The sequence below is a fragment of the Oncorhynchus masou genome, chromosome 17 (assembly GCF_036934945.1).
Source record: "Oncorhynchus masou masou isolate Uvic2021 chromosome 17, UVic_Omas_1.1, whole genome shotgun sequence".
In the NCBI taxonomy this organism is placed as follows: Eukaryota; Metazoa; Chordata; class Actinopteri; order Salmoniformes; family Salmonidae; genus Oncorhynchus; species Oncorhynchus masou.
This window is the reverse complement of record NC_088228.1, coordinates 42,661,794-42,805,972: the sequence shown is the minus strand read 5'-3', so window position 1 is coordinate 42,805,972 and position 144,179 is coordinate 42,661,794. Positions and strand designations below refer to the sequence as shown.

The 144,179-nt window shown below is 42.4% G+C and overlaps 2 protein-coding genes across 5 annotated transcripts; one reads left to right on the top strand and one right to left on the bottom strand.

Moving 5' to 3' along the window:
- Positions 1-6,136: 6,136 nt before the first annotated feature.
- On the bottom strand, positions 6,137-46,034 carry LOC135559074 (serine/threonine-protein kinase OSR1-like). Its single transcript, XM_064993438.1, has 17 exons — positions 45,828-46,034; positions 34,233-34,345; positions 34,000-34,108; positions 33,221-33,362; positions 32,088-32,143; positions 31,790-31,899; positions 31,373-31,474; positions 26,768-26,901; positions 26,219-26,267; positions 25,288-25,353; positions 24,133-24,255; positions 23,656-23,685; positions 22,633-22,784; positions 14,737-14,789; positions 12,331-12,399; positions 10,413-10,477; positions 6,137-10,287 (listed from the first exon to the last, which is right to left on the bottom strand). The coding sequence occupies exons 1-17, from the start codon at positions 45,895-45,897 to the stop codon at positions 10,213-10,215; spliced, it is 1,518 nt and encodes a 505-aa protein (XP_064849510.1). The 5' UTR covers positions 45,898-46,034; the 3' UTR covers positions 6,137-10,212.
- A 15,202-nt stretch (positions 46,035-61,236) lies between these two features.
- Positions 61,237-129,670, top strand: LOC135559073 (far upstream element-binding protein 3-like). 4 transcript variants are annotated; one of them, XM_064993435.1, is made up of 18 exons: positions 61,238-61,401; positions 65,402-65,486; positions 71,769-71,799; positions 72,920-72,969; positions 74,289-74,360; positions 74,634-74,691; positions 75,103-75,265; positions 85,688-85,786; positions 85,912-86,016; positions 86,136-86,238; positions 86,780-86,880; positions 88,005-88,146; positions 105,945-106,105; positions 109,150-109,220; positions 109,313-109,398; positions 115,689-115,757; positions 116,158-116,279; positions 128,012-129,670. In XM_064993435.1, the coding sequence occupies exons 1-18, from the start codon at positions 61,300-61,302 to the stop codon at positions 128,018-128,020; spliced, it is 1,629 nt and encodes a 542-aa protein (XP_064849507.1). In that variant the 5' UTR covers positions 61,238-61,299; the 3' UTR covers positions 128,021-129,670. The 4 variants fall into 4 exon arrangements, with proteins under 4 accessions (XP_064849508.1, XP_064849507.1, XP_064849509.1 ...); XM_064993434.1 differs by having other exon boundaries at positions 61,241-61,401; positions 71,766-71,799; XM_064993436.1 differs by lacking the exon at positions 115,689-115,757 and having other exon boundaries at positions 61,237-61,401; positions 71,766-71,799.
- Positions 129,671-144,179: the final 14,509 nt, after the last annotated feature.

Sequence of the window (144,179 nt, the reverse complement as noted above, 5' to 3'; positions counted from 1 at the left end):
CCAATGGAGCGGTCGTCTAGTGCTCTAGTGTCCATGGGAACAGTGCTGTGGGTAACTCTACCAATGGAGCGGTCGTCCAGTGCTCTAGCGTCCATGGGAACAGTGCCGTGGGTAACTCTACCAATGGAGCGGTCGTCTAGTGCTCTAGCGTCCATGGGAACAGTGCCGTGGGTAACTCTACCAATGGAGCGGTCGTCTAGTGCTCTAGCGTCCATGGGAACAGTGCCGTGGGTAACTCTACCAATGGAGCGGTCGTCTAGTGCTCTAGCGTCCATGGGAACAGTGCCGTGGGTAACTCTACCAATGGAGCGGTCGTCTAGTGCTCTAGCGTCCATGGGAACAGTGCCGTGGGTAACTCTACCAATGGAGCGGTCGTCTAGTGCTCTAGCGTCCATGGGAACAGTGCCGTAACTCTACCAATGGAGCGGTCGTCTAGTGCTCTAGCGTCCATGGGAACAGTGCCTAACCAATGGAGCGGTCGTCTAGTGCTCTAGCGTCCATGGGAACAGTGCCGTGGGTAACTCTACCAATGGAGCGGTCGTCTAGTGCTCTAGCGTCCATGGGAACAGTGCCGTGGGTAACTCTACCAATGGAGCGGTCGTCTAGTGCTCTAGCGTCCATGGGAACAGAGAGGAGTTGAGCGGGGATACCTAATTCAGAAACTAGGGTAGGGTCCATATGTCACAATCATTTTCTCTCTCAATGGTTGAATTCAACTACTACTCAAAGTCTATTTCCCGAAGGTTGTAAGGCTTCAGGTAATAAAAAAGTAGACAAAGCCTCAGATTCTGCAATAGATGAATACTTTATTCAGAGAGCGCTCTCTCTTCAAAATGAGAACACAATCTTTTTATAGCACACACACACATTAACTCACATCAGTAGAAATGCCAGCTCTCTTTAGGTGGGCTGTATTTTTCCAAAGATCACATATTGTTTTTCACCCTTCTGCAACATGGTTCATCATCTTCTGCAAGCCGAGCCATTTCTAACAGTTTGGGTGGGGATGCCTCTTTCCAGTTATTAGTTTCACCGTTATCACAAATCAACAGTTCATTTGTCCTTGAATGTCTCAACTACACCCAGCTCATATTGCGAAATAGTAACACAATGGCCTAGTCACACACATTATTGGATTATGACAAACACATTTCATACAATTATATGGTTTCTGGGTGGAATACTTTAGTCATTATCTTAAACATACAAATTATTCTATCACCATAAAACTCTCATCTGCCCCAGAGTCAATGAGCACCCGGAGAGATTTAGACTGGTCTCCCCACAGCAGTATCACAAAAAAAGGAGTGCGGGTGATGGGATTTAGAGGATTCCCAGTCTGGCTCAACAGAGTACTTGTACCTACTACAGAAATAGGTCTCTTAACTGGGCAGGTGGCTATATACGAGCCTCCTAGGTTTTGTATTGACGTCAATGTAGCCAGAGGAGGATGGAGGCTAGCCGTCCTCCGGCTACACCATGAAGCTACCCCAGAAAGTGCTGTTGAAGTTATAGACCTTCGATGCATTTAAAATAAAATAAAAATCAATTATTTGGTGACATATGAATATATTTAATATAGTTCTATCTAAAAATTAGAACTTTGTTTCACAATAAAAAAAAAAGACATTTTGCGGAGGAGTATGGTCCTCCCCTTCCTCCTCTGAGGAGCCTCCACTGGTGTGAGTGTTGGAGTGTGCCCCTGGCTATCCATACATTTTTAAAACAAGAAAATGGTGCCTTCTGCTTTGCTTAACATAAGGAATTTGAAATGATTTATACGTTTACTCCAACTTCTGATACTTAAGTATATTTTACATTACATTACATTTGACACATAAGTATATTTAAAACCAAATACTTTTAGACTTTTACTCAAGCAGTATTTTACTGGGTGACTTTCACTTTTACTTGAGTAACTTTCTATGAAGGTATCTTACCTTTTACTCATGTATGACAATTGGGTACTTTTTCCACCCCTGTGAGTAGGTTAAGAAATGACCATGTCTCAACAGCAGAGCCGGACAGCTTTGTATCCTGTAGCCTCCCTCCCGTCTATTCAAGGCTCGGAGCACTGGTCATGTTTCTCCTCCCTGGAGTTTTGCACCTGTTTCGAAACCCCGCCTTCTAATGCAGGTAACCAGCCAATGTAGAAATGCCAAGTGGTCTGCAGACAGTATTTCCTTATTCTCAATGGCTAAGTCTCTATAAGGCAAAGTTGAATTACTGTTTAACGGCTGCCCCGCCTTACTTTTCTCCACACCAATAATAATAACAATCAAATGCATTATTTTGTTGGTAATCCACTGTCCGTTCCCGTTTGAGGCTTTCCCAAATTGATGTCCAAGAGACCAAACAGCCCGAGATCACACACTCAGATCATGTTCGAGCCTCAGATTGGACAGTGAAACGCATACGCTTTCAACTGCAGGCGACAGGCAGATGTTTTATTCTGCTCTCATGCAGTCATGGCTGAATACAGTGCGAATTCCTACTGTTTATATGTCCAGGTTAAACGTGGGGTGTCCATCATTATAAACAAACAATCGGTTAAATTCAAGGTTAATGCATTATTTTCAGATCTATTAGAAGCGAATAGACGAAACAACAATGTAATTTAACCAATTGACTGGCCAGAGATCAGGGCATTCATCAGCAAATACGCAGTGCCAGCTGATAGTATTTTGGACAACCAAATTGAAGTCAAAATGATTGATAAAATAGACGTATGTCGCTATATGGTGATTTGCGATTCATAACTTACATTTTACCGGTACTACCGGTAGTAGTAGGCTAACAGATAACACCATGACAGAATGCGTTTGAAGTGATGATGCGCAGCCGAGAACAGCTAGCCTCTCGAGGCTAGATAGGACGCTACCGTCCCACCTGACCAACATCCAGTGAAAGTGCAGTGCGCCAAATTCAAACTACAGAATTGTAAATATTTAACATGCAGAAAAATACACATGCAATGTCAAAATAAAGCGTATCTTCTTGTTAATTCAGCCACAGTGTCAGATTTCAAAAAGGTTTTACGGCAAAAGCAAACCATGCGATTATCTGAGGACAGCACCCCATCAAGTAAAAACACAGACAATCATTATTTCATCCAGCCAGGCATGACACAAAACTCAGAAATAACGATATAATTCATGCCTTACCTTTGAAGAGCTTCTTCTGATTGGCACTCCAATATGTCCCATAAACATCACAAATGGTCTTTTTGTTCGATTAATTTTGTCGTTATATCTCCAAAATGTCAATTTATTTGGCGCGTTTGATCCAGAAAAACATTGGTTCCAACTCGTGCAACATGACTACAAAATATCTAATAAATTACCTGTAATCTCTGTCCAAACATTTCAAACAACTTTCCTAATACAACTTTAGGTATTTTTTAACGTAAATAATCACATTTATGACAGAATAAACAGCATTCAATAGCGGATAAAAACAAAGTGAAGCGAGCTTTCAGGTCCCCTAACAAACAGTACACTAGACTCGACCCTCGTTCTGAACAGCCCTGCTTCTTCATTACACAAAAGAAAAACATCAACCAATTTCTAAAGACTGTTGACATCCAGTGGAAGCGATAGGAACTGCAAGCAAGTGCCTTAGAAATCTAGATCCACATAGAAAACCCTGACACCTCAAAACAAAATTTTCCTGGATGGTTTGTCCTCGGGGTTCCGCCTGCCAAATAAGTTCTGTTATACTCACAGACATCATTCAAACAGTTTTAGAAACTTAACTTGTTATGGCTGCAATCCCCCTATCGGAATAAGTGTCATCGACAACTGCTGAGTAGCATAGCGCTACATTCAATAAATATTACTACAAATATTTATAAACATGAAATCACAAGTGCAATTTGGCTTAGTCTTTTGTTAATCCACCTGTTGTCAGATTTTGAAATTATGCTTTACAGCGAAAGCAATACAAGCGTTTGTGTAAATTCATCGATCGCACGACAAAACATTAAGTACACTTAGCATCAGGAAGCTTGTTCACAAAAATCAGAAAAGCAATCAAATTAATCGTTTACCTTTGATGATCTTCGGATGTTTTCACTCACGAGACTCCCAGTCAACACACAACAAATGTTCCTTTTGTTCCACAAAGATTATTTTTATATCCAAAATACCTCCGTTTGTTTGTCACATTATGTTCAGAAATCCACAGGAAAGAGCCGTCACAACAACGCAGACAAAAATTCAAAATAGTTACCATAATGTCCACAGAAACATGTCAAATGATTTTTATAATCAATTCTCAGGTTGTTTTAAAAATATATCATCAATAATATATCAACCGCAAATGTCTTTCACAGTAGGAGAGGAAAAAGCAATGGCTGCCCAAACTCTGCTGCACGAGCAAACCTCATGTGACCACTTGACGCAATGTTATCGTTCTGGCTCATTTTTAAAAATAAAAGCCTGAAACTGTGTCTGAAGACTGTTGACACCTTGAGGAAGCAATAGGAAAATGAATCTGGTTCATATCCCTTTAAATCCAGCAAAGGGAGGCTATGGAACATGGAGTTTTCAAAATAGAAGCCACTTCCTGTTGATTTTCCTCAGGGTTTCGCCTGCAATATCAGATCCGTTATACTCACAGACAATATTTTGACAGTTTTGGAAGCTTTAGAGTTTTCTATCCAATACTAATAATAATATGCATATATTAGCAACTGAGACTGAGCTGCAGGCCGTTTACAATGGGCACCTTTCCATCCAAGCTACTCAATACTGCCCCCTGCAGCCATACGAAGTTAAGTGTTTTCTATCCAAATCTACTAATAATATGCATATCCTAGCTTCTGGGCCTGAGTAGCAGGCAGTTTACTTTGGGCACGCTTTTCATCTGGACATGAAAATACCGCCCCCTAGCCTAGAGAGGCTAGCATGTCCAGAAAAGTACATTGCCAGTGGCATGCACACACTTCGTGCAGATTAGCAGGTTCACAATGATTTGATCGACTGTCTCCCAGGTGGGGGCTTTTCGTGGAAGCCAGTATTATGGGGTGAGCAAAGTTACTGGGCTCGAATTTAGTTTAGCTTGCTCTATATTTATATCGATGCTTCTAAATGTACATGTTATAAACAACATGTTTTATTTTGATGGGCTATACACTATGGCTGGATTTATGAGAAGCCTAATCATTTTTGTATGAATATTTTGTTAACGCCTATAGGCTATAGGAGATGCATTCTGGTAATGAACTCAAATAATTGTAATCAAATTAAAATTGATGTATTATCAATAATTCTTGAATTAGAAAAACATGTTAAATAGTCTACTCCATTACCCTATATGTCACATAAAATGAATGGATTGGATTACTCTTATTTTTACCATGAATAAAGAAACCTTCGCAAGTTATACTTCCCATTGTGTTTCATTTCTCATGGTTATAACATCTGAATTCTTTTTTAGAAAAATAGTGTAGGTTTTCACATGGAATAATGTAACTCTTGAAGCTCAAAGTAGGCCTAGAGACGGCACAAGTGCCTAGGACAATGTGGTAAAGTACTGTTATTCTGTTATACCCACTTGTTGTTTTTGCTCGCTCGCCTCCCTTTCTGGGGGGGAAATCCGTTAAAACAGTGAATACATTTTGTCTAATAGTGTCGCCCATTACCTCTCATCAGCACCTGCATCTTTTGTAGTAGGACCATTACATAAAACAAGGCCAAATATACATTGGAGTTGCTTACCAAGATGACATTGAATGCTCCTGAGTGGCCTAGTTAGATTTAAAAATCAGGTTTTAAATCTATGGCAATACTTGAAAATGGCTGTCTAGCATTGATCAAGAAACATCTTGACAAAGCTTGAAGACTTTAAAAGATTAATGGGTAAATATTGTACAAGCCAGGTGTGCAAAGCTCTTAAGAGACTTACACAGAGAGACTCGCAGCTGTCATCGCTGCTAACACGTATTGACTCAGGCAGTTGAATACTTATCTAATCAAGACGTTTTATTTTTCATTAAAAAATATAATTTTCTTCCACTTTGACAAGGTATTTGAAATTCATTGAAAAATATTATTTGAATCCCACTTTCTAAAAAAAAGAAGGGGTGTGAATACTTTCTGAAGGCACTATATATCAAGAAAACAAACTCTTGGGACTTGGTTCAAACCATGTGAATTTATTTACCTTTTAACCTATCTTAGAAATAGTTGACCAGAATTATTTTCATGTTTTTGTGTGATGGCAATTTTAACCACACATTAACAACATTGATTCTGCAAAGTGATTATAATTCCTGACATCAATTTGTCATTTAATGCTAAAGTTTCACAAATAGCATTTTTCAATTTTGATCACTTGCACGTTTTATGATACACATAATGTTGAAAATATATATGCGTTCCAACAAACATTAAAAAAAACTTCCAACAAATAAAAATAACAAAATCAAAAAAGTTAAAGCAATCAGAAGTGTCATAATAAATACTAATCATTCAAAGAGTTCGCCTTGTGACCAATATCTACCTGACAACATTGGCTTTATAATTGAGGGAAAATAGATGAAAACCCAGGACATTTTGCTATCAGCGCACACATTCTTCTAGCCTGGGTGTCCAAGATATGCTTATGCTCTTGCCAATGCCAATTGTATTGTTTGGCAAGACAATGAGTAACAGGGAGTTGGCACAAACAGACTGACACACGGTGTAACATTCTTCAACATCGGTCTGAAAGCAACATCACACCAGTGGGAATTGTGTCAGTTCTGTGTCATTTTGTTGTTAGTTAGCTAGGCCTACTTTTACATTTCTTGGAGGGACATCATTCCAGTTTGTATTTCTACAGGAAACTCAAAATTCTACAGGTTTCAGTGATTAAAAAAGTCCCAATGGAAAAAACAAAACACAAATTGCATATTACTATCTCCATGACAACAAAAGCATAGAATGTGAACTAGAAGACGAGCCTTTCTGAACTCAAACATGTACGTTAATATCAATAATAAGGTACCAATTCAGCAAATCACGTGGCATGATTAGCAACAAAACTTGGAATTAGTGGAAAAATCTATAAAACAACCAATTATTTAAACCTGTAGAGATACTGAATGAGCTACTGATCAAGTATATCAGCTGTTTTTCTGCCACAATCATATGTACAACTAAAGAGCATTCTTTCCTCCTTAGAAATGTACTCCAGAAACAGTTGATACTCTGCTTTGCTTCCTAATCACATACACACCTTTGGGAGCGTGTGTAAAAGACTTGCCATTATAATGTAACGTACCTTTTTGGAAATACAATATCTGCTAAATAGACCGATTTACAACAGTACCTGAACTAGCTAACCCACACACACAGCCCCTGGAACACTACAGAAACACACATACCAACCAACCAACCAACCAACCATAGAACGTAAAGTAGGAGTGACAACTGTTGGTGACTTTGAGGTGAGTGTGGATGGATTGGAGCACAAGGCTACGATACAAATGAATTTGTCCATCTAGGAAAAAGAAACAGCCATCATGATGACAGCTCGGTAGCTAGGTAGCTAGCGGGAGTACAGAGGTCCTGTAACTACTGAATCGCTGGTCATGAACATAACAGAGACATAGTCCCAAGACCATAATCACGATCGAAGGAACTTATCGTTTTACTGTCTGAGTATTAACTCTGGATAATCGACTGAAATGTAATCAATAGAACAGACCCAATTCCCAAATCTATACGACATGCAATCCTATCTGTTCTACACAATACATATCTATCCAAACTTTTCATTATGTCCTGTAATATTGCTGCCTTCTGAACAGACCCCTTCCTCGTTAAAGCAATGATATAGGTCTGTCTGGGGTAAGTTGAACCACTAACACAACAGCTTATATCAACATAATGATACACCAATGAGAGGTTGAAACAGGGAAGATAACTTATGACAGTTAATGTCAACTTTTAAAACACCTATGAGAGCTTATGTCAACAGATAGACCAAGGAAAGCATTTGACACCTAAGAAAGCGCATGTCAGCGTATGTAATGATAAACACTATGATGCAAGTTATTTCTGATTCATGACTGGAGGCACCTATAGTTCAATATCAATAATGTTATCAAGGGAAGTCACTTTTCATCAGCCATTCACTCATGCTTTTACAAATCCATACTTAATACATCCATAATAGAGCCTCACTAAATAACTAACTCCTTCACACTTATATACTAAGTCTGCATTCGAAATGGCACCCCTCCCCTACATAGTGCACTACTTTTGAACAGGGCCCTGCTCAAAAATGTGCGCAATATAGGGAATAAGGTGGCCATTGGGGAGGCAGATTATATAATTCAGATAACAGTACAAGGATGCCTAATAGTGTTGGCTGTTACAAACAACACTCAGTTGTGCACTGGTTCAGTGGCAGTTTATAAACAGGCATTTACGGTGCCTTCGAACAGTATTCAGACCCCTTGACTTTTTCCACATTTTCTTAGGTTACAGCCTCATTCTAAAAAGTATTAAATTACTTTGGTTCCTCATCAATCTGCACACAGTACCCCAGAAATGACAAAGCAAAAACAGGATTTTAGAAAATGTTACTAATTTATATACATTAAAAAAAACACATAAACAGTACATTTCCATAAGTACTCAGACCCTTTACACAGTACTTTATATTCAGACCCTTTACTCAGTACTTTGTTAAATCATCTTTGGCAGCAATTACAGCAGTCTTCTTGGGTATGAAGCTACAACCTTAGCACACCTGTATTTGGGGAGTTTGTCCCATTCTTCTCTACATATCCTCTCAAGCACAGGCAGGTTGGATGGGGAGCGTTGCTGCATAGCCCTTTTCAGGTCTCTCCAGAGATGTTCGATCTGGTTCAAGTCCGAGCTCTGGCTGGCCCACTCAACAACATTGAGACTTATCTCGAAGCCACTCGGGGCAAAGTACAGAGAGATCCTTGATGAGAACCTGCTCCAGAGTGTTCCGGATCTCAGCTACTACAGCTGTGTGCTTAGTGGGGTTGTCCTGTTGGAAGGTGAACCTTCGCCTCAGTCTGAGGTCCTGAGTGCTCTGGAGCAGGTTTTCATCAAGGATCTCTCTGTACTTTGCTCCGTTCATATTTCCCTCAATCCTGACAACTCTCCCAGTTCCTACTGCTGAAAAACATCACAGCATGATGCTGCTACCTCCATGCTTCACTGTAGGGATGGTGCTAGGTTTCCTCCAGAAATTACACTTGGCATTCAGGCCAAAGAGTTCAATCTTGATTTCATTAAACTTGTTTCTCATGGTCTGAGAGTCTTTAGGTGCCTTTTAGCAAACTTCAAGTGGGCTGTCATGTGCCTTTTATTGAGGAGTTGCTTCCATCTGGCCACTCTACCATAAAGGCCTGATTGGTGGAATTCTGCAGAGATGGTTGTCCTTCTGGAAGGTTCTCCCATCTCCACAGAGGAACTCTGGAGCTCTGTCAGAGTGACCATCGGATTCTTGGTCACCTCCCTGACCAAGGCCCTTCTCCCCCGACTGCTCAGTTTGGCCAGGCAGTCAGCTCTAGGAAGAGTCTGGGTGGTTCCACACGTCTCTCATTTATGAATGGAGGCCACTGTGTTCTTAGGGACCTTCAATGCTGCAGACATTTTTTTTTACCCTTCACTAGATCTGTGCCTCGACACAATCCTGTCTGAGGTATTTGTTTTTTTATTTTTAATATACGTGCAACAATGTCTAAACCCCTGTTTTCACATTGTCATTATGAGGTATTGTGTGTAGATTTGAGGATGTTTTATTTAATCCATTCTATAATAAAGCTGTAACAACATGTGGAAAAGGGTCAAGGGGTCTGAATACACTGTAAGTTATCACTTCCAGAACTCAAGAGAGTCATATTAAAATATGTTTTGGATTGTAGAGCTAAATGTAGAAAACGAAATAAGAAACGTTCATTTCATGTTTAAGTGGATGTTTATGTCGATTGCGATGCCCGCCGTCCAGATACACTGCTGTAATCGCTTTCAAGTGTGCTTTCCTGTTCCTGTTCACTGTTGTCTTTTTGTTACACTGGTCCCATTCTCAGAGCCCATTTTAACTAACACTGCAGGTTTCAGTAAATAACCCTACAGGTTGACAAATGCACTGTGGCTCTCTTCTTTGGCAGTAGTGGTGTCTTGGAATTTAGAACTATGCCGCTGTGCAATACTGTTTGTTCTCCTTTGTGGACGGAATATTGAGTTAACTGATGCTGAGCTGAGCGAAACCCATCAGCTTGACATCGTCAGGGATCTCCGACTCGTCTATGCCAGATGCCTGAGAAAGAAAGAGAAAGAAATGTTCAGTGCACTAGTCTTTGTAGAATGTCGAGCAGGGCATAATGCTGTTTCAACAGGACAAAAATGGAAGCTGTAATTGAAACAAAAAAATACTGAACTTACCAATTTGAAAGTTACATTTTTATTGTTGAAAGGATCATCAACAATCTTCTGCAGGTTGGCAGCAACTGGAAAGAAAACAGATGTGGAATAAGGAATCTGAACCTCTAAAAAAACAGCATCATTTTTGCCATTTCTGGAGTAAATGACCGTGTCTGAAATTTGTCTTGCCTACTACTTACTAAAACTACATACTGTGTATGAATCGTTCTACATACTATTTAGAACGTACTGTTTTGTAAAACGTATGCACTAAGCAACAAATATCAACATACTTGTGTCATGGCGTGGCCCTCTTTAGATATAGCAAGCACCACCACTCTCTTCCCCCTACACCCAGGCTCTGTTATCTCAGGTCGTAAATTCCTGGAGGAGACTCTCTCCCTCATGCAGTATAGAGAGGGAGGGTTCACAGTAGAACAAAGTACTACCTCATAGTACTTGAGAACTGAACAATATCCATGTTTTGGAGAACGTGTAAACGGTCGGTGGAGAATCCAGCTACGACCGGTCCATTTTGTCTAATATTTGTGACCTCATGAGATACAATACAGCCACATTACCATAACTCTGTATATACAAGAGTCTCCGTTATGAGATTTGCATCTAATTATTGTATAAAATGAATGACTAAAGATGAAACTATTTGTGAAACTATGTAATGTGATGTAATGTGATTTTAAACTGTTGAAAGAGAATCCAATTCCCTTTAAAGTTTAACTAAGTCATTGGCCCACCCCATGAGCACAGACATTGATCTGGCGTCATGGGACAGCCTTTTTCTGCTGTCCCGAATATAAACCCCGGCTGGAGAAGCCCACTTCAGACCAAGCGTACCTCGATTACCGAGAGGGCTAGGTTTGAGTAGAGACCATGCATTCCATGGTTGTTGAATAACTAACCAAACCACGTGGGTCATTGGCTACATTGGTGGAACCGGTTAAACTCAGATACCGACAGAATAAGAGCAAATCTCGGATGAACGTTCCAACAGAAAAGGACGATTCCAAGAGATCACAACGACACACTGAGCGTAAATATATATATTGATTGCAATTATTCCCGAATGAGTGCGCGTTCATGTGCAAAGGATTAGCATTTCAATTATTATAATTATCCCCTGTGTAGTGACTCGTCTTTCCCGGCCTTCTCAGTCCCACTTCCCTTATCATTTCCTTGTAACCATATATATTGTTGTTTGTTTATGCATTTCTGTGATTATTTAGTTAGTAAATAAATAAATTATTAAATAAATTATTATTGTATGGATGATTCATAGTGAAGGCTGGGTTCGTGCAGATAACCAATGACATTTGGGATGAGACTAATGTGAGGTAAAGAATGATTCATTAATTAGATGACAAATTGGTCAGATATTAAAATATCTGAAAAGTTACATTATGAAAATTATAACTTTGTAATCTGAAGATTTTCCTTGGTGCCTGACTTCCTGGTTAATTACATGTACATGATTAATTTAATCACGTAATAATACAGAGAACTGATTTGTCTTCACTTTAATGATGCCAAAGACACGACACTAGGCTCACCCATACTGAGAATGTGTCAGCTATTGCACAATTGCGTTGTTTCCAGCCATTTGTTCATTTTTCTACAGTCCCTTTGATTATCAGCTGTTGTCAAACATAGGTCTGAAAATGCAATTCTCTTCTTCTCTTCTCTTATTTATCTTTGTGCAGATATTTCTGAAAAGCCAAAATGAATATGACATCCTGGCATTTAAAGCATACTAAATTTTCTAAATGGCACACTATAAAATATATTTCCACATAACCAAAATGCGTTGTCTCAATCAGTCATTTCAGCCTGACCTGTGACCTCTAAAGCTTTGGTCAAGTTACCATAGTCAGGGACACGTTATCCTACAGTCGACCTCTCTAAGCTTTGGTTTCATACTCACCAACCACCACGTCTTTCCCATCAACTAGACCTGCGGATACCAACTCCTGAGACACTCCATCTGATGAATCTGAGGAAGGTAAGTGAGTGAGAGAGAGAGAACAGAACCGAGATATATGGAGATAGATGGGGAGATAACTAACCGCTCTGTTTATGCGAGAAGAAAAAGTGTGATGGGTCCATATATGTGATTGTAACATAGCCACATCCCTGATATGCAGATGACCCTGATTAGAAACAACTGCTTCTCACCTGTTGATCTGTATAAATGCGGTTTCTGATAGGAAAAGATTTTAACCTACATGAAGAAGACTTAATTTGAAACATCTGCTCTGAAGCAGTAAAAGTTAGCTTTACGCAAAATATTTTGAGTGCGAATCCCATCACACATGTTTTGCTAATCTGGATTCACTGGTTTCACCTTTTGGGTGAATGCGATGGTCCACTTTTGTTCAGTGGTTAGATAGTGCTCTTTCCACATTTTGTAAGGTTACAGCCTGAATTTAAACATATTACATTCATATTTTGTTTCACTGATCTACACACAATACCCCATAATGTCAAAGTGGAATTATGTTGTTAGAAATGTCTACAAATTATAAAAAATGTATGGGTGAAATCATTTAAGTAGTCAAACTTTTTGTTATGGCAAGCCTAAATAAGTGCAGGATTGTTGAGGGAAACTTGTTCCAAGGATCATTATCCAGATTATTAAAGCAATTGAAGGAAAGTTCACTCAGGACATGCAGAAGAACAAAAAAAACTGCAGAATCACAATCATTTACAGTGGGGCAAAAAAGTATTTAGTCAGCCACCAATTATGCAAGTTCTCCCACGTCAACAGATGAGAGGCCTGTAATTTTCATCATAGGTACACTTCAACTATGACAAACAAAATGAGAAAAAAAATTACAGAAAATCACATTGTAGGATTTTGAATGAATTTATTTGCAAATTATGGTGGAAAATAAGTATTTGGTCAATAACAAAAGTTTATCTCAATACTTTGTTATATACCCTTTGTTGGCAATGACAGAAGTCAAACATTTTCTGTAAGTCTTCACAAGGTTTTCACACACTGTTGCTGGTATTTTGGCCCATTCCTCCATGCAGATCTCCTCTCGAGCAGTGATGTTTTGGGGCTGTTGCTGGGCAACACAGACTTTCAACTCCCTCCAAAGATTTTCTATGGGGTTGAGATCTGGAGACTGGCAAAGCCACTCCAGGACCTTGAAATGCTTCTTACAAAGCCCCTCCTTCATTGCCCGGGCGGTGTGTTTGGGATCATTGTCATGCTGAAAGACCCAGCCACGTTTCATCTTCAATGCCCTTGCTGATGGAAGGAGGTTTTCACTCAAAATCTCACGATACATGGCCCCATTCATTCTTTCCTTTACACGGATCAGTCGTCCTGGTCCCTTTGAAGAAAAACAGCCCCAAAGCATGATGTTTCCACCCCCATGATTCACAGTAGGTATGGTGTTCTTTGGATGCAACTCAGCAATCTTTGTCCTACAAACACGACGAGTTGAGTTTTTACCAAAAAGTTATGGTCAGATGAAACCAAAATATATGACATTCTCCCAATCTTCTTCTGGATCATCCAAATGCTCTCTAGCAAACTTCAGACGGGCCTGGACATGTACTGGCTTAAGCAGGGGGCCTCGTCTGGCACTGCAGGATTTGAGTCCCTGGCGGTGTAGTGTGTTACTGATGGTAGGCTTTGTTACTTTGGTCCCAGCTCTCTGCAGGTCATTCACTAGGTCCCCCCGTGTGGTTCTGGGATTTTTGCTCACCGTTCTTGTGATCATTTTGACCCCACGGGGTGAGATCTTGCGTGGAGCCCCAGATCGATGGAGATTATCAGTGGTCTTGTATGTCTTCCATTTCCTAATAATTGCTCCCACAGTTGATTTCTTCAAACCAAGCTGCTTACCTATTGCAGATTCAGTCTTCCCAGCCTGGTGCAGGTCTACAATTTTGTTTCTGGTGTCCTTTGACAGCTCTTTGGTCTTGGCCATAGTGGAGTTTGGAGTGTGACTGTTTGAGGTTGTGGACAGGTGCCATTCATACAGGTAACGAGTGGAGGACAGAGGAGCCTCTTAAAGAAGAAGTTACAGGTCTGTGAGAGCCAGAAATCTTGCTTGTTTGTAGGTGACCAAATACTTATTTATCACCATAATTTGCAAATAAATTCATTAAAAACCCTACAATGTGATTTTCTGGAGAAAAAAAAAATCTAATTTTGTCTGTCATAGTTGAAGTGTACCTGTGATGAAAAATACAGGCCTCTCTCATATTTTTAAGTGGGAGAACTTGCACAATTGGTGGCTGACTAAATACTTTTATGCCCCACTGTAACAGGAAATAGCTAAAAACACACAAACAGAGACAGACAGACACTTACCTCTACCAGGCATGAACTCAAATCGGATGTCGTTCAGTTCTTTCTTCAAGTTCCTGGGAAGAAAAGAGTTAGAACTGGTTAGGAGGAGGTCTGTACATTCAGGTTAGGCGGTGTCAACCATTGTCCAATCTACTCATAAAACATTGTGATATTCCCCTATTCACCAACACTTTTTGTTATATAAACAAAGCAACCCAGCTAAAACACAGTTGGGCTGGCACGAAATCGAATGCTACAACTGGACGAAACAAGACAAAACGTAATGTTGAAAGCCTGGACAGATACTAAGGCTAATCTTTTCTAATATTCCTTTCTGGTGGAGGAGCTTGAGCATGGAACAGGTCTGTGTCTATGTGGCACTCACACGACTGAGCAAAGTGGTTATGAATCATGGGCTGGATAGAAGCAAAGTGACAGTCGACTGATGACGAATGGGCGGTCTTGCCGTAGTGAGTTAGGTTATGAATCATGGGCTGGATAGAAGCAAAGTATGCCGTCTTCAGAACTGGATAATAATTTGCCTCATCCTCGTTTGTTCAACTTCTCATAAAGCTGTGACTGAGAATATGATTGAGAATGTTATGGGGCTTCCACTGGTCCAACGGCATCGTTTACCGAGTACCAAAAACCTGGTTGCCTCTGTTAGGAGGCTGAAACTTAGCTGCAAGTGGATCTTCCAGCAAGACAACAACCCCAAGCACACATCAAAATCTACAAAGACATTACTAAGTGACCACAAAATCAACATTTTGCAATGGCCATCTCAGTCTCCAGACTTGAATGAACCCCATTGAAAACCTGTGGTTTGAAGAGGGCAGTCCATGCAGGGAGACTAAGGATATCGAGGATCTGGAAAAATGGTCTAAGGGTTCAATGCGTTTTACAATCTCATAAGACATCTTAGAAATGGGCTCAGTGTACAAGGACAGAGTTCAACAGTATCGAAAACAAAGATGTCAATCATTTTGACCCCTAGTTGTTTTATTACTTGTTAAACAAAATCTCTGAGCAATTGTATTAGTATAAAATATGATTTTCAAAAGGTTTTATACGTTCTTTTTAGCTTATCTTTGTCAATAATTTTAGACACCATTGTATATAAAACAATGAATAAGTTATAAGGCCCATGCATCTGACAGACAGAGACTGACTATTTTCTGACATTTTGGACTGCTTTAGCATTCGGTATACAACATATTTATTGAAATAGGCTATAGCAAAAAGGAATAAGAAAATGACTCGTTATGTCACTAGTGTGCTGCCCTGCTGTATGCTGCTGGTGCGCTTCACTCGGTCAGTATTTCTGAATCCTTTTTAAGTTTAAAACTACAGAACATTTACTACAGAACATTAGAGTAAATGGATTTGGGACAATATATTTCAAATTGAAGCGCAATTACCATTCAAGTGCAAAGGCAAATAGGCAGGCTTCAGCACATCACACAACTTTGCAATGAGCTGGAGGCCGTATACATTTTGAAAATATGTAGTTAGTTAATTATTTTAAACCGAAACATTTTACTAATTATTATGAGGCACTTCTTAACATGCTCCAAAGTATCCTGGTCAAAATCCAACCAAACATGCAGACAATTATTTGATAAAGACTTTCACATGCCATTGAAACCAGCAAACTTGTTCTCTCATGTTCCATTGGTTTTCAAATGAACATTCTTTCATTTTCCAGTAGCCAAAGGCTGATGATAATCCTAGTCATATTAGTAACCCTGCTAGTTGATGATAATCCTCGTGATATTAGTAAACCTGCTAGTTGATGATAATCCAAGTCATATTAGTAACCCTGCTAGTTGATGATAATCCAAGTGCTATCTAACCTCCAAACGAGCTTCAATGCCATACAACACTCCTTCCGTGGCCTCCAACTGCTCTTCAACGCTAGTAAAACCAAATGCATGCTTTTCAACCGTTCGCTGCCTGCACCAGCACGCCTGACTAGCATCACCACCCTGGATGGTTCCGACCTAGAATATGTGGACATCTATAAGTACATAGGTGTCTGGCTAGACTGTAAACTCTGCTTCCAGACTCATATCAAACATCTCCAATCGAAAATCAAATCTAGATTCGGCTTTCTATTCCCCAACAAAGCCTCCTTCACTCACGCCGCCAAACTTACCCTAGTAAAACTGACTATTCTACCGATCCTCGACTTCGGCGATGTCATCTACAAAATTGCTTCCAACACTCTACTCAGCAAACTGGATGCAGTTTATCACAGTGCCATCCGTTTTGTCACTAAAGCACCTTATACCACCCACCACTGCGACCTGTATGCTCTCGTCGGCTGGCCCTCGCTACATATTCATCGCCAGACCCACTGGCTCCAGGTCATCTACAAGTCCATGCTAGGTAAAGCTCTGCCTTATCTCAGTTCACTGGTCACGATGGCAACAAATCAAATCAAATTTTACTTGTCACATACACATGGTTAGCAGATGTTAATGTGAGTGTAGCAAAATGCTTGTGCTTCCAGTTCCGACAATGCAGTAATAACCAACAAGTAATCTAAACTAACAATTCCAAAACTAATTTCTTATACACAGTGTAAGGGGATAAAGAATATGCACATAAAGATATGAATGAGTGATGGTGCAGAGCAGCATAGGCAAGATACAGTAGATGGTATCGAGTACAGTATATACATATGAGATGAGTATGTAAACAAAGTGGCATAGTTAAAGTGGCTAGTGATACATGTATTACATAAAGATGCAGTAGATGATAGAGTACAGTATATACGTATACATATGAGATGAATAATGTAGGGTATGTAAACATTATATTAGGTGGCATTGTTTAAAGTGGCTAGTGATATATTTTACATCCTTTCCCATCAATTCCCATTATTGAAGTGGCTGGAGTTGAGTCAGTGTGTTGGCAGCAGCCACTCAATGTTAGTGGTTGCTGTTTAACAGTCTGATGGCTTTGAGATAGAAGCTGTTTTTCAGTCTCTCGGTCCCTGCTTTGATGCACCTGTACTGACCTCGCCTTCTGGATGATAGTGGTGTGAACAGGCAGTGGCTCGGGTGGGTGTTGTCCTTGATGATCTTTATGGCTTTCCTGTAACATCGGGTGGTGTAGGTGTCCTGGAGGGCAGGTAGTTTGCCCCCGGTGATACGTTGTGCAGACCTCACTACCCTCTGGAGAGCCTTACGGTTGTGGGCGGAGCAGTTGCCGTACCAGGTGGTGATACAGCCCGCCAGGATGCTCTCGATTGTGCATCTGTAGAAGTTTGTGAGTGCTTTTGGTGACAAGCCGAATTTCTTCAGCCTCCTGAGGTTGAAGAGGCGCTGCTGCGCCTTCTTCACGATCCTGTCTGTGTGAGTGGACCAATTCAGTTTGTCTGTGATGTGTATGCCGAGGAACTTAAAACTTACTACCCTCTCCACTACTGTTCCATCGATGTGGATAGGGGGGTGTTCCCTCTGCTGTTTCCTGAAGTCCACAATCATCTCCTTAGTTTTGTTGACGTTGAGTGTGAGGTTATTGTCCTGACACCACACTCCGCGGGCCCTCACCTCCTCCCTGTAGGCCATCTCGTCGTTGTTGGTAATCAAGCCTACCACTGTTGTGTTGTCCGCAAACTTGATGATTGAGTTGGAGGCGTGCGTTGCCGCGCAGTCGTGGGTTAACAGGGAGTACAGGAGAGGGCTCAGAACGCACCCTTGTGGGGCCCCAGTGTTGAGGAGCTGTTGTTGCCTACCCTCACCACCTGGGGGCGGCCCGTCGGGAAGTCCAGTACCCAGTTGCACAGGGCGGGGTCGAGACCCAGGGTCTCGAGCTTGATGACGAGCTTGGAGGGTACTATGGTGTTAAATGCCGAGCTGTAGTCGATGAACAGCATTCTCACATAGGTATTCCTCTTGTCCAGATGGGTTAGGGCAGTGTGCAGTGTGGTTGAGATTGCGTCGTCTGTGGACCTATTTGGGCGGTAAGCAAATTGGAGTGGGTCTAGGGTGTCAGGTAGGGTGGAGGTGATATGGTCCTTGACTATTCTCTCAAAGCACTTCATGATGACGGAAGTGAGTGCTACGGGGCGGTAGTCGTTTAGCTCAGTTACCTTAGCTTTCTTGGGAACAGGAACAATGGTGGCCCTCTTGAAGCATGTGGGAACAGCAGACTGGTATAGGGATTGATTGAAAATGTCCGTAAACACACCAGCCAGCTGGTCTGCGCATGCTCCGAGGGCGCGGCTGGGGATGCCGTCTGGGCCTGCAGCCTTGCGAGGGTTAACACGTTTAAATGTTTTACTCACCTCGGCTGCAGTGAAGGAGAGACCGCATGTTTCCATTGTAGGCCGTGTCAGTGGCACTGTATTGTCCTCAAAGCGGGCAAAGAAGTTATTTAGTCTGCCTGGGAGCAAGACATCCTGGTCTGTGACTGAGCTGGATTTATTCTTATAGTCCGTGATTGACTGTAGACCCTGCCACATACCTCGTGTCTGAGCCGTTGAATTGAGATTCTACTTTGTCTCTATACTGACGCTTGGCTTGTTTGATAGCCTTACGGAGGGAATAGCTGCACTGTTTGTATTCGGTCATATTACCAGTCACCTTGCCCTGATTAAAAGCAGTGGTTCGCGCTTTCAGTTTCATGCGAATGCTGCCATCAATCCACGGTTTCTGGTTAGGGAATGTTTTAATCGTTGCTATGGGAACGACATCTTAAACGCACGTTCTAATGAACTCGCACACCGAATCAGCGTATTCGTCAATGTTGTTGCCTGACGCAATACGAAACATGTCCCAGTCCACGTGATGGAAGCAGTCTTGGAGTGTGGAATCAGCTTGGTCGGACCAGCGTTGGACAGACCTCAGCGTGGGAGCTTCTTGTTTTAGTTTCTGTCTGTAGGCAGGGATCAGCAAAATGGAGTCGTGGTCAGCTTTTCCGAAAGGGGGGCGGGGCAAGGCCTTATATGCGTCGCGGAAGTTAGAATAGCAATGATCCAAGGTTTTGCCAGCCCTGGTGGCGCAATCGGTATATGCTGATACATTTTAGGTCTTGTGTCTTGTTTTCAGATTAGCTTTGTTAAAATCCCCAGCTACAATGAATGCAGCCTCAGGATGTATGGATTCCAGTTTCCAAAGAGTCAAATAAAGTACGTTCAGAGCCATCGATGTGTCTGCTTGGGGGGGAATATATACGGCTGTGATTATATTCGAAGAGAATTCCCTTGGTAGATAATGCGGTCGACATTTGATTGTGAGGAATTCTAAATCAGGTGAACAGAAGGATTTGAGTTCCTGTATGTTTCTGTGATCACACCACGTCTCGTTAGCCATAAGGCATACGTCCCCGCCCCTCTTCTTACCAGAAAGATGTTTGTTTCTGTCGGCGCGATGCGTGGAGAAACCCGCTGGCTGCACCTCCTCCGAAAGCGTCTCCAGAAGACCGCCTCATTTCCCTCTTTTACGAAGTCGTTTTTTTGGGTCGCCGGCTGGGATCCATTCCGTTGTCCTGGTTGAAAGGCAGAACACAGGATCCGCTTCGCGAAAGTCATATTCTTGGTCGTACTGATGGTGAGTTGACGCTGATCTTATATTCAGTAGTTCTTCTCGACTGTATGTAATGAAACCTAAGATGACCTGGGGTACTAACGTAAGAAATAGCACGTAAAAAAAAAAAAAACTGCATAGTTTCCTAGGAACGCGAAGTGAGGCGGCCATCTCTGTCGGCGCCGGAAGTACACCCACCCGTAGCACGCGATCCAGCAGGTGTATCTCACTGATCATCCCTAAAGCCAACACCTCATTTGGCCGCCTTTCGTTCCAGTTCTCTGCTGCCTGTGACTGGAACGAATTGCACAAAAAAAAAAATAATAATAGCTGAAGTTGGAGACCTTTATCTCCCTCACCAACTTAAAACATCTGCTATCTGAGCAGCTAACCGATCGCTGCAGCTGTACATAGTCTATCGGTAAAAAGCCCACCCAATTTTACCTACCTCATCCCCATACTGTTTTTATTTATTTACTTTTCTGCTCTTTTGCACACCAGTATCTCTACCTGTACATGACCATCTGATCTTTTATCACTCCAGTGTTAATCTGCAAAACTGTAATTATTCGCCTACCTCCTCATGCCTTTTGCACACAATGTATATAGACTCCCCTTTTTTCTACTGTGTTATTGACTTGTTAATTGTTTACTCCATGTGTAACTCTGTTGTGTTGTCTGTTTACACTGCTATGCTTTATCTTGGCCAGGTCGCAGTTGCAAATGAGAAATTGTTCTCAACTAGCATACCTGGTTAAATAAAGGTGAATATATATATATATAAAAAATAGTAACCCTGCTAGTTGATGATAATCCCAGTCATATTAGTAACCCTGCTAGTTGATGATAATCCCAGTCATATTAGTAACCCTGCTAGTTGATGATAATCCTAGTCATATTAGAAACCCTGCTAGTTGATGATAATCCTAGTCATGTTATAAACCCATGTTAGTTGATGATAATCCTAGTCATATTAGTAACCCTGTTAGTTGATGCATCTTTAGATCTCCCCTCTCAACATTTCTAAAGGATGTTTCCATCATCACATGAAACCGCTCACAATGGTGTTCTCTCATTATGGAACGAACATTTGCACGTAGCCTACTGCCCTGTGCGCATTGCTGTGGTTGTGGGAAAATAAATGATCAACATTTTATGCTTAACGTTCTTATCTGTTGCATGAGCCTCATTGCTTTTTTCTGTTTTGGGGAAGTAGCCGAGGCCTTGTAGCTGTGTGTATTACGTTATATCACATAGGAGAAGAAATGTTACACTTTCTTTGGGCAGGAAAATGTTTGTTTTGTAAAAACTTGTTTTACTTTATTTAACTAGGCAAGTCAGTTAAGAATAAATTATCTTCAATGATGGTCTACCCCGGCTAAACCTGGACGACACTGAGCCAATTGTGCCTCGTCCTATGGGACTCCCAATCACGGCCGGATGTGATGCAGCCTGGAATCGAACCAGGAACTGTAGTGATGCCTTTTGCACTGAGATGCAGTGCCTTAGACCACTGCCACTCATGATTGCAATTCTATTACACTTTATATGACAGGAGACATTAACAGAATATTTTTTAATACGACAAATTACTGGGTAGCCTACTCTGCTGACAAACAAAAAACAAAAACAATAAAAACCACATTGTCTGATCAATTAGGCCTATGAAAGGGGGAGACCTATCTAACCTGGAGGAGGAAAATATTGTCCAAAAACAAACAAAAGTAGCAATGGCCCAATGATAAAGACAGTGAATATAAACACTCACCAAGGATGGCTGATGTTCTCCGCCGCTCTCCAATAAGACAGGCCACTCTCCAATAAGACAGGCCACTCTCCAATAAGACAGGCCACTCTCCAATAAGACAGGCCACTCTCCAATAAGACAGGCCACTCTCCAATAAGACAGGCCACTCTCCAATAAGACAGGCCACTCTCCAATAAGACAGGCCACTCTTCAATAAGACAGGCCACTCTCCAATAAGACAGGCCACTCTCCAATAAGACAGGCCACTCTCCAATAAGACAGGCCACTCTTCCCTCAAATAAGCTGAGAATTTTGATAACTAAAAGACAGATTGGATTCTTCTCATTGTCTCTTTACAGCAAAAAAAATTGCAATATTCTTGGCTGGGTCTCTCTGCTTTTCATTGACGGTCGCAACTCAACAGTCTTCTATTTGGTCCAAATTGAGGGCCCTTCCGGCTGTATGATTTAAAGTAATCCACAGCATTGGGTGAGTGGACGCCCTAATCAGGTAATGCAATCAATCTGGTCTGGTGAATTTCTTAAATGTCCGGTCAATTCAAATGCTGCCAGTATAATGTCTGGTGCCACATTTTCCTAACGGAAACAATGCCACCCACCACTAGATTCGTACCTCAACCTCAACACCAGGCTGATGGGGACTTTGGTGGTGGCAGGGTCCTGGGCCACAGCGTCCCCCTGGGTAAGGATGTCCTCAGCTGGCTTGTCGTGCCCTGCCCCTACTGGACGGAGCAGACTGGGAGAACCATCCTCTGGAGGGAAGATCTGAGGTGGACCAGAGATAAAGAGATAAACTCATGCTGTATCAGAAAGAGATTAATCCACCTTTTCATGTGAATGTGGTTTTGGTTGTCAACTTTGTGGTAATATTACCAAAGCTACCTTTCAAGGGATACTTGGGATTTTGGCAATCAAGCCCTTTATCAACTACCTCAGAATCAGATTATCTCATGGATACCATTTGACTCTGCATCCAGTATGAAGGGAGTTAAAGGGAGTTAAAGGTAGTTATGCGAGCCAACGGTAACAAGCATTAGCGCAATGACTGGAAGTCTATGGTATCTACTAGCATGCTAGCAGTTACTCATAGACTTCCAGTCACTGCGCTAACGCTAGTAAGCCACTGCGTTAACGCGAGGCACGCAAAGGCATAACAATTGGTATCCACTGGTTCATCTAACTATGGGGAAGTAGATAAAGGGCTTAATTGTCAAAATACCAAATTATCCCTTTAAGATGAAGGCACTAACTATAATTCACACTGGATAAGAGTGTCTGCTGAATGACTAAAATGTAAAGCTTTTTTACACTGTATTCTCACAGGCCATGAGGCTGTCAGCCCTGGGCTAAGAGCAGTGTGAACGTGGCTATAGATACTAATGCCAAGTCTTACAATGCATTATGACTGCACCATAATGCATTGTATACCTGTATGCCTTAAGTGTAGTGTTATCACATTATCTGCATGTCCATACACTCCTTTTGGGAGAGAGCAGATTAAAGAGTTAGATCAGGTCTTTGGCAATGATTCTTCTAATACAACGTCATACAAAACTCAAGCCGACCGGCATCCTATTGTTTCTGCAATGAACAGATGTTTTTAGGTGTTCTGATTTATAGCAACACCAGTGCTTACCTCGATGGATCCATCTTTCACTCTGGGAGACTAGAATGGGACACGACACAAAGATTAACAGACGTCAACAGAACATGCAATGAAGGTTTTCCCTCCACACAGAATAACAGGTTGATTGATTGAGGAGTCCGAGGTGGCATTGAACCACGACAGGGTTCAGATAGAATTTAAAATAATCAATATCTGTGCTTGATTGAACTTGCTTGGTACAATGAAAACAATAGAATAGTTGCAAGAGTGTAAACCCACTCCAGGCAGACTAGAGCAAACCATAAGGGATGGTTTCCCAGACATAGATTGAATCCTGAACTAAACAGCTCTTCCGATGAACATCTCCATTGAGAATGCTTTTTAGTCCAGGACAAGGCTTAATCTGTGTCTGAGACACCGTCCCGAAAGCTAAGTATTGTAAAGATTTTCAATAGTATTTGAACGTAGGTCTGATGTCTAGGTTAAGTGTAACTAGGTTAGTCTCACCCTTAGAGCTGCCACGGCTGCCTGGCCCTCCTCACTCTCCATATCCAGCTCATCATCACTCCACTCCCACTCCCCGTCTTCTGTCTTGTGGAGACGACCACTGGAACCAGGCACACGGCGCACCTAAACACACTATTCTATCTTTAGCATGGTGGAGTAAAACACACTATTCTATCTTTAGCATGGTGGAGTAAAACACACTATTCTATCTTTAGCATGGTGGAGTAAAACACACTATTCTATCTTTAGCATGGTGGAGTACAACACACTATTCTATCTTTAGCATGGTGTGGTGTGGAGTACAACACACACCTAAACACACTATTCTCTTTAGCATGGTGGAGTAAAACACACTATTCTATCTTTAGCATGGTGTGGAGTGGAGTGTAAAACACACTATTCTATCTTTAGCATGGTGTGGAGTGGAGTGTAAAACACACTATTCTATCTTTAGCATGGTGTGGAGTGGAGTAAAACACACTATTCTATCTTTAGCATGGTGTGGAGTGGAGTAAAACACACTATTCTATCTTTAGCATGGTGTGGAGTAAAACACACTATTCTATCTTTAGCGTGGTGTGGTGTTGAGTACAACACACACCTAAACACACACCTAAACACACTATTCTATCTTTAGCATGGTGTGGAGTGGAGTAAAACACACACCTAAACACACTATTCTATCTTTAGCATGGTGTGGAGTGGAGTAAAACACACACCTAAACACACTATTCTATCTTTAGCATGGTGTGGTGTGGAGTAAAACACACCGAAACACACTATTTTATCTTTAGCATGGTGTGGTGTGGTTTGGAGTAAAAAAACATACCTTGGACCAGTCCCTCGAAATCATGTACACAAACTTTAAATATCGTAAAACCATAGACACAAAATGCATCATTTCCCTGCCATACTGTAGGCCTACTGCTATACATAGCAGGAAAGAAGTCATTATGTCAAAGCATGATGTGTAGACTTCTGTGTTTGATGTCACTATGTACACTAACCTGGAATAAGCACTGGGGCCTGTTCAGGAGACTGTATCGCTGAATAACATTTTTATAGAACTGCATTGTGTAGAACAGCTATGACTGTGTGTCATGTAGAATTCCACTGTGTGACTATGCCAATGGTTATAATTTTGTTGTCTCGTACCCTTTTGGATCTGTCTCCTATCGATGGACCTTTCTGAAGGAGCTTCTCTTCCAAGTATTCATTATTCTGCATGACCGAGACAGACAGACAAGATTAAGTCCCATGACAACATTGTTCTATTTTTCTTTGCAACAGTCCAAGGCACTGCATCTCAGTGCTATAGGCGTCACTACAGACACCCTGGTTCGAATCTAGGCTGTATCACAACCGGCCGTGATTGGGAGTCCCATAGGGCGGCGCACAACTGACCCAGCGTCATCCGGGTTTGGCCGGTGTAGGCCGTCATTGTCAATAAAAAAATCTGTTCTTACCAAGTTAATTGCCAAGTTAAATAAAAAATAATATTTGTCAAAGGTACTACATATTACGGATGCACATACACAGTGTACAAAACATTAGGAACAGCCACTCTTTCCATGACAGACTGACCAGTTGAATACAGGTGAAAGCTATGATCCCTTACTGATGTCACTTGTTGAATTGTCTTCAATCAGTGTAAATAGAAGGGAGGGGACATGTTAAAGAATGATTGTTAAGCCTTGAGACAACTGAGAAGTGGATTGTGTACATATGCCATTCAGAGGGTGAATGGGCAAGAGAAAATATTGAAGTGCCTTTGAACAGGGTTTGTTAGAAGGTGCCAAGCACACCGGTTTGAGTGATTCCAGAACTGCAACGCTGCTGTTTTTTTCACGCTGAACAGTTTCCCGTATGTATCAAGAACGGTCCACCACCCAAAGGACATCCAGCCAACTTGACACAACTGTGGGAAGCATTGGAGATGGGCCAGCATCCCTGTGGAACGCTTTAGACACCTTAGTGTGGAGTGAACGAATTGAGGCTGTTCTAATGGCAAAATCGGGTGTAACTCAATATTTGGTATGTGTTCCTAAAGTTTTGTACACTCAATGTATAATACAGTATGTCTTACCTTTGCTTTAGTGAAGAATTTATGCTTTAGCAGCTCAGCAGCAGTCGGTCTGAAAGACAGAGTGAGACAATTCTTTACTACTCTGCAGGACCGTAAACGCACCATGGAGGGAGGAGAATCCACTCAAAATAAAATGGGATTAAGAAAAGTTGAGACCCAGAATACGATGACTAGGTGAATAATAATAATAGTAGCTGCTTTCTGGTGTGCCATACAAAGGACAATGCTAACTTGGAGAAATTGTGTCACAGTGGAATTAGGACGCCAACCTGGTTGTAAAACATCTGATTACTAGAAGCACATTTGTTAGATTAGGGCTGAAGCAAAAGCCTTAAGGGGGAAGCTCTCCAGAAATTCTCCTGCGCTATACCCATCTCAGATCAGTTACATAGTCAGTGGTCCGATGTGACTCGGTTAGACCGGGGTAGTAGGTTCAATTCCCACTGGGGCCATATACTAAAATGTATGCAATCACTACTGTAAGGCACTTTGGATAAAAGCGTCTGCTAAATGGGATACATTGTATTGTTGAGTGTTTGGGATAGTCACCTTTTCTCAGGCTCCTTCTGTAGACAGAGTGAGATCATCTTCCTGAAGGACTTGCCATACTTCTTCACCATCTCCTTGTCCTGGATGCCCGTCTCCAAGCAGGGAGGGTCATTCTGCAGGGTCAGCATGAGCACCTACACCCACACAACACCAGGTCATGACCGGGTTATTACACACACACAACACCAGGTCACGACCGGGTTATTACCCCCACACACACACAACACCAGGTCACGACCGGGTTATAACCCACACACAACACCATCTCCTTGTCCTGGATGCCCGTCTCCAAGCAGGGAGGGTCATTCTGCAGGGTCAGCATGAGCACCTACACCCACACACACACCAGGTCATGACCGGGTTATTACACACACACAACACCATCTCCTTGTCCTGGATGCCCGTCTCCAAGCAGGGAGGGTCATTCTGCAGGGTCAGCATGAGCACCTACACCCACACAACACCAGGTCATGACCGGGTTATTACACACACACAACACCATCTCCTTGTCCTGGATGCCCGTCTCCAAGCAGGGAGGGTCATTCTGCAGGGTCAGCATGAGCACCTACACCCACACAACACCAGGTCATGACCGGGTTATTACCCACACACACACAACACCAGGTCATGAGGTTATTCACCCCCACCACACAACACCCACACACACAACACCAGGTCATGACCGGGTTATTACCACACACACACACACACACAACACCAGGTCATGACCAGGTTATTACACACACACACACACACACACAACACCAGGTCACGACCGGGTTATTACCCACACACACCCACACAACACCAGGTCACGACCACCAGGTTGACCGGGTCATCACCCCCACACACACAACAACCCACACACACCCCAGGTCACAACACCAGGTCATGACCGGGTATTACCCCCACACAACACCAGGTCATTACCCACACACACCACCAGGTCATTACCCACACACAACACCAGGTCATGACCGGGTTATTACCCCCACACAACACCAGGTCATGACCGGGTTATTCACCCCCCACACACAACACCAGGTCATTACCCACACACAACACCAGGTCATTACCCACACACAACACCAGGTCACCCCACACACACAACACCATTACCCACACACAACACCAGGTCATGACCGGGTTAGGTTACCGGGTTATCACACACAACCAGGTCATAACCAGGTTATCACCCCCACACACAACACCAGGTCATGACCGGGTTACACCCACACACAACACCAGGTCATTACCCACACACAACACCAGATGGGTTGTCATTACCAGGTCACCCCCACACACAACACCAGGTCATGACCGGGTCAGGTGACCGGGTTATACCCACACACAACACCAGGTCATGACCGGGTCATTACCCACACACAACACCAGGTCATGACCAGGTTATTACCCCCACACACAACACACGGGTTATCACCCCCCACACACAACACCAGGTCATGACCGGGTCATTACCCCCACACAACACCAGGTCATGACCGGGTCATTACCCCCCACACAACACCAGGTCATGACCGGGTTATTACCCCCACACAACACCAGGTCATGACCGGGTTATTACCCCCACACAACACCAGGTCATGACCGGGTTATTACCCCCACACAACACCAGGTCATGACCGGGTCATTACCCCCACACAACACCAGGTCATGACCGGGTTATTACCCCCACACAACACCAGGTCATGACCGGGTTATTACCCCCACACAACACCAGGTCATGACCGGGTTATTACCCCCACACAACACCAGGTCATGACCGGGTTATTACCCCCACACAACACCAGGTCATGACCGGGTTATTACCCCCACACAACACCAGGTCATGACCGGGTCATTACCCCCACACAACACCAGGTCATGACCGGGTTATTACCCCCACACAACACCAGGTCATGACCGGGTTATTACCCACACACACACACACACACACACAACACCAGGTCATGACCAGGTCATTACCCCCACACAACACCAGGTCATGACCAGGTTATTACCCCCACACAACACCAGGTCATGACCGGGTTATTACCCCCACACAACACCAGGTCATGACCGGGTTATTACCCCCACACAACACCAGGTCATGACCGGGTTATTACCCCCACACAACACCAGGTCATGACCGGGTTATTACCCACACACACACACACACAACACCAGGTCATGACCGGGTTATTACCCCCACACAACACCAGGTCATGACCAGGTTATTACCCCCACACAACACCAGGTCATGACCAGGTTATTACCCCCACACAACACCAGGTCATGACCAGGTTATTACCCCCACACAACACCAGGTCATGACCAGGTTATTACCCCCACACAACACCAGGTCATGACCAGGTTATTACCCCCACACAACACCAGGTCATGACCAGGTTATAACACACACAACACCAGGTCATGGTCGCCTCCCTCGCCTCCCTGCGGACCTGGCATCCTTTCACTCCCTCCTCTCTACATTTTCCTCCTCTGTCTCTGCTGCTAAAGCCACTTTCTACCACTCTAAATTCCAAGCATCTGCCTCTAACCCTAGGAAGCTCTTTGCCACCTTCTCCTCCCTCCTGAATCCTCCTCCCCCTCCCCCCTCCTCCCTCTCTGCAGATGACTTCGTCAACCATTTTGAAAAGAAGGTCGACGACATCCGATCCTCGTTTGCTAAGTCAAACGACACCGCTGGTTCTGCTCACACTGCCCTACCCTGTGCTCTGACCTCTTTCTCCCCTCTCTCTCCAGATGAAATCTCGCTTCTTGTGACGGCCGGCCGCCCAACAACCTGCCCGCTTGACCCTATCCCCTCCTCTCTTCTCCAGACCATTTCCGGAGACCTTCTCCCTTACCTCACCCCGCTCATCAACTCATCCCTGACCGCTGGCTACGTCCCTTCCGTCTTCAAGAGAGCGAGAGTTGCACCCCTTCTGAAAAAACCTACACTCGATCCCTCCGATGTCAACAACTACAGACCAGTATCCCTTCTTTCTTTTCTCTCCAAAACTCTTGAACGTGCCGTCCTTGGCCAGCTCTCCCGCTATCTCTCTCAGAATGACCTTCTTGATCCAAATCAGTCAGGCTTCAAGACTAGTCATTCAACTGAGACTGCTCTTCTCTGTATCACGGAGGCGCTCCGCACTGCTAAAGCTAACTCTCTCTCCTCTGCTCTCATCCTTCTAGACCTATCGGCTGCCTTCGATACTGTGAACCATCAGATCCTCCTCTCCACCCTCTCCGAGTTGGGCATCTCCGGCGCGGCCCACGCTTGGATTGCGTCCTACCTGACAGGTCGCTCCTACCAGGTGGCGTGGCGAGAATCTGTCTGCTCGCCACGCGCTCTCACCACTGGTGTCCCCCAGGGCTCTGTTCTAGGCCCTCTCCTATTCTCGCTATACACCAAGTCACTTGGCTCTGTCATAACCTCACATGGTCTCTCCTATCATTGCTATGCAGACGACACACAATTAATCTTCTCCTTTCCCCCTTCTGATGACCAGGTGGCGAATCGCATCTCTGCATGTCTGGCAGACATATCAGTGTGGATGACGGATCACCACCACAAGCTGAACCTCGGCAAGACGGAGCTGCTCTTCCTCCCGGGGAAGGACTGCCCGTTCCATGATCTCGCCATCACGGTTGACAACTCCATTGTGTCCTCCTCCCAGAGCGCTAAGAACCTTGGCGTGATCTTGGACAACACCCTGTCGTTCTCAACTAACATCAAGGCGGTGGCCAGTTCCTGTAGGTTCATGCTCTACAACATCCGCAGAGTACGACCCTGCCTCACACAGGAAGCGGCGCAGGTCCTAATCCAGGCACTTGTCATCTCCCGTCTGGATTACTGCAACTCGCTGTTGGCTGGGCTCCCTGTCTGTGCCATTAAACCCCTACAACTCATCCAGAACGCCGCAGCCCGTCTGGTGTTCAACCTTCCCAAGTTCTCTCACGTCACCCCGCTCCTCCGCTCTCTCCACTGGCTTCCAGTTGAAGCTCGCATCCGCTACAAGACCATGGTGCTTGCCTACGGAGCTGTGAGGGGAACGGCACCGCAGTACCTCCAGGCTCTGATCAGGCCCTACACCCAAACAAGGGCACTGCGTTCATCCACCTCTGTCCTGCTCGCCTCCCTACCACTGAGGAAGTACAGTTCCCGCTCAGCCCAGTCAAAACTGTTCGCTGCTCTGGCCCCCAATGGTGGAACAAACTCCCTCACGACGCCAGGACAGCGGAGTCAATCACCACCTTCCGGAGACACCTGAAACCCCACCTCTTCAAGGAATACCTAGGATAGGATAAAGTAATCCTTCTCACCCCCCTTAAATGATTTAGATGCACTATTGTAAAGTGGCTGTTCCACTGATGTCAGAAGGTGAATTCACCAATTTGTAAGTCGCTCTGGATAAGAGCGTCTGCTAAATGACTTAAATGTAAATGACCAGGTTATTACACACACAACATGTAAGACAACATCAGTTGGCAATTGAATTCATATATATTTAGCCAGGATAGTCACAGAAACTGATTTTCAGGGGGATAAAGATGACACTGCTTCCACATCTTTCCAAGTAAATGTGTATAAATCACCTTCATGGGCGGATATTTATGATATGGGGCAGCGCCTGTAGCTAGCTCGATGGCTGTGATCCCGAAACTCCAGATATCTGCTTTGTAGTCATAACCTCTGACCTGAGGAGAGAGGAAGAATAATTGTAAGATATCTTTTCAAATATCTTCTAAAAGAGCATCTGTTCTAACAGTTAGACAGATAAAATGGTAGCTGACAAACAATCACGACATAATAAAGTACTTGTAATTTCTCAAAAGATCTGAAGCAAGAGGAAATTGTGTATGTCTCCACTACGCTCTTTGGAGGTGAATTAGTTTTCATCTAGAAGTTAGATCGAAATAGATGATAAGGAGAGTGATAGCGAAAGCAAGAGATAGAGAGAGACAGCAACAGAGAGAGAAAGAAAGAAAAACAGAATGAGGATTGGCACCCACCTGCTCCATGACCTCTGGGGCCATCCAACATGGCGTTCCAACAAATGTCTTTCTGACCTTAGTTCTGGTCATATCTCCTCCCGCTGCTAAGAAGGCACTCACACCAAAGTCTGGGATAGACAGAAGGGAGGAGAGAGGTGAGAGTTGGTAGATAGAAAGTTCAGAGAGATAGGCAACCAACCAATAGACTTGTTCCAGGGGAGTAAATGCTAGGAAGGTTGTATAATTTGTATTAGTAAAAAACAGAAGTAAATAAGCTTAAGGGAGTTGGAGTCTTAGGACCCATGACCATCCATACCTGCGATTTGCACAGAGCCATCATCCCCGAGAAGAATATTACCAGCCTTCAGATCCCTGTGAACAGAAAAAAACAGACTAACCAGATGAATCAGTATCAGAAATCGCTGAACGGGGGGGGGAGTAACTGTAGGGGAACCCATAGGCTTAAGAAGTGTTTAACCAGGCAGGCTAGTTGAGAACAAGTTCTCATTTGCAACTGCGACCTGGCCAAGATAAAGCATAGCAGTGTGAACAGACAACACAGAGTTACACATGGAGTAAACAATTAACAAGTCAATAACACAGTAGGAAAAAAAAGAAAAAAGAAAAAAAGAGTCTATATACATTGTGTGCAAAAGGCATGAGGAGGTAGGCGAATAATTACAATTTTGCAGATTAACACTGGAGTGATAAATGATCAGATGGTCATGTACAGGTAGAGATATTGGTGTGCAAAAGAGCAGAAAAGTAAATAAATAAAAACAGTATGGGGATGAGGTAGGTGAAAATGGGTGGGCTATTTACCAATAGACTATGTACAGCTGCAGCGATCGGTTAGCTGCTCAGATAGCACATGTTTGAAGTTGGTGAGGGAAATAAAAGTCTCCAACTTCAGCGATTTTTGCAATTCGTTCCAGTCACAGGCAGCAGAGAACTGGAATGAAAGGCGGCCAAATGAGGTGTTGGCTTTAGGGATGATCAGTGAGATACACATGCTGGAGTGCGTGCTACGGATGGGTGTTGCCATCGTGACCAGTGAACTGAGATAAGGCGGAGCTTTACCTAGCATGGACTTGTAGATGACCTGGAGCCAGTGGGTCTGGCAACGAATATGTAGCGAGGGCCAGCCGACTAGAGCATACAGGTCGCAGTGGTGGGTGGTATAAGGTGCTTTAGTAACAAAACGGGTGGCACTGTGATAAACTGCATCCAGTTTGCTGAGTAGAGTGTTGGAAGCTATTTTGTAGATGACATCGCCGAAGTCGAGGATCGGTAGGATAGTCAGTTTTACTAGGGTAAATTTTGCGGCGTGAGTGAAGGAGGCTTTGTTGCGGAATAGAAAGCCGACTCTAGATTTGATTTTAGATTGGAGATGTTTGATACGAGTCTGGAAGGAAATTAAGTTTAGGTTAAAAAAACATGTGACTGCACCTGTGAATCTGCCCATTCTTATGCAGGTACTCCAGTCCTCCCAGGACCTCTTTAAGGATGGTGGCTATGGACGACTCATCCAGCACCCCAGACTTATGCTCCCCACGAGATATGATGTGTTTAATGATGTCCAGTACTGAGCCTGACAAAGAAAGATTGAGAGAGAGAGAGAGAGAGAGAGAGAGAGAGAGACGGAAGAAATGAGAGGTCACTATTAGTTAGCTGTAGGATTCAACATGTGTCAGAGGAGGGTGAACAGTAAAATCATGAATTTCTTGGTCAAGTCCTTTTAGGTCAATAGTACTTTACTTCAAAAGTCTAGTTATTTAGATTTTGTGATCAGAAATAGCTATCACACACATGCACGTTTCATTACAAGCAAAGGTAGAGCACAGAATATATAGAGATAGAAGGTGTCCATAACAGGCAGCCGGGACAGTCTGGGCTGAGTTGCTCTATCCCTCCTCTCTTGGCTGCATGCAAGGAGGATGGACTGGGCTGAGAGTCAAGGCCACAGCTGGAGAAAAGCTGCTGCTCTGTGGCCAATAGAGCCTGGTAAGCAGGCACCTGGGATGGAGATGGGGTCTGGTAGTTCAAGAACAAACTTCTATTTCAAATACAATTTCATTACTATTATCAACACGATATCAACAGCCGAGCTGGCAACAACCTGATATCAATCTCAATTCCATGTGATCCCAATCGTGCCATCCCAGGCAGTTTGAAAGGTCAGTGCTGGGGCAGCCATTAGTAAATGTATTCTAACAGTTAGTACTTACCACCACTGAGTAGCCTCATCACCAGCCACAGCTCGTCCTTCACTACGAAGGATGTGTAGTAGGACACGATGTTGGGGTGGTGGCACTGGGACATAGCCTGGATCTCTTTCTGCAAAAAAAGGAAGAGAATCTGAGAGGACTGTATCAGTCTCAGCAATGCAGTCATAACGTCTTTCCCTCTGTTTGCGTGCATGTGTGTCTGTAGTGAATGAGTGTGTGTGTGTGTGTGTTACCAGGAGCTCGTCCATACTGGTCTGACACTTCTCCAGGTTGATGCGTTTAATGGCCACCCTCTCCTTCCTGGGCTCACAGTAGGCCGCCTGCACCACAGCCGTGGCACCACTCCCTGAAGAGGAAAAGTAGGGGGAAGAATTACAATGTAACACACATGCAAAGGGAAGCCAGTGGCACCATTACCTGGGACACACCACTGTTGGGAACACATAAGGGTTTAACTAATCGTAATGTTTTGTTACCAGACAACTTCAATACTAATCGGGAGAAGAAAAAAAAGAAGAGGGAAGATTTCAAATTAGATGGCAACACACTCATTAGACAGGGAAACCATCAGGTTTTAATTTATTGTTTAATAACCAGACAATTTCAACAAAACCAGAGGGGGAAGAACGTAACACACATAGGTAAACCATGAGGGTTTAAATTACAGTAGCTAATAATTTAACTCCCGTGTTTGACAACGAAGAGATAAATAAATCCAATTGTAAAATAGTCTTTTCTTTTTAGTCCAAGACATGGCTTGGACTAAAAAGACAACTACAACAAAAGCCAATAAGAAGTCAGTTGGGGAAGAATGTAAGTTTCACATTTATAGGAAAACGAACTAGCTACAGTAATGTTTCAATACTCAACAACAAGTCACTATAACACCCCTGTATTACCAACAAATAAATGTTTTTTTATTTTATACTTTGCAGGATAAAATTGGTTTCCAAATAAATAAAAATATATTTTTTTAACAATTAATAACAATAAGGCAAACATCTAATAATAATAACAACAATTAAATAATAAGACAAATATATACAGTACCAGTCAAAAGTTTGGACACACCTACTCAATCCAGGGTTTCTTTATTTTTACTATTTTACTATTTTCTACTTTGTAGAATAATAGGGAAGACAAAACTATGAAATAACACATGGAATCATGTAGTAAGCAAAAAAAGTGTTAAACAAATGAAAATATATTTTATATTTGAGATTCTTCAAAGTAGCCACCCTTTGCCTTGATGACAGATTTGCACACTCTTGGCATTCTCTCAACCAGCTTCATGAGGAAGTCACCTGGAATGCATTTCAAATAACAGGTGTGCCTTGTTAAAAGTTATTTTGTGGAATGTATTTCCTTCTTAATGCATTTGAGCTAATCAGCTGTGTTGTGACAAGGTAGGGGTGGTATACAGAAGATGGCCTTTTACCAAATAGGGATAAGTCCATATTATGTCAAGAACAGCTCAATTTAGCAAAAAGAAATGACAGTCCATCATTACTTTAAGACATGAAGGTCAGTCAACATGGAAACTTTCAAGAACTTTGAAGGTTTCTTCAAGTGCAGTCTCAAGAACCATCAAGTGCTATGATGAAACTGGCTCTCATGAGGACCGCCACAGGAATGGAAGACCCAGAGTTACCTCTGCAGCAGAGGATGAGTTCATTATAGTGACCAGTCACGGAAATTGCAGCCCAAACAAAAGCTTCAAAGATTTCAAGTAACAGACACATCTCAACATCAACTGTTCAGAGGAGACTGCGTGAATCAGGCCTTCATGGTTGAATTGCTGGAAAGAAACCACTACTAAAAGACACCAATAAGAAGAAGAGACTTGCTTGGACCAAGAAACACAGCAATGGACATTAGACCCGTGGAAATCTGTCCTTTGGTCTGATGAGTCCAAATTTAAGATTTTTGGTTCCAACCACCATCCATGTCTTTGAGAGATGCAGAGTAGGTGAACAGATTATCGCCGCCTGTGTGGTTCCCACCGTAAAGCATGGAGGTGGTGGTGTGATGGTGTTGGGGTGCTTTGCTGGTGACACGGTCTGTGATTTATTTAGAATTCAAGGCACACTTAATAACCAGCATGACTACCACAGCATTCTGCAGCGATATGCCATCCCATCTGGTTTACTCTTCGTGGGACTATAATTTTTTTTCAAGAGGACAATAACCCAACACACCTCCAGGCTGTGTAAGGGACATTTGACCAAGAAGGAGAGTGATGGAGTACTGCATTAGATGACCTAGCCTCCACAATCACCCGACCTCAACCCAATTGAGATGGTTCGGGATGAGTTGGACTGCAGAGTAGAGTTTCCTCTGCGTAAGTGTGGGCATGCGCCACGGCAGAATCATTCCCGCCACACAAAAAGAAACATCCTATGTCTACCAAACATAGTTTCAATAAAGTTCCGTAAAGCACATTTGATTTTCTTGGTCAATAAAAAATCTGTCTGGGTTCAACACAGTTCTGAAGGTTATTTAGCTCTGTGAGCTGTGGCAGGTAGCCTGCAACTCAAGAAACAGTGTGCGAGTGTTCGATAGAAGCTCTGCGGCGCGAAACACAATTCACTTGAATCACCTCAGAGTGCACCTTTGTGAGAAACTGCAAGAAAGATACGTTAGCTTGCTTGTTTGACTAACATTAGCTAGCCAACTACACAAGCTAGCTATCACATAAAAGCTCTAACATAATTTAGATCTATAATATTGCTGCCACAATTGTAACGGCAATAAGCTATCCAATATCCACAAGTATGTTGAGGATAGAAACATGGTTAACATTACTAGTCGAGCAAGTTAGCTTGCTACTTCGTTTGGAACTGTATCAAGTACAAGCAAGATAGATACATGTATCTGACCTTGATTAGATTTTTTTTTCTCAGATGAGTTTATTGAAGTATTTCCAGCCACAGCAGCGAAAGAGAAAGAGGGAGCAGGGACAAGAGTGTCAGGTCACCTTAGCTTGCTATCGCCAAATCAGCCGGAATTAAATTAAACTTTCTTTAGTTTGCTAACTCTTTAAAAGCTTAAGCTATGATTTTATAACAAGTGTATGGCTTACTATACGCAGAAGAAACACTTCTATGTGGTCCAACTCATCCCGAAACATCTCAATTCAGTTGAGGTCAGGTGATTGTGTAGGCCAGAGAAGAGGCAGAATCCCAGGAGTAAGGTAGGAATGCATGAGGGACAGAATGGAGCTGAGAGGAGAGAGCCAGGAGGGGAGATGGAAGGAGAAAAGGAGAGAGGAGATCAGAAGAAAAGTGTTGTAATACTTGTTAATACTTGCCACCAGTAATTGCACTAAACTACACTCTCCATCCCGTCGAGGAATGTTCTGCCGCCTATGCCGTCAACAAGGATGCTAAGAGAGGTGTGTCAAAGCACCCTTTTATTGAAATAGGGGTCCAGATTCATCAGTTGGACTTGGCAGTAGTCCCCAGATCCTCAAAAAGTTCTACAGCTGCACCATCAAGAGCAACATGACTGGTTGCATCACCGCCTGCTATGGCAACTGCTCAGCATCTGACCGTAAGGCGCTACAGAGAGTAGAGCGTACGGTCCAGTACATTACTGGGGCCAAGCTTTCTGCCATCCAGGACCTATATACTAGGCGTTGTCAGAGGAAAGCCCCAAAAATGGTCAAAAAGACTGCTAATGCTCTCATGCAGGTTTCAGTGTTACTTGCCTTGAAGTGAGCATAGAAGCAATTTAGCTCGTCTGGTAGGCTTGTGTCACTGGGCAGGTCGCAGCTTGCCTTTGTAGTCTGTAATAGTTTGCATGCCGTTCCACATCTGACAAGCGTCGGAGCCAGTGTAGTACGATTCAATCTTAGTCCTGTATTGGCGCTATGTCTGTTTGATGGTTTGTCTGAGGGCAGAGCGGGATTACTTACAAACTTCCGGGTTAGAGTCTCACTCTTTGAGTGGCAGCTCTATACCCTTTAGATTAGTGAGGATGTTGCCTGTAATCCAAGGCTTCTGGTATGTACATACAGTCACTGTGGGAACAATGTCATCAATGCACTTATTGATGAAGCCAGTAGTATGAATGAGTAGGTGTGTCCAAACTTTCGACTGGTACTGTATATACATTAACAGCATAATAATGTTGTACAACTACTAATAAGCCTAGAACTAATAAAAACTATGGCTACAACTCCTGCATGCTTTGTTGACTACGAACTTTCTTTACACAACAGTGGGACAGACTATTTGTTCCCACGCTCGGGACTCTGACTATTAGTACTTTTGGCCTCCTATCCCATCCTAACCACCTCTCGCCGGCTTTCTATTCAAGTTCCCTGATGAAATTGCGGTACAAAATGATCTTGTTGCTATCTGATGCACATTCAGATGTCATAAGTCAACACTGCAGAGCTCTCCCTGTCCTCTGCCGTGCCTTGATTGTATTACTGTTGATGATATCTGGAAATGTGCATGTACACCCTGGCCCACCTACTGCTGCTAGACCTAATTCTGACTTGTGCTCTGATATCTGCTTCATTGATTTCTGCTCCCGTAAAAGCCTAGGTTTTCTGCACGTTAACATTAGAAGTTATATTTTTGAAAGTGTGGGTTCACAGCTCCAATCCAGATGTGTTGGTTATTACTGAGATGTGGTTTTAGGAAGAGTGTTTTGAATACTGATGTTAACATTTCTGCTTATAACCTTTTTCGGCAAGACAGATCTTCCAAAAGTGGGGGAGTGGCAATCTTTGCCAAGGATCACCTTCAGTGCTCGGTTGTCTCCACCAAGTCGGTCCCCAAACAATTTGATTTACTGGATTTTAGTATTAAACTTTCAAATAGCTCTTTGTTGACTGTTGCTGGGTGTTATCGCCTTCAATCAGCACAGGCCTGTACCCTACCTGTCCTAAGCACTCTCCTGGTTCCTTACACCAAGTCTGAATTTGTCCTGAGAGGTGACCTAAACTGGGACATGCTTAAACCACTTAGCCAAGTCCTAAAGCAATGGGACTCCCTAAATCTCACCCAGATTATTACCAATCCCACAAGGTATGACACCAAACACCCAGAAAAGGATACTCTTCTTGATGTTTTCCTCACAAATAATCCTGATAGATATCAGTCTGGTGTTTTCTGTAATGACTTCAGAAATCACTGCTTTACAGCCTGTGTTCTTAATGGCTGCTCAGTGAAATTACCTGTCCTGATTTGTCATAGACGCTTGCTAAAAAAAAAACTGCAATGAGCAAGCCTTCCTTCATTACCTGGCCTCTAAATTGGTATAGAATCAGCTTGATCCTCTCTGTCAAAGACGCTTGGAACTTATTTTTAATATTTTCAGTGGTATTGTTAACAAACACGCCCCAATAAAGAAAATGAAAATTAATAACAGGTTCAGCTCCTGGTTCAACCGTGATCTGGCAGAGTTCCTCCACCTCAAGAATCGCATTTGGCGAAAGGCTCAGCACGCGCATACTCAGGCTGACTGGCTCTCGTTCAGGCAAATGAGAAATTAGGGCACTCAGGCTATCCAGAAGGCCAAACTTAGTTACTTTAAGGAGCAGTTCTCTCTCTGTGGGTCTAACCCCAAGAAGTTCTGGAAGACGGTTAAAGACCTGGAGAATAAACCCTCCTCCTCACAGCTGCCCATGTCCCTTAATGTTGATGATGTGGTTGTTACTAACAAGAAGCACATGGCTGAGCTCTTTAATCACCACTCATTAAGTCAGGACTCCTATTTGACTCAGAAATGCCTCTCTGCCCGTCCAACATTTCCTCATCTCCCACCCCTTCCAATACGACTATCCCCGATGCTAATCCCTCTTTTCCCCCTGACCCGCTACAAAGTTGCTCCCTGCAGGCAGTCACTAAGTCCGAGGTGTTAAAAGGAGTTCCTGAAAGATCCCCAAAAAACATCTGGGTCAGATGGTTTAGCCCCTTTAAGGTTGCTGCCCCTATCATCACCAAGCCTCTCTCTCCTTTCTGGATAGGTTCCCATTGCTTGGAAGGCAGCCACGGTTCGCCCATTATTTGAAAGGGGGAGATCAAGCTGATCCTAACTATTATTGTTTATCAAAAGTGTTGGAAAAACTTGTCAATAATCAACTGATTGACTTTCTTGATGTCTATAGTATTCTCTCTGGTATGCAATCTCGTTTCCATTCAGGTTATGGAGCTGTCGCTGCAACCTTAAAGGTCCTCAATGATATCACCATTCCCCTTGATTCTAAGCAATGTTGTGCTGCTATTTTTATTGCCTTGGTCAAAACTTTTGATATGGTAGACAATTCGATTATTGTGGGCCGGCGAAGGAGTATTGGTGTCTCTGAGGGGTCTTTGACCTGGTTTGCTAACTACCCCTCTCAAAGAGTGCCGTCTATAAAGTCAGAAAATCTGCTTTCTCAGCCACTGCCTGTCACAAGAGAGTACCCCAAGGCTCGATCCTAGGCTCCATGCTCTCCTCAATTTACATCAACAAAATAGCTCAGGCTGTAGAAGGCTCTCTGATCCATTTACATGCAGGTGATACAGTCTTATACTCAGTTGGCCCCTCCCCAGATAAATGCTCTTCAACAAAGCTTTCTTAGTGTCCAACAAGCTTTCCCTACCCTTAACCTTGTTCTGAACTCCTCCAAAATAAAGGTTATGTGGTTTGGTAATAATAACACCCCCCTCCCCACAGGTGTGATTACTACTTGTGAGGGTTTAGAGCTTGAGGTACCTCACCTCAAACAAGTACTTGGGAGTATGGCTAGACAATACTCTGTCCTTCTCTCAGCACATATCAAAGCTGCAGGCTAAAGTTAAAACCCGTCGCAAGTCCCACTGGCTGACGCTTATTAAAAACCCTCACTCCCCCTTATCTAAGATACCTACTGCAGCGCTCATCCTCCACATACAACACACGCTCTTGCCAGTCACATTCTGTTAAAGGTCCCCCAAAGTACACACAAAAGCTCCGCTTTTCAGTACGCTGCAGCTAGTGGCTGGAACGAGCTCCAACAAACACAAACTGGACAGTTTGATCTCAATCTCATTCAAAGACTCAATCATGGACAATCTTAAGGACAGTTGTGGCTGATTTGCATGATGTATTTGTCTCTACCTTCTTGCCCTTTGTGCTGTTGTCTGGGTCCAATAATGTGTGTACCATGTTTAGTGCTGCTACCATGTCGTTGTCGTCACAAATACCTATACACACACAGTTTAAGCCGGAACTTTACATACACCTTAGGCAGAAACAGTTAAACTCAGTTTTTCAATATTCCTGACATTAAATCCTAGTAAAGATTCCCCGTCTAAGATCAGTTAGGATCACCACTTTATTTTGAGAATGTGAAATGTCAGAATAATAGCAAAGAGAATGATTTATTTCAGCTTTTATTTTTTTCACATTCCCAGTGGGTCAGAAATTTACATGCACTCAATTAGTATTTGATAGCATTGCCTTTAAATTGTTTAACTTGGGTAAAACATTTTGGGTAGCCTTCCACAATAAGTTCGGTGAATTTTGGCCCATTCCTCCTGACAAAGCTTGTGTAACAGTACATTTACATTTAAGTCATTCAGTCAGGTTTCTAGGCCTCCTTGCTCGCCCACGCTTTATCAGTTCTGCCCACAAATTATCTATAGGATGGAGGTCAGGGCTTTGTGATGGCCACTCCAATACCTTGACTTTGTTGTCCTGAAGCCATTTTACCACAACTTTGGAAGTATGCATGGGATCATTGTACATTTGGAAGACCCATTTGCGACCAAGTTTTAACTTCCTGACTGATGTCTTGAGATGTTGCTTCAATATATCCACATACATTTCCACCCTCATGATGCCATCTATTTTGTGAAGTGCACCAGTCCCTTCTGCAGCAAAGCACCCCCACAACACGTGCTGCCACCCAACCGTGAATAATGGGGGATGGTGTTCTTCGGCTTGTAAGCCTCCCCTTTTCCTCCAAACATGACGATGGTCATTATGCCCAAACAGTTATATTTGTGTTTCATCAGGCCAGAGGACATTTCTCCAAAAAGTACGATCTTTGTCCTCGTGTGCAATTGCAAACCGTAGTCTGTCTTTTTTATGCTGGTTTTTAGAGCAGTGGCTTCTTCCTTGCTGAGCGGCCTTTCAGTTTATGTCGATATAGGATTAGTTTTACTGTGGATATCGATACTTGTGTACCTGTTTCCTCCAGCATCTTCACAGGGTCCTTTGCTGTTGTTCTGGGATTGATTTGTACTTTTCGCACCAAGGTACGGTCATCTCTAGGAGACAGAACGCATCGCCTTCCTGAGCGGTATGATGGCTGTGTGGTCCCATGGTGTTTATAATTGCATACTATTGTTTGCAGAGATGAACGTGATACCTTCAGGCATTTGGAAATTGGATGAAACAGATTTGTGGAGGTCTAAAAAAAACATTTGAGGTCTTGGCTGATATCTTTTGATTTTCCCATGATGTCAAGCAAAGAGGCACTGAGTTTGAAGGTAGGTCTCGAAATACATCCACAGGTACACCTCCAATTGGCTCAAATGATGTCAATTAGCCTATCAGAAGCTTCTGAAGCCATGACATCATTTTCTGGAATTTTCCAAGCTGTTTAAATCACAGTCAACTTAGTGTATGTAAACTTCTGACACACTGGAATTGTGATACAGTGAAATAATCTGTCTGTAAACAATTGTTGGAAAAATTACTTGTGTCATGCACAAAGTGGATGTCCTAACCGTCTTGCCAAAAATATAGTTTGTTAAACAAGAAATTTGTGGAGTAGTATTCCAGGCCCAATCCCCGCAGGAGGCATTTTGCCCTTTTGTAGGCCGTCATAGCTAATATACTATCATTAATACCCCTTTGTTGCAAGGTTTTTGACATCTTTGGCATTTGTATCAACAGTGATTTGTGAGATGTTTGGCCTTATTCAGGTCTTTAAGACGATTTTCCTCTGTATCAAGTCTTAGTGGTCTCCTTTACGACTCAAACTTCAACTAAAATACCAAACATACAGCATTATACAAACCAGCCAATTTCACAGAAACAAAAGCCTGAAATACAGGACATGGCATTGACAGAGATGGTCGCTTTGCATTCTTAGGAAACTTTGCAGTATTTTAATGTACTATTTCTTACACTGTTACCCCAGGAAATCTTAAGTCGTATTACATACAGCCAGGAAGAACTATTGGAAATAAGAGCAACGTCAACTTACCAACATTACAACCAGGAACACAACTTTTCCGACGTCGAATCCTCTGTTTGGACCACCACCTAGGACAATGGATCGGATCCCAGTAGGTAACCCAAAACAAGAGCGCCGCAGAAGGGGCAGACTCCGCTCATCGCTCCCGAGTATACTACTCGCCAATGTCCAGTCTCTTGACAACAAGGTAGACGAAATTCTAAAAAATTTGATATTTTGAGTGAAAACCTCCTTCCATCAGCAAGGGCATTGAAGATGAAATGTGGCTGGGTCTTTCAGCATGACAATGATCCCAAACACACCGCCCTAGCAATGAAGGAGTGGCTTCGAAGAAGCATTTCAAGGTCCTGGAGTAGCCTAGCCAGTCTCCAGATCTCAACCCAATAGAAAACCTTTGGAGGGAGTTGAAAGTCTGTGTTGCCCAGCAACAGCCCCAAAACATCACTGCTCTAGAGGAGATCTGAATGGAGGAATGGGCCAAAATACCAGCAACAGTGTGTGAAAACCTTGTGAAGACTTACAGAAAATGTTTGACTTCTGTCATTGCCAACAAAGGGTATATAACAAAGTAGAGATAAACTTTTGTTATTGACCAAATACTTATTTTCCACCATAATTTGCAAATAAATTCATTAAAAATCCTACAATGTGATTTTCTGGATTTTTTTGTCTCATTTTGTCTGTCATAGTTGAAGTGTACCTATGATGAAAATTACAGGCCTCATCTTTTTAAGTGGGAGAACTTGCACAATTAGTGGCTGACTAAATACTTTTTTGCCCCACTGTATATACTAGACTCTATACCAGAGGTGTGGACTTGAGTCACATGACACAAATATGATGACTTGCAACTCTACTTTAACACCAATGACGCGTGACTTGACTTGGACTTGAGGCTTATGACTCGACCTGACACCCTCCCCAAGCCCAAATATAAAAAATTATGCTATTAAAAAGTGTGCAGCGCATCAATTCTTCATTTAACAGATTACAGTTTGAATCGGACAGCAGCCAATCAAAATATGCGGGGAAGAGGAACGTCGGCGGGTGAATTCAGAAGGAGCCCTTGGAAAGACGGTACCCAAAATAATTATTTTCGGATATAAAGACGGCGTTGTATCAACAAAAAACGGATTGCAACTTGCAAAACATGCGGGAAGAAAATTACAGACGGAGGCGCAACAATTTCCAACTTCGTTCGACATTTGAAGCTGCACAAAACAGTAAGTTGTGGCTAATATAGCTGACAGCTATCCATCACACGAGGTTGTGTGTTTATGAGTGTGTGTAACTTGTTTGTTTCATGGGTTTGCTGGCTTGTGATGTCTGGAGCCTGTATTGTTATGTGCCGTCCTCACTGCTAGCCTAGATTAGACTTGCTGATTGACGAGCCACCACGCTTTTTGGAGCTGGACAAGATCAAAATGAGCACATTTGTGGCAGAGTGCCTCCTAGAATGGTTGTGTACTCTTCCTAACCTGCTGATTACGGCGAATGCTTGAACCTCTGTGTTTATGCTTCACACAAATCCTACCACCCCCCGTCTCTGCTGGCCTCCGCAGTTTTGACCTTTCTTTCTCTATTCTACACAGCAACAGCTGCTTTAGGTGATGTATTTCTATGTGAATTGCCATGTTGGATTGCCAGCAGACACTCTGCTACTTAATTCATCTTCAGGAGAGCAACCACCCCACACGACCAGACCCAGCCTACCACGCCTCTTCCGCTGTCACAGATTGAGAGGGGGTCTTTCTCATGGCTACCCATGTATTTCCATGGATATATAACGTTTATTTGTAAAGTAATAAATATATATTTTTAAAAGCATTCATGATTTGCATAAATGTAGTATACTAACTATTATTCGTTAAAAACCATGACATGGGATTACATTTGGTGAAGAGGACATTATGACTTGTTTAGGACTCGAAACTCAAAGTTTAGGACTTGAGAGCCAAGAATTGAGACTTGTAAAACTAAGACTTGGTCCCACCTCTGCTCTATTCCATCTACTGCATCTTGCCTTTGCCGCACGGCCATTGCTCATCCATATATTTTTATGTACATATTCTTAATTAATCATTCCTTTACACTTGTGTGTATAAGGTAGTAGTTGTGAAATTGTAAGACTACTTGTTAGATATTGCTGCACGATCGATCTAGAAGCACAAGCATTTCGCTACACTCGCATTAACATCTGCTAACCGTTTGTATGTGACCAATAAAATTTGATTTGACTCATCTAGTAGCTACCAACTCCATACTAACACAAGGTATGAGTGACTCATTAAGCCCTATCATGCCTTTCAGAGAAAAAAGGGAACCACCCACCTCCATCCTGCCCCTAGCTAGCACTTCACTTGTCCTGATTTACCTAGTTCGCTAGCTCCAGTAGCTTCGGGAAGCTAGCTACGCTAATTAGCTGCCTAGCTAGCTAGTAATCCATGTAACGTACAACTGATAAACGGATGTTTGGCCTATGTCTAACGTTACTTCAATATATTTGCTATCAAAAGTACGGTTGGTGGTTAGCTGTAGGTTTAGCTGACCAGCTATAAATTAGCGAGCTAGTTAGCTGTCTTGCAAGAAAGCCAGCTTAGCTATGACGTTAGCATGCTAGCTAGGTGTCTAGCGGCATACTCACCAATCACCTCGTTGAGCACATAATCGTCCTTGTTGATGGACCAAGTTTGAGCACTCGGGTCCTCTGTCATGGCTTCGTTGGAGGTTTACACTGTTTACAGTGTTATAATGAATGTGGTGGGTTGGTTTTCAAGAAATGTACCGCGATAATTACTCCATTCGGTTCTGGGATGTTACCTACCTCACCCTGACAGTTCCTGCAGCCACTGTCAACACTACATTGACACTTGCGAGACGCCTCGCAGCCGAAAGTGGAATGAAAAAGACGCCATCTTGAGTGTGGCAATAGGTGGCTCGATATGGAACGCTGTTTCGGTATCAGCGTGTCAAAACAGACACGTCAAATAACACAATTACAGCGGTGTAAAGTAAAAAAATACTTTCAAGTACTACTTAAGTCGTTTTTGGGGGTATCTGTACCTTACTTTACTATTCATATTTTTGACTACTTTTACTTCTTCTTCACTCCATTCCTTAAGAAAATATTATACTTTTTACTCCATACATTTTCCTTCCGAAAGTGCTCGTTACACTTCGAACGGTTAGCAGGACCGGAAAATGGTCAAATTCGCGCACTTATCAACCGAACATCCCTGGTCATCCCTAATTCGGACTCACAAAACACACATGCTTCGTTCGTAAATTATGTCTGAATGTTGGAGTGTGCCCATGACTTTCCGTAAATAACATTTAAAAAACTAGAAACTTGTTTGCTTAATATAAGAATTGTTTTATTATGTATACTTTTACTTTTGATACTTAAGTATATTTTAAACGAAATACTTTAAACTTTTACTCAAGTAGAATTTTACAGGGTGACTTTTACTTTTTCTTGAGTCATTTTTTATTGGGGGTGTGGTATATGGCCAATATACCACGGCTAAGGGCTGTTCTTATGCATGACGTAACGCGTGGTATATTGGCCAAACATCACAAACCCTAATGTGCCTTATTGCTATTATGAACTGTTTACGAACGGAATTAGAGCAGTAAAAATAAGTGTTTTTTCAAACCCGTGGTATAAGGTCTGAAATACCACGGCTGTCAGCCAATCAGCATTCAGTTAATAATAGCAATAAGGCACCTCAGGGGGTTGTGGTATATGGCCAATATACCACGGCTGTCAGCCAATCAGCATTCAGTTAATAATAGCAATAAGGCACCTCAGGGGGTTGTGGTATATGGACAATATACCACGGCTGTCAGCCAATCAGCATTCAGTTAATAATAGCAATAAGGCACCTCAGGGGGTTGTGGTATATGGACCATATACCACGGCTGTCAGCCAATCAGCATTCAGTTAATAATAGCAATAAGGCACCTCAGGGGGTTGTGGTATATGGACAATATACCACGGCTGTCAGCCAATCAGCATTCAGTTAATAATAGCAATAAGGCACCTCAGGGGGTTGTGGTATATGGCCAATATACCACGGCTATCAGACAATCAGCATTCAGGGCTCGAACCAGCCAGTTTATAATATAAGTTTGTTATTTGTCGTGTCCCTAAGAACAGCCCTTAGCCGGCAGAGATGGCCGCCTCGCTTCACGTTCCTAGGAAACTATGCAGTATTTAGTATTTTTATGTGTTATTTCTTACATTGTTACCCCAGGAAATCTTAGGTTTTATTGCATACAGTCGGGAGGAACTATTGGATATAAGAGCAACGTCAACTCACCATCATTACGACCAGGAATATGACTTTCACGAAGGCGATCCTCTGTTTGGAAGACCATCCAGGACAATGAATTGGTTCCCAGCCGGCGACCCAAAACAACGGCGCCGCAGAAGGGGCAGATGGAAGGTCTTCTGGTCAGGCTCTGTAGACAGGCACATCGCACACCGCTCTCGAGCATACTACTCTCACCAATGTCCCGTCTCTTGACAACAAGGTAGACGAAATCCGAACAAGGGTTGCCTTCCAGAGAGACATCAGAGAATGTAACGTTCTTTGTTTCATGTAAACATGGCTCACTCGGGATACGTCATCAGCATCGGTACAGCCACCTGGTTTCTTCACGCATCGCGCCAACAGAAACAAACATCTCTCTGGTAAGAAGAAGGACGGGGTGTATGTCTTATGATTAACGAGTCGTGGTGTGATCATAACAACATAACGGAACTCAAGTCCTTTTGTTCACCTGTCCTAGATTTCCTTATAATCAAATGCCGACCACATTATCTACCAAGAGAACTCTCTTCGATCATAATCACAGTCGTGTATATTCCCCCCAAGCAGACACATTGACGGCCCTGAAAGAATGTCATTTCACTCTACGTAAACTGGAAACCACATATCCTGAGGCTGCATTTATTGTAGCTGGGGATTTCAGCAATGCCAATCTGAAAACAAGGCTCCCTAAATTTGATCAGCATATTGAATGCGCCACCCGGGCTGGCAAAACACTGGATCATTGTTATTATAACTTCCGCCATGCATACAAAGCTCTTCCCCACCCTCCTTTCGGAAGAACTGACCACGACTCCATTTTGCTGCTCCCAGCCTATAGATAGAAACTAAAACAAGAAGTGCCCGTGCTCAGGTCTGACCAACGCTGGTCCGACCAATCTGATTCCACGCTTCAAGATTGCTTCCATCACGTGGACTGGGATACGTTCCGCATAGCGTCGAACAATAACATTGATGAATATGCTGATTCGGTGAGCCAGTTTATTAGCAAGTGCATCGGTGATGTTGTACCCACGGTGACTATTAAAACCTTCCCCATCCAGAAACCGTGGATTGATTGCAGCATTCGCAGAAAAAGAAAGCGCGAACCACTGCTTTTAATCAGGGCAAGGTGACCGGAAACATGACCGAATACAAACAGTGTAACTATTCCTCCGCAAGGCTATCAAACATAAAATTTTAAAATTGTTAGATTACTTGTTAAATATTACTGCATGTTCGGAACTAGAAGCACAAGCATTTCCTTACACATGGTTAGCAGATGTTAATGCTAGTGTATGTGACAAATATGATTTGATTTGGTATATTGGCAATATACCACGCCCTCTAATGCCTTATTTCTTAATTATAGAATGTTGTGTGCGCTGATTTGCATGTTGTGTTTACAATTCCGTGTTGGTGATAAGGCATTATCTGTTTGACTGTGTCACGTATAATCCCTCTCCGGCCTCTTGGTTATCATGCTGCTGATTATCCCGCACACCAGTCACCATCGTGCAGCGTTTTGACGTTTTCCTTTTTATTAGAATGTCACCAACAATAAACAATACAAAATGACTGTGAAGCTTAACAGGGCTATGATGCCTCTAACAAAGTTAACTTCCCACAAAACCAACAGGGGAAAAGGCTGCCTAAGTATGATTCCAAATCAGAGACAATGATAGACAGCTGTCCCTGATTGAGAACCATACCTGGCCAAACACAAAGAAATAGAAAACATCGAAAATCAGAACATAAAATTCCCACCCAAATCACACCCTGACCAAACCAAAATAGAGACATCAAAAGGCTCTCTCAGGTCAGGGCATGACACCCTATATCTGTCACTCCCCTTAATTTGTTCCTCAAGTGTTATTGACTCTGTTTTCATGTCGGTGCGTTGTTTGGTTTTCGTGTTCATTGTTGCTTTTATTTATTAAAACCTCATATGGCCAAGCGGCAGTGTTCTGAAGTTCGGATCACTGACGTGCCCAAAGTAAACTGCCTGTTATTTAGGCCCAGAAGCTAGGATATGCATATAATCGGTAGCATTGTATAGAAAGCACTGCAGTTTCTAGAACTGCTAAAATAATGTCTGTGAGTATAACAGAACTGATATGGCAGGCAAAAACCCGAGGGAAATCCATCCGGAAAAACGTATTTGGAGGTCACAGGCCATTTCAATGCTAGCCTATGGGATATACAAATAAAAAGGACCCAGGTTACAGTTCCTATAGAACAGTTTGCATTTCCCAGCTTCCACTATATGTCAACAGTCTTTAGAAAGGGTTTCAGGCTTGTTGTTCCTTTTATCCAGGTGGGAAAGGGCAGTGTTGAGTGTAATAGAGATTGCATCATCTGTGGATCTGTTGGGGAGGTATGCAAATTGGAGTGAGTCTAGGGTTTCTGGGAAAATGTTGTTGATGTGAGCCATGACCAGCCTTTCAGAGCACTTGTCAGTGAAGACTTGCCAATTGGTCAGCACATGCTCGGAACACACGTCCTGGTAATCCGTCTGGCCCTGTGGCCTTGTGAATCTTGACCTGCTTAAAGGTCTTACTCACATCGGCTACGGAGAGCGTGATCACACAGTCGTCTGTAACAGCTGATGCTCTCATGCATGTTTCACTGTTACTTGCCTTGAAGCGAGTAGTAGTTATTTAGTTCGTCTGGTGGTTTCGTGTCACTGAGCAGCTCGTGGCTGTGCTTCCCTTTGTAGTCTGTACTAGTTTGCAAGCCCTGCCACATCTGACGAGCATCGGAGCCAGTGTATTATGATTCAATCTTAGTCCTGTTGTCACGGAACTGTCATTACACACACCTGGTCCCTATTCCCTTTGATTGGTAATTGTATAAGTGTGCCCTTTATTTACCATCGTCCTGTCGATTATTGTTCCAATATCTGTTGGTTTGTGTGAGTACCTGTGCTATGTTGTTTTGGCTTTTGTGCAGATGATTACAGGTCTCGTACCGTGTGATAGTCATTGTACGCTGGTGTTATTTATTCGAGGTACTCAACCTGTGTTTTGCATACGTGTTTGTTTGGTTTTCATCCCCATGCCTTCACACGGCATGCTGTAATTTGGGTGAAGTAAAAAAACTATGATTACGCATTCCTGCGCTTGTATCCAGATCTCTTTATATCAACATGACACCTGTATTGAAGCTTTGCCTGTTTGATGGTTCGGTGGAGGGTGGATTTCCTATAAGTGTCATGACGTTGCCCTGTTGGTGAGGTTTATGACCCTGGTAAATACCTTTCCCCTTTTCTCTCTCTCTGGTCTACAGACTCTTGGAAAGCAGTTTGTTAACATAGAGTCTGGTAACATCAAAAGGGTGGGGAACGAAACCATATTTCGGTAATCCAACCAGTTGAAAATATCCATTGGTACTTAAAGAATATGATGTCAGATCAGTTATCTGAGACATTATTACTGATGATAGGATGACATAAACTGTATCTTGGAAGGTCTACACATTCTAGTTATCAGATTCACATGGAATTGTTGTGCAATTTAAATGTTTAAATATGAAACTATTTGTGAAAAAATGTAATTTTAGCTTCTAAATGAGGGAATTGTTTTCATGAAGTAAACTCTGCTCACTCAGTGGCCCCACCCAAGTGAACAGATATTGGTTTTGAACTACAAATCACGCCCTTCTCTCCACCACTACAAAAGCCACGTTGACGAAAAGTCAAGCATGTTTTCCCGATGACGTGATGACTGCTGTACATATGTTTTAAATGGCTAATATCAACTTCAGAACTAAGCCAACCCCAGCGTGAGCTCTGGTTGTGAATGGTTGAACGACTTGTCGTGGTAATTTCCTGTATTACCTAAATGAGGAGAGTTTACAAACCACACAAGTCAGAGTTATACTTTAAAGTCCATCTTTAATTATATGAGCTTCACCGTAGCCCTTTGACTCTCAGATCAATTCAGTGTATATAAATGAATTCTGAGAGTGCTTACAAAAGAATACTTAGTATCTTTTATAGCCAATATCCACCCCTCTGAACTCACATGACAAACCACAGATCTTAGGAACTTCACAAGGGGCCTTTTACTTGAGGACTATCCCATAGCCAGATAGCATTAGCTATAAATTATCGTTCAGTTTGGTCTCTTAGACGAGGTTCTACTTCTCGTTCTTGGTACTTCATGGTACCAAAACATTACCTCATCCAATGGCATATCAATTGTCAATTCTAGATACTTCCATTTCAAATACACCCCCTTCTGGACAAGCTCACGGAGGGGGGTGAGCCTCTAGGTCATATACTAGGTCAAGATAAGTTTCAACATCAGAGGGGACATACAATGGTTCCAGACTGCCATACTCCTCTCCCCAATGGGAAAAGGAGGGAGTGACTGGAGTACAGACATTGTGGAGCCCTTCACATGGTTTAACAGATACATTCACATATGAAGACAATCCTGACCTCTCCCCTCTCTGGCCCAAGTGACTCTCACATAAGCATATTATGAAAGTAAATAAAGCATCTTATCAATGTTAACTCATTCTGATTCAGCTACGACAGACTACAACCTAACAAAATTAACATTGTGTTCCCGGTGATGTGAGGACTGATGTCCATACATTTAAAAGGGCGAATTTCAACATGGAGGTGATGATCGACACGCTGGAAGGATGAATTTTGACCATACCAGCCAGAATATAGCAGGAGCTTATAGTATGGCAACTTGGTATGAACTTTGAACTCTTATTCATTAAAGAAGTGATACATCCTAGACGCCGAGTTAGCAGCAGCAGCTGTAAACGTGGGCTCGGAAAAGACCTGACAATCATCAGAAAGATTGGATACATTGTTGTACCCTTTCTACCACAAGACATATTCTTCAAAGGACAAGAGAGTGTCACGTTCTTTCAAAATCGAACCCAGAAGCAGACCAGGACAAGGAGAGTAGGAAGAAGGTGAGTATTTATTTACAAGTGAATATGAATGGGTAGATTTATCCAGGTGGCGTAGTGGGCAGCGGTGGTGAGTTGATGGGAGTAAATAGGTGGATCCAATGGGGTAGCGGAATTCTCCGACGACCAGGCGGGAATGGGGTAAATGATCCGGGTGAGTAACTGAAGACAGAACAAACGGAGGTAAGTTTAAGGCAAGCAATATGTAAAAAACAACAAAACAAATTCTATCCAACTTGAGGCTGATACTATGGCACGACATACTGTTCATGGCTAACGATCCGGCAGGGAATGGATGTCAGGTCCGGGCTTATGAAGAGGAGAGATGATGATCAGGACCAGGTGTGCAGATAGCTGATGGGATACAGGTACGGGTAATCAGAACTCCCAACTGGCTACATTGCCCGGCAACCAGACAGGGTGCGTTCCAGGATGCCGGAAAAAACACTCCAGGACAGAACACAGGCAAAAAACAGACTCAGGAAACGGGATTCGTGACAGCGAGATCTCTGTTGGGCAACCCAGACTTCCATCTACAACCAATCTATCGCAGCTCAGAGTAAATATTTCTTGCATTTTCCTTTTCCAAATGGGCAGTTATTTAGAATGCATAAGACTCTGTATTTACGATAGCATAGCTTCATAAGGTCCAAAAGAGACCAAATTCTTTTGTTCCGCTTTCATTCAAACCCAACCCCCTTTCTTTGTGTAACCAGCCGTCATATCGATTCTGTCCATTCGGGACGCTTTCTTGTATGACATAATTAGTCATCAATGTATGATCCATCCTGTGTAGATATAATTCTGTGTGATTATTTAGGTATTTAGTAAATAAATAATTAAAACACATTTTGTATTGCTGATTCAACTTGTTAGCCAGGGTTCGTGAAGATCACCAAGAATTTTACGACGTTCAGATGAGACTGAATAAGGTGACGATTAATAATTGACTTCTATTGATATAAAATATTACCAGGTCTTTAAGAGTTTATTCGGAAGACAACAGCTCTATAAACAGCTCTATAAACATTCTTCCATGGACATATTTAGCAAGGTCTTTAATCAGCCGTATCCAATACCAGGTGAATCAAACTCATTCATTATAGCAAGCAGGGTTCAGATTTTCACCCTCCAGACATTATTTCCTAAAGGTCTTAATTATGAAATGCCTATGTAAGTTATGTTGTAAATTTGAACATGAATTATGCCCCTATTTCAGATTACTATGTTTTTTTACGCTGTACCCAATGATTCATGAAAACTTGTTTGGTCATGTCCTCATTGTGGTTTTGCAGACATGTTTGATATGTTTCTACAGCCACATTATTATTTGTTTTTCCTTCACCTCCAACCCCGTTTGATGCGTGGAATGGATGTGGCTGTGACATAAGGATGCTAATTTAAAAAACTCACAAAAGCCCTGACGATAGGCTTATAAAAGATCAGTCATGGGCGGCTTCCTTCTTCCTCATCTTATCCGGCTGTTGCCATGCACCTGCAAAAAAGATAGCTCAGATGTGCGAGTGCCTTTAGAATTTTCAATTTGACTTTACAAACAACAAGAGGGCTTAACATGAGTTTATTTCTTCGGAGCCTAGACCTATATAAAATAACTTAATTGGCTGAGATAGGCTATGAGGCTTAACAGCCTAAGAAGTAGGATTTGTTAGGCCAACTTACAATTGCAACTGATCAAAAATGTAGCCTCCTACATAAAACAATCATTTTAAAGAAGAAAAGTCTGCACGTTCAAACTTTTTTTAAACAATGTAACTAAAAAGAAAGCGCACATTTGTAATTCCCAAACTCTAAAAGTAATTGGAAAAGTAGATGCAAATGATGTATGACAATGTGGTTACAATAAAGAATGTAGCCCATCATGCAAATGATTCCTATTAGCAGGACAAAATACTTTTTATAGCCCGGCTACTGTTGTGAAAATCACTCAACTTGCCATGTATTCAATGCTTAAGTACTCTAAAGTGTTACATTTCTAACTCAAAACAGCATTTCTTCATCAACATCTTTAGGCTTTCATTAATCTTCTTGATCTTCTTTCCTTTTTTCTGTAGCAATTTTGAGAAAATTGCTCAAGGTCAAGGTCAGCTGCTGATTCGTCTGTGAAGATGACGTTATTGAATGTCTCACCAGCTTTGATCCATACCTGGGCTTGGACGCAAAGTTCTTTGTATGTCAGACGAATCAATGGGTTGAAACTACAGAACAGTACAAAACAAGCGAACACACATGGTTAATATTCTGAGTATTAAAATAAATAAATATATATAAATATATATATATATATACAGTGGGGCAAAGAAGTATTTAGTCAGCCACCAATTGTGCAAGTTCTCCCACTTAAAAAGATGAGAGAGGCCTGTAATTTTCATCATAGGTACACTTCAACTATGACAGACAAAATGAGAATAAGAAGTCCAGAAAATCACATTGTAGGATTTTTTATGAATTTATTTACAAATTATGGTGGAAAATAAGTATTTGGTCAATCACAAAAGTTTATCTCAATACTTTGTTATATACCTTTTTGTTGGCAATGACAGAGGTCAAACGTTTTCTGTAAGTTTTCACAAGGTTTTCACACACTGTTGCTGGTATTTTGGCCCATTCCTCCATGCAGATCTCCTCTTGAGCAGTGATGTTTTGGGGCTGTTGCTGGGCAACACAGACTTTCAACTCCCTCCAAAGATTTTCTATGGGGTTGAGATCTGGAAACTGGCTTGGCCACTCCAGGACCTTGAAATGCTTCTTACGAAGCCACTCCTTCATTGCTCGGGCGGTGTGTTTGGGATCATTGTCATGCTGAAAGACCCAGCCACGTTTCATCTTCAATGCCCTTGCTGGTGGAAGGAGGTTTTCACTCAAAATCTCACAATACATGGCCCCATTCATTCTTTCCTTTACACGGATCAGTCTTCCTGGTCCCTTTGCAGAAAAACAGCACCAAAGCATGATGTTTCCACCCCCATGATTCACAGTAGGTATGGTGTTCTTTGGATGCAACGCAGCATTCTTTGTCCTCCAAACACGACGAGTTGAGTTTTTACCAAAACGTTATATTTTGGTTTCATCTGACCATATGACATTCTCCCAATCTTCTTCTGGATCATCCAAATGCTCTCTAGCAAACTTCAGACGGGCCTGGACATGTACTGACTTAAGCAGGGGGACAAGTCTGGAACTGCAGGATTTGAGTCCCTGGCGGCGTAGTGTGTTACTGATGGTAGGCTTTGTTATTTTGGTCCCAGCTCTCTGCAGGTCATTCACTAGGTCCCCCCGTGTGGTTCTGGGATTTTTGCTCACCGTTCTTATGATCATTTTGACCCCACGGGGTGAGATCTTGCGTGGAGCCTCAGATTGAGGGAGATTATCAGTGGTCTTGTATGTCTTCCATTTCCTAATAATTGCTCCCACAGTTGATTTCTTCAAACCAAGCTGCTTACCTAATGCAGATTCGGTCTACAATTTTGTTTCTGGTGTCCTTTGACAGCTCTTTGGTCTTGGCCATAGTGGAGTTTGGAGTGTGACTATTTGAGGTTGTGGACAGGTGTCTTTTATACTGATAACAAGTTCAAACAGGTGCCATTAATACAGGTAATGAGTGGAGGACAGAGGAGCCTCTTAAAGAAGAAGTTACAGGTCTGTGAGAGCCAGAAATCTTGCTTGTTTGTAGGTGACCAAATACTTATTTTCTACCATAATTTGCAAATAAATTCATTAAAAATCCTACAATGTGATTTTCTGGAGAAAAAATAATAATTTTGTCTGTCATAGTTGAATTGTACCTATGATGAAAATTACAGGCCTCTCTCATCTTTTTAAGTGGGAGAACTTGCACAATTGGTGGCTGACTAAATACTTGTTTGCCCCTCTGTATATAGAACATTACTTACCGAGCCATGATGCCCGCAGATTACAGATTGCCTTTGACGATCGCTCATCATCTTCATTCATTAGTGAGTCAATGGCTTGAATAGTCATTGACTCATGCGCTGAAAAGGAATGAGATGGAGTCACAATCCATTCCAGGCACACCCGTGAGCTCTGGAACTCCACCTCCAACAGGTAGAGTCAACAAACATAGTGGTTCGTCAGGTAGTCAGGTTTTCGGTTCCCCCAAAAAGGCAATTCTTTATCATTATTTTATTAACCAAATGTGTCTATTTGTTTATTAGGCTACTGTGCAATCTACAATACATAATGTAGTAAACATTGGAAAGTGCCTAATTCCTTATGTAAGGGAGAGCAGGCCATGTCTGTACCACAGCATGCAGGGCATGCGGGAGACCAGTGTTATTTCATAGTTGTGATGTCTTCACTATTCCTGAAGAAAATAGTAAAAATAAAAATCCTGGAATGAGTAGGTGCGTCCAACCATTTGACTGGTACTTACTTAATTAATTAGAATAATATTATGGTGTTTCTATTCCATGAAAACAAAACCTTCAGGGTTTCCGTTAGGATGGAATGGAAAATATGGCGCTGTACAACGTGACAGCCGGGAGTAGGCTACAGGATTGTAGGATTCTACATTGTTTGCCTTCATTAGACAACTTTGTTCCAATATTTCTGTAAATCAGTGATATTTATTCCTATAGTAATTCGTTACGGATCCACAACTAAATCAACATCTGCATTTTGAAACAGTATTTTTTATAATGATTTTATTAACAAAATGTGTTTATTTGTTTATTAGGCTTCTATGCAGTCTACAATACATACTGTAGTTAACATGGGACTCTTTCAAAATACAGATGTTGATTTAGTTATGGATCCATAACAAATTACTATGGGAATAAATATCACTGATATTGACCAAAAGAGTCCCATGTTTTCTACAGTATGTATGTATACAGGCTTCTTCTTCTTCTTTGGACTTAATATGGCGGTTGGCAACCAACTTTAAGGTGCATTACCACCACCATCTGGTCTGGAGTGTGGGCCAGAGTTCGTCTTTCAATCACCCACGTGGGTATATGCTTGTAAAAACCAAGGAGATGGGAGAAGCGGGACTTGCAGCACATCAAACATCATAAATAGAACCAAGTTATATTGTCGCACCTGGCTACGCAGACGCTAATTGATGCGCTAATTGATGCTAAACCAAATACTCCTAGGCATCAGCACAATACTTTTGGCCACAACTTCACAGGTGGCATCAAGTCCTAACCCTGTGCTGTTCATGGGAAATGTGTAAAACATGTATTTTTTTTAGAATAGGAGTACACTCAACACATTGGGGAAGCCTAAAAGAAGCAGAGTCATAATGACTGTTGGTAGTCTGGCTATATGGTATAATCCCCAAGTAAGCATTCAAGAGATCAAATCCTGTATTATAAGGATGATCTCGCAACAAGATCAGCGGGTGAGAGGATCTTGGAGAGCAGCAAAATGCCTGATTGCAGGTTTACATTTGGCTAAACCTGTGTTCACCAAGTTTCATCTTCAAAGTCTTTACCGTTGATCAGAAACGATAAACGGAAAAATGTCCATTTGGTAATCACCATTTAGTGATGTTTTGTCCATTTGCCACAAGCAGCCAGTAGCCATCTGGTGCAATTTTACAGTACAGCAGAAAAATGTAAAAAAATGTAACATTTTATAACGTGGAAACCAAATGTCCTAGAGACTTTATATGATGACTTGCCGGAAGACCAGGCCCCGTACATTTGCAATATGGAGATCCTCGTCAATCATACGGGAAATGCCACTCGCGTCTCTTAAGGTATGTAAGTAGACCTTTATGTAGTAAAATAAAGGTTTAAATGAAAATGAATAAACAACAGACCTACAACACCTACGGTCAGCCTACAGTATATCTACAAAATGTTTTGTTCATCTCTACATATAGGTCTCCTGATTATTAAACCCGATCGAACTTGTTTGGCATCAACTGAAAACATTAATCCTTAACGATACAATTCTCCCCTTACCCTCCTTCTTGCAAAAGTCTGTTGTCCTGCTAAAAGCCTATAATGGATGGATAGATGGCTTATTTTGTGTTCCAATGTATTGAATGAATGTACTAATTACAGTCATTTACCATTCTCATTCTCAGACTGGAAATGTTGTTTGCAGAGTTCACAATCTAATTTTCCTTGTTTAAGTCCTTATTTTAAAAATAACGATATTTTGGAAATGATTTCATTTCCAAATAACCGCAAGTGAGCGGTTGTAATCTTTAATATTTAATTTCTGCCCCCCAGAATTCATTATATAAATAAGCCCATGTGCACCTTCATCAGATGAACTGCAGCATCAGCTAAAGCGATTTAATTAATTAATGCATAAAATCAACCAATGTCCGCCTTTGAATGCTTTATTATCCAAACGTTTAAAGTGTGTGTGGACGACGGAGAGAATGCATTCGACTGTTAGTGCTTCAGGAGGATATATTCAGAGGATTCTAAATGAATTCAATCACCTTCTTCATCCTCATCATTCAATTTTGAAGTTGTGCACAAATATCAGTTTCTATTTGGTTTGGACCGACTCTCTTCTCTGTATACATCAATGAGGTCGCTCTTGCTGCTGGTGAGTCTCTGATCCACCTCTACGCAGACGACACCATTCTGTATACTTCTGTCCCTTCTTTGGACCCTGTGTTAACAACCCCCCAGGCAAGCTTCAATGCCATACAACTCTCCTTCTGTGGCCTCCAATTGCTCTTAAATACAAGTAAAACTAAATGCATGCTCTTCAACCGATCGCTGCCTGCACCTGCCTGCCTGTCCAACATCACTACTCTGGACGGCTCTGATTTAGAATACATGGACAACTACAAATACTTAGGTGTCTGGTTAGACTGTAAACTCTCCTTCCAGACCCATATCAAACATCTCCAATCCAAATTTAAATCTAGAATTGGCTTCCTATTTCGCAACAAAGCATCTTTCACTCATGCTGCCAAACATACCCTTGTAAAACTGACCATCCTACCAATCCTCAACTTTGGCGATGTCATTTACAAAATAGCCTCCAATACCCTACTCAACAAATTGGATGCAGTCTATCACAGTGCAATCCGTTTTGTCACCAAAGCCCCATATACTACCCACCATTGCGACCTGTATGCTCTCGTTGGCTGGCCCTCGCTTCATACTCGTCGCCAAACCCACTGGCTCCATGTCATCTACAAGACCCTGCTAGGTAAAGTCCCCCCTTATCTCAGTTCGCTGGTCACCATAGCATCTCCCACCTGTAGCACACGCTCCAGCAGGTATATCTCTCTAGTCACCCCCAAAATCAATTATTTCTTTGGCCGCCTCTCCTTCCAGTTCTCTGCTGCCAATGACTGGAACGAACTACAAAAATCTCTGAAACTGGAAACAATTATCTCCCTCACTAGCTTTAAGCACCAGCTGTCAGATTATTGCACCTGTACATATAGCCCACACAACTACCTCTTTTTTTCCCTTTATTTAACCAGGCAAGTCAGTTAAGAACAAATTCTTATTTTCAATGACAGCCTGGGAACAGTAGGTTAACTGCCTGTTCAAGGGCAGAACAACAAATTTATACCTTGTCAGCTCGGGGGTTTGCACTCGCAACCTTCCGGTTACTAGTCCAACGCTCTAACCACTAGGCTACCCTGCCGCCCCAGAATCTATTTTCTCCCATTGCCACTGGGCATCCGCTCATCACCATATTTGGTAGTGAGTGGAAACACCAACTGGATGCTTCACGCTTTCCCTATGGTATTTAATTAATTTATTTATTTTGCTCCTTTGCACCCCATTATTTTTATTTCTACTTTGCACATTTCTTCCATTGCAAATATACCATTCCAGTGTTTTACTTGCTGCATTGTATTTACTTTGCCACCATGGCCTTTTTTTGCCTTTACCTCCCTTATCTCACCTCATTTGCTCACATCGTATATAGACTTGTTTATACTGTATTATTGACTGTATGTTTATTTTACTCCATGTGTAACTCTGTGTTGTTGTATGTGTCAAACTGCTTGCTTTATCTTGGCCAGGTCGCAATTGTAAATGAGAACTTGTTCTCAACTTGCCTACCTGGTTAAATAAAGGTGAAATAAATAAATAAATAATAAAAAAGTGTGTGCAATGTCTCATTTTATTATTGTACTCCTTCTAAACAACACCATAATTTGTTTGGAGGAAAGTGTAAAGTCTACAAACTTCAGTCCACTCTGCCTGTTACAGATTGTAGTTTTGGAAATAGAGAACTGACTGGAGATCAAATGCTTTATCGATAAGAACATTTGCAGAATATCTGCCAAAATCTATTTTCTCCCATTGCCGGCCACTGGGCTTCCGCTCATCACCATATTTGGTAGTGAGTGGAAACACCAACTGGATGCTTCACGTTTTTCAACAGGTGAAATCTCTGGTTCGAGGCTTTCTGGGATGCTTTGCAAGTCAGACCAAGCTGTTGTTTGGGGTTAGAGAAGTGAAACATTCTTCCTTAGTTGTTAATTTTCTCAAATTCTAAAGGCACAGCCTAGAGTCGAACCAATGTCTTCAGTAGTCGAAAATGTTATTTCTACAACCTCGTGAAAGTGATGTTTTTTTTGTATAAAATAACTATATCAAAGGCATTACTGGTTTGACTGCCTGCACATGCGCAATTCGGCGTGAGACAAACGTTAGACCCCATTCCGTGTTTCTGCGCGTACATTTTGCTACCCAAGGTCGCGCCATGGCATCGCCTACAAGTGTACTCTGGGATTTCTATTGGAGAAGCAGTTTTCGACTCATGCTGTACTGTCTTTAATGTAGCCTTTTCACTTTGTGGCTGTGGTAACAACCTTGCAGTGCAGTGCTTTTCCACGTGACCGAACGCGGAAGCGGATTGTACAAACAACAGCTGAGAAGTCTGGGGATGATGATGATGATGGCGGAGTTGGTGCAGGGACAGGCCTCCGTGGCTCAGCCCGGAATGAAAGCTGACGGCTTCGCCGACGCTTTACATCGGGCTCGACAGGTAATAACAGTATAAACACTCGCAAAGAAATCGATTGATTTTGAACTAAGCCTTTTAAACGACCAAGACACTTTTATTTTAACTCGCCCATCACCAGTTTATGCTATGCGCTCATGGAAAAACACACTAGCTCGACAGCTAATGTTACCTAGCCGGCTAACTAGCATGCTAAGCTAGTTGACAACCACAATAGTTTCGAGTTCGCAATGAATACTCGTGCTTGTTCATTTTTGGATACAACAGGGCACAACAGGAAACAATGTTTTTATGTAGTTAACCGTGTTAATGTCTTCAAGTGACTTCGTTAATCCAGCTAGGTAGCTAACTAGCTAGCTACGTTTTCTACACGTGTCCACATGCAACCTGTTGTTCAGTCACTGAAGTTCTGGGGTTGAAACACATAACAATCTGTGACAAGTGGTCGAAGGTTCCAAACCCACCCACTCGTTTTTAAACAGATATCCGTTTTGTTTCCCAGATGTAGGTAGAAAACATTGATCCAGTTGCCCCTCCCTCCCCTGTTGAGACAGTGTCAAAGTTTGTAGCTCCATTATGTAACAGGCAAACACCAGATATGCACTTTGGGGAGCGGGTGGTGTCTAGTTAGGAACCCGTTTAGGGAGTAGGTTAATTCAGTACTATGTTATATATTACCTCATAAAACAAAGTGTTTTTCGGGACGAGCAAAACATATTTTTACTAGCTAACTACTATAACTAACGTGGCTATTTTTTTGTGCTACATAAAGGTTAGGGATACAACTTTTTAAAAATCTTTATTCAACTAGGCAAGTCAGTTAATAAGAACAAATTATTATTTACAATGACAGCCTATCCTGGCCAAATCTGATATTACAGTGCTCCCTTGTGCAAAATATTTAGTTTTGATTGATTGACCCATCTAGTACATTGTTTGACAGAAACTTGCACTTTAGCACCGAAACTCATGGAGAGGTGATTTTTTATTTTTTTTATTTCACCTTTATTTAACCAGGTAGGCTAGTTGAGAACAAGTTCTCATTTGCAACTGCGACCTGGCCAAGATAAAGCATAGCAGTGTGAACAGACAACACAGAGTTACACATGGAGTAAACAATTAACAAGTCAATAACACAGTAGAAAAAAACTAGGAAGAGGTGATAACTTGGCCCCTGAAAGATTCAAAATCATCTCAAGAGTTAACAAGAATTTATTTGGAAGGAGAATGGTACAACTGCATCGGCATACATTGGCAACTCAAAGTTCAGGGGTGGGGGACAATATCCAACTGGGAAACACTGTTTTTAACTGTCATCCAATTTGGAAAATCAGGCATAGATCTAGAGCTCAGACTTTCTGACCTGAAGTTATGATTTGATCCCCATTTATTTTTTCCGAGTTCCCAGTTGCCTTGAAAGCACCATGACCATCAGAAGCTGGTAACATCAGTCCAGTAAAATAAAAAAGCTAATAATTCTAATTTATGCTCAGCTGTGCCTCGCAAGTGCTACACCAACTGATGTATTTTTTTAATCAAAGCTTGCTTTCGGAAATATAATATGGTCAGAGAAAAACAATATTGTCAGGTAATATGCTGTGACAATGTATTCGGCCTACTGCACACAACTCATTCCTACAAATAGATTTTATTAGGTTAATGTTTTTGTAGTCGTGTAAAAACTAAAGTTGGTTACCGCTGGTTTCGACAGTTGCCGGTGAGTCAACTGGTGTTGTTATTCAGCAGATGGTGGCCCGAGCGCTCATGATGCTTTTGACCTACACATATTGGATTTGCTTGACGTGTGGGGCGGCAGCTAGCCTAGAAGGTTAAGAGCATAAGACCACTAGGCTACCCTGGGGTGGCAGGTAGGTAGCCTAGTGGTTTTCCTAAGAAGAATGGTGCATCGCTAATAACAATGATATTATTTCAGAACAAATACACTTTCTCCTGCGTTGGATAGTGGTCGCTGTTCACGGTTCTGAAACACATCAGTGCGCTGTTCAGTTGGCGCCTTTTCCTAGACCATGTTGCTACACTACATGGCCAATGCCAAGCATCGGCTGGAGTGGCGTAATGCCCACCGCCATTGTATTCCAGAGCAGTGGAAACGTGTTCTCTGGAGTGATAAACCATCTGGCAGTCCGACGTTTGAATCTGGGTTTGGCGGATGCCAGGAGAACGCTACCTGCCCGAATGCATATTGCCAACTGTAATGTTTGGTGGAGGAGGAATAATGAATGGGCTGGGGCTGTTGTTCATGGTTCGGGTTAGGCCCCTTAGTTCCAGTTGAAGGGAAGCTACCTACAGCATACAATGACATTTTTGGTAACAGATGTATGAAGCCCTTTCATGTTTCAACATCACAATATCCATGTGCACAAAGCGAGGTCCATACAGAAATGGTTTGTCAAGATCAGTGTGGATGAACTTGACTGGCCTGCAATAAATAAACCATTCTATTTTGGAAATTGCATTCAATAATGAATGCAACTGCTTTGAGTCTTTGCTGTAATAAAGGCTTAACAAAAAAGTTACAACAGACTCTGGTACGCTTATTTGTTTAGTGTTTACATTGTTCTAAACGGTCAAATTATACTGAACAGAATTATGAACACAACATGCAACAACTTGAAAGATTTTACCTGAGTTACAGTTAATAGAAAGTCAGTCAATTGAAATAAATAAATGATGCCCATATCTATGGATTTCACATGACTGGGCAGGGGCGCAGCCTTGGGCTGGCTGGGAGGGCGTAGCCCCACCCCCACACACACGCTTAGGAGCAAAGCCCACCCACTGGGGAGCCAGGCCCAGCCAATCATAATGGGTTTTTCCCCACAAAAGAGAAGCTGGATGTGAAGGTCCTGGGCTGGCGTGATTACACATGGTCTGTGGTTGTGACGTACTGCCAAATTCTCTATAACAATGTTGGTGACGGCCTATGGTAGAGAAATTAACATTCAATTCTCTGGCACAGCTCTGTTGGACATTCCTGCTGTCAGCATACCAATTGCACATTCCCTCAACTTGAGACATCTGTTTGTTATAACCAATTTATTGATGTGAGACGTGATTATGATATGCTATAGGTCAGGCCCTATTGTTCATGTGCATGGGTCACGGAAACAGAGCAAGGGTTGGGGGAATCTGGAATGCTTTTCCTAAACAAATAAGGGGTTTCAGTAACAGAACTTTAAAGCCAGAAATGGCTTTAATTATGTTGCAGTTTCAGAAACACGGACAGCGCAATAAACACCGGATGTTCTGTGGTGGTCACTGCAGCAGGGAGGAGAGCGAGACAATGGGTGCTAGTTTAGTCACTCACTGTCATTTTTTAAAACCCAGTGCAGCAAGTCTGAGCCGAGCCCAGCACAATCAAATAAGTTGAGTTGGACTCCCGCTAGTCATTTGTCTTAATTATTCAAATAAAATGTTATTGTTCACATACACATGGTTAGCAGATATTAATGTGAGTGTAGCGAAATGCTTGTGCTTCTATTATTTCATTAAACAGTGCACTTAAACCATCAGACAAGCTCAGTGCATATACTTTATTTGATTAAAACACAATAGATGTGTCTATATAATCGATTGGTCGAAAGTTAAAATCAAATAAAAAGTGTCTTGTAAGAAGGAAATTAGAGGTAGTTTCAAGAACAAATGCCAACTAGCATTAGAGCAATGACTGGAAGTCTATGGGTATCTACTAGTTTGCATTTGATCGCAAAACTACCTCTAACTAACTTCATACTAGACACGGAGTAATAAAAATGATATCCATGAGTTCATCTGACTCTGGGGGAATTAGATAAAGGTACATTGCCAAAATCCTGAAGTATCCATTTAACCCTAATTGCGCCCGTATGTGACTAAAATGTAATGTGGTCATAGCACTAGCAATTTGGGAAAACTTGATGCAATTAGCCATTTACCTGTAATGCAACAATGGATACAATGAATGGATTAACTGTTGTATAGAAGATCTGTGAAGTAATTATTATTATTTTTCCTCACCTTTCAGATGGCAGCAAAGATGGGGAATGAGCAGATTGTAGACCCCTCCATGTATGGCTATGGGGGCCAGAAGCGCTCGGTGGAAGATGGAGGTAACCCCGCCGACGGTTTAACAGGACAGTTTCCTGAGGTTTTCATCTTCTCCAAACGAGTTCATGAACGTTTTGTCGGTTATCATAACAATTTTCGAAACACATACCATAAAAGCCAATAGTAAACGCTTTCAAAATTTTGGATCAGAAATGTTCATGTCCAAGTGTTAAGGTTTTTGAGTTCTGTTTCAACTTACAGAACTTGCTAGTTAAAGGTTTGGACACACCTTCTCATTCCAGGGTTTTTCTTTATTTTTGACTATTTTCTCCATTGCAGATTAATAGTGAAACCATCAAAACTATGAAATAACTTATATGGAATCATATAGTAACCAATAAAGTGTTTTACAAATCAAAATATATTTGAGATTCCTCAAAGTAGCCACCCTTTGCCTTGATGACAGCTTTGCACACTTGGAATTCGCTCATCCAGCTTCATGAGGTAGTCACCTGGAATGCATTTCAATTAACAGGTGTGCCTTGTTAAGTTAGTTTGTGGAAATTATTTCCTTAATGCGTTTGAGCCAGTCAGTTGTGTTGTGACAAGGTAGGGCTGGTATACAGACGATAGCGCTGTCTGGTAAAAGACCAAGTTATATTATGAGAAGAACAGCTCAAATAAGCAAAGAGAAACGACAGTCCATCATTACTTGAAGACATGAAGGTGAGTCAATACGGAACATTTGAAGAACTTTGAAGGTTTCTCAAATGCAGTCGCAAAAACCTTCAAGTGCTATGATGAAACTGGCTCTCATGAGGACCGCCACAGGAAAAGAAGACCCAGACTTACGTCTGCTACAGAGGATAAGTTTGAGTTACCAGCCTCAGAAATTGCAGCTCAAATAAATGCTTCACGGAGTTCAAGTAAGAGACACATCTCAACACCAACTGTTCAGAGGAGACTGTGTGAATCAGGTTTCATGCTTGAATTGCTGCAAAGAAACAACTACTAAGGGACACCAATAAGGAGAATAGACTTGCTTGGGCCAAGAAACACAAGCAATGGACATTAGACCGGTGGAAATCAGTCCGTTGGTCTGATGAGTCCAAATTTGAGATTTTTGGTTCCAACCGCCGTGTCTTTGTGAGATGCAGATTAGGTTAACGGATGAGCTCCGCATTTGTGGTTCCCACCGGGAAGCTTGGAGGAGGAGGTGTGGGGGTGCTTTGCTGGTGACACGGTCTGTGATTCATTTAGAATTCAAGGCACACCAGCATGGCTACCACAGCATCCTGTAGCGATACGCCATCCCATTTGGTTTGCCCTTAGTGGGACTATCATTGTTTTTCAACAGGACAATGACCCAAAACACACCTCCAGGCTGTGTAAGGGCTATTTGACCAAGAAGGAGAGTGATGGAGTGCTGCATCAGATGACCTGGCCTCCTCAATCACCCGACCTCAACCGAATTGAGATGGGATTAGTTAGACCGCAGAGTGAAGGAAAAGCAGCCAACAAGTGCTCAGCATATGTGTGAACTACTTCAAGGCTGTTGGAAAAGCATTCCTCATGAACCTGGTTGTGTGTGTGCAAAGCTGTCAAGGCAAAGGGTAGATACTTTGAATTATCTGAAATATGCAGTCATGTCCATAAATATTTGGGCATTGACCAAGTTTTTCTTTTAGCTGTTTACCACAGCATATTGGAGTTGAAATTAAATGATGAATAATTTGTTGTTTTTTACATCCAAATGGGGTGGACGGTGTAGGAATTACAGGACTTTTTACATGTGGTCCTCCCTTTCTAAGGGACCAAAAGTAATTGGACAATTGGCTGCTCAGCTGTTCCATGGCCAGGTGTGTTTTATCCCCTCATTAGGCAATTTACAATTTGGCAGATACAATGTCTAGAGTTGATTTCAAGTGTGGCATTTGGAATCTGTTGCATTTAACCCTCAATATGAAGTCCAAAAAGCTGCCATTGAAATGAGCCGTCATTAGGCTGACAACTCAAAACAAACCCACGAGAAAGAAAAAAACATTAGGTGTGACCAAATCATACGGTTTTATTTCTTTCTTCACATTCCCAGTGGGTCAGAAGTTTACATGCACTCAATTAGTATTTGGTAGCATTGCCTTTAAAATGTTTAACTTGGGTCAAATGTTTTGGGTAGCCTTCCACATGCTTCCCACAATAAGTTGGGTGTATTTCGGCCCATTCCTCCTGACAGGCTTCAGGTTTGTAGGCCTCTTTCCTCGCAAAAGCCTTTTCAGTTCTGCCAAAAAAAATTCAATGGGATTGACGTCAGAGCTTTGTGATGGCCACTCCAATACCTTGACATTGTTGTCCTTAAGCCATTTTGCCACAACTTTGGAAGTATGCTCGAGGTCATTGTCCATTTGGAAGATCCATTTGTGACCAGCTTTAACTTCCTGACTGATGTTTTGAGATGTTGCTTCAATATATCCACCTAATTTTCTGTGATGCCATCTATTTTGTTAAGTGCACCAGTCCCTCCTTCAGCAAAGCACACCCACAACATGATGCTGCCACCCCCGTGCTTCACGGTTGGCCTGGGCATGCTCCTGATGAGGTGGCGGATGGTCTCCTGAGGGATCTCCTCCCAGACCTGGTCTAAAGCATTCGCCAACTCCTGGACAGTCTGTGGTGCAACGTGGCGTTGGTGGATGGAGCGAGACAGGATGTCCCAGATGTGCTCAATTGGATTTAGGTCTGGGAAATGGGCGGGCCAGTCCATAGCATCAATGCCTTCCTCTTGCAGGAACTGCTGACACACTCCAGCCACATGAGGTCTAGCATTGTCTTGCATTAGGAGGAACCCAGGGCCAACCGCACCAGCATATGGTCTCACAAGGGGTCTGAGGATCTCATCTCGGTACCTAATGGCAGTCAGGCTACCTCTGGCGAGCACATGGAGGGCTGTGCGGCCCCCCAAAGAAATGCCACCCCACACCATGACTGACCCACCGCCAAACCGGTCATGCTGGAGGATGTTGCAGGCAGCAGAACGTTCTCCACGGCGTCTCCAGACTGTCGCGTCTGTCACATGTGCTCAGTGTGAAGCTGCTTTCATCTGTGAAGAGCACAGGTCGCCAGTGGCGAATTTGCCAATCTTGGTGTTTTCTGGCAAATGCCAAACGTACTGCACGGTGTTGGGCTGTAAGCACAACCCCCACCTGTGGACGTCGGGCCCTCATACCACCCTCATGGAGTCTGTTTCTGACTGTTTGAGCAGACACATGCACATTTGTGGCCTGCTGGAGGTCATTTTGCAGGGCTCTGGCAGTGCTCCTCCTGCTCCTCCTTGCACAAAGGCAGAGGTAGCGGTCCTGCTGCTGGGTTGTTGCCGTCCTACGGCCTCCTCCACGTCTCCTGGTGTACTGGCCTGTCTCCTGGTAGCGCCTCCATGCTTTGGACACTACGCTGACAGACACAGCAAACCTTCTTGCCACAGCTCGCATTGATGTGTCATCCTGGATGAGCTGCACTACCTGAGCCACTTGTGTGGGTTGTAGACTCCGTCTCATGCTACCACTAGAGTGAAAGCACCGCCAGCATTCAAAAGTGACCAAAACGTCAGCCAGGAAGCATAGGAACTGAGAAGTGGTCTGTGGTCACCACCTGCAGAACCACTCCTTTATTGGGGGTGTCTTGCTAATTGCCTATAATTTCCACCTGTTGTCTATTCCATTTGCACAACAGCATGTGAAATTAATTGTCAATCAGTGTTGCTTCCTAAGTGGACGGTTTGATTTCACAGTTTGATTTCACAGAAGTGTGATTGACTTGGAGTTACATTGTGTTGTTTAAGTGTTCCCTTTGTTTTTTTTGACCAGTGTATACGCCGCTGATTTGATTGTCAACTAGCTAAGGGCGCGTTCATAAATTGCCTCCAGTGTGTTAGTGTGCTCTGGGTTGTTCGTAAATTCAGAACGTTGACAGACTGTCTGTTTGTAAATTCAGAGTTAGATGTTACTGTAGTCCCGCATAGTTCAGTCGGTAGAGCATGGCACTTGCAACGCCACGGTTGTGGGTTCGATTCCCACGGGGGACTAGTATAAAATGTATGCACTCACTACTACTGTAAGTCGCTCTGGATAAATGTAAATTGCAGTTATATTATTACAGATTTACAGCGATGCTTTGTCTGGCTACCCAGACTCGATGCTTCTCCACGCCCATTGACTCTAGTGTCTTCTCTGCAATGAGTCTGGATCTGAGTACCTCCCCGACTCTTCACCGAATGCCTACACATTTGGGACCATCTGATTGGTCCAGAAACCGATGGGTTGGCACAGAGCAAAAACACAGCGGTTTGAAAATTCATCATTGGCTTTGATACTTTGATTGGTTAGAGACGATCCAATCGCTGGTGACTTTGTTTTGTACAATGCCCTTCATCACCACAAACGACTTCAATGATGGCAGTCTGACTAAAGTATGTAGCGAACAACAGAGCAGCGGATAATTTTGTCTCATCAGGCTAAACGAAGCTGATACCTATTGTTATTATCTGAATTCTTATTTAGTTTTTTTCCTTTACATGGTCAAATAACTCAAGATTGGTAAAATAAAATTCACTCCGAATTTTGGACTCATCACAACAGCCCCTAAAGAGTTTCAGAAACTAAAGTTTATGCGTTTAAAGATGGCCACGCTATACCAGTAGCGACGTATTAGCACATATGCTAAAAATATTTCACATCTTCTCATGAACAATAGGTATAAATGGCCCATGGTACATGTCATAATTTAGTTTGAGAAAAGCTAAGGGATTGGTCAAAAGATGGCTGAGTTATTGGCAAATCAGATTGTGTCCTTTGAATAAATCATTTTAAATTCGCTCCACATTGGCTTATCAACTTTTTAAAATGGTTTTATTTAACCCTTATTTAACTAGGCAAGTCAGGTGTTTTTCCTCATGGGGAATGCATTTGCCTCACTGGCCCATAAGGTCCTTCAGAATAGAGGAAAATCTAACACCAAATTTCGATATGTAGGCCCATGGTAAAGGCAAATCAGATTAATGTGTCCATTTTAATAAACCACTTTAAATTCAATAAACCACTTTAAATTCACTTCACTCTGGCCTATCAACTTTTTAAAGTTTTATTTAACTAGGAAAGTCAGTTAAGAACACATTCTTATTTACCTTGACGGCACTGCCCTATGGTACTCCCAATCACGTCTGGTTGTGATACAGCCTGCAATCAAACCAGGGTCTGTAGTGACGCCTCTAGCATTGAGATGCAGTGCCTTAGACCACAGTGCCACTTGGGAAACTGGTATATAAACTCAACACATTAAGTGAACACATTAAGTGAACACGTTAAGGGATACTTTGGGATTTTGGCAATGAGGCCCTTTATCTGCTTCCCCGCAGTCAGATTAACTCATGGATACTGTTTGCAAACTAGCATTTGCGCTAACTCTCCAATTAGTGTTGGCTTGCGAAACTACCTCTACCTTCCTTTATACTGGACACAGAGAGACATACAAACACGAGTTCATCTGACTGGGGAAGTAGGTAAAGGGCCTCATTGCCAAAATCCCAAAGTATCCCATTAAGAATGATTACCTGCTGCATTCAAAGATAATCAACCTACAGCACTAGACTAAACTTTACTGATTGCTTTATAAGGAAGATCGTTCCCCCATGATAGTGCTCTGTTATCCATCTGATCTTGTCCTTCCTGTCATCCTGTGAACCCTGCTTTATTATTGGATTCATTCAACTAATGGGCATTTCAATTAGACTTAAGACTCTTTTTATTTTTTACTTTGGCTAATAGTCATCATAAAAAGTAGTGGTGTAGTGTATCCTTTTCTCATCTGGGCTGTTACGCTGCATTTCGGATGAGTCCTCTCGGCTTCTCCGACAGTTGTTTTCGGCCTATTATTGTTTCTGGTTTGTTAATGTTGAAGGAATAGCTGGACTCGGTGCCGTCCCAAGCTTCATCCCTTAGCTTTGGGTTCTGGCCAGAGGGAGGCATGTCTAATATGCTATTAACTGGGAGGGGGTTAGCTTAGCTAGCATACTCAACTTTATACCTGTCATAGGCTCATCTCCTAGTGGGGTGTTGTATTGCACACACACTTTACTTTGCCATCCAGCGTGTGTCTGATATAAAATAAAAATATATCGACAGATCCATCTCATCATTTTCACCCTCTGCCCAGGCGCATAACTCCTGCAATTGGGCTCTTTGGCACGGGTGCAGGATACAGTTAATCCTTCTAATCTTTTTCTCTCTCCACTGCATCTCCATCTGGCTCTGGTCCCATCCCTGGTTGGCTCCTGTCTATTTCCCTCACAGTAGGTAACCAGCTGGGAGCCATGGTACATCAAAGGTAAGCCTGAACCAGCACCAATTTACCCGCTGTATTGACAGACCAAATAGGTATTGATTGAGAAATCTGTGCGATGATTCCCCCTCCTCCACGTCATTTTAGCTTACTGTCCAACCCAAAGACATAACTTTGGATCCCCAGTGGGATAGCACTGAAGTACTGAGACCAGATAATGATTGGTGCTCAGCATCACTGTTTTGTTAGACTTTACTATATTTTCAAAGTATTATAGATACTGAACAAAAATATAAACGCAACATGCAACAATTTCAAAGATTTTCCAGTTCTTATAAAGAAATCTGTCAATTGAAATAAATTCATTCGGCCCTAATCTATGGATTTCACATGACTGGGAATACAGATATGCATCTATTGGTCACAGATACCTTCAAAGGAAATGGGCCTCAAGATCTCGTCACGGTATTTCTGTGTGTTCAAATTGCCATCAATAAAATGCATCTGTGTTTGTTGTCCGGAGCTTATGCCTGCCCACGCCATAACACCACCGCCACCATGGGGCACTCTGTTCACATCGTTGACATCAGCAAACTGCTCGCCCACATGACGCCATACACGTAGTCTGTGGTTGATGCCGGTTGGATGCAGTGCCGAATTCTATAAAACGATGTTGGAGGCAGCTTAGGGTAGAGAAATTAACATTTAATTATCTGGCAACAACTCTGGAGGACATTCCTTCAGTCAGCATGCCCCCTCAACATGACATCTGTTGCATTGTGTTGTGACAACTGCACATTTTAGCCTTTTATTGTCCCCAGCACAAGTTGCACCTGTGTAATGACCGTGATGTTTAATCAGAATCTAGATATGCCACACCTGTCAGGTGGATGGATTATCTTGGCAAAGGAGAAATGTTAACTAACAGGGAGGTAAGCAAATTTGTGCACATTTTTGAGAAATTTGTTTTTTTGTGCGTATGGAACATTAAAGGCATTTTTTATTTAATGAAACATGGGACCAGCACTTTAGATGTTGCATTTATATTTTTGTTCAGTGTAGTTCACATTGTTGAATGGAGTGATGGAATGTAATAATTTGACATCTGCTGGCCTTTCTATTTGATATATTTTGTCTCTTTTCACCCCACCCTTTTGTCATTTAGGGCTGTCATGACAGAAGACTTTAAAGTGCCTGATAGAATGGTTGGATTCAGTAAGTACATGTTATGGGAGGTGTGCTCTGTGGTTTGGGATGGTTTTGTCTTTGTATGCTTTGTTTTGAATTATGTTAAGGATGTATTCATTAGTTTTGTCCCTGACGAAATACAATGTCAGACCGAGAGTCGGCGTCTTTTGACCAATCGATTGGTGGAAATGTTCAAATGTGTAGACACGCTGCGTGCCTTTGTTGTAATAAAATCAACTATATGTACTGAGTTTGTTGTTATGCTTTAAGCACACTGTTTGATTAATTTAGGAGGACATGCAAATTATTTGAGGGAGCTTGAGAGCCAGAAAGAAAGAAAATCAAAAATTAACATTGTATTTTCAGCTGTTTGAAGCTGGTGTACAAAACCTAAAGTTAAAAGATGCAAAAACTAAACTTAAGACCTGGAAACATAGAAATAGCCCACATAAAACAGATCTACTGTTTCTTAGACTTGCTTGCAATGAGTGACAGATCTATAACACATATTTCTATATGAATTTGGTCATGCCACCCAAAAAGTTAAATATTGCCGCTTTTATTCAATCAGAAATACTATTAGACATCCCCAAATGGGCACATTTCTAGACCTACATTTGCTCACAGGTCACAGGTCAGGTAGCTCGGCCTACTTCTAAATGCGTAATCAGGTGCGCGTCATTACTCAACATTGACAGGGGCGCTCAAAACAAAAGACAAAGAATACATTGACAACTCGTAAATGGATTGAAATAAACCTAAACTTCTTTCTCACAAGAGTAGCATAGGTTGTGATCTATGCAAACAAGGTGTCTACTCTTTGAAAATCAGAATGGTAAACAACTGTAACTATATATTGAATGCATTAACAGAAATTACCCTAACCAAATAACAAAGTAGTTAAGAAATTATGGGGATTAACGGTAAATGTAGGCTACTACTAGTGTATCAATTCCTCATTACATATCACCAACGCTCAAAGGCTGACATTTGTCACAATGAATGTGAATGAAATGGCAGGAGAGAGCTCATTCTGGAGAGAGATGTGGCTTGTGCATCTTAGCCACACCCCTTCTTGGACTGTGTCATCTCCCCGCGGCCTCCTCAATGGATTAGTCCACTAAGCCCGGTGCAAATCAGACTGGTGTCATGTGCCATGAACGAAACCAATCTATTTGCGACTGCTCGACAAATCAAGTACTGTTAAACCATCATCCTATCGACCAAACAATCAACCAGTCGACTTTAACGGGTTCACCTAGTATTTATTTTGTCCGACACATTACCTGAACTATTCTCTCCTCTCCCATTCCACTTTTATTTTCCTCTCCTCCCATTTATTTTAGTCATAGGCAGAGGAGGAGAACAAATTACAAGAATCCAGCTGGAGTCCGGGTGTAAGATTCAAATTGCGTCTGGTAAGCAGCCAATATGTCCCATAATGTCTGACGACACACACTTCCAACCTTCATATGATATAATAACCAATATCAGAGTGCTTTTAGTTGAATATCTCAGCAAACATATAGTATGAGTGTTGTCAGCTGGCTTGATGCGCTGTCAGCAATGCAAAATGGATTATCATGACTGTTTTTGCTCAATACTGAAGGGGCTCTGTCTTGGAAACTTGACTCCTTTAACTGTATGCTGTTCTATACATGATGCTGACTAATGTCTGTTTGTCATGGTAGAGAGTGGAGGTATGATGGACAGAGCCTGCTCCCTCACTGGAACCCCTGAGAGCATTGAGTGAGTTTCTATATTGACGGTTGAACGTGTTCTATAAACTCAGTAGCAGGGAAGAACCTGCGACATCCTTTGTCATTTTGAAAGTAACAATATGTTTCTGTCTTGAGTGTATTGCATTTAATGGCCCCATGTTGTGGCAAGTCCCCATATTTACGGTCTATAGATGCTCACAGTATCAACTGTAACCCTGTTGGAATTAGGTAAAAATATATATATTTAACGGTCACTCCACAATACTACAGTTTTGACAATGCATAATACATTTTTAGAAACCACATTGTGGACCACTCAGATAAAGTCTTGAGACACTGTAGGACAGTCATTGTGGGAAATCAGTACAATATTTAATTGGTTTCGGTGATAATACATTCCATCATCTATAATTCATTGATACCATTTGCACTCCACCAGGCAGGCCAAGAGAATGCTTGGTCAGATAGTGGAACGCTGTCGGAACGGCCCAGGGTTCCACAGCGAGGCTGAGAGCAACAGCTCAGTCCAAGAGATGCTCATCCCAGCCAGCAAAGTGGGCCTGGTCATTGGAAGGGGAGGGGACACCATTAAGCAACTGCAGGTATGTCTTCCAAGGGAGAAAAAATAACAATTGATTAGGATCTCTGTGGCTTTACTCCCTCTAGCCTGGCTATTCCCAAACTGGGGTACGCAATGCCGTCGGGGGTACGCCAAATACAAAATGCGGTTCACATTTTCTAACAGATCATTTAGATTTTCAAATGGGGCTATACATTTGGGTGAGGTTTTTTTGTCCCCTGAGTAGCCTTGTTTCACTGCCAGAAATAATATTCAACTATCTAGTATTCAGTGAAATAAAGATTCAGTAACCAACACAGGAAGCCTGGTCAAATAATAAACATCCAATCAAATGAACCATTACTCTCTTGTGGGAATTCCACTGTATGTAGCTAAACGTCGCTGCTGCTCATTCAGGCCCATGTCCATATTGACATAAACCAGCTCCACTGGTAGTACTGCTACTACCAATAGTACTACACCTGCACTGTTTCACTATGCATCAGTGACATGGCAGGAGGTGTTTTGAAACAATTACTGCTTTGCATACAAGCCAGTGAATTTATATGCGTTACAGCTGGATGAGTCAACAGACGTGGTGGGCCTGGCACAGCTCCTGGTACATGTCCATTATGTTTATGGGGGGTCAATTAAGGAAGACATCCTCTTCTGCATGTCACTGGAAATCAGGACGCAACGGGAGACTATATTTTTAAAGTACGGCTTTGTGACATCGAATGGACTTTGGTGGTCAAGATGTGTTGGTAACTACTGATGGCGCAAAAGCCATGACAGGGAGACATAGTGGAGTCGTAATGCGCGTGCAAGCAGTTGCTCCCGACACCACTTGGGTAGACTGCAGCATCCACCTAGAGGCTCTTGCTGCCAAGGGAATGCCTGACAGCTTGGAAGACATTTTGGACACAACAGTGAAAATGGTTAACTTTTTTTAAGGCAAGGCCCCTGAACTCTCCTCTATTTCCTGCATTATGAAATGCAGCAACCATGTAACGCTTTTACAACATACCAAAGTGTGCTGGGTATCAAAGTAGCAAAGTTTAGACACATAAAAAAAAAGAGAGACGAGCTTAGCTTTCTTTACTGACCCTCATTTTCACTTGTCTGACCGCTTGCACGATGAAGAGTTTCTCACACGACTGGCCTATCCGGGCAATGTCTTTTCTCGCCTGAATGATCTGAATTTAGGATTACAGGGACTCCGCAAGTATATTCAAAATGCAGAATAAAATTGAGGCTATGAATAAAAGGTTGGAGCTCTTCACACAGGTCTTTCCACAATGGTAGGATTTTTTTATGTGCAAGTGAATTCAAGCATACGGACAATGTTGAATGTGATATAGCGAAGCACTTGAGTGACCTGGGTGCGCAGTTACGCAGGTACTTTCCCAAAACAAATGACACAAACAACTGGATTTGTTTTCCCTTTCATGTACTGCCTCCAGTCCACCCATTATCATTGCAACAATCGCTTCTATGAAAATAGAATTTAATCAGAAGCCTCTGACAGATTTCTGAATAGGGCTGTCTAAGAGTATCCTGCCTTTGCAAATCACGCTGTTAAGACACCATTTGCAACCCCTTACCTATGTGAGAGTGGATTCTCGGTCCTCACCAGCATGAAAAATAATCACATTTAATTAGTCACATGCGCCGAATACAGCAGGTGTACAGTCCAAAAGTTTTGAGAATTCCACAAATATTAATTTTCACAAAGTCTGCTGCCTCGGTTTGTATGATGGCAATTTGCATATTCTCCAGAATGTGATGAAGAGTGATCAGGTGAAATGCAATTAATTGCAACGTTTGCAAATGAACTGAATCCCCAAAAGACTTTTCCACTGCATTTCAGCCCTGCCACAAAAGGACCAGCTGACATCATGTCAGTGATTCTCTCGAACCTCTTGATACTCCCCATCCCGGATCCGGGATCGTGAATAAAGCCTCAGGGTCATTAGCATAACGCAACGTTAACTATTTCTGAAAATCGCAAATAAAATGAAAATAATGCGCCTGCTCTCAAGCTTAGCCTTTTCTTAACAACACTGTCATCTCAGATTTTCAAAATATGCTTTTGAACCATAGCAATTCACTAATTTGTGTAAGAGTATGCTAAGCTAGCTTAGCATTTTGAGTAGCATTTAGCACGCAACATTTTCACAAAAACCAGATAACCAAATAAATAAAATAATTTACCTTTGAAGAGCTTCGGATGTTTTCAATGAGGAGACTCTCAGTTACATAGCAAATGTTCAGTTTTTCCTGAAAGAATCTTTGTGTAGGAGAAATCGCTCCGTTTTGTACATCACATTTGGCTACCGAAACGAACCGAAAATTCAGTCACCAAAACGTCAAACTTTTTCCGAATTAACTCCATAATATCGACCGAAACATGGCAAACGTTGTTTGGAATCAATCCTCAAGGTGTTTTTTCACATATCTCTTCATTGATATGCAGTTTGTGGAAGCCTGCTTTCCCCTCAGAATCGCATGGAAAAATACCAGCAGCTGAAAAAGACGCACCAATTTCGACGGAGGACACCGGGCGGACACCTGGAAAATGTAGTCTCTTATGGTCAATCTTCCAATGATATGCCTACAAATACGTCACAATGCTGCAGACACCTTGGGGAAACGACAGAAAGGGCAGGCTCATTCCTCTCGCATTCACAGCCATATAAGGAGACAATGGAAAACGGAGCCTCAAAAATCCTGCTGGTTTCCTGGATGCCGTTTCATCTTGGTTTTGCCTGTAGCTCCCGTTCTAGGGCACCCACAGAGAATATCTTTGCAGTTCTGGAAAATTAAGAGTGTTTTCTTTCCAAAGCTATCAATTATATGCATAGTCGAGCATCTTTTTGTGACAAAATATTGCGCTTAAAACGGGCATGTCTTTTTATCCAAAAATGAAATAGCGCCCCCATAGCATCAAGAGGTTAACACAGGTGTGAGTGTTGACGAGGACAAGGCTGGAGATCACTTGGTCATGCTGATTGAGTTCGAATAACAGACTGGAAGCTTCAAAAGGAGGGTGGTGCTTGGAATCATTGTTCTTCCTCTGTCAACCATGGTTACCTGCAAGGAAACACATCCCGTCATCATTGCTTTGCACAAAAAGGGCTTCACAGGATACTGCTGCCAGTTAGATTGCACCTAAATCAACCATTTATCGAATCATCACGATCTTCAAGGAGAGTAGTTCAATTGTTGTGAAGAAGGCTTCAGGGTGCCCAAGAAAGTCCAGCAAGCGCCAGGACCGTCCTAAAGTTGATTCAGCTGTGGGATCGGGGCACCACCAGTACAGAGCACCACTAGTACAGAGCTTGCTCAGGAATGGCAGCAGGCAGGTGTCAGTGCATCTGCAGGCACAGTGTGGCAAAGACTTTTAGAGGATGGCCTGGTGTCAAGAATGGCAGCAACGAAGCCACTTCTCTCCAGGAAAAACATCAGGGACAGACTGATATTCTGCAAAATGTACAGGGATTGGACTGCTGAGGACTGGGGTAGAGTCATTTTCTCTGATGAATCACCTTTCTGATTGTTTGGGGCATCTGGGGAAAAAAGCTTGTCCGGAGAAGACAAGATGAGCGCTACCATCAGTCCTGTGTCATGCCAACAGTAAAGCATCCTGAGACCAGTCATGTGTGGGGTTGCTTCTCAGCCAAGGGAGTGGGCTCACTCACAATATTGCCTAAGAACACAGCCATGAATAAATCAAATCAAATGAATTTATATAGCCCTTCATACATCAGCTGATATCTCAAAGTGCTGTACAGAAACCCAGCCTAAAACCCCAAACAGCAAGATATGTAGGTGTAGAAGCACGGTGGCTAGGAAAAACTCCCAAGGAAGAAACCTAGAGAGGAACCAGGCTATGTGGGGTGGCCAGTCCTCTTCTGGCTGTGCCGGGTGGAGATTATAACAGAACATGGGCCAAGATGTTCATAAATGACCAGCATGGTCAAATAATAATGATCACAGGCAGAACAGTTGAAACTGGAGCAGCAGCACGGCCAGGTGGACTGGGGAGAGCAAGGAGTCATCATGTCAGGTAGTCCTGAGGCATGGTCCTAGGGCTCAGGTCCTCCGAGAGAGAGAGAAAGAAAGAGAGAATTAGAGAGAGCATACTTAAATCCACACAGGACACCGGATAGGACAGGAGAAGTACTCCAGATATAACAAACTGACCCTAGCCCCCCGACACAAACTACTGCAGCATAAATACCTGAGGCTGAGACAGGAGGGGTCAGGAGGCACTGTGGCCCCATCTGATGATACCCCCGGACAGGGCCAAACAGGAAGGATATAATCCCACCCACTTTGCCGAAGCACAGCCCCCACACCACTAGAGGGATTTCTTCAACCACCAGCTTACCATCCTGAGACAAGGCCGAGTATAGCCCACAAAGATCTCCGCCACGGCACAACCCAAGGAGGGGCACCAACCCAGACAGGAAGATCACATCAGTGACTCAACCCACTCAAGTGACGCATCCCTCCTAGGGACGGTAATGAAAGAGCCCTAGTAATCCAGTGACTCAGCCCCTGTAATAGGGTTAGAGGCAGAGAATCCCAGTGGAAAGAGGGGAACCTGGCCAGGCAGAGACCGCAAGGGCGGTTCGTTGCTCCAGAGCCTTTCCGTTCACCTTCACACTCCTGGGCCAGACGTATATGACCCACTGAAGAGATGAGTCTTCAGTAAAGACTTAAAGGTTGAGACCGAGTCTGCGTCTCTCACATGGGTAGGCAGACCATTCAATAAAAATTGAGCTCTATAGGTGAAAAGGAAGACAGTGTAGGGAGGCTAGCACTGGAGTAATATGATCACATTTTTTGGTTCTAGTCAGGATTCTAGCAGCCGTATTTAGCACTAACTGAAGTTTATTTAGTGCTTTATCCGGGTAGCCGGAGGGTAGAGCATTGCAGTAGTCTAACCTAGAAGTTTTTTTTTTTTTTTAATTTTACCTTTATTTAACCAGGCAAGTCAGTTAAGAACACATTCTTATTTTCAATGACGGCCTGGGAACAATGGGTTAACTGCCTGTTCAGGGGCAGAACGACAGATTTGTACCTTGTCAGCTCGGGGGTTTGAACTCGCAACCTTCCGGTTTCTAGTCCAACGCTCTAACCACTAGGCTACCCTGCCGCCCCAAAGTGACAAAAGCATGGATACATTTTTCTGCATCATTTTTGGACAAAGTTTCTGATTTTTGCAATGTTATGGAGATGGAAAAAAGCTGTCCTTGAAACAGTCTTGATATGTTCTTCAAAAGAGAGATCAGGGTCCCGAGTAACGCCTTGGTCCTTCACAGTTTTATTTGAGGCGACTGTACAACCATTAAGATTAATTGTCAGATTCAACAGAAGATCTCTTTGTTTCTTGGGACCTAGAACAAGCATCTCTGTTTTGTCCGAGTTTAAAAGTAGAAAGTTTGCAGCCATCCACTTCCTTATGTCTGAATGCTTCTAGCGAGGGCAATTTTGGGGCTTCACCATGTTTCGTTGAAATGTACAGCTGTGTGTCATCCGCATAGCAGTGAAAGTTAACATTATGTTTTCGAATGACATCCCCAAGAGGTAAAATATATAGTGAAAACAATAGTGGTCCTAAAACTGAACCTTGAGGAACACTGAAATTTACAGTTGATTTGTCAGAGGACAAACCATTCACAGAGACAAACTGATATCTTTCTGACAGATACACCATGCCAGAACTTGTCCGTGTAGACCAATTTGGGTTTCCAATCTCTCCAAAAGAATGTGGTGATCGATGGTATCAAAAGCAGCACTATGGTCTAGGAGCACGAGGACAGATGCAGAGCCTCAGTTTGATGCCATTAAAAGGTAATTTACCACCTTCACAAGTGCAGTCTCAAGTGCTATGATGGGGTCTAAAACCAGACTGAAGCATTTCGTATACATTGTTTGTCTTCAGGAAGGCAGTGAGTTGCTGCGCAACAGCCTTTTCTAAAAATTTTGAGAATGGTACCAACACATCCTCCATGAGCATCTTCTCCCAATCATCCAGGAATAGTTTGGTGACGAACAATGCCTTTTCCAGCATGATGGAGCACCTTGCCATAAGGCAAAAGTGATAACTAAGTGGCTCGGGGAACAAAGCATCAATATTTTGGGTCCATTGCCAGGAAAGTCCCCGGACCTTAATCCCATTGAGAATTTGTGGTCAATCCTCAAGAGGCGTGTGGACAAACAAAAACCCACAAATACTGACAAACTCCAAGCATGGATTATGCAAGAATGGGCTTCCGTCAGTCAGGATGTGGCCCAGAAGTTAAATGACAGCATGCCATGGTAGATTGCAGAGGTCTTGAAAAAGAAGGGTCAACACTGCAAATATTGACTCTGCATCAACTTCATGTAATTGTCAATTAAAGACCTTGACACTTATGCTTGTAATTATGCTTCAGTATTCCATAGTACCATCTGGCAATATCTAAAGACACTGAAGCAGCAAACTTTCTGGAAATTAATATTTGTGTCATTCTCAAAACTTTTGGGCATGACTGTAGACCTTACAGTGAAATGCTAACTTACGAGCCCCTAACCAACAATGCATTTAAAAAAAAAATACATACAAATAAGAGATAAAAGAAACGAGTAAGGAGCAGCAGTGAAATAACAACAGCGAGACAATACAGGGGGGGCTGTTTAGAAGCCTCTTGGACCTGGACTTGGCGCTCCGGTACCACTTGCTGTGCGGTAGCAGAGAGATCAGTCTATGACTAGGTTGGCTGTCTTCTGGAACAGCTGGTGCTCTCATGCATGTTTCAGTGTTTGTAAGTAGTTTAGCTCGTCTGTTAGTCTTGTGTCACTGGGCAGCTCTCGGCTGTGCTTCCCCTTGTCGTCTCTAATGGTTTGCAAGCCCTGCCACATCCGACGGGTGTCAGAGCCGTTGTAATACGATTCGATCTTTGTCCTGTATTGACGCCTGTTTGATGGTTCGTCGGAGGATTTCTGATAAGCTTCCGGGTTAGAGCCCCTCTCCTTGAAATCAGGCACAGACTGTGTGAGGAAAATGATTTAAGATACAATACATCTCAACATTGCAGAGTTATGTGCATGCTTTCAAGCACACCCTTCTCATTAACCTGTGGTGAGTTATTCACAATTTTCTATTAACAAATATATGTAAGATGGCTAAATAAAGATCAAAATGATTATTATATTTGTATTTGTGACCTGGTCCTATAAGAGCTCTTTGTCACTTCCCATTCTTATGTTTAATAAATGTATAGTGTGTGTGTGGCAGGCTTACAATGATGGCAAAAAAACAAACGAGAGTGCTCTGACCCTGGTGCTAGAGAGGGTACGCAGCTGGAAGTTGAATATTTGAAGGAGTACTGGACTATAAAAGGTTTGGGAACCACTGCTCTAGCCTACCATACTAATCCTCTATAATAATGCCACAACTATCCCTATTACTACCATTACTGATGCAGCACTACCAATACCACTACTGCTACTAGGCCTGCACTGCAATTTTTTTCACAACCATAAATACTTCAAGACAAGCAATCACAGTTTCTACAGTCTTTGTTAAGTATCAAGTAATTATGATGTTCACTATTTTCCTTTGTTCCCTCATATGGACAGAAGGCCCACAGGATTGTTGTTTCTCCGTATGCACCCTACTTCACTCTGCGTCAGTGGTGGGGCAGTGACCGTATCACACTACAGTGGTGGGGCAGTGACCGTATCACACTACAGTGGTGGGGCAGTGACCGTATCACACTACAGTGGTGGGGCAGTGACCGTATCAACACTACAGTGGTGGGGCAGTGACCGTATCACACTACAGTGGTGGGGCAGTGACCGTATCGCACTACAGTGGTGGGGCAGTGACCGTATCGCACTACAGTGGTGGGGCAGTGACCGTATCGCACTACAGTGGTGGGGCAGTGACCGTATCGCACTACAGTGGTGGGGCAGTGACCGTATCGCACTACAGTGCTGGGGCAGTGACCGTATCGCACTACAGTGGTGGGGCAGTGACCGTATCACACTACAGTGGTGGGGCAGTGACCGTATCACACTACAGTGGTGGGGCAGTGACCGTATCAACACTACAGTGGTGGGGCAGTGACCGTATCAACACTACAGTGGTGGGGCAGTGACCGTATCACACTACAGTGGTGGGGCAGTGACCGTATCGCACTACAGTGGTGGGGCAGTGACCGTATCGCACTACAGTGGTGGGGCAGTGACCGTATCGCACTACAGTGGTGGGGCAGTGACCGTATCGCACTACAGTGCTGGGGCAGTGACCGTATCGCACTACAGTGGTGGGGCAGTGACCGTATCGCACTACAGTGGTGGGGCAGTGACCGTATCGCACTACAGTGGTGGGGCAGTGACCGTATCGCACTACAGTGGTGGGGCAGTGACCGTATCGCACTACAGTGGTGGGGCAGTGACCGTATCGCACTACAGTGGTGGGGCAGTGACCGTATCGCACTACAGTGGTGGGGCAGTGACCGTATCGCACTACAGTGGTGGGGCAGTGACCGTATCGCACTACAGTGGTGGGGCAGTGACCGTATCGCACTACAGTGGTGGGGCAGTGACCGTATCGCACTACAGTGGTGGGGCAGTGACCGTATCACACTACAGTGGTGGGGCAGTGACCGTGATCGCACTACAGTGGTGGGGCAGTGACCGTATCGCACTACAGTGGTGGGGCAGTGACCGTATCGCACTACAGTGGTGGGGCAGTGACCGTATCGCACTACAGTGGTGGGGCAGTGACCGTATCACACTACAGTGGTGGGGCAGTGACCGTATCACACCGGAAGACAGTCAAAGTCCATGTCACTGTTTAGTAATTAGCTCTGATGCTGCTGCTGGTCATTGGTAGCCTACCAAACTGTTTAGTAATTAGCTCTGATGCTGCTGCTGGTCATTGGTAGCCTACCAAACTGTTTAGTAATTAGCTCTGATGCTGCTGCTGGTCATTGGTAGCCTACCAAACTGTTTAGTAATTAGCTCTGATGCTGCTGCTGGTCATTGGTAGCCTACCAAACTGTTTAGTAATTAGTCTTCTTCCAGCTCTGATGCTGCTGCTGGTCATTGTTCATGTCACTGGTTAGTCAAGTTAAAGGTCAAGCTCTGATGCTCCTGCTAAATGTGTTTATGCTAAATGTGTTTATGTTAATGGGCAGTTACCGTGAGACTGACAGTTATTTGTTTCACAATCACCGGCTGACCAAATGTTGTGACCGCCACAGCCCACAGCCCAGTCAGCGGTAGTCATTAATATTTCTGGGGGAGAAACTTTTGTGAAACTACCTTACTGGGCAAGAGGGTTGGGGAGGTCACACAGCGAGGGCTCTAGACTAATCTTTTCAAGTTCCAAAGCCTATTAAAATATTGGCTACCCAAGAAGGTGGTTTGGTTCATTCTGTCAGAGCGATCTAAAAGCAGCAGCCTATAGCGAGAGCTCTAGACTAATCTTTTCAAGTTCCAAAGCCTATTAAAATATTGGCTACCCAAGAAGGTGGTTTGGTTCATTCTGTCAGAGCGATCTAAAAGCAGCAGCCTATAGCGAGGGCTCTAGACTAATCTTTTCAAGTTCCAAAGCCTATTAAAATATTGGCTACCCAAGAAGGTGGTTTGGTTCATTCTGTCAGAGCGATCTAAAAGCAGCAGCCTATAGCGAGGGCTCTAGACTAATCTTTTCAAGTTCCAAAGCCTATTAAAATATTGGCTACCCAAGAAGGTGGTTTGGTTCATTCTGTCAGAGCGATCTAAAAGCAGCAGCCTATAGCGAGGGTTCTAGACTAATCTTTTCAAGTTCCAAAGCCTATTAAAATATTGGCTACCCAAGAAGGTGGTTTGGTTCATTCTGTCAGAGCGATCTAAAAGCAGCAGCCTATAGCAGCCTATAGCGAGTTCCAAAGCCTATTAAAATAGGAAATGTTTTTTACCATCTCTGCAACAGAAGAGCCTCGCTATTTTGCAAAATGCATTGCATTCCTGTCTAGTCATGTGAACTCTCGAACATAGATTTTCTGAAGATAGTGTAACATGGACCATCAACCCGATTGCTTGTCTATTTTAGGAAATTAATTTGATAAAAAAAAATAATAATAATAAATGCTGGCCTTATTGCCATCATCTCAAAAGTTATAAATAACAGAGCAAAATTTCAGTCTGAAGGAAGTATGCTTTGAAGTGATTGAAAGTGATTGGTATTTGAAAGTTCAGGAAAAGACCAGGCATAATGATTAAGTAATGATTATCTTTGTGTATGATCTATAGAGAATCAATTCATTTCATTCTGTGTGGATTTGTCACCCTCTGTTCTTATGGGCCTTGTATGGCTTTTGATTGTCATAGAGGGAAACAGAAGACATGGAAGTGGGTGTTCTTGGCTTTTAGGAATGGGCTCTACTAGGTGTTTACCGTGTGTGTTTTGTGTGTGTGTCAGGAGAGAATAGGAGTGAAGATGATGATGATCCAGGATGGCCCCATGCCCACCGGGGCGGACAAACCCCTGAGAATCACTGGGGATCCCTACAAGGTCCAGGTGAGACGGGAGGCCTGACTAACGTTTTACAGGGCAACTACTGTCAGGCTGCTGCATGGCCTAAACCATTGACTGCCATGGCGCACACACACCGTCACGTGAATATCACTTTCTTCTCCCCATAGCAAGCTCGGGAGTTGGTGATCGAGATCATCCGCGACAAAGACCAGGGAGACTTCCGCAGCAGCCGCAACGACTTTGCGTCAAGATTAGGAGGAAGTACTTTGGATGTAAGAATGCAATGTGCACCAGATGTCCAGGGAATTTCACATCCCCTGACTAGGGTGTCATTTTAAACACACCCTTGATGTTTGAGCTCACGTGCTTCTGACCTTTTCCCTCCCTATAGGTAGCTGTGCCCAGGTTCGCAGTGGGGATCATCATCGGCAGGAGTGGCGAGATGATCAAGAAGATCCAGGCTGATTCGGGAGTGAGGATCCAATTCAAACCAGGTGTCGAACGTTTCTTTTTACCTACTGTATGTCGTAGGGAGGAGGGTTTCTCTTCATTGTAGCGATGTAATTGTATCGGGGGAATGCCGTTTTCCCTGTTTCTTATCATACCATAACCAAGTATGTATGTGGAAAGAGGACTTTGATTCTGTGTGTGCCGTATTCAACATGACAAAAGGAAACTGAACGACCAGTTGATAAGCTGTGATTATGGTATCCCAGAAGGTGATTAGCGTGTAGTGTGCTGCACAAGTTTTGAGGTGTAAAATTGTCACATTCATATTTATCACCCACCCGTTCTTTCGTGGACCCCAGGAAGAGTAGCTGCTCCATGTGCAGTAGCTAATGGGGATCCTAATAAACTAAACCCACCAAGCGGAAGCAAATGTACTTCAAAGGCTGTTGAAGAATGGCGTGCACCGTTTTGGGGAAACGTGCCGTTCAGTACAAACTGTCATGCAAACGTTGAATCTAACTGAACACAGTCCTGCTTTCAGTCACCACTGTTGGCTTAGTGCGTACTTCCTACTCCCACCTCCAGATGATGGCATCAGCCCAGAGCGCATCGCCCAAGTGATGGGCCAACCAGACAGGTGTCAGCATGCTGTCCATCTCATCAACGAGCTCATCCAAACAGCACAGGTACACACACGCCCAGAACAAACAAATACCGCTCCAGTAAACACTCAGAGCAAAGAACACATGCACACTGCACAGAACACACACTTTCCTTGGAAGTAGAGACAAGTACACACAAACGCACCACCGCCAGCAAACACACACTTGGCACAGAACACACACACACCAAGCAAGCACACATACCACTCGTGATCCTTATTTTCCAGTCAATTTATTTTTCCCCATGCTGCGTCTCGACCTATGGGTGTGTCCCAAATGACGGCCTATTCCCTACATAGTGCACTACTTTTGACATGCGACCATAAGGCTCAGGTCAAAAGTAGTGCACCATGTATGGAATAGTGTGCCATTTTGGACTCGCACCATACATAGTGCACTACTTTTGACATGCGACCATAAGGCTCAGGTCAAAAGTAGTGCACCATGTATGTAATAGTGTGCCATTTTGGACTCGCACCATACATAGTGCACTACTTTTGACATGCGACCATAAGGCTCAGGTCAAAAGTAGTGCACCATGTATGTAATAGTGTGCCATTTTGGACTCGCACCATACATAGTGCACTACTGTTGACATGCGACCATAAGGCTCAGGTCAAAAGTAGTGCACCGTGTAGGTAATAGTGTGCCATTTTGGACTCGTCCCATGTTGCTTGTTTTCTGGCGTGTACCGCTCAGGTGGCCAAGACAATTACCATTTAGATCTGCAAATAAGTACTGCTACTCCTGGTCAAATACGGCGAACAGATTAGTCATACGCTTGGTTCTTTGTAAGTGCAGACGACCTCGAGCAAAAGTACACGTTTGCAATTAGCAGGATTGATAAGATACATTATCGGATATATTCAAATATTTGACCTGTGATATATCACAAGGACATTGTAAAAGAATTCCACTCCGTCCCCCGGGGTATAATACCTGTACGAGCTGGTGAGGGTCTCCTTGCTGTATGTAAGAAGTTTGAATGTTTTATCATTAACTTTTATATTCTCATTGTATTTATTGTCTGTAATTGTCTTAATGTCCATTGTCTTCGCTTGATGTGACGTGTTTTAATGTATGAAAAGAGCTGCAATTAAAAGTTCCCCATGGGGATAATAAAGTTATCTTATGTGTGATTGGAGCAGGAGCGCGATGGCTTTGGGGGCTCTGGAGGACCAAGAGGAAGGGGACGAGGCCGCGGGGACTGGGGTATGGGCTCTCCAGGGGGACTGCAGGAGGTCACCTACACAATACCCGCTGACAAGTGTGGTCTGGTGATCGGCAAAGGTACTAAAGCTCGGTCCCTCAGTGTTCAAAGCAGGCTAGGGCAGCGTAGACCCTCGGAGCTACACACACAAGTGGATATCGTGCGGAACACTGAGAACCATTATAGAAAATATGGATTTTCTCATCTTTTAGCCAGATGCTGTAATAATCGCTTGTGTTTTCTGCACATGTATGCCTAAGCAATATTTATGTTTGTCTAAAGCCTACAAAAATGTATTGGGTTTTTGTTGCATTTAAAGGCCCAGTGCAGTCAAAAACTTTTGATAAGAGCTGTTTGAAAGGACCGCCTGAAGTTTCTGACTGTTTTGGTGGGTGGAGTTTTGGCCTGCCTGGTGACATCACCAGGTGGTAAATTAGAAGAGCAATCAGAATGCGTTCCAAACCTCTCTGCCACTCTCTGTGCTTGTGTTTTGGGTCGGTTGACAGCGGGCGCGTAGAGAACAGACGACTCATGGTGTTCATTTAATAAAGTTAGATCAAAGTTGTATCAATGTCTTCAAGATCACATAATGATAGTATTCTACACAACAGCATAGTATAACGTAAGACAAAAACACCACCACATTTCTCTCTACCGCCCCCGTTGTCCTAGAACTATTTTCCTTAAGCATTAAGGAATGTTATTACTTCAACCTTGTGAACGTGACAAACTGACACTTTTTCATTTTTGTCAAAAACAACTTTAGTTCGAAGGAATGCCCTTTGATTTGACAGCCTGCACATGTTCATTTCGGCCAGAGACAACCATTAGACCCGATTACTTGTTCATTTTGGCCAGAGACAACCATTAGACCCGATTGATTACTTGTTTCTACGCATGAGCTTAGCTAGCCAACGTCGCCATGACATCGCCCTCAAGTGTGATCAGGGATATCTATTGGAGTAGCAGTTTTTGCCTTTCTTAATACTGTCTTTGCTATTATTTTATAGTTAGCGCCTTAGCTAGGGCGTCATTACGACAAAGGTAGTTAACTACAGCGTTTATTTAGTCAACTAAGCGAGAACTCTGTGGAAAGGGGCTTTCCATGACGTTTGGGTATAATGTCTGTACTTACGGGGGAATGGCCACTGACTGGATTAACTTTACATGAAAAAAAACTTTTCTCATTTAGATGACTAACATCACATTTCATCTTCTCACAAATAGTTTCATATTTAATCACATACATTCCCCTACATTTGGATGTGACCCTGACAACTGGGAATTTTTTTTGTTAATAGCTTAAATAATTGAAGCTCTAGAGTGGGCTAAAGAAACCAAATAATAACATGAAGAGTATGTAAGAAATCTAGAGTTGTGCTTTGACTTCAGCAAGCACACCTAATAATAATCTTAACTAGTTGGTAACTTTACAAGGGAGGTTGTGGGGCTTGCTAAAGGATTTTTGTGGAATCTGTTTTTAATTTGTTTTACTTTCTAATAGTGAAATCATTTCAAATGCCCATCCCTAGTCAGTAATGGTGAGTAGCAGTAGTTCATGGTAGTTGAGTGGTCAGTCATTTTTTTCGTTGTGGTCTGTAGTTTTGGTAAGTAAGTGTGTTCAGTAGTTGTGGTCAGTAGTTGTCAGTTGTTTTGGCAAGTAGGTGTGTGGTTCAGTTGTTGTGGTCTATAGTTTTGGTATTTTTTTTGCACCAAGTTTGAGCTTAATACATTTTTTGTGCATAACGAATATTTCTGGTATCTTTTATTTCAGCTCATGAAACATGGGACCATCACTTTACATGTTGCGTTCATATTTTTGTTCAGTGTATGTACAGAACCTTTAGGGGTGCCATATATGAAGGAGGCAATATACCCCTTTTTGGATCTACCTAGAATAGTTGTTGTGGTCTAAACTACAGTTGTTGCATGTGAAAACTGAACGAAGTGCGATGTGAAGTGATCGGGTGAAGTATGAATCGAGTGAACGGAGAAAGCTTCGCTCTATCCAATCAGAGGTGTACAGATTGCCCCTCTTTTTACAGACAGGCAAACTTGCCAGTTGAGTTATTTAGAGCATGGAGCATGATCCTGAGAAGGATGAAGCTAGTGAGCAGTAGAAATGATCCTGAGAAGGATGAAGCTAGTGAGCAGTAGAAATGATCCTGAGAAGGATGAAGCTAGTGAGCAGTAGAAATGATCCTGAGAAGGACGAAGCTAGTGAGCAGTAGAAATGATCCTGAGAAGGATGAAGCTAGTGAGCAGTAGAAATGATCCTGAGAAGGACGAAGCTAGTGAGCAGTAGAAATGATCCTGAGAAGGATGAAGCTAGTGAGCAGTAGAAATGATCCTGAGAAGGACCAAGCTAGTGAGCAGTAGAAATGATCCTGAGAAGGACGAAGCTAGTGAGCAGTAGAAATGATCCTGAGAAGGATGAAGCTAGTGAGCAGTAGAAATGATCCTGAGAAGGATGAAGCTAGTGAGCCGTAGAAATGATCCTGAGAAGGACGAAGCTAGTGAGCAGTAGAAATGATCCTGAGAAGGACGAAGCTAGTGAGCAGTAGAAATGATCCTGAGAAGGACGAAGCTAGTGAGCAGTAGAAATGATCCTGAGAAGGATGAAGCTAGTGAGCAGTAGAAATGATCCTGAGAAGGACGAAGCTAGTGAGCAGTAGAAATGATCCTGAGAAGGATGAAGCTAGTGAGCAGTAGAAATGATCCTGAGAAGGATGAAGCTAGTGAGCAGTAGAAATGATCCTGAGAAGGACGAAGCTAGTGAGCAGTAGAAATGATCCTGAGAAGGATGAAGCTAGTGAGCCGTAGAAATGATCCTGAGAAGGACGAAGCTAGTGAGCAGTAGAAATGATCCTGAGAAGGATGAAGCTAGTGAGCAGTAGAAATGATCCTGAGAAGGATGAAGCTAGTGAGCCGTAGAAATGATCCTGAGAAGGACGAAGCTAGTGAGCAGTAGAAATGATCCTGAGAAGGACGAAGCTAGTGAGCAGTAGAAATGATCCTGAGAAGGACGAAGCTAGTGAGCAGTAGAAATGATCCTGAGAAGGACGAAGCTAGTGAGCAGTAGAAATGATCCTGAGAAGGACGAAGCTAGTGAGCAGTAGAAATGATCCTGAGAAGGACGAAGCTAGTGAGCAGTAGAAATGATCCTGAGAAGGATGAAGCTAGTGAGCAGTAGAAATGATCCTGAGAAGGACCAAGCTAGTGAGCAGTAGAAATGATCCTGAGAAGGACCAAGCTAGTGAGCAGTAGAAATGATCCTGAGAAGGATGAAGCTAGTGAGCAGTAGAAATGATCCTGTGAAGGACCAAGCTAGTGAGCAGTAGAAATGATCCTGAGAAGGACCAAGCTAGTGAGCAGTAGAAATGATCCTGAGAAGGATGAAGCTAGTGAGCAGTAGAAATGATCCTGAGAAGGACCAAGCTAGTGAGCAGTAGAAATGATCCTGAGAAGGATGAAGCTAGTGAGCAGTAGAAATGATCCTGAGAAGGATGAAGCTAGTGAGCAGTAGAAATGATCCTGAGAAGGATGAAGCTAGTGAGCAGTAGAAATGATCCTGAGAAGGACCAAGCTAGTGAGCAGTAGAAATGATCCTGAGAAGGACCAAGCTAGTGAGCAGTAGAAATGATCCTGAGAAGGACCAAGCTAGTGAGCAGTAGAAATGATCCTGAGAAGGACCAAGCTAGTGAGCAGTAGAAATGATCCTGAGAAGGACGAAGCTAGTGAGCAGTAGAAATGATCCTGAGAAGGATGAAGCTAGTGAGCAGTAGAAATGATCCTGAGAAGGATGAAGCTAGTGAGCAGTAGAAATGATCCTGAGAAGGATGAAGCTAGTGAGCAGTAGAAATGATCCTGAGAAGGATGAAGCTAGTGAGCAGTAGAAATGATCCTGAGAAGGACGAAGCTAGTGAGCAGTAGAAATGATCCTGAGAAGGACGAAGCTAGTGAGCAGTAGAAATGATCCTGAGAAGGACGAAGCTAGTGAGCAGTAGAAATGATCCTGAGAAGGACGAAGCTAGTGAGCAGTAGAAATGATCCTGAGAAGGACGAAGCTAGTGAGCAGTAGAAATGATCCTGAGAAGGACGAAGCTAGTGAGCAGTAGAAATGATCCTGAGAAGGATGAAGCTAGTGAGCAGTAGAAATGATCCTGAGAAGGACGAAGCTAGTGAGCCGTAGAAATGATCCTGAGAAGGACGAAGCTAGTGAGCAGTAGAAATGATCCAGAGAAGGATGAAGCTAGTGAGCAGTAGAAATGATCCTGAGAAGGACCAAGCTAGTGAGCAGTAGAAATGATCCTGAGAAGGATGAAGCTAGTGAGCAGTAGAAATGATCCTGTGAAGGACCAAGCTAGTGAGCAGTAGAAATGATCCTGAGAAGGACCAAGCTAGTGAGCAGTAGAAATGATCCTGAGAAGGATGAAGCTAGTGAGCAGTAGAAATGATCCTGTGAAGGACCAAGCTAGTGAGCAGTAGAAATGATCCTGAGAAGGATGAAGCTAGTGAGCAGTAGAAATGATCCTGAGAAGGACGAAGCTAGTGAGCCGTAGAAATGATCCTGAGAAGGACGAAGCTAGTGAGCAGTAGAAATGATCCAGAGAAGGATGAAGCTAGTGAGCAGTAGAAATGATCCTGAGAAGGACCAAGCTAGTGAGCAGTAGAAATGATCCTGAGAAGGATGAAGCTAGTGAGCAGTAGAAATGATCCTGTGAAGGACCAAGCTAGTGAGCAGTAGAAATGATCCTGAGAAGGACCAAGCTAGTGAGCAGTAGAAATGATCCTGAGAAGGACCAAGCTAGTGAGCAGTAGAAATGATCCTGAGAAGGACCAAGCTAGTGAGCAGTAGAAATGATCCTGAGAAGGATGAAGCTAGTGAGCAGTAGAAATGATCCTGAGAAGGATGAAGCTAGTGAGCAGTAGAAATGATCCTGTGAAGGACCAAGCTAGTGAGCAGTAGAAATGATCCTGAGAAGGACCAAGCTAGTGAGCAGTAGAAATGATCCTGTGAAGGACCAAGCTAGTGAGCAGTAGAAATGATCCTGAGAAGGACCAAGCTAGTGAGCAGTAGAAATGATCCTGAGAAGGATGAAGCTAGTGAGCAGTAGAAATGATCCTGAGAAGGATGAAGCTAGTGAGCAGTAGAAATGATCCTGTGAAGGACCAAGCTAGTGAGCAGTAGAAATGATCCTGAGAAGGACCAAGCTAGTGAGCAGTAGAAATGATCCTGAGAAGGACCAAGCTAGTGAGCAGTAGAAATGATCCTGAGAAGGACCAAGCTAGTGAGCAGTAGAAATGATCCTGAGAAGGATGAAGCTAGTGAGCAGTAGAAATGATCCTGTGAAGGACCAAGCTAGTGAGCAGTAGAAATGATCCTGAGAAGGACCAAGCTAGTGAGCAGTAGAAATGATCCTGAGAAGGACCAAGCTAGTGAGCAGTAGAAATGATCCTGAGAAGGATGAAGCTAGTGAGCAGTAGAAATGATCCTGAGAAGGATGAAGCTAGTGAGCAGTAGAAATGATCCTGAGAAGGACCAAGCTAGTGAGCAGTAGAAATGATCCTGAGAAGGACCAAGCTAGTGAGCAGTAGAAATGATCCTGAGAAGGACCAAGCTAGTGAGCAGTAGAAATGATCCTGAGAAGGATGAAGCTAGTGAGCAGTAGAAATGATCCTGAGAAGGATGAAGCTAGTGAGCAGTAGAAATGATCCTGAGAAGGATGAAGCTAGTGAGCAGTAGAAATGATCCTGAGAAGGACCAAGCTAGTGAGCAGTAGAAATGATCCTGAGAAGGATGAAGCTAGTGAGCAGTAGAAATGTGGGTGTGGTTAGTAGTGGTTGTGGGTGTGGTTAGTAGTGGGTGTGGGTGTGGTTAGTAGTTGAGTGATTGCGGTCTGTAACTGGTCTCTTTGGTCCATTGTTACAAGTGTATGCCTTTGTTGGCTCTCTCTGTGGTCGCCGGCTCATCTGCTGGGTAGATTGTCGACAGAACGTTTCTGGTTTGTCCACCAGAGATCATTCCTTCCTAATTGTAGCTTGTTATAATGGATACGTCTGGCGTATCATATTCTGACAGAATGTAAATATTCTACTTTCCCTCGGTGACTTAAGGATACTTCATATTTTCAATTTTCGAACTCAGAACCCATCAATAGTTATAGTTGGTACGTGTTTAAATCATTTTAAGTTCGGATAGCCTGAGTTATACTATGCAAATGTTATATGTTGATACAGGATGTAAAAGGTAATAATACGTTTGGATACATGAACATGTGAGAGTTGGCGTGGTTCGGAAAATATTCAGACCTCTTGACTTTTTCCACGTTTTATTACGTTACTGCCTTATTCTAAACTGGATTAAATTGTTTTCTTCTCTCATCAATCTACACACAATACCACATTGACAAAGCAAGAACAGGCAAAACATTTTTTTAAATATATTACAGACCCTTTACTCAGTACTTTGTTGAAGCGCCTTTGGCAGCAATTACAGCCTTGAGTCAAGTTACAGAAAATGTTGATTCAGTTACTAAAACAGCTGTAACTTTTTATCAGAATATATATATTTTTTTGTTCAAACAGCAGATTTGAGTAGCAGACGACAGTGTAAACACTACATTTTTGTCTAAGTTGCTGCAAAGTGGTCAAAGTAGCTGATCTGTGTCAATAGTTGCATTATTGCATTTACAGTGAATCGAAGTGATGTCACAATGGGGCCTTGAGGAAATCCCAATTAAGTTGATAGAGGACAAAAAATGTATTACCTTCAATATAAAATGTATAAAAAAGTTGTATACAATCACACTATACAATCACACGAGGAGGAAATGCTAGAATTTACAGACGTACCCTATTTACTTGAACCGAAATACACAGACAAGGAACTTCAACAGATGGAAGATTACAGAGAAATGAGAGAGAGAAACGGAGCAGGCAACGGCTCAGGCAGATGTCCCAACTCGAGACATCTGGAAATTGGTGGTGTACCAGTGCTCAATACCTACTGAAGACAAGTGTCTTTGCTGCACAGAGTGGGACCTACTTATGCCACCTGTGAAGAATCTAGAATTGTCCGGCAACGAGACGTTGATCTGAGAGCCCCGCCTACTTTGTGTAACCAGTTACAATGATTTTCCAGCTCTCATAAACCCAGCCGATGTAGAAAGTTTTTTTCCATGTGCCAAAAATAAACTGGAAAATAAACTGGAAGAAGAGACCTCGGCCTGAGGGACCTAATGGCCAGCTGTCAGTAAAGTAAGTAGTGGTAGTTTATTTTTTTTATACATAGACTTCCCAGCGTTACAGTATTCATAGGCTGTGTCAAATATGTGACCCGACCGGTTCAAAGCGGTCTTATGTATTGAATTTTTATTTTTTTATTTTTACATTGAAATAAGTATAGACTCAGAGCTACAAAATGGTATATCATGCACTGCATTTTTTAGGAACAATGGGAATGTAATTCTGCTATGAAAGTTGATCAACTTGTAAAATTCACCTTTGAGAAAATGTCCTTTGAAGGTTTTAGTATCTAGTGAAGGGCTCTTCCTTGTCTACATCTATTCAGCATCGTTCACACCCTCTTAAGCTTTATCCCCACCCATCTCGTGTCACTCTCGGAGCGCACGCTTGACGCTCTGGCCGATGATTTGTTTACCTCTGGATAACACGAGAACAGTCTAACCAGCTCAACAATTTTGTTACGCTTTTTTGCCGACGTTTACTGACGCCGGCTATATTCAACGAGCGTTATGCGTTTGAAAATTCATCAGTTATTCTGCGTTCTGGCATACTCGGACTGAATTTACGAATGCACCCAAAATGGTTACTTGCATAGTGGAGTCTTGTTAAGACAGGTAGCTAGCTAGATAAACAATGTGTAAGATCATACATGTCACGTAACATTAGCTAGCAAGCCAGCCAGCTAACGTTAGCTAATTAAACAACAATGAGCATAGCGCCAAATCATGTCGTTACTACCCTGCGTGAATCTGCTGGGTAGTAGGTTCAACCAGGTTCAATGTAGCTAGCTAACATTAGGCTCTAACTAGCCATGCAAACGGCTCCGGGATACGAATAATATCAAACGCGTAACGTTAGCTAGGGAGCCAGTCAGCTAAAGTTAGCTGGCTAGCTAACAGTACACTTTAGCTAGAAATGAAACCCCTTTCTTTCAAAATTAGAAGTGTGTAATATCTGAAAATGTAGCTAGCTCGATTTCCCGTATACTGCATCATGCATGATGGACACGTCTCCTTGTCACGGATGCCATGCCATGGTTGAAGATGTAATCCGGTGTTTTCTTTAGCAATCATACTCCACTTTTTGGAGTCAACACTTATGCAGCTCCATTACACAATACATTTGATTTAAAATCTGCGTTGGACAGGATTACCTACACAGACTGACCAGCTCAAATACACAGAAGCCTTCTACATGGCAGACCAATCTGATCTCCTTTCTTGGGCATGTCCTGCCCACTCATTGCTAGTGGGAAGGTTGCTGGCTTTTTCCGTGGCTAAACCAACTAGACTCGTAATTTAACTATTGTATGTGTATTTACAAGTTTGTTATATTTGATGCAAAGAAACTCTCAAATGTCTCTCCTGTGAAGTAGTGACTTACAACATATGCCTAGTTTCCTGAAACGAGTCACATGGTCACCTATATGTTCATTAGTAGGCCTACCTAGTGTTATTCTGCTTTCACACAGCGAGCTGACTTTTTTTTCTACCATTTGTTTTCTTGGAAATATAGACTTGAGGCTTAGAGCAACAACTACCCCACTGATGTCTATGCTGGATTCAAGAAGGCAGATGACGCCATCAGAATCCTTTGAACAACCTTCCATCCATGGCTCATCACCTTTCCCTTCCGTTAGTTTCTATATCTCTCTTTCTCATTATATATGTTTTGCTTTTATACTGCAATTCTACTTTTAGTTGCCAATGTGTACAAGATCAAATAGTCCGTACTATACATGCAACACATAGCGTTGAAAAATCCCAATTGACACCTGTGCTATGGATGTATAACAAGACCAGAGACAGTATTATCACTTCCAATTGTTTGGAGGGATAATGATGCATTGCAGAACATTTACAATTGAGGAATGAAGAACATGTATGACTTCTATTTCACAGATGAAATCCGTAATAATATATTGACAGTATCTGTAGAAAATTCCCTCTGGACCATGTCTCTGACCCTGGGAGTTAGGGAGACATCAAGTAGTTTACCATCACCCAACCAGAGCCTAACGATTGTCTTGCAGGAGAGGGCAATTCACACCTCTGTTGTTAGGGAGGTTACTAGGGAGCCTTCTAAGAGAGCTCCAGACATTGTGACAAACTCTCCCTTACTTTCAGGGTCAAAGAGAGGGTACCGAGGGGATTCTCTACAGCAGTGGTTCCCAAACTTTTATTGTTTATTTTATTCAAACATTCTACCTCCAGCTGCGTACCCCCTCTAACACCAGGGTCAGCGCACTCTCAAATGTTGTTTTTTGGCATCATTGTAAGCCTGCCACTCACCCTGTATATAGCTTACCTAATTTCTAATGCTCTTATTTATCTTTGTTGTGTGTTTTTGCTCTACCTTTATTTTATAGTACTACGTTGATAAAATGTTTTGAAATTTGCGATACTGACTTGAGTAGTTTGCTACTATTCTGTAAATCAAGAAATACGTTCTAGTTGGCCTGAACTGGTTTTTAGCATTTGTGTGATGGTTCTGATTATGGAGTGGGAACGTTAGTTTTCTCCTTTTCCAGCTACAGTTGTAAGGGGCAGGAATCGGGATCGGTTTGCAGCTACAATCTCCGCTATGTCTGGTCTTGGAAACTGGCTATGTTCTTGGGTGGTCGTCTTGGAAGTTGTACATGGGAGAGCGGGTCCCTGTACACACCCATCTTTTCAGCACACACTCTGCCAGGTCCGACTATACTCAGCAAAAAAAGAAACGTCCTCTCACTGTGTTTATTCTGCCAACTTAACATGTGTAAATATTTGTATGAACATAAGATTCAACAAATGAGACATTAACTGAACAAGTTCCACAGACATGTGACTAACATAAATGGAATAATGTGTCCCTGAACAAAGGGGGGGTCAAAATCTAAATTAAGTCTGTATCTGGTGTGGCCACCAGCTGCATTAAGTACTGCAGTGCATCTCATGGACTGCACCAGATTTGCCACTTGCAGTGAGATGTTACCCCACTCTTCCACCAAGACACTTGCAAGTTCCCAGACATTTCTGGGGGGAATGGCCCTGGCCCTCACCCTCCGATCCAACAGGTCCCAGACGTGGTCAATGGGATTGAGATCCGGGCACTTCGCTGGCCATGGCAGAACACTGACATTCCTGTCACCCACAGAACGAGCAGCATGGCTGGTGGCATTGTCATGCTGGAGGGTCATGTCAGGATGAGCCTGCAGGAAGGGTACCACATGAGGGAAGAGGATGTCTTCCCTGTAATACACAGCGTTGAGACTGCCTGCAATGACAACAAGCTCAGTCCGACGATGTGACACACCACCCCAGACCATGATGGACCCTCCATTTCCAAATCGATCCTGCTCCAGAGTACAGGCCTCAGTGTAATGCTCATTCCTTCTACGATAAATGCGAAACCGACCATCACCCCTGGTGAGACAAAACTGCGAATTGTCAGTGAAGAGCAGTTTTTGCCAGTCCTGTCTGGTCCAGCGATGGTGGGTTTGTGCCCATAGGCGACGTTGTTGCCGGTGATGTCTGGTGAGGATCTGCCTTACAACAGGCCTACAAGCCCTCAGTCCAGCCTCTCTCAGTCTATTGCGGACAGTCTGAGCACTGATGGAGGGATTGTGCGTTCCTGGTGTAACTCGGGCAGTTGTTGTTGCCATCCTGTACCTGTCCCGCAGGTGTGATGTTCGGATGTACCGGTCCTGTGCAGGTGTTGTTATCAGCTGTCCGTCCTGTCTCCCTGTAGCGCTGTCTTAGGCGTCTCACATTAGACATTGCAATTTATTGCCTTGGCCATCCTCATGCCTCCTTGCAGCATGCCTAAAGCACGTTCACGCAGATGAACAGGGACCCGTCTTTCTTTTGGTGTTTTTCAGGGTCAGTAGAAAGTTCTCTTTAGTGTCCTAAGATTTCATAACTGTGACCTTAATTGCCTACCGTCGCTAAGCTCTTTGTGTCTTAACGACCGTTCCACAGGTGCATGTTCATTAATTGTTCATGGTTCATTGAACCAAGCATGGGAAACAGTGTTTAAACCCTTTACAATAAAGATCTGTGAAGTTATTTAGAGTTTTACAAATTATCTTTGAAAGACAGTGTCCTGAAAAAGGGCCGTTTCTTTTTTTGTTGAGTTTAGAAGTTCTGCTTTGTTGTAAATTTTCTTAGCAACCAAGGTTTTGTTTTGTCTTGGGAAAACCATACTATACCTGGGTGTGCCTGAGGAGAAATTAAACTGCAATTAACAATTTTCTAAGTTCCGCATTAAGATTTACACACTTTGTCTGCCTGCTGTCTACTTTTCCTGAAAAATAAGATTATCCAATTACTTGGAAAATAGAAGCATTACTTGGAAAATAGTTAAATTGTGTAACTTTTACCCAGCCGACAAAGATTTCAAAACAATGACTGTGATTAGCTTCTTCCATACCCTAGACCATATGTCTCCTGTTACCATGGCCCTTAACCTCTAGCGTCGAACAATCCCGTATCCGGGAGCGTAATCATAGCCTCAAGCTCATTAGCATAACGCAACGTTAACTATTCATGAAAATCGCAAATGAAATGAAATAAATATATTGGCTCACAAGCTTAGCCTTTTGATAACAACACTGTCATCTCAGATTTTCAAAATATGCTTTAACCAAAGCTACACAAGCATTTGTGTAAGAGTATTGATAGCTAGCATAGCATTAAGCCTAGCATTCAGCAGGCAACATTTTCACAAAAACAAGAAAAGCATTCAAATAAAATCATTTACCTTTGAAGAACTTCGGATGTTTTCAATGACGAGACTCTCAGTTAGATAGCAAATGTTCAGTTTTTCCAAAAAGATTATTTGTGTAGGAGAAATCGTTTTGTTCATCACGTTTGGCTAAGAAAAAAACCCGAAAATTCAGTCATTACAACGCCAAACTTTTTTCCAAATTAACTCCATAATATCGACAAACATGGCAAACGTTGTTTAGAATCAATCCTCAAGGTGTTTTTCACATATCTATTCGATGATAAATCATTCGTGGCAGTTGCCTTTCTCCTCTGAACCAAATGGAAAAGTGGACGCAGCTGGAGATTGCACAATAATTTTGACAGAGGACACCAAGCGGACACCTGGTAAATGTAGTCTCTTATGGTCAATCTTCCAATGATATGCCTACAAATACATCACAATGCTTGCAGACACCTTGGGGGAAACGACAGAAAGTGTAGGCTCATTCCTGGCGCATTCACAGCCATATAAGGAGACATTGGAACACAGCGCATTCAAAATCTGGTGCATTTCCTGTATGAAATTTCATCTTAGTTTCGCCTGTAGCATTAGTTCTGGGGCACTCAGACAATATCTTTGCAGTTTTGGAAACGTCAGTGTTTTCTTTCCAAAGCTGTTAATTATATGCATAGTCGAGCATCTTTTCCTGACAAAATATCTTGTTTAAAACGGGAACGTTTTTTTATCCAAAAATTAAAAGAGCGCCCCCTATATCGAAGAAGTTACCTGCAGTAGTGGTCGCCTGTCATTTTTTTGTTGTTGTCCGGGGATACAGCAAAAATATGTGATGTGTCCTCTAGAGCCAGAGTTGGGTAACACTGATCTAAGGTGTAAGGTATACAAATTTTAACATGTTGAAATCTGAAAAGCTTGTAAGAGTAAAATGTAACCCCTCACTTGTGCTACTTTATGGGTTGGTTCTGGCTGACTTGGATCAGTCACTTTAGGTTTTCTGTGACATACTGTATAGACCAGGGTTTGTTGAAATTTGTGCTACTTTATGAGTTGGTTCTGGCTGACTTGGATCAGCCACTTTAGGTTTTCTGTGACATACTGTATAGACCAGTGTTTGTTGAAATTTGTGCTACTTTATGGGTTGGTTCTGGCTGACTTGGATCAGCCACTTTAGGTTTTCTGTGACATACTGTATAGACCAGTGTTTGTTGAAATTTGTGCTACTTTATGGGTTGGTTCTGGCTGACTTGGATTAGTCCCTTTAGGTTTTCTGTGACTGTATAGACCAGAGTTTGTTGAAATTTGGGAAAGCAGAAACCTGGAAAACTGAACTTGGGGAAAAAACTGAAGTAGGCAAAAAATATTAACAGATTTTAAAAGGCCATACCTGGGTGATCACAGGTATCAAACCCAATATCCTGGCATTGCAATGCTCTACCAAGAGGCATGACTGGGTTATATGCTTTGTTAAGCCTCAATTTAATATGATTTATAAAGCACAGGTTTATCATATTTAACAGTGCGTTATGTCTCATTTGACATTGGTGGTTGTGTCAGTTATACCACATTTTATAAACCCTTTACAAAGTGTGATGTGGCTATACATTTGTAACACTTACAGTGTGGCAAAGAAGTATTTCGTCAGCCACCAATTGTGCAAGTTCTCCCACTTAAAAAGATGAGAGAGGCCTGTAATTTTCATCATAGGAACACTTCAACTATGACAGACAAAATTAGAAAAAAAATCCAGAAAATCATTTTGTAGCATTTTTATTGAATTTATTTGCAAATTATGGGAAAGCTGTGGACTTTTTTTGCATCCTTTTTTAGTTTATAAGCATTCAACTTACCCTTACACCTCAGTGTTCAACGCCAGACCTCTCGGCCATTGATTCATATTAGAAATGCACCGTGTTTATGTATTGAATGCATGTGAAGGACTAGTTGATAAAATTAGCCTAGTTGATCAAATTAATGTTATTACATCAAATTCATCATCTCCAGCACCACTGCAATGACAACATACACTATGTGAAAACGTCAGGTGTCTTATGTTTTGTAGTTTAAATGATAGAATAGATAAGTGTTTCCCATGACATGATCCTAATCTGGTGTGCATCATATGATTTTAACCAACGAGAAAAAGGTTTCTTACTATATTTTATATTTTTTGTTAGAAATGTTATTGGTTGCTTTTTCCCCCCCCAGTTCATACTCTGTACAAAATCCCCGTTGCCGTTGCCTACTTGGGGTCGTCACCAACGCTTGTTTAATGTGAGTGGGCTATCCTGTCTTTGAGCCATCCCAGACGTCCCGATATTTTCAAAATCTGCATAGCTCATGTAGTGTTTCAACTGTTCTGCCTGCAGCTATGGAACCCTGACCTGTTCACCGGACGGGCTACCTGTCCCAGACCTGCTGTTTTCAACTCTCTAGAGACAGCAGGAGCGGTGGAGATACTCTGAATGATCGGCTATGAAAAAAAGCCAATTGACATTTAGTTGTGAGGTGCTGACCTGTTGCACCCTCTACAACCACTGTGATTATTATTATTTGACCCTGCTGGTCATCTATGGACATTTGAACATCTTGGCCATGTTCTGTTATAATCTCCACCTGGCACAGCCAGAAGAGGACTGGCCAGCCCTCTGCCTGGTTCCTCTCTAGGTTTCTTCCTAGGTTCTGGCCTTTCTAGGGAGTTTTTCACACCATCTCACTGCCTTCTTCTCTAGCGAGCTCTCGCTATTGCTGACCACCGTGCTTCTACACCTGCATTGCTTGCTGTTTGGGGTTTTAGGCTGGGTTTCTGTACAGCACTTTGAGATATCAGCTGAAGAAGGGCTATATAAATCGATTTGATTTAGTGTGAGATGTGCAATGACAAGTTTTGAGAACGGTGATCAGCAATAGCGAGAGCTCGCTAGAGAAGAAGCCTATGAGATGACGACATATTGCCCAGAATGTTTAGACTACAACTAGCATACATTTGCCTTTATCCAAAGTGTCAGATCGTTACAGCTCTGAAATTCACAAGCAATGTTATTCAATTCAAAATGTATTGGCTAGATATGTCAACTCTGTATGGAAGCGTTAATGTCTGACTGAAAATGTTTGAGGCTACTTGAAACCACAGCTGGTTCTAGCTAGGTTAAACATCTAAACACATCATACTGTTTTCGTGAATCAGCGTGGTATCACGACCAAGTGAAGAATCTTGTAGTGTTTGACCCCCCCCTGTTTAGTTTGCGCTCCACTACGTTGGCAATACAAACTACTGGAAAGACGTTTAATGTGAGAGGCTCAGAGATTTTAGGATTTCGGGAAGTTGTGTATTGTACCCCCGGCATTAAAGGAGATCGATTTGATATTCAAGTAACCTGCTTTTGATGTTCTGACATAGCATTATAATGTAGCAGTCTCTTTTGATGTTCTGACATAGCATTATAATGTAGCAGTCTCTTTTGATGTTCTGACATAGCATTATATTGTAGCAGTCTCTTGATGTTCTGGCATAGCATTATAATGTTGCAGTCTCTTTTGATGTTCTGACATAGCATTATATTGTAGCAGTCTCTTTTGATGTTCTGACATAGCATTATAATGTTGCAGTCTCTTTTGATGTTCTGACATAGCATTATAATGTAGCAGTCTCTTTTGATGTTCTGACATAGCATTATAATGTAGCAGTCTCTTTTGATGTTCTGGCATAGCATTATAATGTAGCAGTCTCTTTTGATGTTCTGACATAGCATTATAATGTAGCAGTCTCTTTTGATGTTCTGACATAGCATTATAATGTAGCAGTCTCTTTTGATGTTCTGACATAGCATTATAATGTAGCAGTCTCTTTTGATGTTCTGACATAGCATTACAATGTAGCAGTCTCTTTTGATGTTCTGACATAGCATTATAATGTAGCAGTCTCTTTTGATGTTCTGACATAGCATTATAATGTAGCAGTCTCTTGATGTTCTGGCATAGCATTATAATGTAGCAGTCTCTTTTGATGTTCTGGCATGGCATTATAATGTAGCAGTCTCTTTTGATGTTCTGACATAGCATTATAACGTAGCAGTCTCTTTTGATGTTCTGACATAGCATTATAATGTAGCAGTCTCTTTTGATGTTCTGACATAGCATTATAATGTAGCAGTCTCTTTTGATGTTCTGACATAGCATTATAATGTAGCAGTCTCTTTTGATGTTCTGACATAGCATTACAATGTAGCAGTCTCTTTTGATGTTCTGACATAGCATTATAATGTAGCAGTCTCTTTTGATGTTCTGACATAGCATTATAATGTAGCAGTCTCTTGATGTTCTGGCATAGCATTATAATGTAGCAGTCTCTTTTGATGTTCTGGCATGGCATTATAATGTAGCAGTCTCTTTTGATGTTCTGACATAGCATTATAATGTAGCAGTCTCTTCTGATGTTCTGGCATAGCATTATAATGTAGCAGTCTCTTTTGATGTTCTGACATAGCATTATAATGTAGCAGTCTCTTTTGATGTTCTGGCATAGCATTATAATGTAGCAGTCTCTTTTGATGTTCTGACATAGCATTATAATGTAGCAGTCTCTTTTGATGTTCTGACATAGCATTATAATGTAGCAGTCTCTTTTGATGTTCTGACATAGCATTATAATGTAGCAGTCTCTCTTGATGTTCTGGCATAGCATTATGATGTAGCAGTCTCTTTTGATGTTCTGACATAGCATTATAATGTAGCAGTCTCTTTTGATGTTCTGACATAGCATTATAATGTAGCAGTCTCTTTTGATGTTCTGACATAGCATTACAATGTAGCAGTCTCTTGATGTTCTGGCATAGCATTATAATGTTGCAGTCTCTTTTGATGTTCTGACATAGCATTATAATGTAGCAGTCTCTTTTGATGTTCTGGCATAGCATTATAATGTAGCAGTCTCTTTTGATGTTCTGACATAGCATTATAATGTAGCAGTCTCTTTTGATGTTCTGACATAGCATTATAATGTAGCAGTCTCTTTTGATGTTCTGACATAGCATTACAATGTAGCAGTCTCTTGATGTTCTGACATAGCATTATGATGTAGCAGTCTCTTTTGATGTTCTGACATAGCATTATAATGTAGCAGTCTCTTTTGATGTTCTGACATAGCATTATAATGTAGCAGTCTCTTTTGATGTTCTGACATAGCATTATAATGTAGCAGTCTCTTTTGATGTTCTGACATAGCATTATAATGTAGCAGTCTCTTTTGATGTTCTGACATAGCATTATAATGTAGCAGTCTCTTTTGATGTTCTGACATAGCATTATAATGTAGCAGTCTCTTTTCTTTCTATTTTTAAACGTTCTCAACTAGCCTCGGTACCAGAAGCGGGCCAGCACCCGGAGGATTGCTGGCATAAACAATTTTATCCACAACATTTGAGAGTAATAAGCTTTTTGTGCGTATGGAACATTTCTGGGATTTAGTATTTCAGCTCATGAAACATGGGACCAGCACTTTACATGTTGACTATATCAACAGTGGGCTAATGAAACAAATACCAAAAACAGGGAGTGGTATTTTCCTTTAATGACTAAATAATACTACACTGCTATTTATGTGCTTATTTATGATATGATGGTTGCTTTTCATGAAAAATATTCTCAAAGCAATAAAATAAGAACTAGTTAATTCATTTAGGCTTAATTTGTAACATATTGATATAACCCATCTGAGAGAACTGCAGGTTTAATTTACAAACTTCAAGTAGAGTGTCGTCTTGCACATTACGATATCTCAACCATATATTGTCTTGGTCAAATTTTGACGATATCGTATATCGGCCCAACCCTATTGCATACAAATGACAAGGGTGCTGTCAAAGAATGACCAAGGATGTGCTATTCCCAGCCGTGTGGAGTCTCATGTGATGTGATGTCTGTCCAGGCGGAGATACCATCAAGAGCATCAACCAGCAGTCTGGAGCCCACGTGGAGCTGCAGAGGAACCCCCCTCACAACACCGACCCCAATGTCCGCATCTTCTCCATCAGAGGCACCCCGCAACAGATGGAACTAGCACGCCAGCTCATCGATGACAAGATCGGAGTAAGTAGTTGTTTGAAAAAGTTCCCCAAGTGCCTTTAACACTACATCTGCCGTAGGCCACTGGCCACTGGCGTTTGACTTTGTACGTATTTCTCTCCTCACTGAATTAATTAATGCGTATTAATGCGTAATGCTCAATACGGAGTCTGATACAACCAATAAATTTCTTGTTCTCATATCTTGCCCTGAAAATATATTTTCACGAATATTTCTTTTTGCAATTAATTCTTTAACTTTGTGTTATGCCTGTTTATCAGCGTTGGCAAGTGTGTTTATAGCAAATCATTTGTCTGCGTGCCTCGCGGGTTGATAACATTCTCTGTGTTTCTTTGTATGAAGATGGTACTAGAATGTATTTACTATACTTCTAGTACTAATCAAGTATATTGTAAGGGAAACATGGTGCCTGTTACAGCCTTTAGAATGATGCAGAACAGATCCTTGACTCTATCCGAGTTGATCAGCGACGGGAAGCGAATGATGCCTGTTACAGTAGGCCTTTAGATTGATGCTGAACAGATCCTTGACTCTATCCGAGTTGATCAGCGACGGGAAGCGAATGGTGCCTGTTACAGTAGGCCTTTAGATTGATGCAAAACAGATCCCTGACTCTATCCGAGTTGATCAGCGACGGGAAGCGAATGATGCCTGTTACAGTAGGCCTTTAGATTGATGCAAAACAGATCCCTGACTCTATCCGAGTTGATGAGCGACGGGAAGCGAATGGTGCCTGTTACAGTAGGCCTTTAGATTGATGCTGAACAGATCCTTGACTCTATCCGAGTTGATGAGCGACGGGAAGCGAATGATGCCTGTTACAGTAGGCCTTTAGATTGATGCTGAACAGATCCTTGACTCTATCCGAGTTGATCAGCGACGGGAAGCGAATGGTGCCTGTTACAGTAGGCCTTTAGATTGATGCAAAACAGATCCCTGACTCTATCCGAGTTGATCAGCGACGGGAAGCGAATGATGCCTGTTACAGTAGGCCTTTAGATTGATGCAAAACAGATCCCTGACTCTATCCGAGTTGACGAGCGACGGGAAGCGAATGATGCCTGTTACAGTAGGCCATTAGATTGATGCTGAACAGATCCTTGACTCTATCCGAGTTGATGAGCGACGGGAAGCGAATGATGCCTGTTACAGTAGGCCTTTAGATTGATGCTGAACAGATCCTTGACTCTATCCGAGTTGACGAGCGACGGGAAGCGAATGGTGCCTGTTACAGTAGGCCTTTAGATTGATGCTGAACAGATCCTTGACTCTATCCGAGTTGATGAGCGACGGGAAGCGAATGGTGCCTGTTACAGTAGGCCTTTAGATTGATGCTGAACAGATCCTTGACTCTATCCGAGTTGATGAGCGACGGGAAGCGAATGGTGCCTGTTACAGTAGGCCTTTAGATTGATGCTGAACAGATCCCTGACTCTATCCGAGTTGATGAGCGACGGGAAGCGAATGATGCCAAACAGCCTGCAAAGCCGGCCCAATTTTAAAACTACACCTAAACCAAAACAAATTTCACACTTAATAAGAGTTAGATTAAATTGGCAATAGTCTGATGAGTGACAATATTATCAGTTGCCAAATTGTACATGACGAGATGGGTGCAGCTTGGAATTGACAGAGGCAGGGAAAGGAGCAACTCAAATCCTCCTCAAGAGTCTCAGGTTAAACGTATCAGAAAGAGTCAAATAACTCTCAATGTTCTAGAGGTGCAGCTCTATTTCCAAACATCACTTTTGAATAACAGCACTGTCCATGTGTTCAGCACTCGCGCGACAGTGTTTCTCAGGCCACTAAGCACAGACTAGTAATCTGATTAAAATATACATTTTCTTATTCCACAATGTTTCTTTAGACCTGCACAAACTCAATTAGAACAGATTTCTTTGATGGATTTAACTCTTGAACTAGTGGTTTTTGGTTTTTAAGAAACTACTGAAAATGCTATTAATTTATTTTAAAAATATGTTTTCATTCTGTTACCTTAGACCTTCATAAACACAACCAAATTGTTGTTTTTCTGATAGCACAGAGTGCATTCGTGAAGTATTCAGACCCCCTGAAATTTTGTTACAGCCTTATTCTAAAATGGATGAAATAGTTTGACAAAGAAAAAAAAAGTTTTTAGAAATGTTCTGAACTGAAATATCACATTTACATAAGTATTCAGACCCTTTACTCAGTACTTTGCTGAAGCACTTTTAGCAGCGATTACAACTTCCAAGTCTTCTTGAGTATGATGCTACCAGCTTGGCACACCTGTATTTGGGGAGTTTCTCTCATTCTTCTCTGCAGATCCTCTCAAGCTCTGTCAGGTTGGATGGGGAGCGTCACTGCACAGCTATTTTCAGGTCTCTCCAGAGATGTTTGATCAGGTTCAAGTCCGGGCTCTGGCTGGGCCACTCAAGGACATTCAAAGACTTGTCCCGAAGCCACTCCTGCATTGCTGTGTGCTTAAGATCATTGTCCTGTTGGAAGGTGGACCTTCACCCCAGTCTGAGGTCCTGAGCTTCATCAAGGATGTCTCTGGACTTTGCTCCGTTCCTCTTTCCCTCTTTCCTGACTAGAGCTCAATTTAGAGTCTCGTAGCAAAGGGTCTGAATACTTATGTAAAGAAGGAAAGAAAAACCTGTTTTCGCTTTGTCAATATGGGGTATCGTGTGTAGATTGAGTATTTACATATTTTAAAATATATATATATTTTAAATAAATCCATTTTTGAATAAGGCTGTAACATCACAAAACGTCAAGGGGTCTAAATACTTGTCTGAATGCACTGTATGTATCATTTGTTTATTAGATTGTTAGAATGGGGGTCCAGCGTATGCTAACATTCTCTAGCAGATACTTATAGGCTGAAAGGCCTGGCAGTTCTAGTGATGAGTCAACAGGACTACCTAGGCTAATTGTTAAACATTTCTAAACGTTTTAATTATTAACTGTTAGTCGACTAAATAAATACTGCCGTGATTTCAACTTATTCAACCTGGTGTTATTTACTCTGGTTAACAGTGTTGAATGTATTTTTTTTTCAGGGTTCAGGAATAGTGAGCAACAATAATTTTGGATTTAGCCCTTTCACTCAAGGTCCTGCAACTCATCAAAAGTAAGTCAGACTTTCTGTTCGCCCCTGTCGGTTGTACCTAAATGCATTTTTTTTGTGTTGCTGTAGCTCTTTCTGCTTTCTGTCTTGATAAGTTGTGGCAGTGGAGCCCAGACCTTCATGACAGGAGGATGGGGGACTACCTATCAAACATGGCAGCCTCAAGGCCAGCAGGACCCCAGTAAGTCACCTTTTGCTCAACAGCTCGTCATAAGCACAGCCTGTAAACATTTGGTAACCCTTTCTTGTATTGCGATTAACATCAACTCTGCTAGCCTGGTGGAACCAGCCTGATCTCTGCATTATGTTTTTATTTTTTAAAATCTATTTAACCTTTATTTAAACGAGGCAAGTCAGTTAAGAACAAATTCTTATTTACAATGACGGCCTACGCCGGCCAAACTCAGACGACGCTGGGCCAATTGTGCGCCGCCCTATGGGACTCCCAGTCACGGCCGGTTGTAATAGTCTGGATTCGAACCAGGTTGTCTGTAGTGACGCCTCAAGCTGAGATTCAGTGCCTTAGACCAGTGCGCCACTTGGGAGCCCAAGTGACATTCGTCATTGAAACCAAAGGTGAATGCAGCGATCAGGCTGGTTCCACCAGGCTGAACTTTACAGCAATATCTTGATATCGATACTTCCTCAGCTTAAACATAGTTTTGAAACGATTTTGCACAGAGTTTATATGAAATAGACATATAAAGATGGACTCTGCAAAATGTGGCTAATTTCAGTGTCTTACAAATATCTCTCAAATGTAAGACTCATAAATGCTTACAAGCAGATAAGTCAGAGTTTGAATTGTCCAAGTTATTTCATCTTCTCAGGGCAATTCTCAGTAATCAGTGAAGTAGAGGTTGCTGTGCTTGGGTCAGTTATGCAGTTATCCCTTAGTGGTTTCTGTTAGGATTGGGGGAGGGGAAGCTAATCATAAATCTGTCCCTTGGCGGGACTTCACACCGGAGGCAAATAGAGCATGAATAGGACAGGAGAGATGCGTTCATGTTTAGATGTTTCTGACCCAGCAGTAGGTGTGGTTGGCTGGTGTTAAACACCACCACAAACATGTTTAGATGTTTCTGACCCAGCAGTAGGTGTGGTTGGCTGGTGTTAAACACCACCACAAACATGTTTAGATGTTTCTGACCCAGCAGTAGGTGTGGTTGGCTGGTGTTAAACACCACCACAAACATGTTTAGATGTTTCTGACCCAGCAGTAGGTGTGGTTGGCTGGTGTTAAACACCACCACAAACATGTTTAGATGTTTCTGACCCAGCAGTAGGTGTGGTTGGCTAGTGTTAAACACCACCACAAACATGTTTAGATGTTTCTGACCCAGCAGTAGGTGTGGTTGGCTGGTGTTAAACACCACCACAAACATGTTTAGATGTTTCTGACCCAGCAGTAGGTGTGGTTGGCTGGTGTTAAACACCACCACAAACATGTTTAGATGTTTCTGACCCAGCAGTAGGTGTGGTTGGCTAGTGTTAAACACCACCACAAACATGTTTAGATGTTTCTGACCCAGCAGTAGGTGTGGTTGGCAGGTGTTAAACACCACCACAAACATGTTTAGATGTTTCTGACCCAGCAGTAGGTGTGGTTGGCTAGTGTTAAACACCACCACAAACATGTTTAGATGTTTCTGACCCAGCAGTAGGTGTGGTTGGCTAGTGTTAAACACCACCACAAACATGTTTAGATGTTTCTGACCCAGCAGTAGGTGTGGTTGGCTGGTGTTAAACACCACCACAAACATGTTTAGATGTTTCTGACCCAGCAGTAGGTGTGGTTGGCTGGTGTTAAACACCACCACAAACATGTTTAGATGTTTCTGACCCAGCAGTAGGTGTGGTTGGCTGGTGTTAAACACCACCACAAACATGTTTAGATGTTTCTGACCCAGCAGTAGGTGTGGTTGGCTGGTGTTAAACACCACCACAAACATGTTTAGATGTTTCTGACCCAGCAGTAGGTGTGGTTGGCTAGTGTTAAACACCACCACAAACATGTTTAGATGTTTCTGACCCAGCAGTAGGTGTGGTTGGCAGGTGTTAAACACCACCACAAACATGTTTAGATGTTTCTGACCCAGCAGTAGGTGTGGTTGGCTAGTGTTAAACACCACCACAAACATGTTTAGATGTTTCTGACCCAGCAGTAGGTGTGGTTGGCTAGTGTTAAACACCACCACAAACATGTTTAGATGTTTCTGACCCAGCAGTAGGTGTGGTTGGCTGGTGTTAAACACCACCACAAACATGTTTAGATGTTTCTGACCCAGCAGTAGGTGTGGTTGGCTGGTGTTAAACACCACCACAAACATGTTTAGATGTTTCTGACCCAGCAGTAGGTGTGGTTGGCTGGTGTTAAACACCACGACAAACATGTTTAGATGTTTCTGACCCAGCAGTAGGTGTGGTTGGCTGGTGTTAAACACCACCACAAACATGTTTAGATGTTTCTGACCCAGCAGTAGGTGTGGTTGGCTAGTGTTAAACACCACCACAAACATGTTTAGATGTTTCTGACCCAGCAGTAGGTGTGGTTGGCTGGTGTTAAACACCACCACAAACATGTTTAGATGTTTCTGACCCAGCGTGTTAAACACCATCCAGGCATAAGACTTATTTAGTTGGGAATGAACTAGGGCTGCACGATTTTGACAAAATAATATTTCACCAAAGATTAATATGATTTGCAATTACGTACCTCTTCTTAACTACTGCAGTCAGTAGCCTACCACCATTACTACTACTACTACTACTACTACAACAAAGGTTTTTCAATCCCATGACAACGTTCTTCACAACCATAGTTCAAGACAAGCAAACATTTTCTTAAGGAAATATTTTTTTCTATTTCGATGTTTGGAATAGTGGGCACTTGGAATACGGTGTTTTGCAATGAATGAAAAAGCAGAGGATTTTCATTCAGAACATGTCGTTGCACAAACATTCAGATCTCCACCACCACTGGTACCAGTCTATTAGATGGCTAACGTTTGTGAGCCAAATTTCTTGCCAGCAGCATACCACCCTGCATCCATCTGCTGGCTGGCCGCTGAAGCTTGCTCGTTCACCCCCCTCCTCTCCCCTGTAACTATTCCCCAGGTCGTTGTCTAATCCTCCTCTCCCCTGTAACTATTCCCCAGGTCGTTGTCTAATCCTCCTCTCCCCTGTAACTATTCCCCAGGTCGTTGTCTAATCCTCCTCTCCCCTGTAACTATTCCCCAGGTCGTTGTCTAATCCTCCTCTCCCCTGTAACTATTCCCCAGGTCGTTGTCTAATCCTCCTCTCCCCTGTAACTATTCCCCAGGTCGTTGTCTAATCCTCCTCTCCCCTGTAACTATTCCCCAGGTCGTTGTCTAATCCTCCTTTCCCCTGTAACTATTCCCCAGGTCGTTGTCTAATCCTCCTCTCCCCTGTAACTATTCCCCAGGTCGTTGTCTAATCCTCCTCTCCCCTGTAACTATTCCCCAGGTCGTTGTCTAATCCTCCTCTCCCCTGTAACTATTCCCCAGGTCGTTGTCTAATCCTCCTCTCCCCTGTAACTATTCCCCAGGGCGTTGTCTAATCCTCCTCTCCCCTGTAACTATTCCCCAGGGCGTTGCTGTAAACAGGAATGTATTCTCAGTCAATTTATCTGGTCAAATAATTTAATACCACCTTTATTTAGCTCAGTCGAATTAGCATTAGTGGCTAGATACAGCGTGCTAAAAAAAAAGTACCTCAACTAACAATCTTTTTTCAGAGAGGAAGATTCACAAAGTAGATGCATATTATAGATGTCGATGCATATAAAGAAGCAATTGGTAAGCTGCATTGTTTTCACAAATTGGACAAGTCTGTTTGCAATACCGCATGCATTAATATAAGAACTGCACGCGGACAGTGTGAATATAACTTTGGCCAGTCAGGAACTGCACTACCTGCTTGAGTGGCAGGGGGCGGTCTTGGTGTGTGTTCGAAGCGGGTGCAGGAGGACAGGGTCATCAAATCAAATTGTATTTGTCACGTGAGCCGAATACAACAGGTGTAGCCCTTATCGTGAAATGCTTACTTACAAGCGCTTTACCTAACAATGCCGTTCAAGAAAGAGTTAAGAAAATATTTACAAAAGAAACGAAAGTAAAAACATATATAAAAAGTAACTTGATAAAATAACAATAATGAGACTATATACACTGGGTACTGAGTCAATGTGCGGGGGTACAGGTTAGTCGAGGTAATTTGTACATGTAGGTAGGGGTAAAGTGACTATGCATAGATAATAAACAGCAAGTAGCAGCAGTGTAAAAACAAATAGGGGGTGTCAATGTAAATAGTCCGGGTGGCCATTTGATGAATTGTTCAGCAGTCTAATGGCTTGGGGGTAGAAGATGTTAAGGAGCCTTTTGGTCATAGACTTGGCGCTCCCATACCGTTTGCCATGCGGTAGCAGAGAGAGCAGTCTAGGACTTGGGTGACTGGAGTCTTTTTGACAACTTTTTTGGCTTTTTCTCTGACACCTGGATGGCAGGAAGCTTGGCCCCAGTGATGTACTGGGTTGTACTACCCTCTGTAGTGCCTTGCCGGTCGGAGGCCGAGCAGTTGCCATACCAGGCAGTAATGCAACCAGGCAGTGATGCTCTCTGGTGGTGCAGCTGTATAACTTTGCGGATCTGAGGACCCATGCCAAATAATTTCAGTCTCCTGAGGGTGAAAATGTGTTGTCGGTGCCCTCTTCACGACTGTCTTGGTGTGATGGACCATGATATTTGTTTGGTGATGTGGACACCAAGGAACTTGAAACTCTCAATCCGCTCCACTACACCCCGGTTGATGTTATGGGGGCCTGTTTTGCCTGCCTTTTTCTGTAGTCCACCATCAGCTTCTTTGTCTTGCTCACATTAAGGGAGAGGTTGTTGTCCTGGCACCACACTGCCAGGTCTCTGACCTCCTCCCTATAGGCTGTCTCATCGTTGTTGGTGATCAGGCCAACCACTGTTGTGTCATCAGCAAACTTAATGATGGTGTTGCAGTCGTGGGTGAACAGGGAGTACAGGAGGGGACTAAGTTGCTGCCTATCTTTACCACCTGGGGCCGGCCCATCAGGGTCCTTCGCTTAGTGATGAGCTTTGTGGGCGCTATGGTGTTGGAACGCTGAGCTACAGCTGAGCTGAGCTGTAGTCAATGAACAGCATTCTCACATAGTTGTTCCTTTTGTATAGGTGGGAAAGGGCAGTGTGGAGTGCGATTGAGATTGTGTCGTCTGTGGATCTTTTGGGGAGGTATGAGAATTGGAGTGGCTCATTGACGTGAGCCATGACCAGCCTTTCAAAGCACTTCATGGCTTATGACGTGAACGCTACGGGGTGGTAATCATTTAGGCAGGTTACCTTCTCTTCCTTGGGCACAAGGACTATGGTGGTCTGCTTGAAACGTAGGTATTATAATTAGTCAGGGAGAGGTTGAAAATTGGCAGTTTGTCCGCACGTGCTTTCAGTACACGTCCTGGTAATCCGTCTAGCCCTGCGGCTTTGTGAATGTTGACCTGTTTAAAGGTCTGCTTCCGTCGGCTGCCAAGAGCATGATCACACAGTCATCTGGAACAGCTGGTGCTCTCATGCATGCTTCAGTGTTGCTTGCCTCGAAGCGAGCATAAAAGGCATTTAGCTCATCTGGAAGGCTCGCCTCACTGGGCAGCTCGCGGCTGGGTTTCCTTTTTGTAATACGTATTAGTTTTCAAGCCCTGCTACATCTGACCAGCGATAAGTCTTAATCCTGTAATGGCACAAAATCATAAATCCTACCTATTTCTACTAGTTATCTTAAAATCTGATTTTAAGCCTAACCATTGTGCTAACCTTATGCCTAACCTTAAATCAAGACCAAAAAGCAATGTTTGTTCTCATTAATCTTTACAATATAGCCAATTTTGACTTTGTGGCTGTGGTCACTAGTGGAAACCGGAGGACAGTGAGAGACCACTCGAACATCCGACAAATCATAAGTAACAACGAGTAAACTATAGAAACAATGTTCCATGCGGCTGAGGGGTATTTCAAAGTATCGCACACAGCCTCTTGCGATATGGACATTGCAATTTCGATGCGAATTGGATTAATCATGCAGCCCTAGAATGAACCAGGTCTAGTAGGTACACATTAGAGTTCATCCACTCCTCTTTTGCTTGTAAGCCAATTGAAGGGGTTAGTCTGTTATGGCTTGAACCAATTTCATTGGCGAAACAGAAATGTTCTACAAATAACAAAACAATTGTCAGAAGGGCTTCTGAGGAAAATTAAAATATAAGTTGACTACTATTCACCGAATCAAGTGAGTTCTGACAGCTTTGGGCCAAATGCTGCAAAGCAAATACATATCCCCAAATGTTAGAGAACTTATCCCCAAATGTTGGAGCCCATCTTAAATACACTGGTATTTGTCATATGTTTAATACAATGTTGTATTATTTGGGTACAGGTCACAATGGACCCCAAGCAGGCCAGATGGACTACTCTAAAGCATGGGAGCAGTATTATAAAAAGCTAGGCAAGTGCTCATGAGACCATACAAACCCTGTCTTACCCATGTGACTTTTCGAACAAATGCAATATTCAGAGTTTTGTTTTTCAGTAACTTTGCTTTATTGTGACAATTTAGTGCAACTGCATCAAAGCTTGAGGTTCAGCATTTAGCGCAGTATATCCCCAGTAGTAGACATTGCAGATAATGCAATGATTATGATTCTCCATGTCCACCTTCATGGCCCTTTCTGTGTTTGCAGGCCAAAATACCCAGATTATTGTCCATGACTATAACAAAGCATGGGAGGATTAATATAAGAAATTGTAGGCTCATTCATTTTGTCAGTTGTCTTTAGACATAGTCAAGGTTTAGAAATAGGATTGTGCTAGCGTTATTTGATGCTGTTTTCTCACAATGTCTTTAGGTCAGACATCTCAGCAGCAGAGCTCGCTCCCAGAATACAGCGCGGCTGTGGCAGAGTATTACAGGCAGCAGGGAGCGTACCTCTGGCCGGGTGCACAGGCAACCCAGGGCCCAGGTCTTCAGGTAATGTACAACACAGCCAAACTTGTACTCACAATGGCTTTAAACAGCTCTCTAAGCAGTGGTCTTTGCCTCTAGACAGCTCTGTCTGCCTCTAAACAACTTTCTCTAAACATGACCTAAACAGCCTTTTGTCTCTAAACTACATTGTAAACTCAGCAAAAAAAGAAACGTCCTCTCACTGTCAACTGCGTTTATTTTCAGCAAACGTAACGTGTAAATATGTGTATGAACATAAGATTCATCAACTGAGACATAAACTGAACAAGTTCCACAGACATGTGACTAACAGAAATGGAATAATGTGTTCCTGAACAAAGGGGGGGTCAAAAGTAACAGTCAGTATCTGGTGTGGCCACCAGCTGCATTAAGTACTGCTCCTCCTCATCTCCTCATGGACTGCGCCAGATTTGCCAGATCTTGCTGTGAGATGTTATCCCACTCTTCCACCAAGGCACCTGCAAGTTCCCAGATATTTCTGGGGGGAATGGCCCTAGCCCTCAACCTCCGATCCAACTGGTCCCAGACGTGCTCAATGGGTTTGAGATCCGGGCTTTTCGCTGGCCATGGCAGAACACTGACATTCCTGTCTTGCAGGAAATCATGCACAGAACGAGCAGTATGGCTGATGGCATTGTCATGCTGGAGGGTCATGCCAGGATGAGCCTGCAGGAAAGGTTTCACATGAGGGAGGAGGATGTCTTCCCTGAAACGCACACAGCGTTGAGATTGCCTGCAATGACAACAAGCTCAGTCCGGTGATGCCCCTCCACCTCCAAATCAATCCCGCTACAGAGAACAAGCCTCGGTGTAACGCTCATTCCATCGACGATAAACGCGACTCCGACCATCACCCCTGTTGAGACAAAACCGCGAACAGCACTTTTTGCCAGTCCTGTCTGGTCCAGCGACGGTGGGTTGGTACCCATAAGCAACGTTGTTGCCGGTGTTGTCTGGTGAGCACCTGCCTTACAACAGGCCTACAAGCCCTCAGTCCAGCCTCTCTCAGCCTATTGCGGACAGTCTGAGCACTGATGGAGGGATTGTGCGCTCCTGGTGTAACTTGGGTAGTTATTGCCATCCTGTACCTGTCCCGCAGGTGTGATGTTCGGATGTACCGATCCTGTGCAGGTGTTGTTACATGTGGTCTGCACTACGAGGACGATCAGCTGTCTGTCCTGTCTCCTTGTGGCGCTGTCTTAGGCGTCTCACAGTACGGGCGTTGCAATTTATTGTCCTGGCCACATCTGCCGTCCTCATGCCTCCTTGCAGCCTAAGGCACATTCACACAGTTGAGCAGGGACCCTGGGCATCTTTCTTTTGCTGTTTTTCTGGGTCAGTAGAAAGGCCTCTTTAGTGTCATAAGTTTTCAGGACTATGACCTTAATTGCCTACCGTCTGTAAGCTGTTCGTGTCTTAACGACCGTTCCACAGGTGCATGTTCATTAATTGTTTATGGTTCATTGAACAAGCATGGGAAACGGTGTAACAATGAAGATCTGTGAAGTTATTTGGATTTTTATGAATTATCTTTGAAAGACAGGGTCTTGAAAACGGGACGTTTCTTTTTTTTGCTGAGTTTGTGCCTCTCTCTTATCATCTCTTTTTTTTGTCTCTAACCCGCTCTGTTTTTGCCTCTAAACAGCGCCGTCTCTCGCTTCTCGTTCTCTAAACAGATTTTCTGCTTCTAAACCGCTCTGTCTCTGCCTCAGTCTTTAAATTGCTCTGTTTCTACCCCTAAACAGTGCACTGCCTCTCAGCACAGCACTGTGTCTGCCTCTCTGCACAGCTCTGCCTTTAAACATACAGTGCCTTCAGAAAGTATTCATACCCCTGGACTTATTACACATTTTGTTGTGTTGCAGCCTGAATTCAAAGTGGAATAAATTGACTACAAACTATACCTCATAATGACAGTGAAACCCTGTTTTTAGGCATTTTAGCAAATTTATTGAAAAGGAAATATGTAATTTACATAACCCCGAATGTAGAAGCACCTTTAGCGGTGATTACAGCTTTGAGTCGTCTTTGGTATGTCTATCAGCTTTTCACATCTGGATTTGGGGATTTTGTCCCATTCCTTGCAGATTTTCTCAAGCTCTTAAGTTAGATTGGGAGTGGTGGTGAACAGCTTGGTGGCTTGAATGGTATTCAGTCTGGGCTTTGGCTGGGCCACTCAAGGACTTTCACATTATTGTTCTAATGCCATTACAGCGTTGCTTTGGCTGTATGCTTGGGGTCGTTGTCCTTTTGGAACGTATGTCTTCACCCCAGTCTAAGGTAATTTGCAATCTGTAGCAGGTTCTCATCAAGGATTTCCCTGTATTTGGCTCCATTCAATGTTCCCTCTCTCCTCACCAGTCTTCAAATCCCCACAGAATGATGCTGCCAACACTATGCTTCATGGTAGCAATAGTGTTAAGAGGGTGATAGGCTGTGCTGTTTTCTCCAGACATATTGCTTTGCATCCAGGATAAAGTTACAATTTTGTCTCATCAGACCACAGACCACGGGCCTTTTTGCCACCAAACTCCAGACGAACTGTTGTGCCTTTCTCTCAGGAGTGGCATCCATCTGGCCATAAATCTCAGATTAGTGAAGTGCTCTAGAGACTGTTGTCCTTCTTGCAAGTTCTCCCATCTCATACAATGAACTCTGTTGTTCTGTCAGTGTTGTCATGACTTGACTTTCATTAATCTGATGATTCATTTAATCCACTAATTAATTGTTACCCGATTTAAAACTTTTTTATTTGATTTTTTTAATCATGTAACAGTTAACTCATTAGAAATTTGGGGCAACACGGAAGAAGTTGTAAATAATCGATAAAATTGAAGACTGGATGATCTGTGTTCAATACAAGGAAGATAACAAACTGACGCTAGCTTTCTGGTCACACGCCTCTATCAAACAGGACACATGAAGTGACCCTCGTTTTGAACAGGGCTACTTCTTCATTACACAAAGGAATAACCTCAACCAATTTCTAAAGACTGGTGACATCCAGTGGAAGCGATAGCAACTGCAAGCAAGTCCCTTAGAAATCTGGATTCCCAATGAAAACCATTGAAAAAAAGAATCTGAATGGTTTGTCCTCCGGGTTTTGTCTGCTACATAAGTTCTGTTATACTCACAGACATGATTCCAACAGATTTAGAAACTTCAGTGTTTTCTATCCAAATCTACTAATAATATGCATATCTTATCTTCTGGGGATGAGTAGCAGGCAGTTGAATTTGGGCATGCTTTTCATCCAAAATTCCAAATGCTGCCCCCCTACTCTAGAGAAGTTTTAAGCCATTTTGCCACAACTTTGGAAGTATGCTTGGGGTCATTGTCCATTTGGAAGACCCATTTGCGACCAAGCTTTAACTTCCTGACTGATGTCTTGAGATGTTGCTTCAATATATCCACATCATTTTGATGATGCCATCTATTTTTTGAAGTGCACCAGTCCCTCCTGCAGCAAAGCACCATCACAACATGATGCTGCCACCCCGTGCTTCAAGGTTGGGATGGTGTTCTTTGGCTTGCAAGCCTCCCGCTTTTTTCTCCAAACGTAACGATGGTCATTATGGCCAAACAGTTCTATTTTTGTTTCATCAGACCAGAGCACATTTCTCCAAAAAGTACGATCTTTGTCCCCATGTGCAGTTGCAAACCGTGGTCTGGCTTTATTTATGGCGGTTTTGGAGCAGTGGCTTCTTCCTTGCTGAGCGGCCTTTCAGGTTATGTCGATATAGACTCATTTTACTGTGGATATACAGTGCCTTGCGAAAGTATTCGGCCCCCTTGAACATTGCGACCTTTTGCCACATTTCAGGCTTCAAACATAAAGCTATAAAACTGTATTTTTTTGTGAAGAATCAACAAGTGGGACACAATCATGAAGTGGAACGACATTTATTGGATATTTCAAACTTTAAAAAAAAAAAAACTGAAAAATTGGAAGTGCAAAATTATTCAACCCCTTTACTTTCAGTGCAGCAAACTCTCTCCAGAAGTTCAGTGAGGATCTCTGAATGATCCAATGTTGACCTGAATGACTAATGATGATAAATACAATCCACCTGTGTGTAATCAAGTCTCCGTATAAATGCACCTGCACTGTGATAGTCTCAGAGGTCCGTTAAAAGCGCAGAGAGCATCATGAAGAACAAGGAACACACCAGGCTAGAAAGAGTTTTATACCCTTCCCCAGATACAATGTAAATAGTCCAAGTGGCTATTGACCATTTTTAGGGGCTTCCTCTGACACCGCCTAGTATATAGGTCCTGGATGTCAGGAAGCTTAGCCCCAGTGAGGTACTGGGCCGTTTGCACTACCCTCTGTTGCACCTTACGGTCAGATGCGGAGCCATACCAGGTGGTGATGCAACCAGTCAGGATGCTCTCGATGGTGCAGCTGTAGAACTTTTTGAGGATCTGGGGACCCATGCCAAATCTTTTCAGTCTCCTAAGGGGTGTAAATGTGTTGCTGTGTCCTCTTCACAACTGTCTTGATGTGTTTAGACCATGATAGTTTGTTGATGATGTGGACACCAAGGAACTTGCAACTCTCGACCTGCTCCACTTCAGTCCCGTCAATGTTTTTTTTATGTAACTAGGCAAGTCCGTTAAGAACAAATTCTTATTTACGTTGATGGCCAAACCCAGACAACGCTGGGCCAATTGTGCGTAGCCCTATGAGACTCCCAATCACGGCCGAAAGTGATACAGTCTGGATTCAAACCAGAGACTGTCGTGAAGCCTCTTGCACTGAGATGCAGTGCCTTAGTCTGCTACACCACTCGGGAGCCTTGTTAACGGGGGCCTGTTCAGCCCTCCTTTTCATGTAGTCCATGATCAGCTACTTTGTCTTGCTCACATTGAGAGAGAGGTTGTAGTCCTGGCACCACACTGCCAGGTCTCTCTTAACAGCCTGATCAGCGACAATGATATGTCGTCAGCAAATGTAATGATGGTGTTGGAGTTGTGCTTGGCCACGCAGTCATGGGTGAACAGGGAATACAGGAGGGGACTAAGCACACACCCCTGAGGGGCCCCCGTGTTGAGGATCAATGTGGCAGATGTGTTGTTGCCTAACCTTACCACCTGGGGCGGCCCATCAGGAAGTCCAAGACCATGTTGCAGAAGGAGATGTTTAGTCCCAGGGTCCTTAGCTTAGAGATGAGCTTTGTGGGCTCTATTGTGTTGAACGCTGAGTTGTAGTCAATGAACAGCATTCTCACATAGGTGTTCCTTTTGTCCAGATGGGAAAGGGCAGTGTGGAGTGCGATTGAGATGGCGTCATCTGTGGACCTGTAGGGGTGGTATGCGAATTGGAGTGGGTCTAGGGTTTTTGGTATGATGGTGATGATGTGAGCCATGACGAGCCTTCCAAAGCACTTCATGGCTACCGATGTGAGTGTTACAGGATGGTAATCATTTAGACAGGTTTTCTTGGGCAAAGTGACTATGGTGGTCTGTTTGAAACATGTAGGTACCATCTCAGGGAGAGGTTGAAAATGTCAATGAAGACATTAGCCAGTTGATCTGCGCATGCTTTGACTACACGTCCTGGTAATCCGTCTTGCCCCGTGACTTTGTGAACTCGGCTACGGAGAGCTTGATCAGTCGGCCGGAACATGTGGTGCTCTCATGCATGCTTCAGTGTTGCTTGTCTCAAAGTGAGTATAACATGCATTTAGCTTGTCTGGTAGGCTCGTGTCACTGGGCAGCTCGTGGCTGGGTTTCTCTTTTTTTTGTCCGTAATAGCCCTACCTCATCCGATGAATGTCAGAGCCGGTGTTGTAGGATTCAGTCTTATTCCTGTATTGACGCTTTGCCTGTGATGGTTCGTCTGAGGGCATAACGGGATTTCTTATAAGCGTCCGGATTAATGTCTCGCTCCTTGAAAGCGGCAGCTCTAGCCTTTTATGTAGGTGTGGATGTTGCCTGTAATCCATAGCTTCTGGTTGGGAAATGTACGTACGTTTACTGTGGGGACGACGTCGTCAATGCTCTTATTGATGTTGGCAGTGACTGAGGTGGTATACTCCTCAATGCCATTGGATGAATCCCGGAACATATTCCAGTCTGTGTTAGCAAAACAGTCCTGTAGCGTAGCATCCGAGTCATCGGGCGGCAGGGTAGCCTAGTGGTTAGAGCGTTGGACTAGTAACCGGAAAGTTGCGAGTTCAAACCCCCGAGCTGACAAGGTACAAATCTGTCGTTCTGCCCCTGAAGTGGCAGTTAAACCACTGTTCCCAGGCCGTCATTGAAAATAAGAATTTGTTTTTAACTGACTTGCCTGGTTAAATAAAGGTAAAATTTTAAAAAAGAAAAATCTGACCACTTCCATATTGAGCGAGTCACTGGTGCTTCCTGATTTAGTTTTTGCTTGTTAGCAGAAATCAGGAGGATATAATTATGCTCAGATTTGCCAAATGAAGGGCGTGGGAGAGCTTTGTATGCTTCTCTGTGTGTGGAGTAAAGGTGGTCGGGAGTTGAATTTTTTTCATCTGGTTGCACATGTGACATGCTGGTAGAAATGAGATAAAACGGATTTCAGCTTTCCTGCATTAAAGTCCCCGGCCACTTGGAGCGCCACTTCTGGATGAGCATTTTCTTGTTTGCTTAAGGCCTAATACAGCTTGCACGTTGGCCAGTAATACGGAGGGTAGTGGTGGTTTACTCACTCGCCAACAAATTCTCATAAGGCACCCAGACCTCCGCACCCTGTATTTCCTTCTTTTCTTCACGCGAATGATGGGGATTTGGGCCTGGTCTCCAGGAAGCAGTATATCCTTCACATCTGACTTATTAATTAAAGAAAAAAATCTTTGTCCATTTCGAGGTGAGTAATCTCTGTTCTGATGTCCAGAAGCTCTTTTCGGTCATAAGAGACGGTAGCAGCAACATTAACAGCAGTCATCCCCTCCAGCGCCATTATCTAGTGTTGGAGTCATGCGTGGCCACGCAGTCGTGGGTGAACAGGAGGGGACTCAGTACACACCACTGTGGGGCCCCTGTGCTGAGGGTCAGCATGGCAGAGGGGATGTTGCCTACTCTCACCACCTGGGGTCGACCTGTCAGGAAGTCCAGGATCCAGTTGCATCCCCAGAGTCGTAAGCTGGTGACAAGCTTGGAGGGGACAATGGTTTTGAATGCTGAGCTGTGGTCAATGAAGAGCGTTCTCTTATAGGTATTCCTCTTTTCTTGGTGGGTGAGGGCGGGTGAGGGCAGTGTGGAGAGCAATTGATATTGCGTCATCTATGCATCTGTTGGGTCGGTATGGCAAATTAGTGTGTCTCGAATGGTGGAGTTGATGTGTGCCATAATCAGCCTCTCAAAGCACTTCATGATTACAGAGGTGAGTGCTACAAGGTGGTAGTCATTGTGGCATAAAGCCTTAGAGTTATTGAGGACAGGAATGATGCTGGCCATCTTCAAATTTGGGGATTACAGACTGGGACAAGGAGAGGTTGAAAGTACCTATAATATGCCTGACAGCTTTTCTTTGCAACTCTGCCTAGAAGGCCAGCATCCTGGAGTCGCCTCTTCACTGTTGACATTGTGACTGGTGTACTATTTAATGAAGCTGCCAGTTGAGGACTTGTGAGGTGTCTGTTTTTAAACTAGACACTCAAATGTTCTTGTCCTCTTGCTCAGTTGTGCACCGGGGCCTCCCACTCCCCTTTCTATTCTGGTTAGAGCCAGTTCCCGCATGGAATAGTCTTAATTTCTCAGAACGAGAATAGACTGACGAGTTTCAGAAGAAAGTTCTTTGTTTCTGGCTATTTTGAGCCTGTAATCGAACCCACAAATGCTGATGCTCCAGATACTCAAGTAGTATAAAGTTTTATTGGAACACAGGAGTGATGGTGACAGTTTTATTGCTTCTTTGATCAGACCAACAGTTTTCAGCTGTGCTAACATAATTGTAAAAGTGTTTTCTAATGATCAACTAGCCTTTTAAAATGATAAACTTGGATTAGCTAACACAACGTGCCATTGGAACACATGAGTGATGGTTGCTGATAATGGGCTTCTGTACGCCTGTGTAGATAATCCATAAAACAAATCTGCCGATTCCAGCTACAATAGTCATTTACAACATTAACAATGTCTACATTGTATTTCTGATCAATTTTATGTTAATTTAATTATAGGTTGACCAATTATGATTTTCAACGACGATAGCGATTATTGGAGGACCAAGAAAGCCGGTACCAATGTTCAATTTGGTTTAAATAGTGCGAAAACACAGTGATGGAGAAGAAAGTAAAAGTGCAATATGTGCCCTGTAAAAAGGTTAACGTTTAAGTTCCTTGCTCAGAACATGAGAACATATGAAAGCTGGTGGTTCCTTTTAACATGAGTCGTCAATATTCCCAGTAAAAGGGCACAAGGCGGGACCCAGATGCAGACACGGAGGCAGATGGTTTGAGTCTTTTCTATTTATTAATCAATCCAAAAAGGGTAGGCAAGAGAATGGTCATGGACAGGCAAAAGGTCAAAACCAGTTCAGAGTCCAGGAGGTACAGAGTGACAGGCAGGCTTGAGGTCAGGGCAGGCAGGTGGGTACGGAGTCCAGAAAACAGGCAAGGGTCAAAACCGGGAGGACAAGCAAAAAGAGAATTAGAAGCAGGAATACAGGAAAACACGCTGGTTGACTTTTTTAGTTTACATTTATTTAACTAGGCAAGTCAGTTAAGAACAAATTCTTATTTTCAATGACGGCCTAGGAACAGTGGGTTAACTGCCTGTTCAGGGGCAGAACGACAGAGATGTACCTTGTCAGCTCGGGGATTTGAACTTGCAACCTTCCGGTTACTAGTCCAACACTCTAACCACTAGGCTAACCCACTTGACAAAACATACAAGACGAACTGGCACAGAGAGACAGGAAACACCGGGATAAATACACCAAAGCAAATAAGCGACACCTGGAGGGGGTGGAGACAATCACAAAGACAGGGGAAAAAGATCAGGGTGTGACACCCAGTTAAGAAGTTTTAGGTTGTAGTTATTTTTGGACTATTTCTCGCTATACCATTTGTATTTCATATACCTTTGACTATTATGATTTTTCAACGCCAATTTATTGGAGGACAAAAAAAGCCGATACTGATTAATCGGCCGATTTTAAAAAAAATAAATAAAATTATATATATATAAATATTTTGTAATAATGACAATTGCAACAATACCGAATGAACACTTTTATTTTAACTTAATATAATACATATGGGCTTTTGAATGGGTGTTTCTTAAGGTGATTCTTATGTGCGAGTCAAAATTCCCATGACACCTTCTAGCAAAATCTGAAAAGCGGTTCGTTCATTCATTTATTCCATAAGATATTTTTTAGATTAACTTAAAATAAGGTCTGTTTCGTGTAGGTAGCTTACACCACCAATTTTATAACTGTGTAGATATCCATAGGACAAGGTAACTCTGATCAATATTGGCTAAATATAAGCGAAGGTCATTTTTTTTGTAGAGTGGATTTATGAAAATATGTTGCCAAACGTTACCTTATCCTAGTGAGATTTACATGGGTATCAAAACGCAGAGGTGGTTTAAGCACGAAACACAGACCTTATTTGAAGTAGATCAAGACATTCTCAATGGAAGACATGAACGGTAAAATTACGAAGGAACCCCTTTCAAGTTCAGCCGCAAGTTATTACAGGAATTACAGCGCGTCAACTATTTCTCTCTAAACCATATACCTTTGACTATTACGAGCCTGCTGCTGCCTACCACCCCTCAGTCAGACTGCTCTATCAAATCATAGACTTAACTATAATAAACACACAGAAATACGAGCCTTGGTTCAAATCCGGAAACTATCACCTCGAAAACAAAAACGTTTATTCTGTTCCGTATTTTATCTAACGGGTGGCATCCATGAGTCTAAATATTCCTGTTACATTGCACAACCTTCAATGTTATGTCATAATTACGTAACATTCTGGCAAATTAGTTCGCAAAGAGTCAGGCGGCCCAAACTGTTGCATATACACTGACTCTGCGTGCAATGAACGCAAGAGAAGTGACACAATTTCACCTGGTTAATATTACCTGCTAACCTGGATTTCTTTTAGCTAAATATGCAGGTTTAAAAATATATACTTGTGTATTGATTTTAAGAAAGGCATTGATATTTATGGTTAAGTACACATTGGAGCAACGTCAGTCGTTGATTGTTTTTTATAAGATAAGTTTAATGCTAGCTAGCAACCTACCTTGGCTTACTGCATTCGCGTAACAGGCAGGCTCCTCGTGAGGCAGGTGGTTAGAGCGTTGGACTAGTTAACTGTAAGGTTGCAAGATTGAATCCCCTGAGCTGACAAGGTAAAAATCTCTCGTTCTGTCTCGTTCCTGGCCGTCATTGAAAAGAAGACTGTGTTCTTAACTGACTTGCCTTAAATAAAGATTAAATAAAGATGTAAAAGAAAAAAAAATCTGCCCAAAAATACCGTTTTCCGATTGTTATGAATAGTTGAAATCGGCCCTAATTAATCGGCCATTCCGATTAATCGGTCGACCTCGAGGAACCGTTCCGTATTTTATCTAACAGGTGGCAATCCTAAGTCTAAATGTTGCTGTTACATTGTACAACCTTCACTGTTATGTCATAATGTAAAATTCTGGCCAATTAATTACGGTCTGGTGGCCCAAACTGCTGCATATAACCGAACTCTGCTTGCACCTGCTAACATTAATTTATTTTAACTACATATGCAGGTTTAAAAAATATATACTTGTGTATTGATTTTAAGAAAGGTATTGATGTTTATGGTTAGGTGCAACGATTGTGCTTTTTTCGCAAATACACTTTTGTTAAATCATCACCCGTTTGAAGTAGGCTGTGATTCGATGATAAATTAACAGGCACCGCATTGATTATTTGCAACGCAGAACAAGCTAGTTAACCTAGTAATATCATCAACCATGTGAAGATTGATTGTTTTTTTATAAGATACGTTTAATGCTAGCTAGCAACTTACCGTGGCTCCTTGCAGCCACAAGGTCCTTTCGATGCTGCACTCGCGTAACAGGTGGTCAGCCTGCCACACAGTCTCCTCCAGGATTGCAATGTAATCGGTCATAATCGGCATCCAAAAATGCCGATTATGAAAACTTGAAACCGGCCCTAGTTAATCGGCCATGCCGATTAATCGGTCGGCGTCTAATTTTAATGGACAAAAAATGTGCTTTTCTTCCAAAACAAGGACCTTTCTTAAGTGACCCCAAACTTTTGAACGGAAGTGTAGGTTTTCTTACTTGTTCAGCTAGTTATTTATCTTATCCTGGTGGAATACAACAGTCACGATAAGAGCTGAAAACTCCCTCGGGAGGTAGAAGGGTCGGCATTTGACCATCAGGTATTCCAAGACCGGTGAATAGTGGGTCGACACTTCCACCGCACTGGAGTTAGCACACCACTTGGAGTTGATGTGGAGGCAAACCCCTCCCCGAGTGACTACATTCGCCAGTAGAATGGAGGGAAGAGGTTGCCGGTTTATCCTTTTTGCCTTAATCTCGCATGGACCCCCCCTTGCCTCTCTAATGCCAGCATTTCCTCTTGGGTAGCCCGAAAATTGGGTCGGAGTACTTTCTGAAGGCACTGTATATGTTAAAGCCAAGTCTTGAAAAGTTTACAGGCATGCGTGTATTGGTGTGTGCTGTTGCATGAATGAAGGTAAACAACACAACATTTTCCTCTTTGTAATATCTTTCAGGAGCATTAGAGTGGACGCCCGTCTTATGAAGATTCTGGAATCATTGAGATGATGAAAACAGAGCTATTAACAGTACTATTGAGGTTTCTAAAGTATATTTTCAACACTTTGCGGCTTACCTTTCCTTTTTGTAATGCACTAGCTATAGAATAACAAAAAAATAATTCATAAATCTATTTCTTTTTCTTTTTTTCTTATTTTATTTTATTTTTTTACCTAAAACTGATATTTTACTGGGCAATTTGGAATACCCTCTGGTCTTGAGAATATAACTTTCTTTTTTTTTTGATCAAACTTGAACTTAAAATGTGTCGGTGTGGCTTTGAACAAAATGCAGTATAATCTATTTTGTCCAGTTTTAGCAATAAAATGGTATTGGCTTAGCAGTCTTGAGTATTGAGTATAATGACAGTTTTGTTTTTGTAAACTATGTTTTAAACATGTGCTTGTGATGATTTGTGTTTTTACGTAGACATTTTTTTTTGTTGAGAGATTGAAATGTAATGTATTATTGTTGGAAAAAAGTTTTCTTTTGTACTAAATTCCTGGTATGGTGTCTAATTTCTTATTTAATCCTGTTATTCTTCTGTGTTATTGTTTTGTTTTCTGTTCAGGGAGGTGCAATATCTCGTTTCGGTTTGCAGACAAATATGTTGACAAAAATGAGTTCTTATTCCTACATTAGAAATCTTAGGTTTAAGCCTAAGTGTAATAAATGATCTGTTAAGGAGTGGGGTTATTATTATGAGTTTGATTTAATCTTGTATGTATCCTTATGTACATGGGTATTTAAGTATATTTGTTGAATAAGGATTGTTTGTGTAGTTTTCACATGGATGCTCTCCCAATTTTCTGTATTCACTGCTCAAATATGGTAAATATGTTTCGAAATTTGATGTTGCATCTCTCACCAAGTGCAAATATAAACCCAGTATACACTCTGTGCTCAAGACTGCTAAGCCTTTCTTTCATTCTACCTGTTAAAAATATTTGTTTTTGTATGGCAAATGTGTGTACCCCTAGCTTCCACAATATCCCAACCAGAACACTCTGTTACTCGCTAACATGATTGTTTTTGTGTGAGCAAGAATGTATGCTATGATTTGTTACATGATTACTGTCTCTACTATATTTTCTAATGACAAGGCATACTGTATCCTCTGATTATATTTTGATTTTTTTTTCTCATATGCACAGCTAACGATGTATTTAAAAGTAGTAATTTTTTTGTTTCTGGGGCAGTTGATACCATTTGGGCTATTGTAAAGCACATTCCTGTTTTGAAATGTTTGCTGCCTTTTCAATGGCAAATTAGCTTAACTGCGGAGTTACCCAGAGAGCCATATCACTGGACTAACAAATTCATTGTTCTGTAGCATACTGTGTGATTTAGATACCTAAAGTTTTATATGCCATAAACATGAATAGAGGCAATATATATTCTCACTAGTTTATTTCTATGCTTTCTTTACTCTTTGACTCAAAGTAATTTGCCACAATTGCTTTTGTGGTGAAAATATAGAATCTTTATTTTTGTACTGTTAAAAAGTTAACTGCACCGGTATGAAGTATAATGATTTGTCAATCTCCCTACCAGTTCTTTGTTGCTGTGTACCCTGCTTCAATTAAATCTAAACTCCACGATTGAGTATGAATTTACCTCTTCTTTCAGAAGCATTATTTTAACCTGATCCTATTGAATTTTTTCAAGATATGAAATGCCATGATGTGGACAGCAAAAGTAATGACTAGTTTTCTGCCAGAAAAAAAGCATAAGTGTTATGTGTTTACAAGTCTGTCATTCATAATTTAATCCACTAAATGCAATCCCCCATTCACTCACTCACGCATTATAACACATTAGCAAAACAAGTTGTAGAACTCTGTTCCCTACATAGTGCACCACTTTTGACCATAGGGCTCTGGTCCAAAGTAGTGCATTCAGGGCCGACCCGGGCTTAATTAAGCGACATAAGCCGACGCTTAGGGCCCCCCCAAAAAAAAAAAAAAAAAACAAACATAGTGCCTTCAGAAAGTATTCATACCCCTTGACTTATTCATACCCCCCATTTCACATTTAGTTGTTACAGCCTGAATTCAACATGGATTCTTGATTTTTTTTTTTCACCCATCTACTCCCATCTTTTCTCACCCATTTGTTGCTTATTTATTTGGAAATGAAATGCAGAAATATCTCATTTACATAAGTATTCACAGTACACTTTTGGCAGCAATTACAGCTGAGTCTTTATGGGTAAGTCTCTAAGAGCCTTCCACACCTGGATTGTGCAACATTTTTTATGTATTCTTCAAGCTCTGTCAAATTGATTGATGATTATTGCTAGACAACCATTTTCAGGTCTTGCCATAGATTTTCAAGTAGATTTAAGTCAAAACTGTACCATTCACTGTCTTGGTAAACAACTCCAGGGTAGATTTGGCCTTCTGTTTTAGTTCATTTTTTTATTTCACCTTTATTTAACCAGGTAGGCCAGTTGAGAACAAGTTCTCATTTACAACTGCGACCTGGCCAACATCAAGCACAGCTTTTCGATAAAAACTACAATTGGCCACATCGGATAAACAAACGTACAGTCAATAACACAATAGAAAAATCTATGTACAGTGTGTGCAAATGTAATAAGATTAGGGAGGTAAGGTCGGCCATAGTGGCGAAATAATTACAATTTATCATTAACACTGAGTGATAGATGTGCAAGTAGAGATACTGGGGTGCAAAATAGTAGTTAGGTAGTTGGGTGGGCTATTTACAGATGGGCTGTGTACAGGTACAGTGATCGGTAAGCTGCTCTGACAGCTGATGCTTAAAGTTAGTGAGGGAAATGTAAGTGTCCAGCTTCAGTGATTTTTGCAATTTGTTCCAGTCATTGCAGAGCAGAGACCAGTGAAATATACCTGCTGGAGTGTGTGCTACTGGTGGGTGTTGCTATGGTGACCAGTGATCTGAGATAAGGCAGGGCTTTACCTAGCAAAGACTTATAGATGACCTGGAGCCAGTGGGTTTGACGATGGATATGTAGTGAGGGCCAGCCAACGAGAGCATACAGGTCACAGTGGTGGGTAGTATATGGGGCTTTGGTGACAAAACGGATGGCACTGTGATAGTCTACATCCAATTTGCTGAGTAGAGTGTTTGAGGCTATTTTGTAAATGACATCTCCGAAGTCAAGGATAGGTAGGATTGTCCGTTTTACAAGGGTATATTTGGCAGCGTGAGTGAAGGAGGCTTTATTGTGAAATAGGAAGCAGATTCTAGATTTAATTTTTAGATTGGAGATGCTTAATGTGAGTCTGGAAGGAGAGTTTACAGTTTAACCAGACACCTAGGTATTTCTAACATATTCTAAGTCCGAACCGTCCAGGGTAGTGATGCTGGTCGGGCGGGCGGGTGCAGGCAGCAATAGCTTGAAGAGCATGCATTTAGTTTTACTATCATTTAAGAGCAGTTGGAGGCCACGGAAGAAGTGTTGTATGGCGTTAACCCGTTTGGAGGTTTGTTAACAGTGTCCAGAGAAGGGCCAGATGTATACAGAATGGTGTCGTCTGCGAAAAGGTGTGGATCAGAGAATCACCAGCAGCAAGAGCGACATCATTGATATATGCAGAGAAAATAGTCGGCCCGAAAATGTAACCCTGGAGCACCCCCATAGAGACTGCCAGAGGGCCGGACAACAGGCCCTCCGATTTGACACACTGAACTCTATCTGAGAAGTAGTTGGTGAACCAGGCGAGGCAGTCATCTGAGAAACGAAGGCGATTAAGTCTGCCAATAAGAATGCGGTGATTGACACGAGTCGAAAGCCTTGGCCAGGTCAATGAATACCGCTGCACAGTACGGTCTTTTATCAATGGTGGTTATGATATCGTGTAGGACCTTGAGTGTGGCTTAGGTGCACCCATGACCAGCTCGGAAACCAGATTGCATATCGGAGAAGGTTCGGTGGGATTCGAAATGCTCGGTGATCTGTTTGTTAACAGTTTGAAAACTTTAGAAAGGCAGGATGGATATAGGTCTGTAACAGTTTGGGCCTAGAGTGTCTCCCCCTTTGAAGAGAGGGATGACCGCGGCAGCTTTCCAATCTTTAGGGATCTCAGATGATACAAAAGAGAGGATGAACAGGCTCGTAATAGGGATGCAACAATTTCGGCACATAGTTTTAGAAAGAGAGGTTCCAGATTGTCTTGCTGTTATTGTCCTGCTGAAAGGTTAATTTGTCTCCCAGTGCCTGGTGGAAAGTAGACTCAGCCAGGATGCCTTTTTAGGAAAGCCGCATGTGTCTTTGTACAGTGTATTACTCTGTCTGTAAAACACTATTACAGTGAGTCCATGCAATGAAGGGCTTGAATACTTGCTGACTCAAGACACTTCAGCATAAAATTGTTCATTAATTTCAAAAGGTGTTCGATGGGGTTGAGGTCAGGGCTTTGTGCAGGCCAGGCAAGTTCTAACACAACGATCTAGACAAACTATTTCTGTATGGACCTAGCTTCGTGCAAGTGGGCATTGTCACGCTGAAACAGGAGAGGGCATTCCTCAAATGAAAGCACATAATCGTCTAGAATGTCATTGTACGCTGTACATTAAGATTTACCTTCACTGGAACTAAGGGGCCTGAACCATGAAAAACAGCCGCAGACCATTATTCCTCATCCACCAAACTTTACAGTGGGCACTATGCATTTGGGCAGGTAGCGTTCTCCTGGCGTACGCCAAACCCAGATTCATCACTTCAGAGAACGCGTTTCCACTGCTCCAAAGTCCAATGGCGGCGAGCTTTACACCACTCCAGCAGACGCTTGGCATTGCGCATGGTGATCTTATGCTTGTGTGCGGCTGCTTTGCCGTGTGTACCCATTTCATGAAGCTCCCGATGTTCTTGTGCTGACGTTGCTTCCAGAGGCCATTTGGAACTCGGTAGTGAGTGTTGCAACTGAGGATAGACTATATTTACTAGCTTCAGCACTCAGCGGTCCCTTTCTGTGAGCTTGTATGACTTACTATGCGGCTGAGCTATTTCCACTTACAGCACAACAGCACTTACAGTTGACCGGGGCAGCTCTCGCAGGGCAGACATTTGATAAACTGACTTGTTGGAATGGTGGCATCCTATCCAATTTGAAAGTCACTGAGCTCTTCAGTAATGCTATTCTACTGCCAATGTGTGCCTCTGAACATTGCATGGCTCGATTTTATCCACCTGTCAGCAACGGGTGTGGCTCGTGGCAGCCGAATCCACTAATTTGAAGGGGTGTCCATATACTTTTGTATATACAGTGCATTCGGGAAAGAATTCAGACCCCTTGATTGTGTTCCACAATACTCCATAATGACAAAGCAAAAACAGGTTTTTATAAATACATTATTCACAAGTATTCATACCCTTTCGTATGAGACTCTAAATGGAGCTCAAGTGCATCCTGTTTCCATTGATCATCCTTGAGATGTTTCTACAACTTGATTGGAGTCCACCTGTGGTAAATTCACTTGACATGATTTGGAAATGCGCACACCTATCTATATAAGGTCTCACAGTGGCCAGACGGAAGCCACTCCTCAGGAAAAGGCACATTTGGAGTTTGCAATACGCACACAAGTCTCTAAATATTCTTGATTGGCCCAGCCAGAGCCTGGACTTGAACTCAATCTAACATCTCTGGAGAGTCCTGAAATAACTGCAGTGGTGCTCCCCATCCAACCTGACACCGAGCTTGAGAGGATCTGCAGAGAAAGGTGTGCCAAGCTTGTAATGTCATACCCAAGAGGACTCAAGGCTGTAATCGTTGCCAAAGGTGCTTCAACCAAGTACTGATATTAAATGGTCTGAGTACTTATGTAAATGTGATATTTCAGTTTAATGTAATATGTGGAAAAAGTCAAGGGGTCTGAATACTTTCCCGAATGCACTGCACTGTGCATGAAGGACACGTGGCCCAATTTATTTTCTTACTCAGATATCATATTGTCCTGGCAAAATGTGTAGAATTTCAGGAATATAGTTATTTAAAAAAAAAATGTATTTACTCATCTAGAGAATGCTCCAGAGCAACTTAGTGCATTCATCTATGGATGGCTAGTTGGGACAACCACATATCACAAGTATAGAAAATACATGTTTCCTCAATTAAGGAGCTATCATTAGTCAGCTCTAGAAAAGGGAGGTCAAGTGCTAGTTCATAATTTACATTTTGGGGGGGGGGGGGGTTGAGGTGAAAAGGAGGACCCAGAGGTGGCAGAACGAAGTGCTCGTGTTGGAGTGTAGGGTTTGAGCATAGCCTGAAGGTAGGGAGGGGCAGTTCCTCTTGCTGCTCAGTAGGTAAGCACCATGGTCTTGTAGTGGATGCAAGCTTTGACTGGGAGCCAGTGGAGTGTGCGGAGGAGCAGGGCGACATGAGAGAACGTGGGAAGATTGAAAACCAGGCGGCTGCAGCGTTCTGGATTATTTGCAGGGGTTTGATGACACAAGTGAAGCGCCCAGCCAACAGTGAGTTGCAGTAGTCAAGATGAGTGAGGACATGTGCCTGGATTAGGACCTACGCTGCTTCCTGTGTGAGGTAAAATGGCGCTGTTTTATGGTCTCCTAACCAATTGTGTTATTGTGTGTTTTTTCGCGCTATTTGTAATTTTTATTTTATTTCTGCCAGTGTGTAATCTGCCTCTGTACATTGGCTACTAGGACTAATCATTGGATAACAAAATAGACAAACTATCACGAATATCATACCAACGGGTCATAATTTTTTATTTTTTTAATCTTATGTTTCACCGAGTCGTGGCTGAACGATGACATAAATAACACAGCTGGCGGGGTTTACGCTGCATTGGCAAAATAGAGCAGCTGCCTCCGGTAAGACGAGGGGTGACGGTCTGTGTATATTTGTAAATAACAGCTGGTGCACGAAATGTAAGGAAGTCTCAAGGTTTTGCTTGCCTGAGGTAGAGTATTTCATGACAAGCTGTAGACCACACTATTTACCAAGAGAGTTTATATTTTTCATAGCTGTTCATTTACTACCACAAACCGATGCTGGCACTAAGACCGCACTCAATGAGCTGTATACGACCATAAGCGAACAGGAAAACACTGTGCCAGAGGCGGCGGTCCTAGTGGTCTGAGACTTTAAGGTAGGTAAACTTAAATCCGTTTTATCAGATTTCTACCAGCATGTTAAATATATGGAACAAGAGGAAAACAAAAATCTTGACCACCTTTACTCCACACACAGAGATGTGTAGAAAGCTCTCCCTTGCCCTCCATTTGGCAAATCTGACCATAACTCTATCCTCCTGATTCCTGCTCACAAGCAAAAACTAAAGCAGGAAGCACCCGTGACTAAAAAGTCAATAAAGAAGTGGTCAGATGACACGGATTCTAAGCTACAGGACTGTTTTGTTAGTACAGAGTGGAATATGTTCTGGGATTCTTCCGATGGCATTGAGGAGTACACCACATCAGTCACTGGCTTCATCAATAAGTGCATCAGTGACTGAGTGTACATACCCCAACCAGAAGCCATGGATTACAGGCAACATCCACCCTGAGCTAAAGGGTAGAGCTGCCGCTTTCAAGGAGCGGGACTCTAACCTGGAAACTTACAAGATATCCTGCTATGCGTAGCGGCCAGCCAGGTAGTATACAACCCAGAGTGTGCGGAGCCTGAGACGCCCAGCTTTGAGAGGATGGAGAGGAGGATATGATGGTTCATGGTATCTAATGCAATGGATAGATCTAGGAGGATGAGAACAGAGGAGAGAGAGTCAACTTTGGCTGTGCGGAGAGCATTCGTGACACAGATAAGAGCTGTCTCGGTTGAGTGACGCGTCTTGAAGCCTGACCGAACATCGTTCAGAGAGAGAAATGGAGAAAGTTGAAACAGGGATGTTCATCAGTCCACGTTAAGACATCTATAAGGAGAAAGTGCAGCACTGTTGCAACTCTTGCTAGGAGTGTCCATCCTGCAACGATGACTGCAAGAGCACAGTGCAGAATGCTCAATCAGCTAAAGACTTAAAGAAATCTATGGAACATGCAAACATCTCTGTTGACGAGTCTACGATACTTAAAACACCAAACAAGAATGGTGTTCATGGGAGGACACCACGGAAGAAGCCACTGCTGTCCAAAAAAACATTGCTGCACATCTGAGGTTCACAAAAGAGCACCTGAATATTCCACAGCGCTTCTGGCAAACTATTCTGTGGACAGATTAAACTAAAGTTGAGTTGTTTGGAAGGAAGGAACACAACACTATGTGTGGAGAAAAAAAGGCACAGCACACCAACATCAAAACCTCATCCCCAGTATGGTGGAGAGAGCATCATGGTTTGGGCTGCTTTGCTGCCTCAGGGCCTAGACAGTTTGCTGTCATTGACAGAAAAATGAATTCCCAAGTTTATCAAGACATTTTGCATGAGAATGGAAGGCTATCTGTCTGCCTATTGAAGCTCAACAGAAGTTGAGTGATGTAACAGGACAATGACAAAAAACAGAAGTAAATCAACAACAGAATGGCTTCAACAGAAGAAAATACACCTTCTGGAGTAGCCCAGTCAGAGTCCAGACCTCAACCCAATTCAGATGCTGTGGCATGACCTTGAGAGTGGTTCACACCAGACATCCCAAGAATATTGCTGAACTGATACAGTTTTGTTAAGAGGAATGGTCCAAAGTTCCTCCTGACCATTGTGCAGGTCTAATCCATAACCACAGAAAATGTTTGGTTGAGGTTATTGCTGCCAAAGGAGGGTCAACCAGTTATTAAATCCAAGGGTTCACATACCTTTTCCACCCTGTACTGTGAATGTTTACACAGTGTGTTCAACAAAGACATTAAAAAGTGTCATTGTTTGTGTGTTATTAGTTTAAGCAGACTGTGTTTGTCTATTGTTGTGACTTAAAATTTGATCTGATCTTCATCTGTGACAAATTTATGCAGAAATCCAGGTAATTATAAAGGGGCCACCTACTTTTTCTTGCCACTGTACATTCTAAGGCTGCATGATGTGACTAATGATGATTTAAAAAAAAGTTGCATGAAAGACATGAGCTCTGCTTTGTTTATTGAGCAGGCTGCACACACTTCATCAGTCTCTCATTCACAATTTGACAGGCACTTGATAATGCCACGAATGTCCCGGTGGCCTCTTTGCGTGGCTGTAATGCCCCCTAAAATAATGAATGCCTTTTGCAGGCAGTGGCCGTTGTGCCCTTGGGCTGAAAATAATCATTAGAATTCCTTTCTCTCAGCTGCGTGCTCCGAAGCACCTGGAACTCACATGGCTCTCTCAGATATCTCAATTATTATTAGCCAATGCCCGTCACGTGACAGTGTCCTTCTCACAGGCGACACATTGGGGATGCAACTGTTCACATCCTTATCGAATTCCGAAGAGCATATTGAAAAAGGTGGAAGAATTGTATGTCATCTATGCACTTAAATAGTGAATGGAGGCTTTTCCCATGGTTAATTTTCATACCATCCAGGTAGGCTATACTCCAGTTGTAAAGAGCAGCAATGTGCTTAATAATAGGAATGTTGAAAAATAAATATAGTAGACCTAACATATAGAAAGCTGATGGGATTCTCTTTTTAAGTCTTGCGCGATTGCAATAGCCTGTAGAAATGTTGCGCAACATGTGCTCATGGACTATCATGAGGTGTTTGATTAGATTTTCCATGACATTTGCATTGATGTCAGAGTGATTAGAGGAACAATAGAGTGCTGAGTACCAGGCAGTTAGAAAGTTTGGTTGGCTACTAATGACCATCAGCAGGATCGGAGCTTAGAGAAGCCTAATTAATCATTAATTGACTAAACGGCCACGTGAAAATTTACTGCCCTCATGACCCCGGTGTGGCGGTAATACGGTCACCGTAACAGCCCTACGCATGAGCATCTGGGTAGGGGCTGAATGGTTAGAGTTGGAGGAAATGTAGTTATCAGAGACCTGGAGCTAATCAAGGCATTGAGGAACTCTTCGAGGGCACCTGGTGAGCGATAGATGACAATGTGAAGCTTGAGTGGAGAAGTTACAGTGACAGCATGGAATGGGTGATGGGTAATCCATGTCTCCGCCAGGGCCAAAAGGTTAAGGGACTGAAGGGCTGCATAGGTTGAGATTAACTCTGCGTTCTTGACCACAGATTGGCAGTTCCAAATGCTGCCAGAGGCCTGTAATTCCACATGAATTGTGTGTGCAGTGTACACTATTGGAAGGATTGCAGTCCAGGGGTGGGGAGCGTCTGTAAGTCCTACAGGGAGAGGAACGAACATGGATAGAAAACACACACGTACTTGCTAAAGCTACAAAAATAAGATTTGAAAATAATTAGGTAAGATACTCAAGCGAGAAAGTGATGTGGAGCCTTCCTCGAATAACTCTTTCTTTCAGCGACATTCTTAGATGCACCAGTTGCACTATTTAACATGAGAGAAATTATGTTTTCAGTTATTCCCCAAAAATCCATTAGGGCTGGAATCCATTTGGAACAGTGAAACAACCAACTGGTTTCCGTTATGGGATGACATTAGTGCCATCAGAAATGTATCTGATGAATCACACTACTATCACTCCATATTCCAGCATCTGTTTGAAACTAGACAGCAATGTGATGATAAATGTGCTCTTTCTTACATTCTCTTAACTGCCAGTCATATCTTATGTTCCAGTGGTTTGTCAACAATCATTTCTTCACCTCTTCCACACTCCAAATTACAATGCTTGTCTTTCATAATTTGGTCAGATATACTTGAATGTGTAGTGCCAGTGTTTGATTCTGGCATGTCATGCCTAAAATTGCTTATCTTGCCAATAAAGAAATCATTAACGTAGTTGGCAATACCAATGGGTTTTGTGATGAATGAGCCATTTGATTCAATGAATGAAGGAGTGGAATTTTGTCTTTTTGCACAACTTTTTATTTAGGGTGCTCTAAAGCACATATGTCAGAGTCAAGGCCCGCGGGCCACATCCGGCCCGCGAGAAGGTTTTTACGGCCCCTGGGATGATCTTGATTTATTATTAGAACCGGCCCGCAGACCGCAGCAAGCCGGCAGCCCGCAGATCTTTTACACGCACCAATACTACATTTCCCACAATGCAACGGTGACGCACCGAGCAGTAGGCTGCTTCATTTCAATATTTATTGGCACAGCAGTCGTCAGCATCACAGTAAAATTAACTTTCAGATACCCATCAAAAATGGCAAAACGGAAGGTGGACACTGAGAACCGGGGTTTCAAACAAGGTGGGAGTCGGAGTATATGTTCACGGAGGTAGCTGGAAAACCTGTGTGTCTTCTGTGTGGAGAAAGTGTGGCGGTACTGAAAGAGTATAATCTGAGACGACATTATGAAACGAAACACGCGGACAAAAACAAGAATATGGACATGGAACAAAGGCTACAAAAGGCAGAGGAATTAAAACGAGGCCTCAAATCTCGACAGGCTCTGTTCAAAAAAGCCAAATCACAAGGCCAGGCTGCTGTCAAGGCCAGTTTTATTTTGGCAGAAGAGATCGCTAAATCAGCCCGGCCATTTACGGAGGGGGATTTCATCAAAAACTGCATGATTAAAGTTTGTGACGAAGTTTTATCTGATCATATTGGAATATATTTGTTAGGTTTTCAGTAGGTTCAATTAGGTTCACTAGACTATATGCGTCATTTAAAAAATTTTCAATGAACATTCGAACAGTCCGGCCCTCGGCTTGTAGCTAAATTTTTTATTTGGCCCTCCGTCCATTTGACTTTGACACCCCTGCTCTAAAGCTTTTTACTATCATTCTTTGTGTAATTTATCTTTGTTTCATAGTGTAGTTAATTCTTTGTATTCAGTTTAGTCACATGATTTTTCAATTTGCAGTATGTTTGCCAATCGGTTGTACAGCCTATTTGTCATCTCTTGCCTCAAACATTTTTTAATTCCTCATCAATTCACAGGGATTTAACAGGTTTTACAGTAATTTGCTACTGTAATAAATACAGTAACAAAGACAAAACTATTTACCACAACTACTGACTTAACCTACTGACCACAACAGCATAAATACTGTCCACAACTGCTAACCACAACCACATAACTACTGACCACAACTACATCTAATGACCATAACTATTGTAGCACACAACTACTGACCACTACTACTGTCCACAACTACTGTCCATATCTACTGACTAGAGATGGACATTTGAATTGATTTCACAATTTGAACTTGTTAAACTTATTTCACTACCACAAAAAATATTTTAATTAAGGAGCTTTAGCAAACCCCACAACTTTACATGTAAAGTTACCATGTAGTGATCCTCTACGGGATCGGTGTCCCTAAACCGGTACAGTTGTTGCTCAATGTGCGATAATGTGATTAGAAAATGTTGTGTACAACAGCCAACTTTCTGGGACATAGACATGTTTTATATGGTCAGAAAGCTTAAATTATTGTTCATCTAACTGCAGTGTCCAATTTACAGTAGCTATTACAGTGAAAAAATGCCATGCTATTGTTTGATGAGAGTGCACAACAACAACTTTTATCACGGGAAACTGGTTTGATACATTCACCTCTGAAGGTTAACAATATACTTACATTCAGCTCTGATTTGTCATCCTGAGGGTCCCAGAGATAAAAGTGTAGTTTTGTTATATTCAAATGTAGGAACTGGGGTCTAGAGCTTGACACCAAGGCTGTCTCTGGCTCCACACCCACCCCTCCTGGTCCTATAGATGTGTGAAGGTTAGTGTCTTTCCTGTAGGGAAGCTAATGATCCATCATGTATGACATTCCTGGAAGTGTTGAAATATACATTTTTGTATGTTCTCTATAATGATGTACTTGAAAATGTTTCCATTGACCAATTCGGCACATGTGGGCAAACTACTGGCAGACTTGATGCAAAATATTGTGTAATGTAATAATTCTTCACTGGATCAGTCTGCAACGTTGCTGCTGCCGTCTTGACACATAGTGTCCTATCTGAATGTATGGCCTGTCTCTTGCGTTTCAAAACTAGACAAATATATATATTTTGAAAACGCATGTTTTTCTGTTTGTATTATCTTTTACCAGATCTAATGTGTCTCCTACATTAATTTGACATTTCCACAATCCTCAAAGTGTTTCAACAGGCAGTTAGATGGGTATGTCATTTCAGGCGAAAATTGAAAAAAAGTGTCCGATCCTTATTAATGGGACTTGTGAAGCAAGCGTCCCATTCTAAATCTTCGACCTTCTTCTTATTGTTGTTGTTGTTTGGAACGCTTCTCCTCCTACAGCGTTATAACATTTTTAGTTGTTTATTTTGACATTATGATTGTTGCCATAATATAAGCTGATATAAAAAAGACTGACCAGGTAAATCCAGGTGACAGGTATGATCCGTTGATATCCATCGTTAAATCCACTCAAATCAGTGTACAGTGGGTGTAGAGAGTCACCACCCCCTTTCAAAATGTCCCCCTTTTGTTGCCTTACAGCATGAAATGAAAACACATCAAATCAGACTTTTTACGGCTTTATTTACACAGTAACCCACAATATCCAAGTTAATTTTTTTCCTAAATAAAACTCTGAAAATGAAGTAAAAGTAAAATACCCAGAAGTGAACACCCCCTTAGAATTTCAATTGCAGGCTTGCGGAGGTATAATCAACCACCTTCCAGATCACAAATCAAGCTAATTGGCTTCCATCTGTGATCAATTGTCGTGACTTTGATTAGTTCAGAATAAAAGCAGTAGTTCATAGAGGACTCCTGCTCAGTAGCACATTTCAAAGCAAAGAATCCACTACGGGTGGAAAGGTACTTTCAAATGATCTACAGGATAAAGTTGTGGAAAGGCACAAGTCAGGGGATGGATATAAAAAGATTTCAAAGGCTTTGTCTATCCCTCGTAGCACAGCTAAGAACATGATTAAGAAGTAGAATGGGCGGGGCACCCCCAAGACCCTGCAAAGATCAGGCCGGGCAAGGAGGAGACTGATCAAAGGTCAGATTTTGTGTTTTCAATTCAGGCTGTAAGGCAACTAAAGGTGAACAGGGGGTGGTGGTGACTTGTACATGAAGGGGAGGAGAAGGATTTTAAAGTCTTGAGACAATTGAGACATGGATTGTGCATGTCATTCAGAGAGTGACATTTTATTTTAAGTAAATGAATCGCCTATCATCAGACATTTTCCCCCCCTTCAAATCCACCCACACAACATTTTTATCCAATGTATTTAAACGTGGCGATCTGGAAGCCTCTATTTAAACGTGGCGTATAATGTCCTTTTGTTATGGATCCTGAAGCCTCTATTTAAACGGGGCGTATAATGTCCTTTTGTTATGGATCCTGAAGCCTCTATTTAAACGTGGCGATCTGGAAGCCTCTATTTAAACGTGGCGTATAATGTCCTTTTGTTATGGATCATCATGACATCATATAACATTATTACACCGCTACACTGGACATCATGACATCATATAACATTATTACACCGCTACACTGGACATCATATAACATTATTACACCACTACACTGGACATCATATAACATTATTACACCGCTACACTGGACATCATATAACATTATTACACCACTACACTGGACATCATATAACATTATTACACCACTACACTGGACATCATATAACATTATTACACTGCTACACTGGACATCATATAACATTATTACACCCCTACACTGGACATCATATAACATTATTACACCGCTACACTGGACATCATATAACATTATTACACCGCTACACTGGACATCATATAACATTATTACACCGCTACACTGGACATCATATAACATTATTACACCACTACACTGGACATCATGACATCATATAACATTATTACACCACTACACTGGACATCATATAACATTATTACACCGCTACACTGGACATCATATAACATTATTACACCACTACACTGGACATCATATAACATTATTACACCACTACACTGGACATCATATAACATTATTACACCGCTACACTGGACATCATATAACATTATTACACCACTACACTGGACATCATATAACATTATTACACCGCTACACTGGACATCATATAACATTATTACACCACTACACTGGACATCATGACATCATATAACATTATTACACCACTACACTGGACATAATATAACATTATTACACCACTACACTGGACATCATATAACATTATTACACCGCTACACTGGACATCATATAACATTATTACACCACTACACTGGACATCATATAACATTATTACACCGCTACACTGGACATCATATAACATTATTACACCACTACACTGGACATCATGACATCATATAACATTATTACACCACTACACTGGACATCATATAACATTATTACACCACTACACTGGACATCATATAACATTATTACACCACTACACTGGACATCATGACATCATATAACATTATTACACCGCTACACTGGACATCATATAACATTATTACACCACTACACTGGACATCATGACATCATATAACATTATTACACCACTACACTGGACATCATATAACATTATTACACCGCTACACTGGACATCATATAACATTATTACACCGCTACACTGGACATCATATAACATTATTACACCACTACACTGGACATCATATAACATTATTACACCGCTACACTGGACATCATGACATCATATAACATTATTACACCGCTACACTGGACATCATATACCATTATTACACCGCTACACTGGACATCATATAACATTATTACACCGCTACACTGGACATCATATAACATTATTACACCACTACACTGGACATCATGACATCATATAACATTATTACACCGCTACACTGGACATCATATAACATTATTACACCACTACACTGGACATCATATAACATTATTACACCACTACACTGGACATCATATAACATTATTACACCGCTACACTGGACATCATGACATCATATAACATTATTACACCGCTACACTGGACATCATATAACATTATTACACCACTACACTGGACATCATATAACATTATTACACCACTACACTGGACATCATATAACATTATTACACCACTACACTGGACATCATATAACATTATTACACCGCTACACTGGACATCATATAACATTATTACACCTCTACACTGGACATCATGACAT

What these genes read in the sequence shown, in the direction of transcription:
- LOC135559074 (XM_064993438.1), bottom strand. Translation starts at nt 45,897, where the DNA reads ATGACAGAGGACCCGAGTGCTCAAACTTGGTCCATCAACAAGGACGAT. An exon ending in AAGAATGGGCAGATTCACAG is followed by an intron (nt 32,144 to 33,220) that starts GTGCAGTCACAT and finishes TTCTGTTCACAG; the next exon opens with GGATCTGAAGGCTGGTAATA. An exon ending in AGCCTGGTGTTGAGGTTGAG is followed by an intron (nt 14,790 to 22,632) that starts GTACGAATCTAG and finishes TTTTCTTCCCAG; the next exon opens with GAACTTGAAGAAAGAACTGA.
- LOC135559073 (XM_064993434.1), top strand. Translation starts at nt 61,300, where the DNA reads ATGATGATGATGATGGCGGAGTTGGTGCAGGGACAGGCCTCCGTGGCT. An exon ending in GGAGCCATGGTACATCAAAG is followed by an intron (nt 71,800 to 72,919) that starts GTAAGCCTGAAC and finishes TTTGTCATTTAG; the next exon opens with GGCTGTCATGACAGAAGACT. An exon ending in TAAGATTCAAATTGCGTCTG is followed by an intron (nt 74,361 to 74,633) that starts GTAAGCAGCCAA and finishes TTGTCATGGTAG; the next exon opens with AGAGTGGAGGTATGATGGAC.